We start from the raw sequence: 144179 nt of genomic DNA, 5'->3' as shown, positions 1-144179 counted from the left end.
TTTACAGGCGATTCCTACGTACCTTTTGAAATCTGTTTCCTGCTATTCTGCCTAGCTTTCAAGTCGGCCTCGTTGCCTTCCCTCAACAGATTTTTGGACGATAGGTATCCTTTATTACTCCGCCAGTTTGTGAATTGCTGTGCCCCTGAGCTCCATTTTTCAACTCGTTTTTTGTGAGCTCAATGCAAGTCCAAAATTTTGGTTCAGGACCTATACTGGTTCCCGATGGGTGGCTGAGTCTTTGATTAATTCTTCTTCCTGCCGGGAAATTAAAGTGACATGTGCCCGTCCAAATGCCTAACAGCTACTCTCTCATTGGTTCTCCCTCTTCCCTTCCATCCTCTGCCAAATTGGCAACCTGTGCGAACCAGGAGATTAAAGGGGCTGTCTCTCCAAGTTGGGAGATTGATAGTAAAGCAGTTGGAAAGTCAAACCGGAGCACCATGAGAGGGACTATTCGTTGAGTTTTAGAAACCTTTCATATTCACAGTGTGTCCATTCACTTGGTTTCCCATACATGTTATAGCTGTAGTAATATTCCCTTCATCCTGGAGAGTTCGGACCCAGGGAATGGGGGCCATGAATTATTGCTTTAAAGGGTCTGCATTTGCTCACCCTATCTCACCAATCCTCTCAGTCCCAAGTGTCCAGCCTTATGCCACATCCAGCTGTCATTGTAGATAGGGTCATTCCAGGTTTCATCAGACACCCTGAAGGAATTGTAAAGAATTTCCCTGTTTTTTTGTTTTGGTTTTGAAATTCCTTTTTATAGTGGGTTTGAGCTGATTCTCACTGCCATGTTTATGCCAGTCTAAACACACTTGTTTCCCTTACGGAGACATATCAATACATAGGTTTTAAGGTTCTTACTAGTCAGATATATTCCTCTGTGGGAAATATGGGTTTTTGAGTCCCTTTCACTGAGGAAGGTGTAGGTCTTGTCTATTCCATAGTTGGTTTTTGGAACGGTACCTGTGCTTATATCAAACTCTGGTTTTATGCATCACCCCACCTCTCCTTCCCCCTTAAGCAGGCATAAGAGTGTTTTCTAAATGTGAGACTCTGTTCTCTTTCCTAACTCAGTTCATGTGTAGCCATGTTTACAGGATCTTCATAAGTCATATCTTATGCTAAGTTTCTTTTTCTGTGTGACTTATTTCACTTAGAATCATCGTACCTGAACCACTCACTTTGCTGCTACTGGTCTTATGACATTGATTTCATGGCTGAGCGATATTCCATTGTACGTAAGTACCACAATTCTTTGAACCATTTTTATATTTCCTGGGATATTTAAGGTGTACCCAAGTTGAGGTTCTTGTAAGCAGTGCAGCCCTAAATTTGGGGGTGTCTCTGTCTTATTGATTTTCAGTTTTCCCAAGGTATATTCCCTAGACTGGAAGTGCCCTTGGCTCTGTAGCTCTGTTGTTTACTTGTTTTAGGAACACAATGCACTCCTCCAGTGAGGCAGTTGGCAATTTACATCCCACCCATCAGCAGAACAAGGCTCCCTGTTCTCCTGGGCCTGTCTTGCCTTTCTGGTTTTTACACATTTTGTGGATGTCCCTTTGGACCGGTGGGAAGTGATACTTCTTTGTAGTGCAGATTTGCATTGCCCGCTTGCTTGCTTGGCCAAAAAGGGCGTATGCGTTTTCTCCTGAATATATTCAGTAGAAAACGCATACGCCCTTTTTGGCCAAGTGAATCATTGTCGAAGTTGTGCCCAACTTCCTGTGCTTTACAGGCGATTCCTACGTACCTTTTGAAATCTGTTTCCTGCTATTCTGCCTAACATTCAAGTCGGCCTCGTTGCCTTCCCTCAACAGATTTTTGGACGATAGGTATCCTTTATTACTCCGCCAGTTTGTGAATTGCTGTGCCCCTGAGCTCCATTTTTCAACTCGTTTTTTGTGAGCTGAATGCAAGTCCAAAATTTTGGTTCAGGACCTATACTGGTTCCCGATGGGTGGCTGAGTCTTTGATTAATTCTTCTTCCTGCCAGGAAATTAGAGTGACATGTGCCCGTCCAAATGCCTAACAGCTACTCTCTCATTGGTTCTCCCTCTTCCCTTCCATCCTCTGCCAAATTGGCAACCTGTGCGAACCAGGAGATTAAAGGGGCTGTCTCTCCAAGTTGGGAGATTGATAGTAAAGCAGTTGGAAAGTCAAACCGGAGCACCATGAGAGGGACTATTCGTTGAGTTTTAGAAACCTTTCGTATTCACAGTGTGTCCATTCACTTGGTTTCCCATACATGTTATAGCTGTAATAATATTCCCTTCATCCTGGAGAGTTCGGACCCAGGGAATGGGGGCCATGCATTATTGCTTTAAAGGGTCTGCATTTGCTCACCCTAACTCACCAATCCTCTCAGTCCCAAGTGTCCAGCCTTATGCCACATCCAGCTGTCCTTGTAGATAGGGTCATTCCAGGTTTCATCAGACACCCTGAAGGAATTGTAAAGAATTTCCCTGTTTTTTTGTTTTGGTTTTGAAATTCCTTTTTATAGTGGGTTTGAGCTGATTCTCACTGCCATGTTTATGCCAGTCTAAACACACTTGATTCCCTTACGGAGACATATCAATACATAGGTTTTAAGATTCTTACTAGTCAGATATATTCCTCTGTGGGAAATATGGGTTTTTGAGTCCCTTTCACTGAGGAAGGTGTAGGTCTTGTCTATTCCATAGTTGGTTTTTGGAACGGTACCTGTGCTTATATCAAACTCTGGTTTTATGCATCACCCCACCTCTCCTTCCCTCTTAAGCAGGCATAAGAGTGTTTTCTAAATGTGAGACTCTGTTCTCTTTGCTATCTCAGTTCATGTGTAGCCATGTTTACAGGATCTTCATAAGTCATATCTTATGCTAAGTTTCTTTTTCTGTGTGACTTATTTCACTTAGAATCATCGTACCTGAACCACTCACTTTGCTGCTACTGGTCTTATGACATTGATTTCATGGCTGAGGGATATTCCATTGTACGTAAGTACCACAATTCTTTGAACCATTTTTATATTTCCTGGGATATTTAAGGTGTACCCAAGTTGAGGTTCTTGTAAGCAGTGCAGCCCTAAATTTGGGGGTGTCTCTGTCTTATTGATTTGCAGTTTTCCCAAGGTATATTCCCTAGACTGGATGTGCCCTTGGCTCTGTAGCTCTGTTGTTTACTTGTTTTAGGGAACACAATGCACTCCTCCAGTGAGGCAGTTGGCAATTTACATCCCGCCCATCAGCAGAACAAGGCTCCCTGTTCTCCAGGGCCTGTCTTGCCTTTCTGGTTTTTACACATTTTGTGGATGTCCCTTTGGACCGGTGGGAAGTGATACTTCTTTGTAGTGCAGATTTGCATTGCCTGCTTGCTTGCTTGGCCAAAAAGGGCGTATGCGTTTTCTCCTGAATATATTCAGTAGAAAACGCATACGCCCTTTTTGGCTAAGTGAATCATTGTCGAAGTTGTGCCCCTCTTCCTGTGCTTTACAGGCGATTCCTACGTACCTTTTGAAATCTGTTTCCTGCTATTCTGCCTAGATTTTATGTCGGCCTCGTTGCCTTCCCTCAACAGATTTTTGGACGATAGTTGTCCTTTATTACTCTGCCAGTTTGTGAATTGCTGTGCCCATGAGCTCCATTTTTCAACTCGTTTTTTGTGAGCTGAACGCAAGTCCAAAATTTTGGTTCAGGACCTATACTCGTTCCCAGTGGGTGGCTGAGACTTTGGTTAATTCTTCTTCCTGCCAGGAAATTAGAGTGACATGTGCCCGTCCAAATGCCTAACAGCTACTCTCTCATTGGTTCTCCCTCTTCCCTTCCATTCCTCTGCCAAATTTGCAACCTGTACGAACCAGGAGGTTAAAGGGGCTGTCTCTACATGTTGGGAGATTGATAGTAAAGCAGTTGGAAAGTCAAACCGGAACAAAAGGAGAGGGCTTATTCGTTGAGTTTTAGAAACTTTTCGTATTCACAATGTGTCCATTCTCTAGGTTTCCCCTACATATTATAGCTGTAGTAATATTCCCTTCAACATGGAGAGTTGGGACCCATGGCATGGGTGCCTTGCATTATTGCTTTAAAGAGTCTGCATTTGCTCACCCAATCTCACCAATCCTCTCAGTCCCAAGTGTCCAGCCTTATGCCACATCCAGCTGTCATTGTAGATAGGGTCTTTCCAGGTTTCCTCAGACACCCTGAAGGAATTGTAAAGAATTTCCCTGTTTTTTGGTTTTGCTTTTGAAATTCCTTTTTAGAGTGGGTTTGAGCTGATTCTCGCTGCCATGTTTATGCCACTCTAGACACACTTGATTCCCTTATGGAGACATATCAGTACATAGGTTTTAAGATTCTTACTAGTCACATATATTCCTCTGTGGGAAATATGGGGTTTTGAGTCTCTTTCACTGAGGAAGGTGTAGGTCTTGTCTATTCCAAAGTTGGTTTTTGGAACGGTCCCTGTGCTTATATCAAACTCTGGTTTTATGCATCACCCCACCTCTCCATCCCCTTTATGCAGGCATGAGAGTGTTTTCTAAATGTGAGACTCTGTTCTCTTTCCTAACTCAGTTCACGTGTAGCCATGTTTACAGGATCTTCATAAGTGATATCTTATGATAAGTTTCTTTTTCTGTGTGACTTATTTCACTTAGAATCATCGTACCTGAATCCACTCACTTTGCTGCTACTGGTCTTATGACATTGATTTCATGGCTGAGGGATATTCCATCGTACGTAAGTACCACAATGTTTTGAACCATTTTTATATTTCCTGGGATATTTAAGGTGTACCCAAGTTGAGGTTCTTGTAAGCAGTGCAGCCCTAAATTTGGGGGTGGCTCTGTCTTATTGATTTTCAGTTTTCCCAAGGTATATTCCCTAGACAGGAAGTGGCCTTTGCTCTGTAGCTCTGTTGTTTACTTGTTTTAGGGAACACAATGCACTCCTCCAGTGAGGCAGTTGGCAATTTACATCCCGCCCATCAGCATAACAAGGCTCCCTGTTCTCCAGGGCCTGTCTTGCCTTTCTGGTTTTTACACATTTTGTGGATGTCGCTTTTGACCGGTGGGAAGTGATACTTCTTTGTAGTGCAGATTTGCATTGCCCGCTTGCTTGCTTGTCCAAAAAGGGCGTATGTGTTTTCTCCTGAATATATTCAGGAGAAAACGCATACGCCCTTTTTGGCCAAGTGCATCATTGTCCAAGTTGTGCCCCTCTTCCTGTGCTTTACAAGCGATTCCAAGGTACCTCTTGAAATCTGTTTCCTGCTATTTTGCCTCGCTTTCAAGTCCGCCTCGTTGACTTCCCTCAACAGATTTTTGGACGATAGTTGTCCTTTATCACTCTGCCAGTTTGTGAATTGCTGTGCCCCTGAGCTCCATTTCTCAACTCGTTTTTTGTGAGCTGAACGCAAGTCCAAAATTTTGGATCATGTCCTATACTGGTTCCCGGTGGGTGGCTGAGACTTTGGTTAATACTTCTTCCGGCCGGGTAATTAGAGTGACATGTGCCCGTCCAAATGCCTAACAGCTACTCTCTCATGGGTTCTCCCTCGTCCCTTCCATCCACTGCCAAATTGGGAACCTGTGCAAACCAGGAGGTTAAAGGGCCTGTCTCTCCAAGTTGGGAGATTGATAGTAAGGCAGTTGGAAAGTCAAACTGGAGCACCAGGAGAGGGACTATTCGTTGAGTTTTAGAAACTTTTCGTATTCACAGTGTGTACATTCTCTAGGTTTCCTGTACATGTTATAGCTGTAGTAATATTCCCTTCAACCAGGAGAGTTGGGACCCATGGAATGGGGGCCATGCATTATTGCTTGAAAGGGTCTGCATTTGCTCACCCAATCTCACCTATCCTCTCAGTCCCAAGTGTCCAGCCTTATGCCACATCCAGCTGTCATTGTAGATAGGGTCTTTCCAGGTTTCCTCAGACACCCTGAAGGAATTGTAAAGAATTTCCCTGTTTTTTGGTTTTGCTTTTGAAATTCCTTTTTAGAGTGGGTTTGAGCTGATTCTCGCTGCCATGTTTATGCCACTCTAGACACACTTGATTCCCTTATGGAGACATATCAATACATAGGTTTTAAGATTCTTACTAGTCAGATATATTCCTCTGTGGGAAATATGGGGTTTTGAGTCTCTTTCACTGAGGAAGGTGTAGGTCTTGTCTATTCCAAAGTTGGTTTTTGAAACGGTCCCTGTGCTTATATCAAACTCTGGTTTTATGCATCACCCGACCTCTCCTTCCCCTTTATGCAGGCATAAGAGTGTTTTCTAAATGTGAGACTCTGTTCTCTTTCCTAACTCAGTTTACGTGTAGCCATGTTTACAGGATCTTCATAAGTGATATCTTATGATAAGTTTCTTTTTCTGTGTGACTTATTTCACTTAGAATCATCGTACCTGAATCCACTCACTTTGCTGCTACCGGTCTTATGACATTGATTTCATGGCTGAGGGATATTCCTTTGTACGTAAGTACCAAAATGTTTTGAACCATTTTTATATTTCCTGGGATATTTAAGGTGTACCCAAGTTGAGGTTCTTGTAGTCAGTGCAGCCCTAAATTTGGAGGTGGCTCTTTCTTATTGATTTTCAGTTTTCCCAAGGTATATTCCCTAGACTGGAAGTGGCCTTGGCTCTGTAGCTCTCTTGTTTACTTGTTTTAGTGAACACAATGCACTCCTCCAGTGAGGCAGTTGGCAATTTACATCCCGCCCATCAGCATAACAAGGCTACCTGTTCTCCAGGGCCTGCCTTGTCTTTCTGGTTTTTACACATTTTGTGGATATCCCTTTGGACCGGTGGGAAGTGATACTTCTTTGTAGTACAGATTTGCTTTGCCCGCTTGCTTGCTTGGCCAAGAAGGGAGTATGTGTTTTCTCCTGAATATATTCAGGAGAAAACGCATACCCCCTTTTTGGCCCAGTGCATCATTGTCAAAGTTGTGCCCCTCTTCCTGTGTTTACAGGCGATTCCTACATACCTCTTGAAATCTGTTTCATGCTATTCTGCCTCGCTTTCAAGTCGGCCTCGTTGCCTTCCCTCAACAGATTTCTGGTCGATAGTTGTCCTTTATTACTCTGCCATTTTGTAAATTGCTGTGCCCCTGAGCTCCATTTTTCAACTCTTTTTTTGTGAGTTGAACGCAAGTCCAAAATTTTGGTTCAGGATGTATACTGGTTCCCGGTGTGTGGCTGAGAATTTGGTTAATTCTTTTTCCTACCGGGAAATTAGCGTGACATGTGCCTGTCCAAATGCCTAACAGCTACTCTATCATTGGTTCTCCCTCTTCCCTTCCATCCTCTGCCAAATTGGCAACCTGTGCGAACCAGGAGGTTAAAGGGTCTGTCTCTCGATGTTGGGAGATTGATAGTAAGCAGTTGGAAATCAAGCCAGATCACAAAGAGAGGGACTATTGGTTGAGTTTTAGAAACCATTCGTATTCACAGTGTGTCCATTCTCTAGGTTTCCCGTACATGTTATAGCTGTAGTAATATTTCCTTCAACCTGGAGAGTTGGGACCCATGGAATGGGGGCCATGCATTATTGCTTTAAAGGGTCTGAATTGGCTCACCCAATCTCACCAATCGTCTCACTCCCAAGTGTCCAGCCTTATGCCACATCCAGCTGTCATTGTAGATAGGGTCATTCCAGGTTTCATCAGAGACCCTGAAGGAATTGTAAAGAATTTCCCTGTTTTATTGTTTTGTTTTTGAATTTCTTTTTAAAATGGGTTTGAGCTGATTCTCACTGCCATGTTTATGCCAGTCTAGAAACACTTGATTCCCTTACGGAGACATATCAATACATAGGTTTTAAGATTCTTACTAGTCAGATATATTCCTCTTCGAGAAATATGGGGTTTTGAATCCCTTTCACTGAGGAAGGTGTAGGCCTTGTCTATTCCTTAGTTGGTTTTTGGAACGGTACCTGTGCTTATATCAAACTCTGGTTTTATGCATCACCCCACCTCTCCTTCCCCCTTAAGCAGGCATAAGAGGCTTTTCTAAATGAGAGACTCTGTTCTCTTTGCTAACTCAGTTCATGTGTAGCCATGTTTACAGGATCTTCATACGTGATATCTTATGATAAGTTTCTTTTTCTGTGTGACTTATTTCACTTAGAATCATCGTAACTGAATCCACTCACTTTGCTGCTACTGGTCTTATGACATTGATTTCTTGGCTGAGGGATATTCCATCGTACATAAGTAACACAATTTTTTGAACCATTTTTATATTTCCTAGGATATTTATGGTATACCCAAGTTGAGGTTCTTGTAAGCAGTGCAGCCCTAAATTTGTGGGTGGCTCTGTCTTATTGATTTTCAGTTTTCCCAAGGTATATTCCCTAGACTGGAAGTGCCCTTGGCTCTGTAGCTCTGTTGTTTGGTTGTTTTAGGGAACACAATGCACTCTACCAGTGAGGTAGTTGGCAATTTACATCCCGCCCATCATCATAAAAAGGCTCCCGGTTCTCCAGGGCCTGTCTTGCCTTTCTGGTTTTTACCCAGTTTGTGGATGTCCCTTTTGACCGGTGGGAAGTGATACTTCTTTGTAGTGCAGTTTTGCATTGCCCGCTTGCTGGCTTGGCTAAAAAGGGCATATGCCTTTTCTCATGAATATATTCACGAGACAACGCATACGCCCTGTTTGTCCAAGTGCATCATTGTCGAAGTTGTGTCCCTCTTCCTGTGCTTTAAATGCAATTCCAACGTACCTCTTGAAATCTGTTTCCTGCTATTCTGCCTCGCTTTCAAATCCGCCTCGTTGCCTTCCATTAAACAGATATTTGGACGATAGTTGTCCTGTATTTCTCTGCCAGTTTGTGACTTGCCGTGCACCTGAGCTCCATTTATCAACTCGTTTTTTTGTGAGATGACCGCAAGTCCAAAATATTGGTTCAAGAACTATACTGGTTCAATGCGGGTTGCTGAGACTTTGGTTAATTCTTCCTGCCGGGCAATTAGAGTGACATGTGACAATCCAAATGCCTAACAACTATTCTCTCATTGGTTCTCCCTCTTCCCTTTAATCCTCTGCCAAATAGGCAACTTGTGTGAACCAGGAGGTTAAATGGGCTGTCTCTCCAAGATGGGAGATTGATAGTAAAGCAGTTGGAAAATCAAACCGGAGCACCAAGAGAGGGACTATGAGTTGAGTTTTAGAAACTTTTCGGAGTCACAGTGTGTCCATTCACTAGGTTTCCCGTACATGTAATAGCTGTAGTAATATTCCCTTCAACCTGGAGAGTTGTGACCCATGGAATGGGTGCCACGCCTTATTGCTTTAAAGGGTCTGAATTTGCTCACCCAATCCCACCAATCCTCTCAGTCCCAAGTGTCCAGCCTTATGCCACATACAGCTGTCGTTGTAGATAGGGTCATTCCAGGTTTCATCAGAGACCCTGAAGGAATTGTAAAGAATTTCCCTGGTTTTTTGTTTTATTTTTGAATTTCCTTTTTATAGTGGGTATGAGCTGATTCTCGCTGCCATGTTTATGCCAGTCTAGACACACTTGATTCACTTACGGAGACATATCAATACATAGATTTTATGTTTCATACCAGTCAGATCTATACCTCTGCGGAAAATATGGGGATTTGAGTCCCTTTCACTGAGGAAGGTGTATGTCTTGTCTATTCCATAGTTGGTTTTTGGAACGGTACCTGTGCTTATATCAAACTCTGGTTTTATGCATCACCCCACCTCTCCTTCCCCCTTAAGCAGGCATAAGAGTGTTTTCTAAATGTGAGACTCTGTTCTCTTTCCTAACTCAGTTCATGTGTAGCCATGTTTACAGGATCTTCATAAGTGATATATTAAGATAAGTTTCTTTTTCTGTGTGACTTATTTCACTTAGAATCATCGTAACTGAACCACTCACTTTGCTGCTACTGGTCTTATGACATTGATTTCATGGCTGAGGGATATACCATCGTACGTAAGTACCACAATTTTTTGAACCATTTTTATATTTCCTAGGATATTTAAGGTGTACCCAAGTTGAGGTTCTTGTAAGCAGTGCAGCCCTCAATTTGGGGGTGGCTCTGTCTTATTGATTTTCAGTTTTCCCAAGGTATATTCCCTAGACTGGAAGTGCCCTTGGCTCTGTAGCTCTGTTGTTTACTTGTTTTAGGGAACACAATGCACTCCTCCAGTGAGGCAGTTGGCAATTTACATCCCGCCCTTCATCATAACAAGGCTCCTTGTTCTGCAGGGCCTGTCTTGCCTTTCTGGTTTTTACACATTTTGTGGATATCCCTTTGGACCGGTGGGAAGTGATACTTCTTTGTAGTGCAGATTTGCATTGCCAGCTTGCTTGCTTGGCCAAAAAGGGCATATGCGTTTTCTCCTGAATATATTCACGAGAAAATGCATACACCCTGTTTGGCCAAGTGCATCTTTCTCGAAGTTGTGCCCCTCTTTCTGTGCTTTACAGGCGATTCCTAAGTACCACCAGAAATTTGTTTCCTGCTATTCTGCCTAGCTTTCAAGTCGGCCTCCTTGCCTTCCCTCAACAGAGTTTTGGACGATAGTTGTCCTTTATTACTCTCCCAGTTTGTGAATTGCTGTGCCCCTGAGCTCAATTTTTCAACTCTTTTTTTTGTGAGCTGAACGCAAGTCCAAAATTTTGGTTCAGGACGTATACTGGTTCCCGGTGGGTGGCTGAGACTGGTTCATTCTTCTTCCTGCCGGGAAATTAGAGTGACATGTGCCCGTCCAAATGCCTAACATCTACTCTCTCATTGGTTCTCCCTCTTCCCTTCCATCCTCTGCCAAATTGGCAACCTGTGCGAACCAGGAGGTTAAAAGGGAAGTCTCTCCAAGTTCGGAGATTGATCGTAAAGCTGTTGGAAAGTGAAACCGGAGCACCAGGAGAGGGATTATTCGTTGAGTTTTAGAAACCTTTCATATTCACAGTGTGTCCATTCTCTAGGTTTCCCTTACATGTTATAGCTCTGGTAATATTCCCTTCAACCTGGATAGTTGGGACCCATGGAATGGGGGCCATGCATTATTGCTTGAAAGGGTCTGCATTTGCTCACCCATTCTCACCAATCCTCTCAGTCCCAAGTGTCCAGCCTTATGCCACATCCAGCTGTCATTGTAGATATTGTCATTCCAGGTTTCATGAGAGACCCTGAAGAAATTGTAAAGAATTTCCCTGTTTTTTTGTTTTGTTTTTGAAATTCCTTTTTATAGTGGGTTTGAGCTGATTCTCGCTGCCATGTTTATGCCAGTCTAGACACACTTGATTCCTTTATGGAGACATATCAATACATAGGTTTTAAGATTCTTAATAGTCAGATCTGTTCCTCTGCGGGAAATATGGGGTTTTGAGTCCCTTTCACTGAGGAAGGTGTAGGTCTTGTCTATTCCATAGTTGGTTTTTGGAACGGTACCTGTGCTTATATCAAACTCTGGTTTTCTACATCACCCCACCTCTCCTTCCCCCTTAAGCATGCATAAGAGTATTTTCTAAATGTGAGACTCTGTTCTCTTTCCTAACTCAGTTCATGTGTAGCCATGTTTAAAGGATCTTCATAATGATATCTTATGATAAGTTTCTTTTTCTGTGTGACTTATTTCACTTAGAATCATAGTACCTGAATCCACTCACTTTGCTGCTACTGGGCATATGACATTGATTTCATGGCTGAGGGATATTCCATCGTACGTAAGTACCACATTTTTTTGAACCATTTTTATATTTCCTGGGATATTTAAGGTGTACCCAAGTTGAGGTTCTTGTAAGCAGTGCAGCCCTAAATTTGGGGGTGGCTCTGTCTTATTGATTTTCAGTTTTCCCAAGGTATATTCCCTAGACTGGAAGTGGCCTTGGCTCTGTAGCTCTGTTGTTTACTTGTATTAGGGAACACAATGCACTCCTCCAGTGAGGCAGTAGGCAATTTAAATCTCGCCCATCAGCAGAACAAGGCTCCCTGTTCTCCAGGGCCTGTCTTGCCTTTCTGGTTTTTACACATTTTGTGGATGTCCCTTTGGACCGGTGGGAAGTGATACTTCTTTGTAGTGCAGATTTGCATTGCCCACTTGCTTGCTTGGCCAAAAAGGGCGTATGCATTTTCTCCTGAATATATTCAGGAGAAAACGCATACGCCCTTTTTGGCCAAGTGAATCATTGTCGAAGTTGTGCCCCTCTTCCTGTGATTTACAGGCGATTCCTACGTACCTCTTGAAATCTGTTTCCTGCTATTCTGCCTCGCTTTCATGTCGGCCTCGTTGCCTTCCCTCAACAGATTTTTGGACGATAGTTGTCCTTTATTACTCTGCCAGTTTGTGAATTGCTGTGCCCCTGAGCTCCATTTTTCAACTCGTTTTTTTGTGAGCTGAATGCAAGTCCAAAATTTTGCTTCAGGACCTATACTGGTTCCCGATGGGTGGCCGAGTCTTTGGTTAATTCTTCTTCCTGCCAGGAAATTAGAGTGACATGTGCCCGTCCAAATGCCTAAGAGCTACTCTCTCATTGGTTCTCCCTCTTCCCTTCCATCCTCTGCCAAATTGGCAATCTCTGCGAACCAAGAGGTTAAAGGGGCTGTCTCTCCATGTTGGGAGATTGATAGTAAAGCAGTTAGAAATCAAGCCGGATCAAAATGAGAGGGACTATTGGTTGAGTTATAGAAAAGTTTCTTATTCACAGTGTGTCCATTCTGTAGGTTTCCCGTACATGTTTTACCTGTAGTAATATTCCCTTTAACCTGGAGAGTTGGGACCCATGGAATGGGGGCCATGCATTATTGCTTTAAAGGGTATGCAATTTCTCACCAAATCTCACCAATCCTCTAAGTCCCAAGTGTCCAGCCTTATGCCTCACCCAGCTGTCATTGTAGATATGGTCATTCCAGGTTTCATCAGAGACCCTGAAGGAATTGTAAAGAATTTCACTGTTTTTTTGTTTTGTTTTTGAAATTCCTTTTTATAGTGGGTTTGAGCTGATTCTCGCTGCCATGTTTATGCCAGTCTAAACACACTTGATTCCCTTACGGAGACATATCAATACATAGGTTGTAAGATTCTTACTAGTCAGATCTATTCCTCTGCGGGAAATAAGGGGTTTTGAGTCCCTTTCCCTGAGGAAGGTGTAGGCCTTGTCTATTCCTTAGTTGCTTTTTGGAACGGTACCTGTGCTTATATCAAACTCTGGTTTTCTGCATCACCCACCTCTCCTTCCCCCTTAAGCGGGCATAAGAGGGTTTTCTAAATGTGAGACTCTGTTCTCTTTCCTAACTCAGTTCATGTGTAGCCATGTTTACAGGATCTTCATAAGTGATATCTTATGATAAGTTTCTTTTTCTGTGTGACTTATTTCACTTAGAATCATCGTACCTGAATCCACTCACTTTGCTGCTACTGGTCTTATGACATTGGTTTCATGGCTGAGGGATATTCCATCGTACATAAGTAACACAATTTTTTTTACCATTTTTATATTTCCTGGGATATTTATGGTGTACCCATGTTGAGGTTCTTGTATGCAGTGGAGCCCTAAATTTGGGGGTGGCTCTGTCTTATTGATTTTAAGTTTTCCCATGGTATATTCCCTAGACTGGAAGTTCCCTTGGTTCTGTAGCTCTGTTGTTTACTTGTTTTAGGGAACACAATGAACTCTTCCAGAGAGGCAGTTGGCTATTTACGTCCCGCCCATCAACATAAAAAGGCTCCCTGTTCTCCAGCGCCTGTCTTGCCTTTCTGGTTTTTACACATTTTGCGGATGTCCCTTTGGACACGTGGGAAGTGATACTTCTTTGTAGTGCAGATTTTCATTACCTGCTTGCTTGGTTGTCCAAAAAGGGCATATGCGTTTTCTCCTGATTATATTCAGGTGAAAACCCATACACACTTCTTGGCCAAGTGCATCATTGTCGACATTGAGCCCGTCTTCCTTTGCTTTCAAGGCGATTCCAACATACCTCTTGAAATCTGTTTCCTGCTATTCGGCCTCACTTTCAAGTCTGCCTCTTAGCCTTCCCTCAAGAGATTTTTGGACGATATTTGTCCTTTATTACTCTGCCAGTTTGTGAATTGCTGTGCCCCTGAGCTCCATTTTCCAACTCATATTTTGTGAGCTGAATGCAAGTCCAAATTTTGGTTCAGGACCTATACTGGTGTCCAGTGTGTGGCTGAGACTTTGGTTAATTCTTCTTCCGGCCAGGAAATTAGAGTGATATTTGCCCGTCCAAATGCCTAACAGCTACTCTCTCATTGGTTCTCCCTCTTCCTTTCCATCCTCCTCCAAATTGGCAACCTGTGAGAACCAGGAGGTTAAAGGGACTGTCTCTCCAAGTTGGGAGATTGATAGTAAAGCAGTTGGAAAGTCAAACCAGAGCCCCAGGAGAGGGACTATTAGTTGAGTATTAGAAACCTTTCGTATTCACCGTGTGTCCATGCTCCAGGTTTCCCCTACATGTTATAGCTGTAGTAATATTCCCTTCAACCTGGAGAGTTGGAACCCAAGGAATGGGGGCCATGCATTATTGCTTTAAAGGGTCTGCCTTTGCTCAAACAATCTCACAATTCCTCTCAGTCCCAAGTGTCCATCCTTATGCCACATCCAGCTGTCATTGTAGATAGGGTCATTCCAGGTTTCATCACAGACCCTGAAGGAATTGTAAGGAATTTCCCTGTATTTTTGTTTTGTTTTTGAAATTCCTTTTTATAGTGGGTTTGTGCTGATTCTCACTGCCATGTTTATGCCAGTCTAGACACACTTGATTTCCTTACAGAGACATATCAATACATAGGTTTTAAGATTCTTACTAGTAAGATATATTACTCTGCGGTGGATATGGGTTGTTGAGTCCCTTTCACTGAGGAAGGTGTAGGTCTTGTCTATTCCATATTTGGTTTTTGGAATGGTACCTATAGTAATATCAAACTCTGGTTTTTTGCATCACTCCACCTCTCCTTCCCCTTTAAGAAGGCATAAGGGTGTTTTCTAAATGTGAGACTCTCTTCTCTTTCCTAACTCAGTTCATGTGTAGCCATGTTTACAGGATCTTCATAAGTGATATCTTATGATAAGTTTCTTTTTCTGCGTGACTTATTTCACTTAGAATTGTCGTACCTGAATCCACTCACTTTGCTGCTACTGGACTTATGACATTGATTTCATGGCTGAGGGATATTCCATCATACCTAAGTACCACAATTTCTTGTACCATATTTGTCTTTCCTTTGATATTTAAGATGTACCCAAGTTGCGGTTTTTGTAAGCAGTGCGGCCCTGAATTTTGGTGTGGATCTGTCTTATTGATTTTCAGTTTACCCAAGGTATATTCCCTAGACTGGAAGTGCCTTTGGCTCTGTAGCTCTGTTGTTTACTTGTTTTAGGGAACACAATGCACTCCTCCAGAGAGGCCATTGGCAATTTACATCCCGCCCATCAGCATAACAATGCTCCCTATTCTCCAGGACCTGTGTTGCCTTTTTGGTTTTTACAAATTTTGCTGATGTCCCTTTTGACCCGTGGGAAGTGATACTTCTTTGTAGTGCAGATTTGCCTTGCCCAATTGCTTGCTTGTCCAAAAAGGGCATATGTATTTTTTCCTGAATGTATTCACGGGAAAACCCATATGCCCTTTATGGCCATTTCCATAATTTTCGAAGTTGTGATGCTTTTCCTGTGTTTAAAGGCGATTCCAATGTACCTTTTGAAATCTGTTTCATACCATTCTGCCTCATTTTCACTTCTGCCTCGTGGCTTTCCCTCAACAGATTTTTGGAAGAGAGTAGTCCTTTATAACAACACAGTTTCGTGAATTGCTGTGGCCCTGAGCTCCATTTTTTAACTCGCGTTTTTGTGAGTTGACCGCAAATCCACAGTTTTGCTTCTGGACCTATACTGGTTCTTGGGGGGCAGGCTGAGACTTTGGTTAATTCCTCTTCTGGACGGGAAATTAGAGTGACTTGTGGCCGTCCAAATGCCTACAGCTACTCTCTCATTGTTTCTCTCTCTTCCCTTATATCTTCTACACAATTTGCCAACTGTGCGAACCAGGAGGTTATAGGGGCTGAGTTTCCAATTTGGGAGATGGATAGTAAAGCAGTTGGAATGTCAAACTGGAACACAATGAGAGAGAAAAGTAGTAGAGTTTTAGAATTCTTTCACCATCAGATGGTTTCCGTTCTCTAGGTTCCCATACATGTTATAACAGTAATGATATTCCCTACTATCTGGAGAGTTGGGAACCATGGAATGGGTGGCAGGCATTATTGTTTTAAAGGGTCTGCATTTGCTCACCCAATCTCACCAATCCTCTCAGTCCCAAGTGACCAGCCTTATGCCACATACACCTGTCATTGTAGATAGGGTCATTCTAGGTTTCATCAGAACCCCTGAAGGTATTGTGCAAGAATTTTACTGTTTTTATCTTTTGTTTTGAAATTCATTTTTATAGTGGGTTTGAGCTGATTCTCACTGCCATGTTTATGTCGTTCTAGACACACTTGGTTCCCTTACGGAGACATATCAATACATAGGTTTTAAAATTCTTACTAGTCAGATATATTTCTCTGCGGGGAATAGGGATGTTGAGTTCCGTTCACTGAGGAAGGAGTAGGGCTTGTCTCTTCTGTTTTTGCTTTATGGAACGGTACCTGTGCTAATATCAAACTTTTGTTTTGTGCATCTCCCCACCTCTCTTTCTCCTTAAGCAAGCGTTTGAGTGTTTTCTAAATCTGAGACTCTGTTCCCTTCCCTAATTCAGTTCATATGTAGCCATGTTTACATTCCCTTGATAAGTGATATCTTATGTCAGAATGCAACATGGCCCTTGACATAATAATGCTCCATGACCCCTATCATCACAATGCTCCATGCCCTGGTTATCACAATGTTCCATGTCCCTTGTCATCACAATTCTCAACGTCATTGTCATCACAATGCTACATGACATTTCTCATCAAAATGTTACATGCTCTTGTCATCACAATTCTCCATGCAATTGACATTGCAATGCTCCATGCACTTGTCATCACAATGCTCCATGCACTTGTCATCACAATGCTCCATGCCCTTGTCATAATAATGCTCCATGACCCCTGTCATCACAATGCTCCCTGACACCTGTCATCACAATGCTTCATGCCCCTTGTCATTACAGTGCTCCATGATGCTCGACATCACATTTAGCCAAGATATTCTCATCACAATGCTCCACGGTTTTGCCATCACCATGCTCCATGCCTTGTCATCTCAAATCTCAATGTCCCTTGTCCTCACAATTCTACACGTCCTTGTCATTACAATGCTCCATGTCACTTCACATCACAATGTTATATGCACTTGTCATCACAATACTCCATGCACTTGTCATCGCAATGCTCCATGACCCCTGTCATAGGAAGCTCCATGCGTTTTTCATCGCAATGTTTCACGACCTGGACATTAAAATGATCAATGTCCCTTGATATGACAATGCTCCATGCCCTTGTCATCACAATGCTCCTTTACTTTGTCACAACAATCCGCCATGGCACTTGGCATCACAATGCTCCATGATATTGTCATCAAACTGAAACATGACATATTTAATTACAATGCTCCCTGAAAACTTTCTTCACAATAATCCATGAACTTGTCATCACAGTGCTCCATGCCCTTGTCATCACAATGTGCCATGCCCACTCTTATCCAAAAAATCCATGAAACTTGTCAGACCAATGGTCCATGCCACTTTTCATCACAAGGCTCCATGAACGCTGTCATCACAATGCAACTTGCCCATCATCGTAATGCTTCGTGCTATTGTCATCACAATGAAATCAAAATGCTCCATGACCTCTGTCATCACAATTCCCCAAAACCTTGTGATCACAATGTTCCATAACACTAGTCATCACAATGCCCCATGACGCTGGTCAGCACAATTATCCATGGACTTCTCATCACAATGCACCATGACTTTTGTCATCACAATGTTCAATACACTTGTCATCACAATGCTCTCTGACTATTGACCTCAGTATGCACCTTGAACTCTTTCATGAGAAGGCTCCATGCCTTTTTCATCACAATGATCCATGCCAGTTTCATCTCAATGCTCCAAGACCCCTGTGATCACAATGCTCCTTGCACTTGTCATCGCAAAGCTCCATGACTCATGTCATCAGAATGCGCCATGGCCTTCTCATCATAATGCTCCATGCCCTTGTCATCACAATGCTCCAAGACCCCTGTAATCACAATGTTCCCTGCGCATTTTCATCAGAATGCTCCATGAGACTTGTCATCACAGGGATCCATGGCCTTCACATCACAGTGCTCCACGGCCTTGCCATCACAGCGCTCCATTCCCTTGTCAGGACAATGCTCCATGACCCCTGTCATCACAACACTCCATGAATATTTTCAGCCCAATGCTCCATGTCCCTTGTCATCACAATGATGCATGCCCTTGTCATCCCAATGCTCCATGACACCTGTATTCACAATGCTCCGTGACGCTTGTCATCACAATGCTCCATGATACCTGTCATCAAAATTCTCCATGCCTTTGTCAGCAAAATGCTACATGACCTTGTCATTACGATGCTCTATGCGCTTGTCATCACAATACTCCATTACCAATGCCATCACAATCCTCCATGAAACTTGGGATCACATTGCTTCATGCCCTTGTCATTACAATGCTCCATGCTCGTTGAAATCAAAATGATCCATGACCTCTGTCATCACAATGCTCCAAACACTTGTGATCACAATGTTCCATAACTCTTGTCATCACAACGCTCCATGATGCCTGTCATCACAATAATCCATGCACTTTTCATCACAATGCTCCATGACCTTTGTCATCACAGTTCTCAATACAGTTGTCATCACAATGCTCCCTGACACTTGTCTTCAGAATGCTCCTTGAACCCTGTCACGAAGAGGCTCCATGCCTTTTCATCACAATGCCCCATGCCGTTTTGATCCCAATGCTCCATGCCATTGTCATCAAAATACTCCACAAGATTGTCATCAGAATGCTGCATGACCCTTGTCATCACAATTCTCCAAGCACTTGTCAGCACAATGTTCCCTGACCCTTGTCATCACAATGCTCCAAGGCATTGTCATCACAATGCTCTATTACCTTTGTCATCAGAATCCTCCATGACACTTGGCAGAACAATGCTCCATGCCATTGTCATCACAATGGGCCATTACATATGTCATCACAATGCTCCCTGACACCTGTCTTCACAATACTGCATGACCTGGTCATTAAAATGCTCCATTCCCTTGTCATCACAATGCGCCATTCGAACTGTCATCACAATAATCTATGAAACATATTAAACCAATGATCCATGCCCTTGTCATCACAATGATCCATGCCCTTGTTATCACAATGCTCCTTTAACCCTGTCATCACAATGCTCCGTGACTCCAGTCATCACAATGCTTCATGACCTTTGTCATCACAATGTTCCATGCCCCCATCATCAACAGTCTCTGTGACATTTTTAACCACGATGCTCCATGAACTTTTCATCACAATGCTCTTTGACCCTTTTCATCAAAATGCTCTATGCCTTTCTCACACAATGCTCAATTACACTTGTCATCACAATAATCCATGCGCTTCTCAGCACAATGAGCCATGACACGTCATCACAATGCGTCATGCGCTTGTCATCACAGTGATCCACAATCTTGTCATCACAATGCTCCATAAAACTTGTCATCACAATGCTCCATGCACTTCTTATCAAAATGCTCTCTCACCACTGATATCACAATGTTACATCACTATTTGTCACAATACACCCTCACCCCTGTCATCACAATGTTCCATGACTCCTGTCATCACAATGTTCCCTGCCCTTCTCATCACAATGCACAACGCCCTTGCCATCAAAATGCTCCATGACCTTTGTCATCACAAAGATCCATGACCCTTGGCATCACAATGCTCCATGTCATTGTCATCACAATGCTCCATGAACGATCTCATCACATTGCTCCTTGCCCTTGTCTTCACAAAGCTCCATGACACATGTCATCAGAATGCTCCATGGCCTTCTCATCACAATGCTCCATGCCCTTGCCATCACAATGCTCCATTACCCCAGTCATAACCATGCTCCATGACCCCTGCAATCACGATGGTCCATGGCCTTGTCAACACAAAGCTCCATGACCCCGCTCATCACAATGGTCCAAGAACACTGTAATCACAATGCTCTATGCCCCTTTTCATCTCAATTATCCATGAACACAGTCATCACAATGCACCATGCCCATTATCATAATGCTTCATGCTATTGTCATCACAATGAAATCAAAATGCTCCATGACCTCTGTCATAACAATGCTCCAAACCCTTGTGATCACAATATTCCATATCACTTGTCATCACAATGCCCCATGACGCTCGTCATCACAGTTATCCATGGTCTTCTCATCACAATGCTCCATGACCTTTGTCATCATAATGCTCAATACACTTGTCATCAACATGCTCCCTGACAATTGTTGTCTGTATGCTCCTTGAAACCTGTCCTGACAAGGCTCCATGCCTTTTTCATCACAATGATCCATGCCCTTTTCATCACAATGCTCCAAGACCAATGTAATCACAATGCTCATGCCCTTGTCATCACAAATCTCAAAGACGCATGCCATCAGAATGCTCCTTGGACTTCTCCTCACAATGCTCCATGCCCTTGTCATCACAATGTTCCACGACCCCTGTAATCACAATGCTCCATTCCCCTTTTCATCTGTGTGCTCCATGAGACTTGTCATCACAAGGCTCCATGCTTTTGTCATCACAATGCTCCAGGACCTTGTCATCAAAATGCTTCACGACCTTGTCATCAAAATTTTCAATGGCCCTTGTCATCATAATGCTCCAATCCCTAATCATCACAATGCTCCATTATATTTGTCATCACAATCCTCCATTACATTTGGTATCACAATGCTCCATGCCATTGTCTTCGCAATGGACAATGACATATTTCATCAGAATGCTCCCTGACACCTGTCTTCACAATACTTCATGACCTTATTATCACAATGCTCCATGCCCTTGTCATTACAATGCACCATTCCCACTCTCATCACAATAATCTATGAAACTTGTCAGACCAATGCTCCATGCCACTCTCATCACAATGTTCCATGCCCTTGTCGTCACAATGCTCCGTGACACTGTCATCACAATGCTACATCCCCTTATCATCACAATGTTCCATGACCCCTGCCATCACAATGTTCCCTAAGTCCTGTCATCAAAATGCTCAATGACCCTTTCCATCCCAAAGCTCCAAGACCCCTGACATCACAATGTTCTATAACCCCTGCCATCAAAATGTTCCATTACACTTTTTATCAAATCGCTGCATGACCTGGTCATCAAAATGCTCCCTGCCATTCTCATCAAAATGCTCCATGACTTCTCATCACAAAGCTCCAAGACCCTTGGCATCACAATGCTCCATGTCATTGTCATCACAATGCTCAATGAACACTCTCATCACATTGCTCCATGCCCTTGTCATCACAAAGATCCATGACACTTGTCATCACAATGCTCGATGCCCTTCTCATCACAATGCTCCATGCCCTTGTCATTACAGTCCTGCATGACCCATGTATCACAGTGTTCCGTGCCCTTGTCATCACAATGCTCCATGCCCACTCTCATCACAATAATCCATGAAACATTTCAGACCAAATTTACATACCCTTCTCATCACAATGCTCCATTACCCCGTCATAACAATGCACCATGACACCTGCCATCACAATGATCCACGGCCTAGTCATCACAAGATTCCATGATAATTCTCATCACAATGCTCAAGACACCTAATATCGCAGTGCTCCATGCCCTGATCATCACAATGCTCCATGATGCATGTCATCAGAATGTTCCATGGCCTTCTCATCACAATGCTCCATGCACTTGTCATCACAATGCTCCAAGACCCTTGTAATCACAATGCTCCATGCCCCAATTCATCTCAATGCTCCATGAAATCTGTCATCACAATGCTCCAAGACCATTGTAATCATAATGCTGCATGCCCCTTTTCATCTCAATGCTCCATGAACCGTGTCATCACAATGCACCATGCCCATCATCATAATGCTTCAGGCTATTGTCATCACAATGAAATCAATATTCTGCATGACCTCTGTCATCATAATGCTCCAAACCCTTGTGATCACAATGTTGCATAACACGTATCATCAAAACACCCCATGACGCTCATCATCACAATTATCCATGGTCTTCTCATCACAATGCTCCATGATCTTTGTCATCACAATGCTCAATACACTTGTCATCACAATGCTCCCTGACCCTTGTCGTCAGTATGCTCCTTGAACCCTGTCATGACAAGTTTCCATGCATTTTTCATCACAATGATCCATGACCATTTCATCACAATGCTCCAAGGTCTCTGTAATCACAATGCTCCATGCCCTTGTCATCACAAAACTCCATGACGCATGTCATCAGAATGCTTCATGGCCTTCTCATCACAATGCTCTATGCCCTAGTCATAACAATGCTCCAAGACCCCTGTAATCACAATGCTCCATGCCCCTTTTCATCAGAATGCTCCATGAGACTTGCCATCACAAGTCTCCATGGTCTTCTCATCACAATGTTCCAGGACCTTGACATCACCATGATCCATTCCCTTGTCATCACAATGCTCCATGACCCCTGTCATCACAATAATCCATGAACATTTTCTGCCCAATGCTCCACGACCTTCTCATCACAATGCTCCATTGCCAATATCATCACAATGCTCCATGACCAGTGTCATCAAAACACTCCATGAAAACTGACAACACAATGATCCAGGACTCTTGTCATCACAATGCTCCATTCCCTTGTCGTCACAATGCTACATGACACCTGTCATCACAACTCTTCATGAACATTTTCAGCCCAGTGCTCCATGACCCTTGTCATCAAAATGATCCATGCCCTTGTCATCCCAATGCTCCATGACCCCTGTATTCACAATGCTCCTTGACGCTTGTCATCACAGTGCTCCATGACACATGTCATCACAATGGTCCATGCCTTCGTCATCAACAGTCTCTGTGACCTTTTTAACCACAATGCTCCATGAACACTTCATTACAATGCTCTTTGACCCTTGTCATCACAATGCTCTATGCCTTTCTCAGCACAATGCTCCATGACCCTTGTCATCACAAAGCTCCATGCGCTTGTCAGCACAATGCTCCATGACACATGTCATCACAATGCACCATGCGCTTGTCATCACAGTGCTCCCCAACATTGTCATCACAATGCTCCATGCACTTCTCATCAAAATGCTCTCTCACCACTGATATCACAATGCTACATCACTATTGGTCACAATACTCCCTCACCCCTGTCATCACAATGTTCCATGACTCCTGTCATCACAATGCTACATGCACTTATCATCACAATGTTCGATGACACCTGAAATCACAATGTTCCATAACACCTGTCATCAAAATGTTCCATGACACTTTTCATCAAATTGCTCCATGACCCTGTCATCAGAATGCTCCCTGCCCTTCTCATCACAATGCACCACGCCCTTGCCATCAAAATGCTCCATGACCTTTGTCATCACAAAGATCCATGACCCTTGGCATCACAATGCTCCATGTCATGGTCATCACAATGCTCCATGAACGCTCTCATCACATTGCTCCATGCCCTTGTCTTCACATAGCTCCATGACACGTCATCAGAATGCTCCATGGCCTTCTCATCACAATGCTCCATGCCCTTGCCATCACAATGCTCCATTACCCCTGTCATAACAATGCTCCATGACCCCTGCCATCACGATGTTCCATGGCATTGTCATCAAAGGCTCCATGACCCTTCTCATCACAATGCTTCAAGAACACTGCAATCACAATGCTCTATGCCCCTTTTCATCTCAATGATCCATGAACCCTGTCATCACAATGCACCATGCCCATCATCATAATGCTTCATGCTATTGTCATCACAACGAAATCAAAATGTTCCATGACCTCTGTCATAACAATGCTCCAAACACTTGTGATCACAATATTCCATAACACTTATCACCACAATGCCCCATGACGCTCGTCATCACAATTATCCATGGTCTTCTCATCACAATGCTCCATGACCTTCGTCATCACAATGCTCAATACACTTGTCATCAACATGCTCCCTGACACTTGTTGTCTGTATGCTCCTTGAACCCTGTCATGACAAGGCTCCATGCCTTTTTCATCACAATGATCCATGCCCTTTTCATCACAATGCTCCAAGTCCTATGTAATCACAATGCTCCATGCACTTGTCATCACAAAGCTCAATGACGCATGCCATCAGAATGCTCCTTGGCCTTCTCCTCACAATGCTCCATGCCCTTGTCTTCACCATGTTCTGAGACCCCTGTATTCACAATGCTCCATTCCCCTTTTCATCAGTATGCTCCATGAGACTTGTCATCACAAGGCTCCATGGTTTTGTCATCACAATGCTCCAGGACCTTGTCATCACAATGCTTCACGACCTTGTCATCAAAATTTTTAATGGCCCTTGTCATCATAATGCTCCAAACCCTAATCATCACAATGCTCCATTATATTTGTCATCACAATCCTCCATTACATTTGGTATCACAAAGCTCCATGCCATTGTCATCGCCATGGGCCATGACATATGTCATCACAAAGCTCCCTGACACCTGTCTTCACAATATTCCATGACCTTATCATGACAATGCTCCATGCCCTTGTCATCACAATGCACCATACCCAATCTCATCACAATTATCTATGAAACTTGTCAGACCAATGCTCCATGCCACTGTCATCACAATGCTCCATGCCCTTGTCATCACAATGCACCATGACCCCTGTCATCACAATGCTCCGTGACTCCAGTCATCACAATGCTTCATAACGTTTGTCATCACAATGGTCCATGCCCGTGTCATCACAAGGCTCTGTGACCTTTGTAACCACAATGCTCCATGAAATTTTCATCACAATTCTCTGAGAAACTTGTCATCACAATGCTCCATGTCTTTGTCAGAACAATGCTCCATGACCATTGTCATCACAATGTGCCACGTGCATTTCATCACGACGTTCCAAACCTTGTCATTGCAATGCTCCATAAACCTTGTAATCACAATGGTCCATGCACTTCTCTTCAAAATGCTCTCTCACCAGAGATGTCACAATGTTCCATCACTAGTCATCACAATACACCCTCATCCTTGTAATCACAATGTTCCATGACACTGTCATCACAATGCTACATCCCCTTATCATCACAATGTTCCATGACCCCTGCCATCACAATGTTCCATAAGCCCTGTCATCAAAATGCTCCATGACCCGTTCCATCCCAAAGCTCCAAGAACCCTGCCATCACAATGTTCTATAACCCCTGCCATCAAAATGTTCCATTACACTTTTTATCAAATTGCTGCATGACCCGGTCATCAAAATGCTCCCTGCCCTTCTCATCAAAATGCTCCATGACTTGTGATCACAAAGCTCCAAGACCCTTGGCATCACATTGCTCCCTGTCATTGGCATCACAATGCACCATGAACACTCTCATCACATTGCTCCATGCCCTTGTCATCACAAAGCTCCATGACACTTGTCATCACAATGCTCGATGCCCTTCTCATCACAATGCTCCATGCCCTTGTCATTACAGTCCTGCATGACCCATGTATCACAGTGTTCCGTGCCCTTGTCATCAAAATGCTCCATGCCCACTCTCATCACAATAATCCATGAAACATTTCAGACCAAAGTTCCATACCCTTCACATCACAATGCTCCATTACCCCTGTCATAACAATGCACCATGACACCTGCCATCACAATGATCCACGGCCTAGTTATCACAAGGTTCCATGATAATTCTCATCACAATGCTCAAGACAACTGATATCACAATGCTCCATGCCCTGGTCATCACAAAGCTCCATGATGCATGTCATCAGAATGTTCCATGGCCATCTCATCACAATGCTCCATGCACTTGTCATCACAATGCTCCAAGACCCTTGTAATCACAATGCTCCATGCCCCATTTCATCTCAATGCTCCATGAAATCTGTCATCACAATGCTCCAAGACCCTTGTAATCACAATGCTCCATGTCCTTTTTCATCTCAATGCTCCATGAACCCTGTCATCACAATGCACCATGCCCATCATCATAATGCTTCAGGCTATTTTCATCACAATGAAATCAATATTCTGCATGACCTCTGTCATCATAATGTTCCAAACCCTTGTGATCACAATGTTGCATAACACGTATCAGCAAAACACCCCATGACCCTCATCATCACAATTATCCATGGTCTTCTCATCACAGTGCTCCATGATCTTTGTCATCACAATGCTCAATACACTTGTCATCACAATGCTCCCTGACCCTTGTCGTCAGTATGCTCCTTGAACCCTGTCATGACAAGTTTCCATGCATTTTTCATCACAATGATCCATGACCATTTCATCACAATGCTCCAAGGTCCCTGTAATCACAATGCTCCATGCCCTTGTCATCACAAATCTCCATAATGCATGTCATCAGAATGCTCCATGGCATTCTCATCACAATGCTCTATGCCCTAGTCATAACAATGCTCCAAGACCCCTGTAATCACAATGCTCCATGCCCCTTTTCATCAGAATGCTCCATGAGACTTGCCATCACAAGTCTCCTGTAATCACAATGCTCCATGCCCCTTTTCATCAGAATGCTCCATGAGACTTGCCATCACAAGTCTCCATGGTCTTCTCATCACAATATTCCAGGACCTTGACATCACCATGATCCATTCCCTTGTCATCACAATGCTCCATGACCCCTGTCATCACAATAATCCATGAACATTTTCTGCCCAATGCTCCACGACCTTCTCATCACAATGCTCCATTGCCAATATCATCACAATGCTCCATGACCACGGTCATCACAACACTCCATGAAAACTGACAACACAATGATCCAGGACTCTTGTCATCACAATGCTCCATTCCCTTGTGGTCACAATGCTACATGACACCTGTCATCACAACTCTCCATGAACATTTTCAGCCAGTGCTCCATGACCCTTGTCATCACAATGATCCATGCCCTTGTCATCCCAATGCTCCATGACCCCTGTATTCACAATGCTCCTTGACCCCTGTCATCACAGTGCTCCATGACACATGTCATCACAATGGTCCATGCCTTCGTCATCATCAGTCTCTGTGACCTTTTTAACCACAATTCTCCATGAACATTTCATCACAATGCTCTTTGACCCTTGTCATTACAATGCTCTATGCCTTTCTCAGCACAATGCTCCATGACCCTTGTCATCACAATGCTCCATGTGCTTGTCAGCACAATGCTCCATGACACATGTCATCACAATGCACCATGGGCTTGTCATCACAGTGCTCCACAACATTGTCATCACAATGCTCCATAAAATTTGTCATCACAATGCTCCATGCACTTCTCATCACAATGTTCGATGACCCCTGACATCACAGTGTTCCATAACACCTGTCATCAAAATATTCCATGACACTTTTCATCAAATTGCTCCATGACCTAGTCATCAGAATGCTCCCTGCCCTTCTCATCACAATGCACAAAGCCCTTGCCATCAAAATGCTCAATGACCTTTGTCATCAAAAAGATCCATGACCCTTGGCATCACAATGCTCCATGTCATTGTCATCACAATGCTTCATGAACGCTCTCATCACATTGCTCCATACCCTTGTCTTCACATAGCTCCATGACACATGTAATCAGAATGCTCCATGGCCTTCTCATCACAATGCTCCATGCCCTTGCCATCATAATGCTCCATTACCCCTGTCATAACAATGCACCATGACCCCTGCCATCACGATGTTCCATGGCCTTGTCATCACAAGGCTCCATGACCCTTGTCATCACAATGATCCAAGAACACTGTAATCACAATGCACTATGCCCCTTTTCATCTCAATGATCCATGAACCCTGTCATCACAATGCACCATGCCCATCATCATAATGCTTCATGCTATTGTCATTACAACGAAATCAAAATGTGCCATGACCTCTGTCATAACAATGCTCCAAAACCTTGTGATCACAGTATTCCATAACACTTGTCATCACAATGCCCCATGATGCTCGTCATCACTCTTATCCATGGTCTTCTCATCACAATGCTCCATGACCTTCGTCATCACAATGCTCAATACACTTGTCATCAACATGCTCCCTGACACTTGTTGTCTGTATGCTCCTTGACGCCTGTCATGACAAAGCTCAATGCCTTTTTCATCACAATGATCCATGACCTTTTCATTCCAATGCTCCAAGTCCCATGTAATCACAATGGTCCATGCAATTGTCATCACAAAGTTCAATGATGCATGCCATCAGAATGCTCCTTGGTCTTCTCCTCACAATGCTCCATGCCCTTGTCTTCACAAAGTTCCAAGACCCCTGTAATCACAATGCTCCATTCCCCTTTTCATCAGTATGCTCCATGAGACTTGTCATCACAAGGCTCCATGGTTTTGTCATCACAATGCTCCAGGACCTTGTCATCACAATGCTTCAAGACCTTGTCATCAAAATTTTCAATGGCCCTTGTCATCATAATGCTCCAAACCCTAATCATCACAATGCTCCATTATATTTGTCATCACAATCCTCCATTACATTTGGTATCACAAAGCTCCATGCCATTGTCATCACCATGGGCCATGACATATGTCATCACAATGCTCCCTGACACCTGTCTTCAAAATATCCCATGACCTTATCATCACAAAGCTCCATGACGCATGTCACCAGAATGTTCCTTGGACTTCCAAACACAATGCTCCATGCACTTGTCATCACAATGTTCCATGACCTTTCTCATCACAATTCTCAATACACTTGTCATCACAATGCTCCCTGACACTTGTCGTCAGTATGCTCCATGAACCCTGTCATTACAAGGATCCATGCCTTTTTCATCAGAATGATCCATGCCCTTTTCATCACAGTGCTCCAAGACCCCTGTAATCACAATGGACCATGCCCTTATCATCACAAATCTCCATGACGCATGTCATCAGAATGTTCCATGGACTTCTCATCACAATTCTCCATGCCCTTGTCATCACAGTGCTCCAAGACCCCTGTAATCACAATGCTCTATGCACTTGTCTTCACAGAGCTCCATGACGCATGTCATCAGAATGTTCCAAGGACTTCCCAACACAATGCTCCATTCCCTTGTCTTCACAATGCTCCAAGACCCCTATAATCACAATGCTCCATGCCCCTTTTCATCTCCATGCTCCATGAACCCTGTCATCACAATGCACCATGCCTATCGTCATAATGCTTCAGGCTATTGTCATCACAATGAAATCAAAATGCTCCATGACCTCGGTCATCACAATGCTCCAAACCCTGGTGATCACAATGTTACATAACACTTATCATCACATCACCCCTTGACGCTCATCATCACAATTATCCATGGTCTTCTCATCACAGTGCTCCATGACCTTTGTCATCACAATTCTCAATTCACTTGTCATCACAATGCTTCCTGACACTTGTCGTCAGTATGCTCCATGAACACTGTCATGACAAGCCTCCATGACTTTTTCATCACAATGATCCAAGCCCTTTTCATCGCAATGTTCCAAGACTCCTGTAATCACAATGCTGCATGCCCTTGTCATCACAAAGCTCCATGACGCATGTCATCAGAATGTTCCATGGACTTCTCATCACAATGATCCATGCCCTTGTCATGACAATGCTCCAAGACCCCTGTAATCACAATGCTCCATGCCCCTTTTCATCTCAATGAACTATGAACCCTGTCATCACAATGCTCCATGCCCTTGTCATCACAAAGCTGCATGACACATATCATCACAATGTTCCATGGACTTCTCATCACAATGCTCCATGCCCTTGTCATCACAATTCTCCAAGACCCCTGTAATCACACTGCTCCATGCCACATTTCATCTCAATGCTCCATGAACCCTGTCATCACAAGGCACAATGCCCATCATCATAATGCTTCAGGCTATTGTCAACACAATGAAATCAAAATGTTCCATGACCTGTGTCATCACAATGCTCCAAACCCGGGTAATAACAAAGTTGCATAACACTTATCATCACAACACCCCATGACTCTCATCATCACATTTATCCAAGGTCTTCTCATCACAAGGATCCATGAACTTTGTCATCACAATTCTCAATACACATGTCATCACAATGATCCCTGACACTTGTCTTCAGTATGCTCCATGAACCCTGTCATGACAAGGCTCCATGCCTTTTTCATCACAATGATCCCTGCCCTTTTCATCACAATGCTCCAAGACCCCTGTAATCACAATGCTCCATGCACTTGTCATCACAAAGCTCCATGACGCATGTCATCAGAATGTTCCATGGACTTCTCATCACAATGCTCCATGCCCTTGTCATCACAATGCTCCAAGACCTCTGTAATCACAATGCTCCATGCCCCCTTTTCATCTCAATGCTCCATGAACCCTGTCATCACAAGGCACCATGCCCATCATCATAATGCTTCAGGCTATTGTCAACACAATGAAATCAAAATGCTCCATGACCTCTGTCATCACAATGCTCCAAACCCGGGTAATAACAAAGTTGCATAACACTTATCATCACAACACCCCATGACGCTCATCATCACATTTATCCAAGGTCTTTTCATCACAAATTCTCCATGACCTTTGTCGTCACAATTCTTAATACACGTGTCATCACAAGGCTCCCTGACACTTGTCGTCAGTATGCTCCATGAACCCCGTCATGACAAGGCTCCATGCCTTTTTCATCAAAATGATCCATGCCCTTTTCATCACAATGCTCCAAGACCCCTGTAATCACAATGCTCCATGCCCTTGTCATCACAACGCTCCATGACTCATGTCATCAGAATGTGCCATGGACTTCTCATCACAATGCTCCATGCCCTTGTCATCACAATGCTCCAAGACACCTGTAATCACAATGCTCCATGCCCATTTTCATCTCAATGCTCCATGAACCCTGTCATCACAATGCACCATGCCCATTGTCATAATGCTTCAGGCTACTGTCATCACACTGAAATCAAAATGCTCCATGACCTCTGTCATCACAATGCTCCAAACCCTGGTGATCACAATGTAGCATAACACTTATCATTACAACACCCCATGACGCTCATCATCACAATTATCCATGGTCTTCTCATCACAATGCTCCATGACGTTTTTCATCACAATTCTCAATAAAATGGTCATCCCAATGCTCCCTGACACTTGTCGTCAGTATGCTCCATGAACCCTGTCATGACAAGGCTCCATGCCTTTTTCTTCACAATGATCCATGCCCTTTTGTTCACAGTGCTCCAACACGCCTGTAATCACAATGCTCCATGACGTATGTGATCAGAATATTCCATGGACTTCTCATCACAATGCTCCATGCCCTTGTCATCACAATGTTCCAAGACGCCTCTAATCACAATGCTCCATGCACATTTTCATCTCAATGCTCAATGAACCCTGTCATCACAATGCACCATGCCCATCGTCATAATGCTTGAGGCTATTGTCATCACAATGAAATCAAAATGGTCCATGACCTGTGTCATCAAAATGCTCCAAACCCTGGTGATCACAATGTTGCATAACACTTATCTTCACAACACCCCATGATGCTAATCATCACAATTATCCATGGTCTTCTCATCACAATGCTCCATGAACTTTGTCATCACAATTCTCAATACACTTGTCATCACAATGCTCCCTGACACTTGTCGTCAGTATGCTCCATGAACCCTGTCATGACAAGGCTCCATGCCTTTTTCATCACAATGATCCATGCCCTTTTCATCACAGTGTTCCAAGACCCCTGTAATCACAATGCTCCATGCCCTTGTCATCACAAAGCTCCATGACACATGAGATCAGAATGTTCCTTGGACTTCTCATCAAAATGCTCCATGCCCTTGTCATCAAAATGCTCCAAGACCCCTCTAATCACAATGTTCCATGCCCGTTTTCATCTCAAAGCTCCATGAACCCTGTCATGACAAGGCACCATGCCCATCATCATAATGCATCAGGCTATTGTCAACACAATGAAATCAAAATGCTCCATGACCTCTGTCATCACAATGCTCCAAACCATGGTGATCACAATGTTGCATAACACTTATCATCACAAAACCTCATGACGCTTATCATCACATTTATCCATGGTCTTCTCATCACAATGCTCCATGACCATTTTCATCACAATTCTCAATACACTTGTCATCACAATGCTCCCTGACACTTGTGGGCAGTATGCTCCATGAACCCTGTCATGACAAGGCTCCATGCCTTTTTCATCACAATGATCCATGCCCTTTTCATCACAGTGTTCCAAGACCCCTGTAATCACAATGCTCCATGCCCTTGTCATCACAAAGCTCCATGACACATGAGATCAGAATGTTCCATGGACTTCTCATCAAAATGCTCCATGCCCTTGTCATCAAAATGCTCCAAGACCCCTCTAATCACAATGTTCCATGCCCGTTTTCATCTCAAAGCTCCATGAACCCTGTCATGACAAGGCACCATGCCCATCATCATAATGCATCAGGCTATTGTCAACACAATGAAATCAAAATGCTCCATGACCTCTGTCATCACAATGCTCCAAACCATGGTGATCACAATGTTGCATAACACTTATCATCACAAAACCTCATGACGCTCATCATCACATTTATCCATGGTCTTCTCATCACAATGCTCCATGACCATTTTCATCACAATTCTCAATACACTTGTCATCACAATGCTCCCTGACACTTGTGGGCAGTATGCTCCATGAACCCTGTCATGACAAGGCTCCATGCCTTTTTCATCACAATGATCCATGCCCTTTTCATCACAGTGTTCCAAGACCCCTGTAATCACAATGCTCCATGCCCTTGTCATCACAAAGCTCCATGACACATGAGATCAGAATGTTCCATGGACTTCTCATCACAATGCTCCATGACGTTTTTCATCACAATTCTCAATAAAATGGTCATCCCAATGCTCCCTGACACTTGTCGTCAGTATGCTCCATGAACCCTGTCATGACAAGGCTCCATGCCTTTTTCTTCACAATGATCCATGCCCTTTTGTTCACAGTGCTCCAAGACGCCTGTAATCACAATGCTCCATGACGTATGTGATCAGAATATTCCATGGACTTTTCATCACAATGCTCCATGCCCTTGTCATCACAATGTTCCAAGACGCCTCTAATCACAATGCTCCATGCACATTTTCATCTCAATGCTCAATGAACCCTGTCATCACAATGCACCATGCCCATCGTCATAATGCTTGAGGCTATTGTCATCACAATGAAATCAAAATGGTCCATGACCTGTGTCATCACAATGCTCCAAACCCTGGTGATCACAATGTTGCATAACACTTATCTTCACAACACCCCATGATGCTCATCATCACAATTATCCATGGTCTTTTCACCACAATGCTCCATGAACTTTGTCATCACAATTCTCAATACACTTGTCATCACAATGCTCCCTGACACTTGTCGTCAGTATGCTCCATGAACCCTGTCATGACAAGGCTCCATGCCTTTTTCATCACAATGATCCATGCCCTTTTCATCACAGTGTTCCAAGACCCCTGTAATCACAATGCTCCATGCCCTTGTCATCACAAAGCTCCATGACACATGAGATCAGAATGTTCCATGGACTTCTCATCACAATGCTCCATGCCCTTGTCATCAAAATGCTCCAAGACCCCTCTAATCACAATGCTCCATGCCCGTTTTCATCTCAAAGCTCCATGAACCCTGTCATGACAAGGCACCATGCCCATCATCATAATGCATCAGGCTATTGTCAACACAATGAAATCAAAATGCTCCATGACCTCTGTCATCACAATGCTCCAAACCATGGTGATCACAATGTTGCATAACACTTATCATCACAAAACCTCATGACGCTCATCATCACATTTATCCATGGTCTTCTCATCACAATGCTCCATGACCATTTTCATCACAATTCTCAATACACTTGTCATCACAATGCTCCCTGACACTTGTGGGCAGTATGCTCCATGAACCCTGTCATGACAAGGCTCCATGCCTTTTTCATCACAATGATCCATGCCCTTTTCATCACAGTGTTCCAAGACCCCTGTAATCACAATGCTCCATGCCCTTGTCATCACAAAGCTCCATGACACATGAGATCAGAATGTTCCATGGACTTCTCATCACAATGCTGCATGCCCTTGTCATCACAATGCTCCAAGACCCCTCTAATCACAATGCTCCATGCCCGTTTTCATCTCAAAGCTCCATGAACCCTGTCATGACAAGGCACCATGCCCATCATCATAATGCATCAGGCTATTGTAAACACAATGAAATCAAAATGCTCCATGACCTCTGTCATCACAATGCTCCAAACCCTGGTGATCACAATGTTGCATAACACTTATCATCACAAAACCTCATGACGCTCATCATCACATTTATCCATGGTCTTCTCATCACAATGCTCCATGATCATTGTCATCACCATTCTCAATACACTTGTCATCACAATGCTCCCTGACACTTGTGGGCAGTATGCTCCATGAACCCTGTCATGACAAGGCTCCATGCCTTTTTCATCATAATGATCCATGCCCATTTCATCACAATGCTCCAAGACCCCTGTAATCACAATGCTCCATGCACTTGTCATCACAAAGCTCCATGACGCATGTCATCAGAATGTTCCATGGACTTCTCATCACAATGCTCCATGCCCTTGTCATCACAATGCTCCAAGACCTCTGTAATCACAATGCTCCATGCCCCCTTTTCATCTCAATGCTCCATGAACCCTGTCATCACAATGCACCGTGCCCATCATGATGATGCTTCAGGCTCTTGTCAACACAATGAAATCAAATTGCTCCGTGACCTCTGTCATCACAATCCTCCAAATCCGGGTAATAACAATGTTGCATAAAACTTATCATCACAACACCCCATGACGCTCATCATCACATTTATCCATGGTCTTCTCATCACAATGCTCCATGACCTTTGTCGTCACAATTCTTAATACACTTGTCATCACAATGCTCCCTGACACTTGTCGTCAGTATGCTCCATGAACCCTGTCAAGACAAGGCTCAATGCCTTTTTCATCACAATGATCCATGCCCTTTTCCTTGCAATGCTCCAAGACTCCTGTAATCACAATGCTCCATGCACTTGTCATCACAAAGCTGCATGACGCATGTCATCAGATTGTTCCATGGACTTCTCATCACAATGCTCCATGCCCTTGTCATCACAAAGCTCCAACCCCTGTAATCACAATGCTCCATGCCCCTTTTCATCTCAATGCACCATGAACCCTTTCATGACAATTCACCATGCCCATCATCAAAAAGCTTCAAGCTATTGTCATCACAATGAAATAAAAATGCTCCATGACCTCTGTCATCACAATGCTCCAAAACCTGGTGATCACAATGTTGCATAACACTTATCATCACAACACCCCATGACGCTCATCATCACAATTATCCATGGTCTTCTCATCACAATGCTCCATGAACTTTGTCATCACAATTCTCAATACACATGTCATCACAATGATCCCTGACACTTGTCGTCAGTATGCTCCATGAACACTGTCATGACAAGGCTCCATGCCTTTTTCATCACAATGATCCCTGCCCTTTTCATCACAATGCTCCAAGACCCCTGTAATCACAATGCTCCATGCACTTGTCATCACAAAGCTCCATGACGCATGTCATCAGAAAGTTCCATGGACTTCTCATCACAATGCTCCATGCCCTTGTCATCACAGTGCTCCAAGGCCCCTATAATCACAATGCTCCATGCCCTTGTCATCACAAAACTCCATGATGCATGTCATCAGAATGTTCCATGGACTTCTCATCACAATGCTCCATGCCCTTGTCATCACAATGCTCCAAGACATCTGTAATCACAATGCTCCATGCCCCTTTTCATCTCAAGGCACCATGAACCCTGTCATCACAAGGCACCATGCCCATCATCATAATGCTTCAGGCTATTGTCAACACAATGAAATCAAAATGCTCCATGACCTCTGTCATCACAATGCTCCAAACCCAGGTAATAACAATGTTGCATAACACGTATCATCACAACACCCCATGACGCTCATCATCACAATTATCCATGATCTTCTCATCACAATGCTCCATGACTTTTGTCATCACAATTCTCAATACACTTTTCATCACAATGCTCCCTGACCCTTGTCGTCAGTATGCTCCATGAACCCTGTCATGACAAGGCTCCATGCCATTTTCATCACAATGATACAAGCCCTTTTCATCGCAATGCTCCAAGACCCCTGTAATCACAATGCTGCATGCCCTTGTCATCACAAACTCCATGACACATGTCATCAAAATGTTCCATGGAATTCTCATCACAATTCTCCATGCCATTGTCATCACAGTGCTCCAAGACACCTATAATCACAATGCTCCTTGCACTTGTCATCACAAAGCTCCATGACGCAAGTCATCAGAATGTTCCATGGACTTCTCATCACAATGCTCCATGCCCTTGTCATCACAATGTTCCAAGACCCCTCTAATCACAATGCTCCATGCCCTTTTCATCACAATGCTCCATGCACATGTCTTAACAGAGCACCATGACGCATGTCATCAGAATGTTCCAAGGACTTCCCAACACAATGCTCCATGCCCTTGTCATCACAATTCTCCAAGACCCCTGTAATCACAATGCTCCATGCCCTTTTTCATCTCAATGCTCAATGAACCCTGTCACCAAAATGCATCATGTCCATCGTCATAATGCTTCAGGTTATGGTCATCACAATGAAATCAAAATGCTCCATGACCTCTGTCATCACAATGCTCCAAACCCTGGTGATCACAATGTTACATAACACGTATCATCACATCACCCATTGACGCTCATCATCACAATTATCCATGGTCTTCTCATCACAGTCCTCCATGACATATGTCAGCACATTTCTCAATACACTTGTCATCACAATGCTTCCTGACACTTGTCGTCAGTATACTCCATGAACCCTGTCATGACAAGGCTCCATGACATTTTCATCACAATGATCCAAGCACTTTTCAACGCAATGCTCCAAGACCCCTGTAATCACAATGCTTCATGCCCTTGTCATCACAAAGCTCCATGACGCATGTCATCAGAATGTTCCATGGAATTCTCATCACAATTCTCCATGCCCTTGTCATCACAATGCTCCAACACCCCTGTAATCACAATGATCCATGCCCCTTTTCATCTCAATGAACTATGAACCCTGTCATCACAATGCTCCATGCTCTTGTAATCACAATGCTCCATGAGGCATGTGATCAGAATGTTCCATGGACTTCTCATCACAATGCTCCATGCCCTTGTCATCACAATGCTCCAAGACCCCTCTAATCAAAATGCTCCATGCCCATTTTCATCTCAATGCTCAATGAACCCTGTCATCACAATGCACCATGCCCATCGTCATAATGCTTCAGGCTATTGTCATCACAATGAAATCAAAATGCTCCATGACCTCTGTCATCACAATGCTCCAAAACCTGGTGATCACAATGTTGCATAACACTTATCATCACAACACACCATGATGCTCATCATCACAATTATCCATGGGCTTCTCACCACAATGCTCCATGAACTTTGTTATCACATTTCTCAATACACTTGTCATCACAAGGCTCCCTGTCACTTGTCATCAGTATGCTCCATGAACCCTGTCATGACAAGGCTCCATGCCTTTTTCATCACAATGATCCATGCCCTTTTCATCACAGTGTTCCAAGACCCCTGTAATCACAATGCTCCATGCCCTTGTCATCACAAATCACCATGACGCATGTGATCAGAATGTTCCATGGACTTCTCATCACAATGCTCCATGCCTTTGTCATCACAATGCTCCAAGACCGCTCTAATCACAATGCTCCATGCCCCTTTTCATCTCAAAGCTCCATAAACCCTGTCATCACAAGGCACCATGCACATCATCATGATGCTTCAGGCTATTGTCAACACAATGAAATCAAAATGCTCCATGACCTCTGTCATCACAATGCTCCAAACCAGGGTAATAACAATGTTGCATAACACTTATCATCACAAAACCCCATGACGCTCATCATCACATTTATCCATGGTCTTCTCATCACAATGCTCCCTGACCATTGTCATCAGAATTCTCAATACACTTGTCATCACAATGCTCCCTGACACTTGTGGTCAGTATGCTCCATGAACACTGCCATGACAAGGATCCATGCCTTTTTCATCATAATGATCCATGCCCTTTTCCTTGCAATGCTCCAAGACTCCTGTAATCACAATGCTCCATGCATTTGTCATCACAAAGCTCCATGACGCATGTCATCAGAATGTTCCATGGATTTCTCATCACAATGCTCCATGCTTTTGTAATCACAATGCTCCAAGACCTCTGTAATCACAATGCTCCATGCCCACTTTTCATCTCAATGCTCCATGAACCCTCTCATCACAAGGCACCATGCCCATCATCATAATGCTTCAGGCTATTGTCAACAAAATGAAATCAAAATGCTCCATGACCTCTGTCATCACAATGCTCCAAACCCGGGTAATAACAGTGTTGCATAACACTTATCATCACAACACCCCATGACGCTCATCATCTCATTTATCCAAGGTCTTCTCATCACAATGCTCCATGACTTTTGTCGTCACAATTCTTAATACACGTGTCATCACAAGGCTCCCTGACACTTGTGGTCAGTATGCTCCATGAACCCTGTCATGACAAGGCTCCATGCCTTTTTCATCACAATTATCCATGCCCCTTTCCTCGCAAATCTCCAAGACTCCTGTAATCACAATGCTCCATGCAGTTGACATCACAAAGCTCCATGACACATGTCATCAGAATGTTCCATGGACTTCTCATCACAATGCTCCATGCCCTTGTCATCACAGTGCACCAAGACCACTATAATCACAATGCTCCATGCCCTTGTCATCACAAATCTCCATGACGCATGTCATCAGAATGTTCCATGGACTTCTCATCATAATGCTCCATGGCCTTGTCATCACAATGCTCCAAGAACCCTGTAAGCACAATGCTCCATGCCCCTTTCATCTCAATGCACCATGTACCCTGTCATCACAAGGCATCATGCCCATCATCATAATGCTTCAGGCTATTGTCAAATCAATGAAATCAAAATGCTCCATGACCTCTGTCATCACAATGCTCCAAACACGGGTAATAACCATATTGCATAACACTTATCATCACAACACCCCATGACGCTCATCATTACATTTATCCATGGTCTTCTCATCACAATGCTCCATGACCTTTGTCATCACAATTCTCAATACACTTGTCCTCACAATGCTCCCTGACCCTTGTCGTCAGTATGCTCCATGAACCCTGTCATGACAAGGCTCCATGCCTTTTTCATCACAATAATCCATGCCGTTTTCATCACAGTGCTCCAAGACCCCTATAATAACAATGCTCCATACCCTTGTCATCACAAAGCTCCATGACGCATGTGATCAGAATGTTCCATGGATTTCTCATCACAATGCTCCATGCCCTTGTCATCACAATGCTCCAAGAACCCTGTAATCACAATGCTCCATGGCCCTTTTCATCTGAATGCTCCATGAACCCTGTCATCACAATGCACCATGCCCATCATCATAATGCTTCAGGCTATTGTCATCCCAATCAAATCAAAATGCTCCATGACCTCTCTCATCACAATGCTCCAAACCCTGGTGATCACAATGTTTCATAACACTTATCATCACAACACCCCATGACGCTCATCATCACAGTTATCCATGGTCTTCTCATCACAATGCTGCATGACCTTTGTCATCACAATTCTCAATACAGTTGTCATCACAATGCTCCCTGACCTTTGTCGTCAGTATGATCCATGAACCCTGTCATGACAAGGCTCCATGCCTTTTTCATCACAATGATCCATGCCCTTTTCATCACAATGCTCCAAGACCCCTCTAATCACAATGCTCCATGCCCATTTTCATCACAATGCTCAATGAACCCTGTCATCACAATGCACCATGCCCATCGTCATAATGCTTCAGGCTATTGTCATCACAATGAAAACAAAATGCTCCATGACCTCGGTCATCACAATGCTCCAAACCCTGGTGATCACAATGTAGCATAACACTTATCATCACAACACCTCATGATGCTCATCATAACAATTATCCATGGGCTTCTCACCACAATGCTCCATGAACTTTGTTATCACATTTCTCAATACACTTGTCATCACAATGCTCCCTGACACTTGTCGTCAGTATGCTCCATGAACCCTGTCATGACAAGGCTCCATGCCTTTTTCATCACAATGATCCATGCCCTTTTCATCACAATGCTCCAAGACCCCTGTAATCACAATGCTCCATGCCCTTGTCATCACAAATCTCCATGACGCATGTGATCAGAATGTTCCATGGACTTCTCATCACAATGCTCCATGCCCTTGTCATCACAATGCTCCAAGACCCCTCTAATCACAATGCTCCATGCCCGTTTTCATCTCAAAGCTCCATGAACCCTGTCATCACAAGGCACCATGCCCATTATCATAATGCTTCAGGCTATTGTCAACACAATGAAATCAAAATGCTCCATGACCTCTGTCATCACAATGCTCCAAACCCGGGTAATAAAAATGTTGCATAACATTATCATCCCAACACCCCATGACGCTCATCATTACATTTATCCATGGTCTTCTCATCACAATGCTCCATGACCATTGTCATCACAATTCTCAATACACTTGTCATCACAATGCTCCCTGACACTTGTGGTCAGTATGCTCCATGAACACTGTCATGACAAGGCTCCATTCCTTTTTCATCACAATGATCCATGCCCTTTTCCTTGCAAGGCTCCAAGACTCCTGTAATCACAATGCTCCATGCACTTGTCATCACAAAGCTCCATGACGCATGTCATCAGATTGTTCCATGGACTTCTCATCACAATGCTCCATGCCCTTGTCATCACAATGCTCCAAGGCCCCTGTAATCACAATATTCGATGCTCCTTTTCATTTCAATGCACCATGAACCCTGTCATCACAATGCACCATGCCCATCATCATAAAGCTTCAGGCTATTGTCATCACAATGAAATCAAAATGCTCCATGACCTCTGTCATCACAATGCTCCAAACCCTGGTGATCACAATGTTGCATAACACTTATCATCACAACACCCCATGACGCTCATCATCACAATTATCCATGGTCTTCTCATCACAATGCTCCATGAACTTTGTCATCACAATTCTCAATAAACATGTCATCACAATGATCCCTGACACTTGTCGTCAGTATGCTCCATGATCCCTGTCATGACAAGGCTCCATGCCATTTTCATCACAATGATCCATGCCATTTTCATCGCATAGCTCCAAGACCCCTGTAATCACAATGCTCCATGCAATTGTCATCACAAACTCCATGACGCATGTCATCAGAATGTTCCATGGACTTCTCATCACAATGCTCCATGCCTTTGTCATCACAATGCTCCAAGACCTCTGTAATCACAATGCTCCATGCCCCCTTTTCATCTCAATGCTCCATGAACCCTGTCATCACAAGGCACCATGCCCATCATCATAATGCTTCAGGCTATTGTCAACACAATGAAATCAAAATGCTCCATGACCTCTGTCATCACAATGCTCCAAACCCGGGTAATAACAATGTTGCATAACTCTTATCATCACAACACCCCATGACGCTCATCATCACATTTATCCAAGGGCTTCTCATCACAATGCTTCATGACCTTTGTCGTCACTATTCTTAATACACGTGTCATCACAAGGCTCCCTGACACTTGTCGTCAGTATGCTCCATGAACCCTGTCATGACAAGGCTCCATGCCTTTTTCATCACAATTATACATGCCCTTTTCCTCGCAAAGCTCCAAGACTCCTGTAATCACAATGCTCCATGCAGTTGACATCACAAAGCTCCATGACACATGACATCAGAATGTTCCATGGACTTCTCATCACAATGCTCCATGCCCTTCTCATCACAGTGCTCGAAGACCCCTACAATCACAATGCTCCATGCCCTTGTCATCAAAAAACTCCATGACGCATGTCATCAGAATGTTCCATGGACTTCTCATCACAATGTTCCATGCCCTTGTCATCACAATTCTCCAAGACCCCTGTAATCACAATGCTCCATGCCCCTTTTCATCTCAATGCACCATGAACCTTGTCATCACAAGGCACCATGCCCATCATCATAATGCTTCAGGCTATTGTCAACACAATGAAATCAAAATGCTCCATGACCTCTGTCATCACAATGCTCCAAACCCGGGTAATAAAAATGTTGCATAAAATTATCATCACAACACCCCATGACGCTCATCATTACATTTATCCATGGTCTTCTCATCACAATGCTCCATGACCATTGTCATCACAATTCTCAATACACTTGTCATCACAATGCTCCCTGACACTTGTCGTCAGTATGCTCCATTAACCCTGTCATGACAAGGCTCCATGCCTTTTTCATCACAATCATCCATGCCCTTTTCATCACAGTGCTCCAAGACCCCTATAATCACAATGCTCCATGCCCTTGTCATCACAAAACTCCATGACGCATGTGATCAGAATGTTCCATGGACTTCTCATCACAGTGATCCAAGCCCCTTTTCATCTCAATGCTTAGTGAACCCTGTCATCACAAGGCACCATTCCCATCGTCATAATGCTTCAGCCTGTTGTCAACACAATGAAATCAAAATGCTCCATGACCTCTGTCATCACAATGCTCCAAACCCTGGTGAACACAAGGTTGCATAACACTTATCATCACATCACCCCATGATGCTCATCATCACAGTTATCCATGGTCTTCTCTTCACAATGCTCCATGACATTTGTCATCACAATTCTCAATACACTTGTCATCACAATGCTCCCTGACACTTGTCGTCAGTATGCTCCATGAACCCTGTCATGACAAGGCTCCATGCCTTTTTCATCACAATGATCCATGCCCTTTTCATCACAGTGCTCCAAGAACCCTGTAATCAAAATGCTCCATGACGCATGTGATCAGAATGTTCCATGGACTTCTCATCACAATGCTCCATGCCCTTGTCATCACAATGCTCCAAGACCCCTCTAATCACAATGCTCCATGCCCCTTTTTCATCTCAATGCTCCATGAACCCTGTCATCACAATGCACCATGCCCATCGTCATAATGCTTCAGGCTATTGTCATCACAATGAAATCAAAATGCTCCATGACCTCTGTCATCACAATGCTCCAAACCCTGGTGATCACAATATTGCATAACAGTTATCATCACAACACCCCATGACGCTCATCATCACAATTATCCATGGTCTTCTCACCACAATGCTCCATGAACTTTGTCATCACAATTCTCAATACACTTGTCATCAAAATGCGCCCTGACACTTGTCGTCAGTATGCTCCATGAACCCTGTCATGACAAGGCTCCCTGCCTTTTTCATCACAATAATCCATGCTCTTTTCATCACAGTGTTCCAAGACCCCTCTAATCAGAATGCTCCATGACCTTGTCATCAGAAACCTCCATGACGCATGTGATCAGAATGTTCCATGGACTTTTCATCCCAATGCTCCATGCCATTGTCATCAAAATATTCCTCAAGCTTGTCATCAGAATGCTCCATGACCCTTGTCATCACAATTCTCCATGCACTTCTCAGCACAATTCTCCCTGACCCTTGTCATCACAATGCTCCAAGCCATTGTAACCACAATGCTCCATTACGTTTGTCATCAGAATCCTCCATGACACTTGGCATCACAATTCTCCATGCCATTGTCATTACAATGGGCCATTACATATGTCATCACAATGTTCACTGACACCTCTCTTCACAATACTGCATGAGCTGGTCATCACAATGCTCCATGCACTTGTCATCACAATGTGCCATTCCAACTCTCAACACAATAATCCATGAAACTTATTAGACCAATGCTCCATGCCCTTTTTATCACCATGCTCCATGCCCTTGTTATCACAATGTTCAAAACCACTATAATTAGAATGCTCCATGCCCCTTTTCATCAGTATGCTCCATGAGACTTGTCATCACAAGGCTCCATGGTTTTCTCATCACAATGCTCCAGGACCTTGTCATCACAATGCTTCACGACATTGTCATGAAAATTCTCAATGGCGCTTGTCATCATAATGCTCCAAGCCCTAGTCATGACAATGCTCCATTATATTTGTCATCACAATCCTCCCTTACATTTGGCATCAGAATGCTCCATGCCATTGTCATCGCAATGGACCATGACATATGTCATCACAATGCCCCCTGACACCTGTCTTCACAATACTCCATGCCCTTATCATCACAATGCTCCATGCCCTTGTCATCACAATGCACCATGTCCACTGTCATCACAATAATCTATGAAACTTGTCAGACCAATGCTCCATGCCCCTGTCATCACAATGGTCCATGACTCCTGTCATCACAATGCTTCAAAACGTTTCTTATCACAACGGTCCATTCCCGCGTCATCACAAGGCTCTGTGACCTTTGTAACCACAATGCTCCATGAACTTTTCATCACCATGCTCCGTGACCCTTGTCCTCACAATGCTCCATGCCTTTGTCAGAACAATGCTCCATGACCTTTGTCATCACAATGTGCCATGCGCTTTTCATCACAATGATCCAGAACCTTGTCATCACTATGCTCCATAAACCTTGTAATCACAATGCTCCATGTTCTTGTCATCCAAATGCTCTCTCACATGAGATATCACAATGTTCCATCACTAGTCATCACAATCCTCCCTCACCCTTGTTATCACAATGTTCCATGACCCCTGTCATCACAATGCTACATCCCCTTATCACCACAATGTTCCATGACCCCTGACATCACAATGTTCCATAACCCCTGTCATCAAAATGTTCCATTACACTTTTCATCAAATCGCTGCATGACCCTGTCATCAAAATGCTCCCTGCCGTTCTCATCACAATGCACCACACCCTTGTCATCAAAATGCTCCATGACCATTGTCATCACAAAGCTCCATGACACTTGTCTTCACAATTCTCGATGCCCTTCTCAACACAATGCTCCATGCCCTTGTCATTACAATCCTCCATGACCCATGTATCACAGTGTACCGTGCCCTTGTCATCACAATGCTCCATGCCCACTCTCATCACAATAATCCATGAAACATTTCAGACCAATGCTCAATGCCATTCTCATCACAATGCTCCATTAACTCTGTCATAACAATGCTCCATGACCCCTGCCATCACAATGATCCAAGGCCTTGTCATCACAAGGCTCCATGACCCTTGTCATCACAATGCTCCAAGACCCATGTAATCACAAAGCTCCATGACGCATGTCATCAGAATGTTCCATGGCTTTCTCCTCACAATGCTCCATGCCCTTGTGAACACAACGCTCCAAGAAACCAGTAATCACAATGCTCCATACCCCTTTTCATCAGAATGCTCCATTAGACTTGTCATCACAAGTCTCCATGGTCATCTCATCACAATGATCCACGACCTTGTCATCACCATGCTCCATTCCCTTGTCATCACAATGCTCCATGACCCCTGTCATCACAATACTCCATGAACATTTTCAGCCCAATGCTCCATGACCCTTGTCATCACAATGATCCATGCCCTTCTCATCCCAATGCTCCATGACCCCTGTATTCACAATGCTACATGACACTTGTCATCACAGTACTCCATGACACCTGTCATCACAATGCTCCATGCCTTTGTCAGCAAAATGCTACATGACCTTGTCATTACAATGCTCTATGCGCTTGTCATCACAATACTCCATTACCATTGTCATCACAATCCTCCATGAACCTTGGGATCCTATTGCTTCATGCCATTGTCATCACAATGCTCCATGCTCCTTGAAATCAAAATGATCCATGACCTCTGTCACCACAATGCTCCAAACACTTGTGATCACAATGTTCCATAACACTTGTCATCACAACGCTCCATGATGCCTGTCATCACAATACTCCATGCCCTTTTCATCACAGTGCTCCATGAAGTTGTCATCACAAATCTCAATACACTTGTCATCACAATGCTCCCTGACCCTTCTCGTCAGAATGCTCCTTGAACCCTGTCACGAAAAGGCTCCATGCCTTTTCCATCACAATGCCCCATGCCGTTTTTATCCCAATGCTCCATGCCATTGCCATCAAAATACTCCACAAGCTTGTCATCAGAATGCTCCATGACCCTTGTCATCACAATTTTCAATGCACTTGTCAGCACAATGCTCCATGACCCTTGACATCACAATGCTCCAATCCATTGTCACCAAAATGCTCCATTACCTATGTAATCAGAATCCTCCACTACACTTGGCATCACAATTCTCCATGCCATTGTCATCACAATGGGCCATTACATATGTCATCATAATGCTCCCTGACACCTCTCTTCACAATACTGCATGACCTGGTCATCACAATGCTCCATGCCCTTGTCATCACAATGCGCCATTCCAACTGTCATCACAATAATCCATGAATCTTATTAGACCAGTGCTCCATGCCCTTGTCATCACAATGCTCCATGCCCTTTTTATCACAATGTTCCAAGACCCCTGTAATCAGAATCCTCCATGCCCCTTTTCATCAGTATGCTCCATGAGACTTGTCATCAAAAGGCTCCATGGTTTCCTCATCACAATGCTCCATGCCCTTGTCATCACAATGCTCCTTGTCCCCTGTCATCACAATGCTCCGTGATATTTGTCATCACAATCCTCCATTACATTTGGCATCACAATGCTCCATGCCACGGTCATCGCAATGGACCATGACGTATGTCATCACACTGCCCCCTGACACCTGTCTTCACAATACTCTATGCCATTATCATCACAATGCACCATGCCACTGTCATCACAATGCACCATGTCCACTGTCATCACAATAATCTATGAAACTTCACAGACCAATGCTCCATGTCCCTGTCATCACAATGCTACATGATTCTAGTCATCACAGTGCTTCATAACGTTTCTCATCACAACGGTCCATGCCCGCGTTATCACAAGGCTCTGTGACATTTGTAACCACAATGCTCCATGAACTTTTCATCAAAATGCTCCGTGACGCTTGTCATCACAATGCTCCATGCCTTTGTCAGAACAATGCTCCATGACCCTTGTCATCACAATGTGCCATGCACTTTTAATCACAATGATCCACAACCTTGTCATCACTATGCTCCATAAAACTTGTAATCACAATGCCCCATGCACTTCTCATCCAAATGCTCTCTCACATGAGATATCACAATGTTCCATCACTAGTCATCACAATCCTCCCTCACCTCTGTTATCACAGTGTTCCATGTCCCCTGTCATCACAATGCTACATCCCATTATCAGCACAATGTTCCATGACCCCTGACATCACAATGTTCCATAACCCCTGTCATCAAAATGCTCCATGAGCCTTTTCATCCCAAAGCTCCATGACCCCTGGCATCACAATGTTCTATAACCCCTGTCATCAAAATGTTCCTTTACACTTTTCATCAAATTGCTGCATGACCCTGTCATCAAAATGCTCCCTGTCCTTCTCATCACAATGCACCACACCCTTGTCATCAAAATGCTCCATGACCATTGTCATCACTAAGCTCCATGACCTTTGGCATCAGAATGCTCCATGTCATTGTCATCACAATGTTACATGAACCCTCTCATCACATTGCTCCATGCCCTTGTCATCACAAAACTCCATGACACTTGTCATCACAATGCTCGATGCCTTTCTGATCAAAATCCTCCTTGCCCTTGTCATTAAAATGCTCCATGTCCCATGTATCACAGTGTACCGTGCCCTCGTCATCACAATGCTCCATGCCCACTCTCATCACAATAATCCATGAAATATTTCAGACCAATGCTCAATGCTCTTCTCATCAAAATGCTCCATTACCTCTGTCATAACAATGCTCCATGACCACTGCCATGACAATGTTGCACGGCCTTGTCATCACAAGGCTCCATGTCCCTTGTCATCACAATGCTCCAAGACCCATGTAATCACAATGTTCCATGCCCTTGTCATCACAAAGCTCCATGACGCATGTCATCAGAATGTGTCATGTCTTTCTCCTCTACAATACTCCATGCCCTTGTCATCACAATGCTCCAAGACCCTCGTAATCACAAGGCTCCATGCACCTTTTCATCAGAATGCTCCATGAGAATTGTCATCACAAGTCTCCATGGTCATCTCATCACAATGCTCCAGGACCTTGTCATCACCATGCTCAATTCCCTTGTCATCACAATGCTCCATGACCCCTGTCAAAACAATACTCCATGAACATTGTCAGTCCAGTGCTCCATGACCTACTCATCACAATGCTCCATGACCAATATCATCACAATGCTCCATGACCACCGTCATCACAACATTCCATGACCCCTGACAACACAATGATCCGGGACTCTTGTCATCACAATGCTCCAAGACCCCTGTTCACAATGCTCCATGACCCCTGTCATAACAATACTCCTTGAACATTTTCAGCCCAGTGCTCCATGACCCTTGTCATCACAATGATCCATGCCCTTGTCATCCCAATGTTCCATGACCCCTGTATTCACAATGCTCCGTGATGCTTGTCATCACACAGCTCCATGACACCTGTCATCACAATGCTCCATGCCTTTGTAAGCATAATGCTACATGACCTTGTCATTACAATGCTCTATGCGCTTGTCATCACAATACTCCATTTCCATTGTCATCACAAACCTCCATGAACCTTGGGATCCTATTGCTTCATGCCGTTGTCATCACAATGCTCCATGCTCCTTGAAATCAAAATGATCCATGACCACTGTCATCACAATGCTCCAAACCCTTGTGATCACAATGTTCCATAACACCTGTCATCACAACGCACCATGATGCCTGCCATCACAAAACTCCATGCCCTTTTCATCACAATGCTCCATGAGCACTGTCATCACAATTCTCAATACACTTGTCATCACAATGCTCCCTGACACGTGTCGTCAGAATGCTCCTTGAACCCTGTCACAAAAAGGCTCCATGCCTTTTTCATCACAAAGCCCCATGCCGTTTTCATCCCAATGCTCCATGCCATTGTCATCAAAATACTCCACAAGCCTGTCATCAGAATGCTCCATGACCCTTGTCATCACAATTCTCCATGCACTTGTCACCACAATGCTCCCTGACCCTTCTCATCACAATGTTTCAAGCCATTGTCACCACAATGCTCCATTACATTTGTCATTATAATCCTCCATGACACTTGGCATCACAATGCTCCATGCCATTGTCATCACAATTTGCCATTACATATGTCATCACAATGCTCCCTGACACCTCTCTTCACAATACTGCAAGACCTGGTCATCACAATGCTCCATGCCCTTGTAATCACAATGCGCCATTCCAACTGTCATCACAATAATCCATGAAACTTATTAGACCAATGCTCCATGCCCTTGTCATCATAATGCTCCATGCACTTGTTTTCACAATGGTCCAAGACCCCTGTAATCAGAATGCTCCATGCCCCTTTTCATGAGTATGCTCCATGAGACTTGTCATCACAGGGCTCCATGGTTTTCTCATCACAATGCTCCAGGACCTTGTCATCACAATGCTTCACAATATTGCTAAGAAAATTCTCAATGGCCCTTGTCATCATAATGCTCCAAGCCCTAGTCATCACAATGCTCCATGATATTTGTCATCACAATCCTCCCTTACTTTTGGCATCACAATGTTCCATGCTATTGTCATCGCAATGGACCATGACATATGTCACCACAATGCCCCCTCACACCTGTCTTCACAATACTCCATGACCTTATCATCACAATGCTCCATTCCCTTGTCATCACAATGCTCCATGCCCTTGTCATCACAATGCACCATGTCCACTGTCATCACAATAATCTATGAAACTTGTCAGACCAATGCTCCATGACTCTGTCATCACAATGCTCCATGCCCTTGTCAACTCAGTGCTCCTTGACCCATGTCATCACAATGCTCCGTGACTCCAGTCATCACAATGCTTCATAACGTTTGTCATCACAACTGTCCATGCCCGCATCATCACAAGGTTCTGTGACCTTTGTAACCACAATGCTCCATGAACATTTCATCACAATGCCCCGTGACACTTGTCATCACAATGCTCCATGCCTTTGTCAGAACAATGCTCCATGACCCTTGTCAACACAATGTGCCATGCACTTTTCATCACAATGATCCACCACCTTTTCATCGCTATGCTCCATAAAATTGTAATCACAATGCTCCATGCACTTCTCATCCAAATGCTCTCTCACATGAGATATCACAGTGTTCCATCACTAGTCATCACAATCCACCCTCACCCCTGTTATCACAATGTTCCATGACCCCTGTTATCACAATGCTACCTCCCCTTATCAGCACAATGTTCCATGAACCCTGACATCACAATATTCCATAACCCATGTCATCAAAATTCTCCATGACCCTTTTCATCCCAAAGCTCCATGACCCCTGGCCTCACAATGTTCTATAACCCCTGTCATCAAAATGTTCCATTACACTTTTCATCAAACTGCCGCATGACACTGTCATCAAAATGCTCCCTGCCCTTCTCATCACAATGCACCATGCCCTTGTCATTAAAATGCTCCATGACATTTGTCATCACAAAGCTGCATGACCCTTCGCATCACAATGCTCCATGTCATTGTCATCACAATGCTCCATGAACACTCTCATCACATTGCTCCATGCCCTTGTCATCACAAAGCTGCATGACCCTTCGCATCACAATGCTCCATGTCATTGTCATCACAATGCTCCATGAACCCTCTCATCACATTGCTCCATGCCCTTATCATCACAAAGCTCCATGACACTTGTCATCAAAATGCTCGATGCCCTTCTCATCACAATGCTCCATGCCATTGTCATCACAATGGGCAATTACATATGTCATCACAATGCTCCCTGACACCTCTCTTCACAATACTGCATGACCTGGTCATCACAATGCTCCAGGCCCTTGGCATCACAATGCGCCATTGCAACTGTCATCACAATAATCCTTGAAACTTATTAGACCAATGCTCCATGCCCTTGTCATCACAATGCTCCATGCCCTTGTAATCACAATGTTCCAAGACGCTTGTAATCAGAATGCTCCATGCCCCTTTTCATCAGTATGCTCCATGAGACTTTTCATCACAAGGCTCCATGGTTTTCTCATCACAATGCTCCAGGTACTTGTCATCACAATGCTTCACGACATTGTCATGAAAATTCTCAAATGCTCTTGTCATCAACATGCTCCAAGCCCTAGTCATCACAATGCTCCATTATTTTTGTCATCACAATCCTCCATTACATTTGGCATCACAATGCTCCATGCCATTGTCATCGCAATGGACCATGACATATGTCATCACAATGCTCCCTGACAACTGTCTTCACAATACTCCATGCCCTGGTCATCACAATGCTCCATGCCCTTCTCATCACAATGCATCATGTCCAAAGTCATCACAATAATCTATGAAACTTGTCATACCAATGCTCCATGCACCTGTCAACACAATGCTCCATGCACTTGTCATCACAATGCTCCATGGCCCTTGTCATCACAATGCTCCGTGACTCCAGTCATCACAATGCTTCATAACGTTTGTCATCACAACAGTCCATGCCCGCCTCATCACAAGGCTCTGTGACATTTGTAACCACAATGCTCCATGAACTTTTCATCACAATGCTCTGTGACCCTTGTCATCACAATGCCCCATGCCCACTCTCGTCACAATAATCCATGAAACATTTCAGACCAATGCTCAATTTCCTTCTCATCACAATGCTCCGTTACCACTGTCATAACAATGTTCCATGACCACTGCCATCACAATGTTCCACGGTCTTGTCATCACAAGGCTCCATGACCATTGTCATCACAATGCTCCAAGACCCATGTAATCACAATGCTCCATGCCCTTGTCATCACAAAGCTCCATGACGCATGTCATCAGAATGTTCCATGGCCTTCTCCTCACAATGCTCCATGCCCTTGTCATCACAACGCTCCAAGACCCCCATAATCACAGTGCTCCATGCTTCTTTTCATCAGAATGCTCCATTAGACTTGTCATCACAAGTCTCCATGGTCATTTCAACACAATGCTCCAAGACCTTGTTATCACCATGCTCCATTCCCTTGTCATGACAATGCTCCAAGACACCTGTCATCACAGTACTCCATGAATATTTTCAGCCCAATGCTCCATGACCTTCTCATCACAATGCTCCATATCCAATATCATCACAATGCTCCATGACCACTGTCATCACAACACTCCATGACACCTGACAACACAATGAACCGGGACTATTGTCAATACAATGCTCCAAGACCCCTGTAATCACAATGCTCCGTCACCCCTGTCATCACAGTACGCCATGAACATTTTCAGCCCAAAGCTCCATGACACTTGTCATCACAATCATCCATGCCCTTGTCATCCCAATGCTCCATGACCCATGTATTCACAATGCTCCGTGACCCTTGTCATCACAATGCACCATGCCCATCATCATAATGCTTCAGGCTATTGTCATCACAATGAAATCAATATTCTCCATGACCTCTTTCATCATAATGCTCCAAAACCTTGTGATCACAATGTTCCATAACACTTATCATCACAACATCTCATGACGCTCATCATCACAGTTATCCATGGACTTCTCATCACAATGCTCCATGATCTTTGTCATCACAATGCTCAATACACTTGTCATCACAATGCTCCCTGACACTTGTCGTCAGTATGCCCCTTGAACCCTGTCATGAGAAGGCTCCATGCCTTTTTCATCACAATAATCCATGACCTTTTCATCACAATGCTCCAAGATCCCTGTAATCACAATGCTCCATGCCCTTCACATCAAAAAGCTGAATGACGCATGTCATCAGAATGTTCCATGGACTTCTCATCACAATGCTCCATGCCCTTTTCATCACAATGCTCCAAGACCCCTGTAATCACAATGCTCCATGCTCCTTTTCATCAGAATGCTCCATGAGACTTGTCATCACAAGTCGCCATGGCCTTCTCATCACAATGCTCCAGGACCTTGTCCTCACCATGCTCCATTCCCTTGTCATCACAATGCTCCATGACCCCTGTCATCACAACACTCCATGAACATTTTCAGCCCCATGTTCCATGACCTTCTCATCACAATGCTCCATGGCCAATATCGTCACAATGCTCCATGACCACTGTCATCACAACACTCCATGACACCTGACAACACAATGATCCGGGACTCTTGTCATCACAATGCTCCATTCCCTAGTCATCACAATGCTCCATGACCCCTGTCATCACAACACTCCATGAACATTTTCAGCCCAGTGCTCCATGACCCTTGTCATCACAGTGATCCATGCCCTTGTCATCCCAATGCTCCATGACCCCTGAATTCACAAAGCTCCGTGACGCTTGTCATCACAGTGCTCCATTACACATGTCATCACAATGCTCCATGTCTTTCTCAGCAAAATGCTACATGACCTTGTCATGACAATGCTCTATGCGCTTGTCATCACAATACTCCATTTCCATTGTCATCACAATCCTCCATGAACTTTGGGATCACATTGCTTCATGCCCTTGTCATCACAATGCTCCATGCTCCTTGAAATCAAAATGATCCATGACCTCTGTCATCACAATGCTCCAAACCCTTGTGATCACAATGTTCCATAACACTTGTCATCACAACGCTCCATGATGCCTGTCATCACAATACTCCATGCCCTTTTCATCACAATTCTCCATGACCTTTGTCATCAAAATTCTCAAGACACTTGTCATCACAATGCTCCCTGGCACTTGTCATCAGAATGCTCCTTGAAACCTGTCACGAAAAGGCTCCATGCCTTTTTCATCTCAATGCCCCATGCCGTTTTCATCACAATGCTCCGTGACCCTTGTCATTACAATTCTCCATGCACTTGTCAGCACAATGCTCCCTGACCCTTCTCCTCACAATGCTCCAAGCCATTGTCATCACAATGCTCCATTACCTTTGTCATCAGAATCCTTCATGACACTTGGCATCACAATAATCCATGCCATCGTCATCACAATGGGCCATTACATATGTCATCACAATGCTCCCTGACACCTGTCTTCACAATACTGCATGATCTGCTCATCACGATGTTCCATGCCCTTGTCATCACAATGCGCCATTCCAACTCTCATCGCAATAATCCATGAAACTTATTAGACCAATGTTCCATGCCCTTGTCATCAAAATGCTCCATGCCCTTGTTAACACAATGCTCCATGACCTCTGTCATCACAATGCTCCATCATTCCAGTCACCACAATGGTTCATACCCTCGTCATCAACAGTCTCTGTGACCTTTTTAACCACAATGCTCCATGAACTTTTCATCACAATGGTCCTTGACCCTTGTCATCACAATGCTCTATGCCTTTCTCAGCACAATGCTCTATGACCCTTGTCATCACAATGCACCATGTGCTTCTCATTACAATGCTCCACAATCTTGTCATCACAATGCTCCATAAAATTTGTCATCACAATGCTCCATGCACTTCTCATCAAAATGCTCTCTCACCACTGATATCACAATGCTACATCACTATTTGTCACAACACTCCCTCACCCCTGTCATCACAATGTTACATGACTCCTGTCATCACAATGCTACATGCACTTATCATCACAATGATCGATGAGCCCTGACATCAAAATGTTCCATAACACCTGTCATCAAAATGTTCCATGACACTTTTCATCAAATTGCTCCATGACCCTGTCATCACAATGCTCCCTGCCCTTCTCATCACAATGCACAACGCCCCTGCCATCAAAATGCTCCATGACCTTTGTCATCACAAAGATCCATGACCATTGGCATCACAATGCTCCATGTCATTGTCATCACATTGCTCCATGCCCTTGTCTTCACATAGCTCCATGACACATGTCATCAGAATGCTCCATGGCCTTCTCATCACAATGCTCCATGCCCTTGCCATGACAATGCTCCATTACCCCTGTCATAACAATGCTCCATGACCCCTGCCATCACGATGTTCCATGGCCTTGTCATCACAAGAATCCATGACCGTTCTCATCACAATGCTCTAAGAACACTGTAATCACAATTCTCTATGCCCCTTTTCATCTCAATGATCCATGAACCATGTCATCACAATGCACCATGCCCATCATCATAATGCTTCATGCTATTGTCATCACAATGAAATCAAAATGCTCCATGACCTCTGTCATAACAATGTTCCATACCCTTGTGATCACCATAATCCATAACACTTATCATCACAACACCCCATGACGCTCATCATCACAATTATACATGGTCTTCTCTTCACAATGCTCCATGATCTTTGTCTTCACAATTCTCAATACACTTGTCATCACAATGCTCCCTGACACTGGTGGTCAGTATGCTCCTTGAACCGTTTCATGACAAGGTTCCATGCCTTCTTCATCATAATAATCCATGCACTTTTCATCACAATGCTCCAAGATGCCTCTAATCACAATGCTCAATGCACTTGTCATCTAAAAGCTCCATGACACTTGTCATCAGAATGCTCCATTCCCTAGTCATCACAATGCTCCATGACCCCTGTCATCACAACACTCCATGAACATTTTCATCCCAGTGCTCCATGACCCTTGTCATCACAATGATCCATGCCCTTGTCATCCCAATGCTCCATGACCCCTGTATTCACAATACTCCGTGAAGCTTGTCATCACAGTGCTCTATGACACATGTCATCACAATGCTCCATGCCTTTGTCAGCAAAATGTTACAAGAACTTGTCATTACAGTCCTCTATGCGCTTGTCATCACAATACTCCTTTTCCATTGTCATCACAATCCTCCATGTACCTTGGGATCACATTGCTTCATGCTCTTGTCATCACAATGCTCCATGCTCCTTGAAGTCAAAATGATCCAAACCTCTGTCATCACAATGCTCCAAACACTTGTGATCACAATGTTCTATAACACTTGTCATCACAACGCTCCATGATGCCTGTCATCACAATACACCATGCCCTTTTCATTACAAAGCTCCATGACCTTTGTCATAACAATTCTCAATACACTTGTCATCACAATGCTCCCTGACACTTGTCATCAGAATGCTCCTTGAACCCTCTCACGAAAAGGCTTCATGCCTTTACCATCACAATGCCCCATTCCATTTTCATCACAATACTCCATGCCATTGTCATCAAAATACTCCACAAGCTTGTCATCAGAATGTTCCATGCCCCTTGTCATCACAATTCTCCATGCACTTGTCAGCACAAAGCTCCCTGACCCTTGTCATCACAATGCTCCAAGCCATTGTCATCACAATGCTCCATTACCTTTGTCATCAGATTCCTCCATGACACTTGTCATCGCTATGCTCCATGCCATCGTCATCACAATGGGCCATTACATATGTCATCACAATGCTCCCTGACACCTGGCTTCACAATACTGCATGACCTGGTCATCAGGATGCTCCATGCCCTTTTCATCAAAATGCGCCATTCCAACTGTCATCGCAATAATCCATGAAACTTATTAGACCAATATTCCATGCCCTTGTCATCACAATGCACCATGCCCACTCTCAACATAATAATCTAAGAAACATGTCAGACCAGTTCTCCATGCATCTGTCATCACAGTGCACCATGCCCTTGTCATCACAATGCTCATGACCCCTGTCATCACAATGCTCCGTGACTCCAGTCATCACAATGCTTCATAACGTTTGTCATTACAATGGTCCATGCCCGCCTCATCACAAGGCTCTGTGACCTTTGTAACCACAATGCTCCATGAACTTTTCATCACAATTCTCTGTGACCCTTGTCATCACAATGCTCCATGTCTTTTTCAGAGCAATGCTCCATGACCATTGTCATCACAATGTGCCACGCGCATCTCACCACAACGTTCCAAACCTTGTCATTGCAATGCTCCATAAACCTTGTAATCACAATGGTCCATGCACTTCTCATCAAAATGCTCTCTCACCAGAGATATCACAATGTTCCATCATTAGTCATCACAATACTCCCTCACCCGTGGAATCACAATGATCCATGACCCTGTCATCACAATGCTACATCCACTTATCATCACAATGTTCCATGACCCCTGCCATCACAATGTTCCATAACCCCTGTCATCAAAATGCTCCATGACCCTTTCCATCCCAAAGCTCCATGACCCCTGGCATCACAATGTTCTATAACCCCTGCCATCTAAATGTTCCATTACACTTTTTATCAAATTGCTGCATGACCCGGTCTTCAAAATGCTCCCTGCCCTTCTCATCACAATGCACCATGCCCTTGTCCTCAAAATGCTCCATAACTTGTCATCACAAAGCTCCATGACCCTTGGCATCACACTGCTCCATGTCATTGTCATCACAATGCTCCATGAACACTCTCATAACATTGTTCAATGCCATTGTCATCACAAAGCTCCATGATACTTGTCATCACAACGCTCGATGCCCTTCTCATCACAATGCTCCATGCCCTTGTCATTACAGTCCTGCATGACCCATGTATCACAGTGTTCCGTGCCCTTGTCATCACAATGCTCCAAGCCCACTCTCATCACAATAATCCATGAAACATTTCAGACCAAAGTTCCATACCCTTCTCATCACAATTCTCCATTACCCCTGTCATAACAATGCACCATTACCCCTGCCATCACAATGTTCCATAACCCCTGTCATCAAAATGCTCCATGACCCTTTCCATCCCAAAGCTCCAAACCCCTGACATCACAATGTTCTATAACCCCTGCCATCTAAATGTTCCATTACACTTTTTATCAAATTACTGCATGACCCGGTCATCAAAATGCTCCCTGCCCTTCTCATCACAATGCACCATGCCCTTGTCATCAAAATGCTCCATGACTTGTCATCACAAAGCTCCATGACCCTTGGCATCACACTGCTCCATGTCAGTGTCATCACAATGCTCCATGAACCCTCTCATAACATTGTTCAATGCCATTGTCATCACAAAGCTTCTTGATACTTGTTATCACAATGCTCGATGCCCTTCTCATCACAATGCTCCATGCCCTTGTCATTACAGTCCTGCATGACCCATGTATCACAGTGTTCCGTGCCCTTGTCATCACAATGCTCCATTACCTCTGTCATTACAATGAACCATGACCCCTGCCATCACAATGTTCCACGGCCTAGTCATCAAAATGTTCCATAAAACTTGTCATCGCAATGCTGAAGACCACTGAAATCACAATGCTCCATGCCCTTGTTATCACAAAGCTCTATGACGCATGTCATCAGAAAGTTCCAAGGCCTTCTCATCACAATTCTCCTTGCCATAGTCATCACAATGCTCCAAGACCCCTGTAAACATAATGCTCCATGCCCCTTTTCATCTCAATGCTCCATGAACCCTGTCATCACAATGCACCATGCCCATCATCATAATGCTTCAGGCTATTGTCATCACAATGAAATCAATATTCTCCATGACCTCTTTCATCATAATGCTCCAAAACCTTGTGATCACAATGTTCCATAACACTTATCATCACAACATCCCATGACGCTCATCATCACAGTTATCCATGGACTTCTCATCACAATGCTCCATGATCTTTGTCATCACAATGCTCAATATACTTGTCATCACAATGCTCCCTGACACTTGTCGTCAGTATGCCCCTTGAACCCTGTCATGAGAAGGCTCCATGCCTTTTTCATCACAATAATCCATGACCTTTTCATCACAATGCTCCAAGATCCCTGTAATCACAATGCTCCATGCCCTTCACATCAAAAAGCTGAATGACGCATGTCATCAGAATGTTCCATGGACTTCTCATCACAGTGCTCCATGCCCTTTTCATCACAATGCTCCAAGAACCCTGTAATCACAATGCTCCATGCTCCTTTTCATCAGAATGCTCCATGAGACTTGTCATCACAAGTCGCCATGGCCTTCTCATCACAATGCTCCAGGACCTTATCCTCACCATGCTCCATTCCCTTGTCATCACAATGCTCCATGACCCCTGTCATCACAACACTCCATGAACATTTTCAGCCCCATGTTCCATGACCTTCTCATCACAATGCTCCATGGCCAATATCGTCACAATGCTCCATGACCACTGTCATCACAACACTCCATGACACCTGACAACACAATGATCCGGGACTCCTGTCATCACAATGCTCCATTCCCTAGTCATCACAATGCTCCATGACCCCTGTCATCACAACACTCCATGAACATTTTCAGCCCAGTGCTCCATGTCCCTTGTCATCACAGTGATCCATGCCCTTGTCATCCCAATGCTCCATGACCCCTGAATTCACAAAGCTCCGTGACGCTTGTCATCACAGTGCTCCATTACACATGTCATCACAATGCTCCATGTCTTTCTCAGCAAAATGCTACATGATCTTGTCATGACAATGCTCTATGCGCTTGTCATCACAATACTCCATTTCCATTGTCATCACAATCCTCCATGAACTTTGGGATCACATTGCTTCATGCCCTTGTCATCACAATGCTCCATGCTCCTTGAAATCAAAATGATCCATGACCTCTGTCATCACAATGCTCCAAACCCTTGTGATCACAATGTTCCATAACACTTGTCATCACAACGCTCCATGATGCCTGTCATCACAATACTCCATGCCCTTTTCATCACAATTCTCCATGACCTTTGTCATCAAAATTCTCAAGACACTTGTCATCACAATGCTCCGTGGCACTTGTCATCAGAATGCTCCTTGAAACCTGTCACGAAAAGGCTCCATGCCTTTTTCATCTCAATGCCCCATGCCGTTTTCATCACAATGCTCCGTGACCCTTGTCATTACAATTCTCCATGCACTTGTCAGCACAATGCTCCCTGACCCTTCTCCTCACAATGCTCCAAGCCATTGTCATCACAATGCTCCATTACCTTTGTCATCAGAATCCTTCATGACACTTGGCATCACAATAATCCATGCCATCGTCATCACAATGGGCCATTACATATGTCATCACAATGCTCCCTGACACCTGTCTTCACAATACTGCATGATCTGCTCATCACGATGTTCCATGCCCTTGTCATCACAATGCGCCATTCCAACTCTCATCGCAATAATCCATGAAACTTATTAGACCAATGTTCCATGCCCTTGTCATCAAAATGCTCCATGCCCTTGTTAACACAATGCTCCATGACCTCTGTCATCACAATGCTCCATCATTCCAGTCACCACCATGGTTCATACCCTCGTCATCAACAGTCTCTGTGACCTTTTTAACCACAATGCTCCATGAACTTTTCATCACAATGGTCCTTGACCCTTGTCATCACAATGCTCTATGCCTTTCTCAGCACAATGCTCTATGACCCTTGTCATCACAATGCACCATGCGCTTCTCATTACAATGCTCCACAATCTTGTCATCACAATGCTCCATAAAATTTGTCATCACAATGCTCCATGCACTTCTCATCAAAATGCTCTCTCACCACTGATATCACAATGCTACATCACTATTTGTCACAACACTCCCTCACCCCTGTCATCACAATGTTACATGACTCCTGTCATCACAATGCTACATGCACTTATCATCACAATGATCGATGAGCCCTGACATCACAATGTTCCATAACACCTGTCATCAAAATGTTCCATGACACTTTTCATCAAATTGCTCCATGACCCTGTCATCACAATGCTCCCTGCCCTTCTCATCACAATGCACCACGCCCCTGCCATCAAAATGCTCCATGACCTTTGTCATCACAAAGATCCATGACCATTGGCATCACAATGCTCCATGTCATTGTCATCACATTGCTCCATGCCCTTGTCTTCACATAGCTCCATGACACATGTCATCAGAATGCTCCATGGCCTTCTCATCACAATGCTCCATGCCCTTGCCATGACAATGCTCCATTACCCCTGTCATAACAATGCTCCATGACCCCTGCCATCACGATGTTCCATGGCCTTGTCATCACAAGAATCCATGACCGTTCTCATCACAATGCTCTAAGAACACTGTAATCACAATTCTCTATGCCCCTTTTCATCTCAATGATCCATGAACCATGTCATCACAATGCACCATGCCCATCATCATAATGCTTCATGCTATTGTCATCACAATGAAATCAAAATGCTCCATGACCTCTGTCATAACAATGTTCCATACCCTTGTGATCACCATAATCCATAACACTTATCATCACAACACCCCATGACGCTCATCATCACAATTATACATGGTCTTCTCTTCACAATGCTCCATGATCTTTGTCTTCACAATTCTCAATACACTTGTCATCACAATGCTCCCTGACACTGGTGGTCAGTATGCTCCTTGAACCCTTTCATGACAAGGCTCCATGCCTTCTTCATCATAATAATCCATGCCCTTTTCATCACAATGCTCCAAGATGCCTGTAATCACAATGCTCCATGCACTTGTCATCTAAAAGCTCCATGACACTTGTCATCAGAATGCTCCATTCCCTAGTCATCACAATGCTCCATGACCCCTGTCATCACAACACTCCATGAATATTTTCAGCACAGTGCTCCATGACCCTTGTCATCACAATGATCCATGCCCTTGTCATCCCAATGCTCCATGAACCCTGTATTCACAATGCTCCGTGACGCTTGTCAACACAGTGCTCCATGACACATGTCATCACAATGCTCCATGCCTTTGTCAGCAAAATGCTACATGACCTTGTCATTACAATCCTCTATGTGGTTGTCATCACAATACTCCATTTCCATTGTCATCACAATCCTCCATGAATTTTGGGATCACATTGCTTCATGCCCTTTTCATCACAATGCTCCATGCTCCTTGAAATCAAAATGATCCATGACCTCTGTCATCACAATGCTCCAAACTTTTGTGATTACAGTGTTCCATAACACTTGTCATCACAACGCTCCATGATGCCTGTCATCACAATACTCCATGCCCTTGTCATCACAATGCTCCTTGACACCTGTCATCACAATGCTCCGTGACTCCAGTCATCACAATGCTTCATAACGTTTGTCATCACAATGATCCATTCCCGCATCATCACAAGGCTCTGTGACCTTTGTAACCACAATGCTCCATGAACATTTCATCACAATTCTCTGTGACCCTTGTCATCACAATGCTCCATATCTTTGTCAGAACAATGCTCCATGACCATTGACATCACAATGTGCCACACGCATTTCATCACAACGGTCCACAACGTTTTCATTGCAATGCTCCATAAACCTTGTAATCACAATGGTCCATGCACTTCTCATCAAAATGCTCTCTCACCAGAGATATCACAATGTTCCATCACTAGTCGTCAAAATACTCCCTCACCCCTGGAATCACAATGATCCATGACTCTGTAATCAAAATGCTACGTCCCCTTATCATCAAAATATTCCATGACCCCTGACATCACAATGTTCTATAACCCCTGCCATCAAAATATTCCATTACAATTTTTATCAAATTGCTGCATGACCCGGTCATCAAAATGCTCCCTGCACTTCTCATCACAATGCACAATGCCCTTGTCATTAAAATGCTCCATGACTTGTCATCACAAAGCTCCATGACCCTTGGCATCACATTGCTCAATGTCATTGTCATCACAATGCTCCATGAAAAATCTCATAACATTGCTCAATGCCCTTGTCATCATAAAGCTCCATGACACCTGTCATCACAATGCTCGAAGCCCTTCTCATCACAATGCTCCATGCCCTTGTCATTACAGTCCTGCATAACCCATGTATCACAGTGTTCCGTGCCCTTGTCATCACAATGCTCCATGCCCACTCTCATCACAATAATCCATGAAACATTTCAGACCAAAGTTCCATACCCTTCTCATCACAATGCTCCATTACCCCTGTCATAACAATGCACCATGACCGCTGCCATCAAAATGTTCCACGGCCTAGTCATCACAAGGTTCCATGACACTTCTCATCACAATGCTCAAGACCCCTGAAATCACAATGCTCCATGTCCTTGTCATCACAATGCTCAAAAATCCTTGTAATTACAATGCTCCATGCCCCTTTTCATCTCAATGCTCCATGAACCCTGTCATCACAATGCACCATGCCCATCATCATAATGCTTCAGGCTATTGTCATCACAATGAAATCAATATTCTCCATGACCTCTTTCATCATAATGCTCCAAAACCTTGTGATCACAATGTTCCATAACACTTATCATCACAACATCTCATGACGCTCATCATCACAGTTATCCATGGACTTCTCATCACAATGCTCCATGATCTTTGTCATCACAATGCTCAATACACTTGTCATCACAATGCTCCCTGACACTTGTCGTCAGTATGCCCCTTGAACCCTGTCATGAGAAGGCTCCATGCCTTTTTCATCACAATAATCCATGACCTTTTCATCACAATGCTCCAAGATCCCTGTAATCACAATGCTCCATGCCCTTCACATCAAAAAGCTGAATGACGCATGTCATCAGAATGTTCCATGGACTTCTCATCACAATGCTCCATGCCCTTTTCATCACAATGCTCCAAGACCCCTGTAATCACAATGCTCCATGCTCCTTTTCATCAGAATGCTCCATGAGACTTGTCATCACAAGTCGCCATGGCCTTCTCATCACAATGCTCCAGGACCTTGTCCTCACCATGCTCCATTCCCTTGTCATCACAATGCTCCATGACCCCTGTCATCACAACACTCCATGAACATTTTCAGCCCCATGTTCCATGACCTTCTCATCACAATGCTCCATGGCCAATATCGTCACAATGCTCCATGACCACTGTCATCACAACACTCCATGACACCTGACAACACAATGATCCGGGACTCTTGTCATCACAATGCTCCATTCCCTAGTCATCACAATGCTCCATGACCCCTGTCATCACAACACTCCATGAACATTTTCAGCCCAGTGCTCCATGACCCTTGTCATCACAGTGATCCATGCCCTTGTCATCCCAATGCTCCATGACCCCTGAATTCACAAAGCTCCGTGACGCTTGTCATCACAGTGCTCCATTACACATGTCATCACAATGCTCCATGTCTTTCTCAGCAAAATGCTACATGACCTTGTCATGACAATGCTCTATGCGCTTGTCATCACAATACTCCATTTCCATTGTCATCACAATCCTCCATGAACTTTGGGATCACATTGCTTCATGCCCTTGTCATCACAATGCTCCATGCTCCTTGAAATCAAAATGATCCATGACCTCTGTCATCACAATGCTCCAAACCCTTGTGATCACAATGTTCCATAACACTTGTCATCACAACGCTCCATGATGCCTGTCATCACAATACTCCATGCCCTTTTCATCACAATTCTCCATGACCTTTGTCATCAAAATTCTCAAGACACTTGTCATCACAATGCTCCCTGGCACTTGTCATCAGAATGCTCCTTGAAACCTGTCACGAAAAGGCTCCATGCCTTTTTCATCTCAATGCCCCATGCCGTTTTCATCACAATGCTCCGTGACCCTTGTCATTACAATTCTCCATGCACTTGTCAGCACAATGCTCCCTGACCCTTCTCCTCACAATGCTCCAAGCCATTGTCATCACAATGCTCCATTACCTTTGTCATCAGAATCCTTCATGACACTTGGCATCACAATAATCCATGCCATCGTCATCACAATGGGCCATTACATATGTCATCACAATGCTCCCTGACACCTGTCTTCACAATACTGCATGATCTGCTCATCACGATGTTCCATGCCCTTGTCATCACAATGCGCCATTCCAACTCTCATCGCAATAATCCATGAAACTTATTAGACCAATGTTCCATGCCCTTGTCATCAAAATGCTCCATGCCCTTGTTAACACAATGCTCCATGACCTCTGTCATCACAATGCTCCATCATTCCAGTCACCACAATGGTTCATACCCTCGTCATCAACAGTCTCTGTGACCTTTTTAACCACAATGCTCCATGAACTTTTCATCACAATGGTCCTTGACCCTTGTCATCACAATGCTCTATGCCTTTCTCAGCACAATGCTCTATGACCCTTGTCATCACAATGCACCATGTGCTTCTCATTACAATGCTCCACAATCTTGTCATCACAATGCTCCATAAAATTTGTCATCACAATGCTCCATGCACTTCTCATCAAAATGCTCTCTCACCACTGATATCACAATGCTACATCACTATTTGTCACAACACTCCCTCACCCCTGTCATCACAATGTTACATGACTCCTGTCATCACAATGCTACATGCACTTATCATCACAATGATCGATGAGCCCTGACATCAAAATGTTCCATAACACCTGTCATCAAAATGTTCCATGACACTTTTCATCAAATTGCTCCATGACCCTGTCATCACAATGCTCCCTGCCCTTCTCATCACAATGCACAACGCCCCTGCCATCAAAATGTTCCATGACCTTTGTCATCACAAAGATCCATGACCATTGGCATCACAATGCTCCATGTCATTGTCATCACATTGCTCCATGCCCTTGTCTTCACATAGCTCCATGACACATGTCATCAGAATGCTCCATGGCCTTCTCATCACAATGCTCCATGCCCTTGCCATGACAATGCTCCATTACCCCTGTCATAACAATGCTCCATGACCCCTGCCATCACGATGTTCCATGGCCTTGTCATCACAAGAATCCATGACCGTTCTCATCACAATGCTCTAAGAACACTGTAATCACAATTCTCTATGCCCCTTTTCATCTCAATGATCCATGAACCATGTCATCACAATGCACCATGCCCATCATCATAATGCTTCATGCTATTGTCATCACAATGAAATCAAAATGCTCCATGACCTCTGTCATAACAATGTTCCATACCCTTGTGATCACCATAATCCATAACACTTATCATCACAACACCCCATGACGCTCATCATCACAATTATACATGGTCTTCTCTTCACAATGCTCCATGATCTTTGTCTTCACAATTCTCAATACACTTGTCATCACAATGCTCCCTGACACTGGTGGTCAGTATGCTCCTTGAACCGTTTCATGACAAGGTTCCATGCCTTCTTCATCATAATAATCCATGCCCTTTTCATCACAATGCTCCAAGATGCCTGTAATCACAATGCTCCATGCACTTGTCATCTAAAAGCTCCATGACACTTGTCATCAGAATGCTCCATTCCCTAGTCATCACAATGCTCCATGACCCCTGTCATCACAACAATCCATGAATATTTTCAGCACAGTGCTCCATGACCCTTGTCATCACAATGATCCATGCCCTTGTCATCCCAATGCTCCATGAACCCTGTATTCACAATGCTCCGTGACGCTTGTCAACACAGTGCTCCATGACACATGTCATCACAATGCTCCATGCCTTTGTCAGCAAAATGCTACATGACCTTGTCATTACAATCCTCTATGTGGTTGTCATCACAATACTCCATTTCCATTGTCATCACAATCCTCCATGAATTTTGGGATCACATTGCTTCATGCCCTTTTCATCACAATGCTCCATGCTCCTTGAAATCAAAATGATCCATGACCTCTGTCATCACAATGCTCCAAACTTTTGTGATTACAGTGTTCCATAACACTTGTCATCACAACGCTCCATGATGCCTGTCATCACAATACTCCATGCCCTTGTCATCACAATGCTCCTTGACACCTGTCATCACAATGCTCCGTGACTCCAGTCATCACAATGCTTCATAACGTTTGTCATCACAATGATCCATGCCCGCATCATCACAAGGCTCAGTGACCTTTGTAACCACAATGCTCCATGAACATTTCATCACAATTCTCTGTGACCCTTGTCATCACAATGCTCCATATCTTTGTCAGAACAATGCTCCATGACCATTGACATCACAATGTGCCACACGCATTTCATCACAACGGTCCACAACGTTTTCATTGCAATGCTCCATAAACCTTGTAATCACAATGGTCCATGCACTTCTCATCAAAATGCTCTCTCACCAGAGATATCACAATGTTCCATCACTAGTCGTCAAAATACTCCCTCACCCCTGGAATCACAATGATCCATGACTCTGTAATCAAAATGCTACGTCCCCTTATCATCAAAATGTTCCATGACCCCTGACATCACAATGTTCTATAACCCCTGCCATCAAAATATTCCATTACAATTTTTATCAAATTGCTGCATGACCCGGTCATCAAAATGCTCCCTGCACTTCTCATCACAATGCACAATGCCCTTGTCATTAAAATGCTCCATGACTTGTCATCACAAAGCTCCATGACCCTTGGCATCACATTGCTCAATGTCATTGTCATCACAGTGCTCCATGAAAAATCTCATAACATTGCTCAATGCCCTTGTCATCATAAAGCTCCATGACACCTGTCATCACAATGCTCGAAGCCCTTCTCATCACAATGCTCCATGCCCTTGTCATTACAGTCCTGCATAACCCATGTATCACAGTGTTCCGTGCCCTTGTCATCACAATGCTCCATGCCCACTCTCATCACAATAATCCATGAAACATTTCAGACCAAAGTTCCATACCCTTCTCATCACAATGCTCCATTACCCCTGTCATAACAATGCACCATGACCGCTGCCATCAAAATGTTCCACGGCCTAGTCATCACAAGGTTCCATGACACTTCTCATCACAATGCTCAAGACCCCTGAAATCACAATGCTCCATGTCCTTGTCATCACAATGCTCAAAAATCCTTGTAATTACAATGCTCCATGCCCCTTTTCATCTCAATGCTCCATGAACCCTGTCATCACAATGCACCATGCACATCATCATAATGCTTCAGGCTATTTTCATCACAATGAAATCAATATTTTCCATGACCTCTGTCATCATAATGCTCCAAACCCTTGTGATCACAATGTTGCATAACACTTATCATCACAACACACCATGATGCTCATCATCACAATTTTCCATGGTCTTCTCATAACAATGCTCCATGATCTTTGCCATCCCAATGCTCAATACACTTGTCATCACAATGCTCCCTGACACTTGTCGTCAGTATGCTCCTTGAACCCTGTCATGACAAGGCTCCATGCCTTTTTCATCACAAAGATCCATGACTTTTTCATCTCAATACTCCAAGATCCCTGTAATCACAATGCTCCATGCCCTTGTCATCACAAAACTCCATGACGCATGTCAACAGAATGCTCCATGGCTTTCTCATCACAATGCTCCATGCCCTAGTCATCACAATGCACTAAGACCCCTGTAAACACAATGCTCCAGGCCCCTTTTCTTCAGAATGCTCCATGAGGCTTGTCATCACAACTCTCCATGGTCTTCTTTTCACAATGCTCCAAGACCTTGTCACCACCATGCTCCATTCCCTTGTCATCACAATGCTCCATGACCCCTGTCATCACAATAATCCATGAACATTTTCAGCCCAGTGCTCCACTACTTTCTCATCACAATGCTCCATGGCCAATATCATCACAATGCTCCATGACCACTGTCATCACAACACTCCATGACACCTGACAACACAATGATCCGGGACTCTTTTCATCACAGTGCTCTATTCCCTATTCATCACAATGCTCCATGACTCCTGTCATCACAACACTCCATGAACATTTTCAGCCCACTGCTCCATGACACTTGTCATCACAAAGATCCATGCCCTTGTCATCCCAATGTTCCATGACCCCTGTATTCACAACGGACGGTAACGATTGTCATCACTGTGGCCATGACACATGTCATCACAATGCTGCATGCCTTTGTCATCAAAATGCTACATGACCTTGTCATGACAATGCTCTATGCGCTTGTCATCACAATACTCCACTTCCATTGTCATCACAATCCTCCATGAACTTGGGGATCACATTGCTTCATGCCCTTGTCATCATAATTCTCCATGCTCCTTGAAATCAAAATGATCCATGACCTCTGTCATCACAATGCTCCAAACCCTTGTGATCACAATGTACCATAACACTTGTCATCACAACACTCCATGATGCCTGTCATCACAATACTCCATGCCCTTTTCATTACAAAGCTCCATGACCTTTCTCATCAGAATTCTCAATACACTTGTCATCACAATGCTCCCTGACACTTGTCATCACAATGCTCCTTGAACACTGTCACGAAAAGGCTCCATACAATGCTCCATTACATTTGTCATCAGAATCCTCCATGACACTTGGCATCACAATGCTCCAAGCCATCGTCATCATAATGGGCCATTATATATGTCATCACAATGCTGCCTGACACCTGTCTTCACAATACTGCATGACCTTGTCATCGGGATGCTCCATGCCCTTGTCATCACAATGCGCCATTCCAACTGTCATCGCAGTAATCCATGAAACTTATTAGACCAATGTTCCATGCCCTTGTCATCACAATGCTCCATGCCTTTGTTATCACAATGCTCCATGACCTCTGTCATCACAATGCTCCGTGACTCCAGTCATCACAATGCTTCATGACCTTTGTCATCACAATGATTCATGCCCTCGTCATCAACAGTATCTGTGACCTTTTAAACCACAATGCTCCATGAACTTTTCATCACAATGCTCTTTGACCCTTGTCATCACAATGCTCCATGCGCTTGTCAGCAAAATGCTCCATGAAACATGTCATCACAATGCACCATGCGCTTGTCATCAGAGTGCTCCACAATCTTGTCATCACAATGCTCCATAAATTTGTCATCACAATGCTCCATGCACTTCTCATCACAATGCCCTCTCACCACTGATATCACAATGCTACATCACTATTTGTCACAATACACCCTCACCCTTTTCGTCACAATGTTCCATGACTCCTGTCATCACAATGCTACATGCAATTATCATCACAATGTTCGATGACCCCTGACATCACAATGTTCCATAACACCTGTCATCAATATGTTGCATGATACTTTTCATCAAATTGCTCCATGACCCTGTCATCAGAATGCTCCCTGCCCTTCTCATCACAATGCACAACGCCCTTGCCATCAAAATGCTCCATGACCCTTGGCATCACAATGCTCCATGTCATTGTCATCACAATGCTCCATGAACGCTCTCATCACATTGCTCCATGCCGTTGTCATCAAAAAGCTCAATGACACATGTCATCAAAATGCTCCATGGCCTTCTCATCACAATGTTCCATGCCCTTGCCATCACAATGCTCCATTACCCCTGTCATAACAATGCTCCATGACCCCTGTCATCACGAATTTCCATGGCCTTGTCATCAAAGGCTCCATGACCCTTCTCATCACAATGCTCCAAGAACACTCTAATCACAATGCTCTATGCCCCTTTTCATCTCAATGATCCATGAAGGCTGTCATCACAATGCACCATGCCCATCATCATAATGCTTCATGCTATTGTCATCACAATGAAATCAAAATGCTCCATGACCACTGTCATAACAATGCTCCAAACCCTTGTGAACACAATATTCCATAACACTTGTCATCACAATGCCCCATGTGGCTCGTCATCACAATTATCAATGGACTTCTCATCGCAATGCTCGTTGACCTTTGTCATCACAATGCTCAATACACTTGTCATCAAAATGCTCCCTGACATTTGTCGTCAGTATGCTCCTTGAACCCTGTCATGACAAGGATCCATGCATTTTTCATCACAATGATCCATGACATTTTCATCACAATTCTCAATATACATGTTATCACAATGCTCCCTGACACTTGTCATCAGAATGCTCCTTGAACCCTGTCACGAAAAGGCTCCATGCATTTTTCATCACAATGCCCCATGTCGTTTTCATCACAATGCTCCATTCCACTGTCATCACAATACTCCACAAGCTCGTCATCAGAATGCTCCATGACCCTTGTCATCACAATTCTCCATGCACTTGTCAGCACAATGCTCCCTGAACCTTGTCATCACAATTCTCCAAGCCATTGTCATCACAATGCTCCATTACTTTTGTCATCAGAATCCTCCATGACACTTGGCAACACAATGCTCCATTCCCTAGTCATCACAATGCTCCATGACACCTGTCATCACAACACTCCGTTTATATTTTCAGCCCAGTGCTTCATGACACTTTTCATCACAATGATCCATGCCCTCGTCATCCCAATGCTCCTTGAACCCTGTATTCACAATGCTCCGTGACGCTTGTCAACACAGTGCTCCATGACACATGTCATTACAATGCTCCATGCATTTGTCAGCAAAATGCTACATGACCTTGTCATTAAAATCCTCTATGCGCTTGTCATCACAATACTCCATTTCCATTGTCATCACAATCCTCCATGAAACTTGGGATCACTTTTCTTCATGCCCTTGTCATCACAATGCTCCACGTCCCATGTAATCACAATGGTCCATGCCATTGTCATCACAAAGCTCAATGACGCATGTCATAAGAATGCTCCTTGGTCTTCTCCTCACAATGCTCCATGCCCTTGTCTTCAAAATGTTCCAAGACACCTGTAATCAAAATGCTCCTTTCCCCTTTTAATCAGTATGCTCCATGAGACTTGTCATCACAGGGCTCCATGGTTTTGTCATCAAAATGCTCCAGGACCTTGTCATCACAATGCTTCACGACCTTGTCATCAAAATTTTCAATGGCCCTTGTCATCATAATGTTTCAAGCCCTAATCATCACAATGCTCCATTATATTTGTCATCACAATCCACCATTACATTTGGTATCACAAAGCTCCATGCCATTGTCATCGCCATGGATCATGACATATGTCTCACAATGCTCCCTGACACCTGTCTTCACAATACTCCATGACCTTATCATCACAATGCTGCATGCCCTTGTCATCACAATGCACCATGCCCACTCTCATCACAATAATCTATGAAACTTGTCAGACCAATGCTCCATGACACTGTCATCACAATGCTCCATGCCCCTGTCATCACAATGCTCCATGATTCCAGTCATCACAATGCTTCATAACGTTTGTCATCACAATGGTCCATGCCCTCGTCATCACAAGGCTCTGTGACCTTTGTAACCACAATGCTCCATGAAATTTTCATCACAATTCTCTGAGAAACTTGTCATCACAATGCTCCATGTATTTGTCAGAACAATGCTTCATGACCATTGTCATCACAATGTGCCACGTGCATGTCATCACAATGTTCCAAACCTTGTCATTGCAATGCTCCATAAACCTTGTAATCACAATGCTCCATGCACTTCTCATCAAAATGCTCTCTCACCAGAGATATCACAATATTCAATCACGAGTCATCACAATAAACACTCACCCTTTTAATCACAATGTTCCATGACCCTGTCATCACCATGCTACATCCCCTTATCATCGCAATGTTCCATGACCCCTGCCATCACAATGTTCCATAAGACCTGTCATCAAAATGCTCCATGACCCTTTCCATCCCAAAGCTCCAAGACCCCTGACATCACAATGTTCTATAACCACTGCCATCAAAATGTTCCATTACACATTTTAAAATATGCTGCATGACCCTGTCATCAAAATGCTCCATGACTTGTCATCACAAAGCTCCATGACCCTTGGCATCACACTGCTCCATGTCATTGTCATCACAATGCTCCATGAACACTCTCATAACATTGTTCAATGCCATTGTCATCACAAAGCTCCATGATACTTGTCATCACAACGCTCGATGCCCTTCTCATCACAATGCTCCATGCCCTTGTCATTACAGTCCTGCATGACCCATGTATCACAGTGTTCCGTGCCCTTGTCATCACAATGCTCCAAGCCCACTCTCATCACAATAATCCATGAAACATTTCAGACCAAAGTTCCATACCCTTCTCATCACAATTCTCCATTACCCCTGTCATAACAATGCACCATTACCCCTGCCATCACAATGTTCCATAACCCCTGTCATCAAAATGCTCCATGACCCTTTCCATCGCAAAGCTCCAAACCCCTGACATCACAATGTTCTATAACCCCTGCCATCTAAATGTTCCATTACACTTTTTATCAAATTACTGCATGACCCGGTCATCAAAATGCTCCCTGCCCTTCTCATCACAATGCACCATGCCCTTGTCATCAAAATGCTCCATGACTTGTCATCACAAAGCTCCATGACCCTTGGCATCACACTGCTCCATGTCAGTGTCATCACAATGCTCCATGAACCCTCTCATAACATTGTTCAATGCCATTGTCATCACAAAGCTTCTTGATACTTGTTATCACAATGCTCGATGCCCTTCTCATCACAATGCTCCATGCCCTTGTCATTACAGTCCTGCATGACCCATGTATCACAGTGTTCCGTGCCCTTGTCATCACAATGCTCCATTACCTCTGTCATTACAATGAACCATGACCCCTGCCATCACAATGTTCCACGGCCTAGTCATCAAAATGTTCCATAAAACTTGTCATCGCAATGCTGAAGACCACTGAAATCACAATGCTCCATGCCCTTGTTATCACAAAGCTCTATGACGCATGTCATCAGAAAGTTCCAAGGCCTTCTCATCACAATTCTCCTTGCCATAGTCATCACAATGCTCCAAGACCCCTGTAAACATAATGCTCCATGCCCCTTTTCATCTCAATGCTCCATGAACCCTGTCATCACAATGCACCATGCCCATCATCATAATGCTTCAGGCTATTGTCATCACAATGAAATCAATATTCTCCATGACCTCTTTCATCATAATGCTCCAAAACCTTGTGATCACAATGTTCCATAACACTTATCATCACAACATCCCATGACGCTCATCATCACAGTTATCCATGGACTTCTCATCACAATGCTCCATGATCTTTGTCATCACAATGCTCAATATACTTGTCATCACAATGCTCCCTGACACTTGTCGTCAGTATGCCCCTTGAACCCTGTCATGAGAAGGCTCCATGCCTTTTTCATCACAATAATCCATGACCTTTTCATCACAATGCTCCAAGATCCCTGTAATCACAATGCTCCATGCCCTTCACATCAAAAAGCTGAATGACGCATGTCATCAGAATGTTCCATGGACTTCTCATCACAGTGCTCCATGCCCTTTTCACCACAATGCTCCAAGAACCCTGTAATCACAATGCTCCATGCTCCTTTTCATCAGAATGCTCCATGAGACTTGTCATCACAAGTCGCCATGGCCTTCTCATCACAATGCTCCAGGACCTTATCCTCACCATGCTCCATTCCCTTGTCATCACAATGCTCCATGACCCCTGTCATCACAACACTCCATGAACATTTTCAGCCCCATGTTCCATGACCTTCTCATCACAATGCTCCATGGCCAATATCGTCACAATGCTCCATGACCACTGTCATCACAACACTCCATGACACCTGACAACACAATGATCCGGGACTCCTGTCATCACAATGCTCCATTCCCTAGTCATCACAATGCTCCATGACCCCTGTCATCACAACACTCCATGAACATTTTCAGCCCAGTGCTCCATGTCCCTTGTCATCACAGTGATCCATGCCCTTGTCATCCCAATGCTCCATGACCCCTGAATTCACAAAGCTCCGTGACGCTTGTCATCACAGTGCTCCATTACACATGTCATCACAATGCTCCATGTCTTTCTCAGCAAAATGCTACATGATCTTGTCATGACAATGCTCTATGCGCTTGTCATCACAATACTCCATTTCCATTGTCATCACAATCCTCCATGAACTTTGGGATCACATTGCTTCATGCCCTTGTCATCACAATGCTCCATGCTCCTTGAAATCAAAATGATCCATGACCTCTGTCATCACAATGCTCCAAACCCTTGTGATCACAATGTTCCATAACACTTGTCATCACAACGCTCCATGATGCCTGTCATCACAATACTCCATGCCCTTTTCATCACAATTCTCCATGACCTTTGTCATCAAAATTCTCAAGACACTTGTCATCACAATGCTCCGTGGCACTTGTCATCAGAATGCTCCTTGAAACCTGTCACGAAAAGGCTCCATGCCTTTTTCATCTCAATGCCCCATGCCGTTTTCATCACAATGCTCCGTGACCCTTGTCATTACAATTCTCCATGCACTTGTCAGCACAATGCTCCCTGACCCTTCTCCTCACAATGCTCCAAGCCATTGTCATCACAATGCTCCATTACCTTTGTCATCAGAATCCTTCATGACACTTGGCATCACAATAATCCATGCCATCGTCATCACAATGGGCCATTACATATGTCATCACAATGCTCCCTGACACCTGTCTTCACAATACTGCATGATCTGCTCATCACGATGTTCCATGCCCTTGTCATCACAATGCGCCATTCCAACTCTCATCGCAATAATCCATGAAACTTATTAGACCAATGTTCCATGCCCTTGTCATCAAAATGCTCCATGCCCTTGTTAACACAATGCTCCATGACCTCTGTCATCACAATGCTCCATCATTCCAGTCACCACCATGGTTCATACCCTCGTCATCAACAGTCTCTGTGACCTTTTTAACCACAATGCTCCATGAACTTTTCATCACAATGGTCCTTGACCCTTGTCATCACAATGCTCTATGCCTTTCTCAGCACAATGCTCTATGACCCTTGTCATCACAATGCACCATGCGCTTCTCATTACAATGCTCCACAATCTTGTCATCACAATGCTCCATAAAATTTGTCATCACAATGCTCCATGCACTTCTCATCAAAATGCTCTCTCACCACTGATATCACAATGCTACATCACTATTTGTCACAACACTCCCTCACCCCTGTCATCACAATGTTACATGACTCCTGTCATCACAATGCTACATGCACTTATCATCACAATGATCGATGAGCCCTGACATCACAATGTTCCATAACACCTGTCATCAAAATGTTCCATGACACTTTTCATCAAATTGCTCCATGACCCTGTCATCACAATGCTCCCTGCCCTTCTCATCACAATGCACAACGCCCCTGCCATCAAAATGCTCCATGACCTTTGTCATCACAAAGATCCATGACCATTGGCATCACAATGCTCCATGTCATTGTCATCACATTGCTCCATGCCCTTGTCTTCACATAGCTCCATGACACATGTCATCAGAATGCTCCATGGCCTTCTCATCACAATGCTCCATGCCCTTGCCATGACAATGCTCCATTACCCCTGTCATAACAATGCTCCATGACCCCTGCCATCACGATGTTCCATGGCCTTGTCATCACAAGAATCCATGACCGTTCTCATCACAATGCTCTAAGAACACTGTAATCACAATTCTCTATGCCCCTTTTCATCTCAATGATCCATGAACCATGTCATCACAATGCACCATGCCCATCATCATAATGCTGCATGCTATTGTCATCACAATGAAATCAAAATGCTCCATGACCTCTGTCATAACAATGTTCCATACCCTTGTGATCACCATAATCCATAACACTTATCATCACAACACCCCATGACGCTCATCATCACAATTATACATGGTCTTCTCTTCACAATGCTCCATGATCTTTGTCTTCACAATTCTCAATACACTTGTCATCACAATGCTCCCTGACACTGGTGGTCAGTATGCTCCTTGAACCGTTTCATGACAAGGTTCCATGCCTTCTTCATCATAATAATCCATGCCCTTTTCATCACAATGCTCCAAGATGCCTCTAATCACAATGCTCAATGCACTTGTCATCTAAAAGCTCCATGACACTTGTCATCAGAATGCTCCATTCCCTAGTCATCACAATGCTCCATGACCCCTGTCATCACAACACTCCATGAACATTTTCATCCCAGTGCTCCATGACCCTTGTCATCACAATGATCCATGCCCTTGTCATCCCAATGCTCCATGACCCCTGTATTCACAATACTCCGTGAAGCTTGTCATCACAGTGCTCTATGACACATGTCATCACAATGCTCCATGCCTTTGTCAGCAAAATGTTACAAGAACTTGTCATTACAGTCCTCTATGCGCTTGTCATCACAATACTCCTTTTCCATTGTCATCACAATCCTCCATGTACCTTGGGATCACATTGCTTCATGCTCTTGTCATCACAATGCTCCATGCTCCTTGAAGTCAAAATGATCCAAACCTCTGTCATCACAATGCTCCAAACACTTGTGATCACAATGTTCTATAACACTTGTCATCACAACGCTCCATGATGCCTGTCATCACAATACACCATGCCCTTTTCATTACAAAGCTCCATGACCTTTGTCATAACAATTCTCAATACACTTGTCATCACAATGCTCCCTGACACTTGTCATCAGAATGCTCCTTGAACCCTCTCACGAAAAGGCTTCATGCCTTTACCATCACAATGCCCCATTCCATTTTCATCACAATACTCCATGCCATTGTCATCAAAATACTCCACAAGCTTGTCATCAGAATGTTCCATGCCCCTTGTCATCACAATTCTCCATGCACTTGTCAGCACAAAGCTCCCTGACCCTTGTCATCACAATGCTCCAAGCCATTGTCATCACAATGCTCCATTACCTTTGTCATCAGATTCCTCCATGACACTTGTCATCGCTATGCTCCATGCCATCGTCATCACAATGGGCCATTACATATGTCATCACAATGCTCCCTGACACCTGGCTTCACAATACTGCATGACCTGGTCATCAGGATGCTCCATGCCCTTTTCATCAAAATGCGCCATTCCAACTGTCATCGCAATAATCCATGAAACTTATTAGACCAATATTCCATGCCCTTGTCATCACAATGCACCATGCCCACTCTCAACATAATAATCTAAGAAACATGTCAGACCAGTTCTCCATGCATCTGTCATCACAGTGCACCATGCCCTTGTCATCACAATGCTCATGACCCCTGTCATCACAATGCTCCGTGACTCCAGTCATCACAATGCTTCATAACGTTTGTCATTACAATGGTCCATGCCCGCCTCATCACAAGGCTCTGTGACCTTTGTAACCACAATGCTCCATGAACTTTTCATCACAATTCTCTGTGACCCTTGTCATCACAATGCTCCATGTCTTTTTCAGAGCAATGCTCCATGACCATTGTCATCACAATGTGCCACGCGCATCTCACCACAACGTTCCAAACCTTGTCATTGCAATGCTCCATAAACCTTGTAATCACAATGGTCCATGCACTTCTCATCAAAATGCTCTCTCACCAGAAATATCACAATGTTCCATCATTAGTCATCACAATACTCCCTCACCCGTGGAATCACAATGATCCATGACCCTGTCATCACAATGCTACATCCACTTATCATCACAATGTTCCATGACCCCTGCCATCACAATGTTCCATAACCCCTGTCATCAAAATGCTCCATGACCCTTTCCATCCCAAAGCTCCATGACCCCTGGCATCACAATGTTCTATAACCCCTGCCATCTAAATGTTCCATTACACTTTTTATCAAATTGCTGCATGACCCGGTCTTCAAAATGCTCCCTGCCCTTCTCATCACAATGCACCATGCCCTTGTCCTCAAAATGCTCCATAACTTGTCATCACAAAGCTCCATGACCCTTGGCATCACACTGCTCCATGTCATTGTCATCACAATGCTCCATGAACACTCTCATAATATTGTTCAATGCCATTGTCATCACAAAGCTCCATGATACTTGTCATCACAACGCTCGATGCCCTTCTCATCACAATGCTCCATGCCCTTGTCATTACAGTCCTGCATGACCCATGTATCACAGTGTTCCGTGCCCTTGTCATCACAATGCTCCAAGCCCACTCTCATCACAATAATCCATGAAACAATTCAGACCAAAGTTCCATACCCTTCTCATCACAATTCTCCATTACCCCTGTCATAACAATGCACCATTACCCCTGCCATCACAATGTTCCATAACCCCTGTCATCAAAATGCTCCTTGACCCTTTCCATCCCAAAGCTCCAAACCCCTGACATCACAATGTTCTATAACCCCTGCCATCTAAATGTTCCATTACACTTTTTATCAAATTACTGCATGACCCGGTCATCAAAATGCTCCCTGCCCTTCTCATCACAATGCACCATGCCCTTGTCATCAAAATGCTCCATGACTTGTCATCACAAAGCTCCATGACCCTTGGCATCACACTGCTCCATGTCAGTGTCATCACAATGCTCCATGAACCCTCTCATAACATTGTTCAATGCCATTGTCATCACAAAGCTTCTTGATACTTGTTATCACAATGCTCGATGCCCTTCTCATCACAATGCTCCATGCCCTTGTCATTACAGTCCTGCATGACCCATGTATCACAGTGTTCCGTGCCCTTGTCATCACAATGCTCCATTACCTCTGTCATTACAATGAACCATGACCCCTGCCATCACAATGTTCCACGGCCTAGTCATCAAAATGTTCCATAAAACTTGTCATCGCAATGCTGAAGACCACTGAAATCACAATGCTCCATGCCCTTGTTATCACAAAGCTCTATGACGCATGTCATCAGAAAGTTCCAAGGCCTTCTCATCACAATTCTCCTTGCCATAGTCATCACAATGCTCCAAGACCCCTGTAAACATAATGCTCCATGCCCCTTTTCATCTCAATGCTCCATGAACCCTGTCATCACAATGCACCATGCCCATCATCATAATGCTTCAGGCTATTGTCATCACAATGAAATCAATATTCTCCATGACCTCTTTCATCATAATGCTCCAAAACCTTGTGATCACAATGTTCCATAACACTTATCATCACAACATCCCATGACGCTCATCATCACAGTTATCCATGGACTTCTCATCACAATGCTCCATGATCTTTGTCATCACAATGCTCAATATACTTGTCATCACAATGCTCCCTGACACTTGTCGTCAGTATGCCCCTTGAACCCTGTCATGAGAAGGCTCCATGCCTTTTTCATCACAATAATCCATGACCTTTTCATCACAATGCTCCAAGATCCCTGTAATCACAATGCTCCATGCCCTTCACATCAAAAAGCTGACTGACGCATGTAATCAGAATGTTCCATGGACTTCTCATCACAATGCTCCATGCCCTTTTCATCACAACGCTCCAAGACCCCTGTAATCACAATGCTCCATGCTCCTTTTCATCAGAATGCTCCATGAGACTTGTCATCACAAGTCGCCATGGCCTTCTCATCACAATGCTCCAGGACCTTGTCCTCACCATGCTCCATTCCCTTGTCATCACAATGCTCCATGACCCCTGTCATCACAACACTCCATGAACATTTTCAGCCCCATGTTCCATGACCTTCTCATCACAATGCTCCATGGCCAATATCGTCACAATGCTCCATGACCACTGTCATCACAACACTCCATGACACCTGACAACACAATGATCCGGGACTCCTGTCATCACAATGCTCCATTCCCTAGTCATCACAATGCTCCATGACCCCTGTCATCACAACACTCCATGAACATTTTCAGCCCAGTGCTCCATGTCCCTTGTCATCACAGTGATCCATGCCCTTGTCATCCCAATGCTCCATGACCCCTGAATTCACAAAGCTCCGTGACGCTTGTCATCACAGTGCTCCATTACACATGTCATCACAATGCTCCATGTCTTTCTCAGCAAAATGCTACATGATCTTGTCATGACAATGCTCTATGCGCTTGTCATCACAATACTCCATTTCCATTGTCATCACAATCCTCCATGAACTTTGGGATCACATTGCTTCATGCCCTTGTCATCACAATGCTCCATGCTCCTTGAAATCAAAATGATCCATGACCTCTGTCATCACAATGCTCCAAACCCTTGTGATCACAATGTTCCATAACACTTGTCATCACAACGCTCCATGATGCCTGTCATCACAATACTCCATGCCCTTTTCATCACAATTCTCCATGACCTTTGTCATCAAAATTCTCAAGACACTTGTCATCACAATGCTCCGTGGCACTTGTCATCAGAATGCTCCTTGAAACCTGTCACGAAAAGGCTCCATGCCTTTTTCATCTCAATGCCCCATGCCGTTTTCATCACAATGCTCCGTGACCCTTGTCATTACAATTCTCCATGCACTTGTCAGCACAATGCTCCCTGACCCTTCTCCTCACAATGCTCCAAGCCATTGTCATCACAATGCTCCATTACCTTTGTCATCAGAATCCTTCATGACACTTGGCATCACAATAATCCATGCCATCGTCATCACAATGGGCCATTACATATGTCATCACAATGCTCCCTGACACCTGTCTTCACAATACTGCATGATCTGCTCATCACGATGTTCCATGCCCTTGTCATCACAATGCGCCATTCCAACTCTCATCGCAATAATCCATGAAACTTATTAGACCAATGTTCCATGCCCTTGTCATCAAAATGCTCCATGCCCTTGTTAACACAATGCTCCATGACCTCTGTCATCACAATGCTCCATCATTCCAGTCACCACCATGGTTCATACCCTCGTCATCAACAGTCTCTGTGACCTTTTTAACCACAATGCTCCATGAACTTTTCATCACAATGGTCCTTGACCCTTGTCATCACAATGCTCTATGCCTTTCTCAGCACAATGCTCTATGACCCTTGTCATCACAATGCACCATGCGCTTCTCATTACAATGCTCCACAATCTTGTCATCACAATGCTCCATAAAATTTGTCATCACAATGCTCCATGCACTTCTCATCAAAATGCTCTCTCACCACTGATATCACAATGCTACATCACTATTTGTCACAACACTCCCTCACCCCTGTCATCACAATGTTACATGACTCCTGTCATCACAATGCTACATGCACTTATCATCACAATGATCGATGAGCCCTGACATCACAATGTTCCATAACACCTGTCATCAAAATGTTCCATGACACTTTTCATCAAATTGCTCCATGACCCTGTCATCACAATGCTCCCTGCCCTTCTCATCACAATGCACAACGCCCCTGCCATCAAAATGCTCCATGACCTTTGTCATCACAAAGATCCATGACCATTGGCATCACAATGCTCCATGTCATTGTCATCACATTGCTCCATGCCCTTGTCTTCACATAGCTCCATGACACATGTCATCAGAATGCTCCATGGCCTTCTCATCACAATGCTCCATGCCCTTGCCATGACAATGCTCCATTACCCCTGTCATAACAATGCTCCATGACCCCTGCCATCACGATGTTCCATGGCCTTGTCATCACAAGAATCCATGACCGTTCTCATCACAATGCTCTAAGAACACTGTAATCACAATTCTCTATGCCCCTTTTCATCTCAATGATCCATGAACCATGTCATCACAATGCACCATGCCCATCATCATAATGCTTCATGCTATTGTCATCACAATGAAATCAAAATGCTCCATGACCTCTGTCATAACAATGTTCCATACCCTTGTGATCACCATAATCCATAACACTTATCATCACAACACCCCATGACGCTCATCATCACAATTATACATGGTCTTCTCTTCACAATGCTCCATGATCTTTGTCTTCACAATTCTCAATACACTTGTCATCACAATGCTCCCTGACACTGGTGGTCAGTATGCTCCTTGAACCCTTTCATGACAAGGCTCCATGCCTTCTTCATCATAATAATCCATGCCCTTTTCATCACAATGCTCCAAGATGCCTGTAATCACAATGCTCCATGCACTTGTCATCTAAAAGCTCCATGACACTTGTCATCAGAATGCTCCATTCCCTAGTCATCACAATGCTCCATGACCCCTGTCATCACAACAATCCATGAATATTTTCAGCACAGTGCTCCATGACCCTTGTCATCACAATGATCCATGCCCTTGTCATCCCAATGCTCCATGAACCCTGTATTCACAATGCTCCGTGACGCTTGTCAACACAGTGCCCCATGACACATGTCATCACAATGCTCCATGCCTTTGTCAGCAAAATGCTACATGACCTTGTCATTACAATCCTCTATGTGGTTGTCATCACAATACTCCATTTCCATTGTCATCACAATCCTCCATGAATTTTGGGATCACATTGCTTCATGCCCTTTTCATCACAATGCTCCATGCTCCTTGAAATCAAAATGATCCATGACCTCTGTCATCACAATGCTCCAAACTTTTGTGATTACAATGTTCCATAACACTTGTCATCACAACGCTCCATGATGCCTGTCATCACAATACTCCATGCCCTTGTCATCACAATGCTCCTTGACACCTGTCATCACAATGCTCCGTGACTCCAGTCATCACAATGCTTCATAACGTTTGTCATCACAATGATCCATGCCCGCATCATCACAAGGCTCTGTGACCTTTGTAACCACAATGCTCCATGAACATTTCATCACAATTCTCTGTGACCCTTGTCATCACAATGCTCCATATCTTTGTCAGAACAATGCTCCATGACCATTGTCATCACAATGTGCCACACGCATTTCATCACAACGGTCCACAACGTTTTCATTGCAATGCTCCATAAACCTTGTAATCACAATGGTCCATGCACTTCTCATCAAAATGCTCTCTCACCAGAGATATCACAATGTTCCATCACTAGTCGTCAAAAAACTCCCTCACCCCTGGAATCACAATGATCCATGACTCTGTAATCAAAATGCTACGTCCCCTTATCATCAAAATGTTCCATGACCCCTGACATCACAATGTTCTATAACCCCTGCCATCAAAATATTCCATTACAATTTTTATCAAATTGCTGCATGACCCGGTCATCAAAATGCTCCCTGCACTTCTCATCACAATGCACAATGCCCTTGTCATTAAAATGCTCCATGACTTGTCATCACAAAGCTCCATGACCCTTGGCATCACATTGCTCAATGTCATTGACATCACAATGCTCCATGAAAAATCTCATAACATTGCTCAATGCCCTTGTCATCATAAAGCTCCATGACACCTGTCATCACAATGCTCGAAGCCCTTCTCATCACAATGCTCCATGCCCTTGTCATTACAGTCCTGCATAACCCATGTATCACAGTGTTCCGTGCCCTTGTCATCACAATGCTCCATGCCCACTCTCATCACAATAATCCATGAAACATTTCAGACCAAAGTTCCATACCCTTCTCATCACAATGCTCCATTACCCCTGTCATAACAATGCACCATGACCGCTGCCATCAAAATGTTCCACGGCCTAGTCATCACAAGGTTCCATGACACTTCTCATCACAATGCTCAAGACCCCTGAAATCACAATGCTCCATGTCCTTGTCATCACAATGCTCAAAAATCCTTGTAATTACAATGCTCCATGCCCCTTTTCATCTCAATGCTCCATGAACCCTGTCATCACAATGCACCATGCACATCATCATAATGCTTCAGGCTATTTTCATCACAATGAAATCAATATTTTCCATGACCTCTGTCATCATAATGCTCCAAACCCTTGTGATCACAATGTTGCATAACACTTATCATCACAACACACCATGATGCTCATCATCACAATTTTCCATGGTCTTCTCATAACAATGCTCCATGATCTTTGCCAGCCCAATGCTCAATACACTTGTCATCACAATGCTCCCTGACACTTGTCGTCAGTATGCTCCTTGAACCCTGTCATGACAAGGCTCCATGCCTTTTTCATCACAAAGATCCATGACTTTTTCATCTCAATACTCCAAGATCCCTGTAATCACAATGCTCCATGCCCTTGTTATCACAAAACTCCACGACGCATGTCAACAGAATGCTCCATGGCTTTCTCATCACAATGCTCCATGCCCTAGTCATCACAATGCACTAAGACCCCTGTAAACACAATGCTCCAGGCCCCTTTTCTTCAGAATGCTCCATGAGGCTTGTCATCACAACTCTCCATGGTCTTCTTTTCACAATGCTCCAAGACCTTGTCACCACCATGCTCCATTCCCTTGTCATCACAATGCTCCATGACCCCTGTCATCACAGTAATCCATGAACATTTTCAGCCCAGTGCTCCACTACTTTCTCATCACAATGCTCCATGGCCAATATCATCACAATGCTCCATGACCACTGTCATCACAACACTCCATGACACCTGACAACACAATGATCCGGGACTCTTTTCATCACAGTGCTCTATTCCCTATTCATCACAATGCTCCATGACTCCTGTCATCACAACACTCCATGAACATTTTCAGCCCACTGCTCCATGACACTTGTCATCACAAAGATCCATGCCCTTGTCATCCCAATGTTCCATGACCCCTGTATTCACAACGGACGGTAATGATTGTCATCACTGTGGCCATGACACATGTCATCACAATGCTGCATGCCTTTGTCATCAAAATGCTACATGACCTTGTCATGACAATGCTCTATGCGCTTGTCATCACAATACTCCACTTCCATTGTCATCACAATCCTCCATGAACTTGGGGATCACATTGCTTCATGCCCTTGTCATCATAATTCTCCATGCTCCTTGAAATCAAAATGATCCATGACCTCTGTCATCACAATGCTCCAAACCCTTGTGATCACAATGTACCATAACACTTGTCATCACAACACTCCATGATGCCTGTCATCACAATACTCCATGCCCTTTTCATTACAAAGCTCCATGACCTTTCTCATCAGAATTCTCAATACACTTGTCATCACAATGCTCCCTGACACTTGTCATCACAATGCTCCTTGAACACTGTCACGAAAAGGCTCCATACAATGCTCCATTACATTTGTCATCAGAATCCTCCATGACACTTGGCATCACAATGCTCCAAGCCATCGTCATCATAATGGGCCATTATATATGTCATCACAATGCTCCCTGACACCTGTCTTCACAATACTGCATGACCTTGTCATCGGGATGCTCCATGCCCTTGTCATCACAATGCGCCATTCCAACTGTCATCGCAATAATCCATGAAACTTATTAGACCAATGTTCCATGCCCTTGTCATCACAATGCTCCATGCCTTTGTTATCACAATGCTCCATGACCTCTGTCATCACAATGCTCCGTGACTCCAGTCATCACAATGCTTCATGACCTTTGTCATCACAATGATTCATGCCCTCGTCATCAACAGTATCTGTGACCTTTTTAACCACAATGCTCCATGAACTTTTCATCACAATGCTCTTTGACCCTTGTCATCACAATGCTCCATGCGCTTGTCAGCAAAATGCTCCATGAAACATGTCATCACAATGCACCATGCGCTTGTCATCAGAGTGCTCCACAATCTTGTCATCACAATGCTCCATAAATTTGTCATCACAATGCTCCATGCACTTCTCATCACAATGCCCTCTCACCACTGATATCACAATGCTACATCACTATTTGTCACAATACACCCTCACCCTTGTCGTCACAATGTTCCATGACTCGTGTCATCACAATGCTACATGCAATTATCATCACAAAGTTCGATGACCCCTGACATCACAATGTTCCATAACACCTGTCATCAATATGTTGCATGATACTTTTCATCAAATTGCTCCATGACCCTGTCATCAGAATGCTCCCTGCCCTTCTCATCACAATGCACAACGCCCTTGCCATCAAAATGCTCCATGACCCTTGGCATCACAATGCTCCATGTCATTGTCATCACAATGCTCCATGAACGCTCTCATCACATTGCTCCATGCCGTTGTCATCAAAAAGCTCAATGACACATGTCATCAAAATGCTCCATGGCCTTCTCATCACAATGTTCCATGCCCTTGCCATCACAATGCTCCATTACCCCTGTCATAACAATGCTCCATGACTCCTGTCATCACGAATTTCCATGGCCTTGTCATCAAAGGCTCCATGACCCTTCTCATCACAATGCTCCAAGAACACTGTAATCACAATGCTCTATGCCCCTTTTCATCTCAATGATCCATGAAGGCTGTCATCACAATGCACCATGCCCATCATCATAATGCTTCATGCTATTGTCATCACAATGAAATCAAAATGCTCCATGACCTCTGTCATAACAATGCTCCAAACCCTTGTGAACACAATATTCCATAACACTTGTCATCACAATGCCCCATGTGGCTCGTCATCACAATTATCAATGGACTTCTCATCGCAATGCTCGTTGACCTTTGTCATCACAATGCTCAATACACTTGTCATCAAAATGCTCCCTGACACTTGTCGTCAGTATGCTCCTTGAACCCTGTCATGACAAGGATCCATGCATTTTTCATCACAATGATCCATGACCTTTTCATCACAATTCTCAATATACATGTTATCACAATGCTCCCTGACACTTGTCATCAGAATGCTCCTTGAACCCTGTCACGAAAAGGCTCCATGCATTTTTCATCACAATGCCCCATGCCGTTTTCATCACAATGCTCCATTCCACTGTCATCACAATACTCCACAAGCTCGTCATCAGAATGCTCCATGACCCTTGTCATCACAATTCTCCATGCACTTGTCAGCACAATGCTCCCTGAACCTTGTCATCACAATTCTCCAAGCCATTGTCATCACAATGCTCCATTACTTTTGTCATCAGAATCCTCCATGACACTTGGCAACACAATGCTCCATTCCCTAGTCATCACAATGCTCCATGACACCTGTCATCACAACACTCCGTTTATATTTTCAGCCCAGTGCTTCATGACACTTTTCATCACAATGATCCATGCCCTCGTCATCCCAATGCTCCTTGAACCCTGTATTCACAATGCTCCGTGACGCTTGTCAACACAGTGCTCCATGACACATGGCATTACAATGCTCCATGCATTTGTCAGCAAAATGCTACATGACCTTGTCATTAAAATCCTCTATGCGCTTGTCATCACAATACTCCATTTCCATTGTCATCACAATCCTCCATGAAACTTGGGATCACTTTTCTTCATGCCCTTGTCATCACAATGCTCCACGTCCCATGTAATCACAATGGTCCATGCCATTGTCATCACAAAGCTCAATGACGCATGTCATAAGAATGCTCCTTGGTCTTCTCCTCACAATGCTCCATGCCCTTGTCTTCAAAATGTTCCAAGACACCTGTAATCAAAATGCTCCTTTCCCCTTTTAATCAGTATGCTCCATGAGACTTGTCATCACAGGGCTCCATGGTTTTGTCATCAAAATGCTCCAGGACCTTGTCATCACAATGCTTCACGACCTTGTCATCAAAATTTTCAATGGCCCTTGTCATCATAATTTTTCAAGCCCTAATCATCACAATGCTCCATTATATTTGTCATCACAATCCACCATTACATTTGGTATCACAAAACTCCATGCCATTGTCATCGCCATGGATCATGACATATGTCTCACAATGCTCCCTGACACCTGTCTTCACAATACTCCATGACCTTATCATCACAATGCTGCATGCCCTTGTCATCACAATGCACCATGCCCACTCTCATCACAATAATCTATGAAACTTGTCAGACCAATGCTCCATGACACTGTCATCACAATGCTCCATGCCCCTGTCATCACAATGCTCCATGATTCCAGTCATCACAATGCTTCATAACGTTTGTCATCACAATGGTCCATGCCCGCGTCATCACAAGGCTCTGTGACCTTTGTAACCACAATGCTCCATGAACTTTTCATCACAATTCTCTGAGAAACTTGTCATCACAATGCTCCATGTATTTGTCAGAACAATGCTTCATGACCATTGTCATCACAATGTGCCACGTGCATGTCATCACAATGTTCCAAACCTTGTCATTGCAATGCTCCATAAACCTTGTAATCACAATGCTCCATGCACTTCTCATCAAAATGCTCTCTCACCAGAGATATCACAATATTCAATCACGAGTCATCACAATAAACCCTCACCCTTGTAATCACAATGTTCCATGACCCTGTCATCACCATGCTACATCCCCTTATCATCGCAATGTTCCATGACCCCTGCCATCACAATGTTCCATAAGACCTGTCATCAAAATGCTCCATGACCCTTTCCATCCCAAAGCTCCAAGACCCCTGACATCACAATGTTCTATAACCACTGCCATCAAAATGTTCCTTTACACATTTTAAAATATGCTGCATGACCCTGTCATCAAAATGCTCCATGACTTGTCATCACAAAGCTCCAAGACCCTTGGCATCACAATGTTCCATGTCATTGTCATCACAGTGCAGCATGAACCCTCTCATCACCTTGCTCCATGCCCTTGAAATCACAAAGCTCCATGACACTTGTCATCACAATGCTCGATGCCCTTCTCATCACAATTCTCCATGCCCTTGTCATTACAGTCCTGCATGAGCCATGTATCACAGTGTTCCCTTTCCTTGTCATCACAATGCTCCATGCCCACTCTCATCACAATAATCCATGAATCATTTCAGACCAAAATTCCATACCCTTCTCATCACAATGCTCAATTAACCCTGTCATAACAATGCACCATGACACCTGCCATCACAATGTTCCACTGCCTAGTCATCACAAAGTTCCATAATACTTCTCATCACAATGCTCAAGACCCCTGAAATCACAATGCTCCATGCCCTTGTCATCACAAAGCTCCATGACGCATGTCATCAGAATGTTCCATGGCTTTCTCATCACAAAGCTCCATGCCATTGTCATCACAATGCTCCAAGAGCCTTGTAATCACAATGCTCCATGCCCCATTTCATCTCAATGTTCCATGAAATCTGTCTTCACAATGCTCCAAGAGCCTTGTAATCACAATGCTCCATCCCACTTTTCATCTCAATGCTCCATGAACCCTGTCATCACAATGCACCATGCCCATCATCATAATGCTTCAGGCTATTGTCATCACAATGAAATCAATATTCTGCATGACCTCTGTCATCATAATGCTCCAAACCCTTGTGATCACAATGTTGCATAACACGTATCATCACAACACCCCATGACGCTCATCATCACAATTATCCATGGTCTTCTCATCACAATGCACCATGATCTTTGTCATCACAATGCTCAAAACACTTGTCATCACAATGCTCCCTGACACTTGTCGTCAGTATGCTCATTGAACCCTGTCATGACAACGTTCCATGCATTTTTCATCACAATGATCCATGACCATTTCATCACAATCCTTCAAGGTCCCTGTAATCACAATGCTCCATGCCCTTGTCATCACAAATCTCCATGACGCATGCCATCAGAATGCTCCATGGCCTTCTCATCACAATGCTCTATGCCCTAGTCATCACCATGCTCCAAGACCCCTGTAATCACAATGCTCCATGCCCCTTTTCATCAGAATGCTCCATGAGACTTGCCATCACAAGTCTCCATGATCTTCTCATCACAATGCTCCAGGAACTTGTCATCACCATGCTCCATTCCCTTGTCATCACAATGCTCCATGTCAGCTGTCATCACAATAATCCATGAACATTTTCAGCCCAATGCTCCACGACCTTCTCATCACAATGCTCCATTGCCAATATCATCACAATGCTCCATGACCACTGTCATCACAACACTCCATGACACCTGACAACACAATGATCCAGGACTCTTGTCATCACAATGCTCCATTAGCTTGTCGTCACAATGCTACATGACACCTGTCATCACAACTCTCCATGAACATTTTCAGCCCAGTGCTCCATGACCCTTGTCATCACAATGATCCAAGGCTTTGTCATCCCAATGCTCCATGACCCCTGTATTCACAATGCTCCTTGACGCTTGTCATCACAGTGCTCCATGACACATGTCATCACAATGCTCCATGCCTTTGTCAGCAAAATGCTACATGACTTTGTCATTACAATACTCTATGAGCTTGTCATCAAACTACTCTATTTCCATTGTCATCACAATCCTCCATGAACTTTGGGATTACATTGCTTCATGCCCTTGTCATCACAATGCTCCATGCTCCTTGAAATCAAAATGATCCATGACCTCTGTCATCCCAATGCTCCAAACCCTTGTGATTACAATGTTCCATAACACTTGTCATCATAACGCTCCATGATGCCTGTCATCACAGTACTCCATGCCCTTTTCATCACAATGCTCCATGACTTTTGTCACCACAATTCTCAATACACTTGTCATCACAATGCTCCCTGACACTTGTCATCAGAATGCTCCTTGAACCCTGTCACGAAAAGGCTCCATAGCTTTTTCATCACAATGCCCCATGCCGTTTTCATCACAATGCTCCATGCCATTGTCATCAAAATACTCCACAAGCTTGTCATCAGAATGCTCCATGACCCTTGTCATCACAATGCTCCAAGCCATTTTCATCACAATTCTCCATTACCTTTGTCATCAAAATCCTCCCTGACACTTGGCATCACAATACTCCTGCCATCCTCATCACAATGGGCCATTACATATGTGATCACAATGCTCCCTGACACCTGTCTTCACAATACGGCATGACCTGGTCATCACAATGCTCCATGCCCTTGTCATCACAGTGTGCCATTCCAACTGTCATCGAAATACTGCATGAAACTCATTAGACAAATGTTCCATGCCATTCTCATCACGATGCTCAATGCCCTTATTATCACAATGCTCCATGACCCCTGTCAGCACAATTCTCCATGACTCCAGTCATCACAATGCTTCATGACCTTTGTCATTACAATGGTCCATGCCCTCGTCATCAACAGTCTCTGTGATCTTTTCAACCACAATGCTCCATGAACTTTTCATCACAATGCTCTTTGACCCTTGTCATCACAATTTTCTATGTCTTTCTCAGCACAATGCTCCATGAACCTTGTTATCACAGTGCTCCATGCGCTTGTCAGCACAATGCTCCATGTCACATGTCATCACAATGCACCATGCGCTTGTCATCACAGTGCTCCACAACCTTGTCATCACAATGCTCCATAAAATTTGTCATCACAGTGCTCCATGCACTTCTCATCAAAATGCTCTCTCACCACTGATATCACAATGCTACATCACTATTTGTCACAATACTCCCTCACCCCTGTCATCACAATGTTCCATGACTCCTGTCATCACAATGCTACACGTACTTATCATCACAATGTTCGATGACCCCTGACATCACAATGTTCTATAACACCTGTCATCAAAATGTTCCATGACAATTTTCATCAAATTGCTTTATGACCCAGTCATCAGAATGCTCCCTGCCCTTCTCATCACAATGCACAACGCACTTGCCATCAAAATGCTCCATGACCTTTGTCATCACAAAGATCCATTACCCTTGGCATCACAATGCTCCATGTCATTGTCATCACAATGCTCCATGAACGCTCTCATCACGTTGCTCCATGCCCTTGTCTTCACATAGCTCCATGACACATGTCATCAGAATGCTCCATGGCCTTCTCATCACAATGTTCCATGCCCTTGTCATCACAATAGGCCATTCCAACTGTCATCGCAAGAAACCATGAAACGTATTACACCAATGTTCCATGCCCTTGTCATCACAATGCTCCATGCCCTTGTTATCACAATGCTCCATGACCCATGTCATCACAATGCTCCGTGACTCCAGTCATCACAATGCTTCATGAACTTTGTCATCACAATGGTCCATGCCCTTGTCATCAACTGTCTCTGTGACCTTTTTAACCCCAATGCTCCATGAACTTTTCTTCGCAGTGCTCTTTGACCCTTGTCATCACAATGCTCTATGCCTTTCTCAGCACAATGCTCCATGACCCTGGTCATCACAATGCTCCATGCACTTGTCTGCACAATGTTCCATGACACATGTCATCACAGACCTCCATGACCCCTGTCATCACAATGCTCAGTGACTCCAGTCATCACAATGCTTCATAACGTTTTTCGTCAAAATTGTCCAAGCCCGCGTCATCACAAGGCTCTGTGACATTTGTTACCACAATGCTCCATGAACTTTTCATCACAATTCTCTGTGACCCTCGTCATCACAATGCTACATGTCTTTGTCAGAACAATGCTCCATAACCATTATCATCACAGTGTGCCACGCGCATTTCATCACAACGGTACACAATCTTGTCATTGCAATGCTCCATAAACTTTGTAATCACAATGCTCCATGCACTTCTCATCAAAATGCGCTGTTACCAGAGATATCACAGTATTCCATCCCTAGTCATCGCAATACTCCCTCACCCCTGTAATCAGAATGTTCCATGACCCTGTCATCACACTGCTACATCCCCTTATCAACACAATGTTCCATGACCCCTGACATCTCAATGTTCCATAACCCATGTCATCAAAATGCTCCATGATCCTTTTCATCCCAAAGCTCCAAGACCCCTGACATCACAATGTTCTATAACCCCCGCCATCAAAATATTCCATTACACTTTTCATCAAATTGCTGCATGAGCCGGTCATCAAAATGCTCCCTGCCCTTCTCATCACAATGCACCATGTCCTTGTCATCAAAATGCTCCATGACTGGTCAGCAGAAAGCTCCATGACCACTGGCATCACAATGCTAAATGTCATTGTCATCACCATGCTCCATGAACCCTCTCATAACATTGCTCAATGCCCTTGTCATCACAGAGCTCCATGACACTTGTCATAACAATGCTCGATGCCCTTCTCATCACAATGCTCCATGTCCTTGTCATTACAATCCTGCATGACGAATGTATCATAGAGTTCCGTACCCTTGTCATCACAATCCTCCATGCCCACTCTCATCACAAAAATCCATGAAACATTTCAGACCAATGTTCCATGGCCTTCTCATCACAATGCTCCATTACCTCTGTCATAACAATGCACCATGAACCCTGCCATCACTATGTTCCACGGCGTAGTCTTCACAAGGTTCCATGACACTTGTCATCACAATGCTGAAAACCACTGTAATCACAATGCTCCATGCCCTTCTCATCACAAAGCTCCATGACGCATGTCATCAGAATGTTCCATGGCCTTCTCATCACAATGCTCCATGCCCTTGTCATCACAATGCTCCAAGACCTTGTAAACACAATGCACCATGCCCATTTTCATCTCAATGCTCCATGAACCCTGTCATCACAGTGCACGTTGCCCATCATCATAATACTTCAGTCTATTGTCATCACAATGAAATCAATATTCTCCATGACCTCTGACTTCATAATGCTCCAAACCCTTGTGATCACAATGTTCCATATAAATTATCATCACAGCACCCCATGACGCTCATCATCACAATTATCCATGGTCTTCTCATCACAATGCTCCATGATCTTTGTCATCCTGATGCTCAATACACTTGTCATCACAATGCTCCCTGACACTTGTCGTCAGTATGCTCCTTGAACCCTGTCATGACAAGGCTCCAAGCCTTTTTCATCACAATAATCCATTCCCTTTCCATCACAATGCTCCAAGATCCATGTAATCACAATGCTCCATGGCCTTGTCATCAAAAAGCTCCATGAGACATGTCATCAGAATGTTTCCTGGCCTTCTCATCACAATGTTCCATGCCCTTTTCATCACAATGCTCCAAGACCCCTGTAATCACAATGCTCCATGCCCCTTTTCATCAGAATTCTCCATGAGACTTTTCATCACAAGTCTCCATGGTCTTCCCATCACAATGCTCCAGGACCTTGTCATCACCATGATCCATTCCCTTGTCATCACAATGCTACATGACCCCTGTCATCTCAGTAATCCATGAACAAATGTCAGCCCAATGCTCCACGACCTTCTCATCACAATGCTCCATGGCCAATATCATCACAATGCTCCATGACCACAGTCCTCACAACACTCCATGACACCTGACAACACAATGATCTGGGACACTTGTGATCACAATGCTCCATTCCCTAGGCATCACAATGCTCCATGAACCCTGTCATCACAAATCTCCATGAACATTTTCAGCCCAGTGATCCATGACTCTTGCCATCACAATGATCCATGCCCTTGTCATCCCAATGCTCCATGACGCCTGTATTCACAATGCTCTTGACTCTTGTCATCACAGTGCTCCATGACCTTTGTCACCACAATCCTCTTTACACTTGTCATCACAATGTTCCCTGACAGATGTCATCAGAATGCTCCTTGAAACCTGTCACGAAAAGGCTCCATGCCTTTTTCATCACAATGCCCCATGCCGTTTTCATCACAATGCTCCATGCCATTGTCATCAAAATACTCCACAAGCTTGTCATCAGAATGCTCCCTGACCCTTGTCATCACAATTCTCCATGCACTTGTCAGCACAATGCTCCCTGACCCTTGTCATCACAATGCTCCAAGTCATTGTCCTCACAATGTTCCATGACCCCTGTCATCACAACACTCCATGACACCTGACAACACAATGATCCGGGATTCTTGTCATCACAATGCTCCATTCCCTAGTCGTCACAATGCTCCATGACACCTGTCATCACAACACTCCATGAACATTTTCAGCCGAGTGCTTCTTGAAGCTTGTCATCACAATGATCCATGCCCTTGTCATCCCAATGCTCCATGACCCCTGTATTCACAATGCTCCTTGAAGCTTGTCATCACAGTGGTCCATGACACATGTCATCACAATGCTCCATGCCTTTGTCAGCAAAATGCTACATGACCTTGTCATTACAATCCTCTATGCGCTTGTCATCACAATACTCCATTTCCATTGGCATCACAATCCTCTATGAACCTGGGGATCACATTGCTTCATGCCCTTGTCATCACAATGCTCCATGCTCCTTGAAATCAAAATGATCCATGACCTCTGTCATCACAATGCTCCAACCACTTGTGATCACAATATTCTGTAACACTTGTCAACACAATGCCCCTTGACGATCGTCACCACAATTATCCATGGTCTTCTCATCACAATGCTCCCTGACCTTCGTCATCACAATGCTCAATTCACTTGTCATCAACATGCTCCCTGACACTTGTTGTCTGTATGCTCCTTGAACCCTGTCATGACCAGGCTCCATGCCTTTTTCATCACAATGATCCATGCCCTTTTCATCACAATGTTCCAAGTCCCATGTAATCACAATGGTCCATGCCATTGTCATCAAAGAGCTCAATGACGCATGTCATCAGAATGCTCCTTGGTCTTCTCCTCACAATGCTCCATGCCCTTGTCTTCACAATGTTCCAAGACCCTTGTAATCACAATGCTCCATTCCCCTTTTAATCAGTATGCTCCTTGAGACTTGTCATCACAAGGCTCCATGGTTTTGTCATCACAATGCTCCAGGACCTTGTCATCACAATGCTTCACGACCTTATCCTGAAAATTTTCAATGGCCCTTGTCATCATAATGCTCCAAGCCCTAATCATCACAATGCTCCATTATATTTGTCATCACAATCCACCATTACATTTGGTACCACAAAGCTCCATGCCATTGTCATTGTCATGGACCATGACATATGTCTCACAATGCTCCCTGACACCTTTCTTCACAATACTCCATGACCTTATCATCACAATGCTCCATGCCCTTGTCATTACAATGCACCATGCCCACTCTCATCACAATAATCTGTGAAACTTGTCAGACAAATGCTCCATGCCACTGTCATCACAATGCTCCATGCCCTTGTCATCACAAGGCTCCATGACCCCTGTCATCACAATGCTCCATTACTCCAGTCATCACAATGCTTCATAACGTTTGTCATCACAATGGTCCATGCCCCCGTCATCACAAGGCTCTGTGAAATTTGTAACCACAATTCTTCATGAACATTTCATAACAATTCTCTGTGAAACTTGTCATCACAATGCTCCATTTCTTTGTCAGAACGATTCTCCATGACCATTGTCATCAGAATGTGCTACGCGCAGTTCATCACAACGGTCCACAAGTTGTCATTGCAATGCTCCATAAAACTTGTAATCACAATGGTCAATGTAATTCTCATCAAAATGCTCTCTCACCAGACATATCACAATGTTACATCAGTAGTCATCAAAATACTCCCTCACCCTTGTAATCAAAATGTTCCATGACACTGTCATCACAATGCTACATCCCCTTATCATAACAATGTTCCATGACCCCTGCCATCACAATGTTCATAAGCCCTATCATCAAAATGCTCAATGACCCTTCCCATCCCAAAGCTCCTAGACCCCTGACATCACAATGTTCTATAACCCCTGCCATCAAAATGTTCCATTACACTTTTTATCAAATTGCTGCATGACCCGGTCCTCAAAATGTTCCCTGCCCTTCTCATCAAAATGCTCCATGACTTGTCATCACAAAGCTCCAAGACCCTTGGCATCACAATGCTCCATGTCACTGTCATCACAATGCTCCATGAACCCTCTCATCACATTGCTCCATGCCCTTGTCATCTCACAGATCCCTGACACTTGTCATCACAATGCTCAATGCCTTTCTCATCACAATGCTCCATGCCCTTCTCATTACAGTCCTGCATGACCCATGTATCACAGTGTTCCGTGCCCTTGTCATCACAATGCTCCATGCCCTCTCTCATCACAATAATCCATGAAACATTTCAGACCAAATTTCTATACCCTTTTCATCACAATGCTCCATTACCCCTGTCATAACAATGCACCATGACACCTGCCATCACAATGCACCATGACACCTGGCATCACAATGATCCACGGCCTAGTTATCACAATGTTCCATGATAATTCTCATCACAATGCTCAAGACCCCTGATATCACAATGCTCCATGCCCTTGTCATCACAAAGCTCCATGACGCATGTCATCAGAATGTTCCATGGCCTTCTCATCACAATGCTCCATGCCCTTGTCATCACAATGCTCCAAGACCCTTGTCATCACAATGCTCCATTCCCCACTTCATCTCAGTGCTCCATGAAATCTGTCATCACAATGCTCCAAGACCCTTGTAATCACAATGCTCCATGCCCCTTTTCATCTCAATGCTCCATGAACCCTGTCATCACAATGCACCATGCCCATCATCATAATGCTTCAGGCTATTGTCATCACAATGAAATCAATATTCTGCATGACCTCTGTCATCATAATGCTCCAAACCCTTGTGATCACAATGTTGCATAACACGTATCATCACAACACCCCATGACACTCATCATCTCAATTGTCCATGGTCTTCTCATCACAATGCTCCATGATCTTTGCCATCACAATGCTCAATACACTTGTCATCGCAATGCTCCCTGACCCTTGTCGTCAGTATGCTCCTAGAACCCTGTCATGACAAGTTTCCATGCATTTTTCATCACAATGATCCATGACCATTTCATCACAATGCTCCAAGGTCCCTGTAATCACAATGCTCCATACCCTTGTCATCACAAAACTCCATGACGCATGTCATCAGAATGCTCCATGGCCTTCTCATCACAATGCTCTATGCCCTAGTCATAACAATGCTCCAAGACCCCTGTAATAACAATGCCCCATGCCCCTTTTCATCAGAATGCTCCATGAGACTTGCCATCACAAGTCTCCATGGTCTTCTCATCACAATGTTCCAGGACCTTGACATCACCATGATCCATTCCCTTGTCATCACAATGCTCCATGACCCCTGTCATCACAATAATCCATGAACATTTTCAGCCCAATGCTCCACGACCTTCTCATCACAATGCTCCATTGCCAATATCATCACAATGCTCCATGACCACTGTCATCACAACAATCCATGACACATGACAACACAATGATCCAGGACTCTTGTCATCACAATGCTCCATTAACTTGTCGTCACAATTCTAAATGACAACTGTCACCACAACTCTCAATGAACATTTTCAGCCCAGTGTTCCAAGACCCTTGTCATCACAATGATCGATGCCCTTGTCATCCAAATGCTCCATGACCCATGTATTCACAATGCTCCTTGACGCTTGTCATCACAGTGCTCCATGACACATGTCATCACAATGCTCCATGCCTTTGTCAGCAAAATGATACATGACCTTGTCATTACAATGCTCTATGCACTTGTCATCACAATACTCCATTTCCATTGTCATAACAATCCTCCATGAACTTTGGGATCACATTGCTTCATGCCCTTGTCATCACAATGCTCCATGCTCCTTGAAATCAAAATGATCCATGACCTCTGTCATCACAATGCTCCAAACCCTGGTGATCATAATATTGCATAACACTTGTCCTCACAACGCTCCAAGATGCCTGTCATCACAATACTCCATGCCCTTTTCATCACAATTCTCCATGACCTTTGTCACCACAATTCTCAATACACTTGTCATCACAATGCTCCCTGACACTTGTCATCAGAATGCTCCTTGAACCCTGTCACGAAAAGGCTCCATGCCTTTTTCATCACAATGACCCATGCCATTTTCATCACAATGCTCCATGCCATTGTCATCAAAATACTCCACAAGCTTGTCATCAGAATGCTCCATGACCCTTGTCATCACAATTTTCCATGCACTTGTCAGCACAATGCTCCCTGACCCTTGTCATCACAATGCTCCAAGCCATTGTCATCACAATGCTCCATTACCTTTGTCATCAGAATCCTCCCTGACACTTGGCATCACAATGCTCCATGCCATCCTCATCAAAATGGGCCATTACATATGTGATCACAATGCTCCCTGACACGTGTCTTCACAATACGGCATGACCTGGTCATCACAATGCTCCATGCCCTTGTCATCACAGTGTGCCATTCCAACTCTCATCGCCATACTCCATGAAAGTTATTAGACCAATGTTCCATGCCCTTGTCATCACAATGCTCCATGCCCTTGTTTCACAATGCTCCATGACCCCTGTCATCACAATGCTCCATGACTCCAGTCATCACAATGCTTCATGACCTTTGTCATCACAATGGTCCATGCCCTCGTCATCAACAGTCTCTGTGACCTATTTAACCACAATGCTCCATGAACTTTTCATCACAATGCTCTTTGACCCTTGTCATCACAATGCTCTATGCCTTTCTCAGCACAATGCTCCATGACCCTTGTCATCACAATGCTCCATGCGCTTGTCAGCACAATGCTCCATGACACATGTCATCACAATGCACCATGCGCTTGTCATCACAGTGCTCCACAACATTGTCATCACAATGCTCCATAAAATTTGTCATCACAATGTTCCATGCACTTCTCATCAAAATGCTCTCTCACCACTGATATCACAATGCTACATCACTATTTGTCACAATACTCCCTCACCCCTGTCATCACAATGTTCCATGACTCCTGTCATCACAATGCTACATGCACTTATCATCACAATGTTCGATGACCCCTGAAATCACAATGTTCCATAACACCTGTCATCAAAATGTTCCATGACACTTTTCATCAAATTGCTCCATGACCCTGTCATCAGAATGCTCCCTGCCCTTCTCATCACAATGCACAACGCCCTTGCCATCAAAATGCTCCATGACCTTTGTCATCACAAAGATCCATGACCCTTGGCATCACAATGCTCCATGTCATTGTCATCACAATGCTCCATGAACGCTCTCATCACATTGCTCCATGCCCTTGTCTTCACATAGCTCCATGACACATGTCATCAGAATGCTCCATGGCCTTCTCATCACAATGCCCCAAGCCCTGTCCATCACAATGCTCCATTACACCTGTCATAACAATGCTCCATGACCCCTGCCATCACGATGTTCCATGGCCTTGTCATCACAAGGCTCCATGACCCTTCTCATCACAATTCTCCAAGAACACTGTAATCACAATGCTCTATGCCCCTTTTCATCTCAATGATCCATGAACCCTGTCATCACAATGCACTATGCCCATCATCATAATGCTTCATGCTATTGTCATAACAACGAAATCAAAATGTTCCATGACCTCTGTCATAACAATGCTCCAAACCCTTGTGATCACAATATTCCATAACACTTGTCATCACAATGCCCCAGGATGCTCATCATCACAATTATCCATGGTCTTCTCATCACAATGCTCCATGACCTTCGTCATCACAATGCTCAATACACTTGTCATCAACATGCTCCCTGACACTTGTTGTCTGTATGCTCCTTGAACCCTGTCATGACAAGGCTCCATGCCTTTTTCATCACAATGATCCATGCCCTTTTCATCACAATGCTCCAAGTCCCATGTAATCACAATGGTCCATGCCATTGTCATCACAAAGCTCAATGACGCATGCCATCAGAATGCTCCTTGGTCTTCTCCTCACAATGCTCCATGCATTTGTCTTCACAATGTTCCAAGACCCCTGTAATCACAATGCTCCATTCCCCTTTTAATCAGTATGCTACATTCCCCTTTTAATCAGTATGCTCCATTCCCCTTTTAATCAGTATGCTCCATGGTTTTGTCATCACAGTGCTCCAGGACCTTGTCATCACAATGCTTCACGACCTTGTCATCAAAATTTTCAATGGCCCTTGTCATCATAAGGCTCCAAGCCCTAATCATCACAATGCTCCATTTTATTTGTCATCACAATCCTCCATTACATTTGGTATCACAAGCTCCATGACATTGTCATCGCCATGCACCATGACATATGTCATCACAATGCTCCCTGACACCTGTCTTCACAATACTCCATGACCTTATCATCACAATGTTCCATGCCCTTGTCATCACAATGCAACATGCCCACTCTCATCACAATAATCTATGAAACTTGTCAGACCAATGCTCCATGCCACTGTCATCACAATGCTCCATGCCCTTGTCATCACAATGCTCCATGACCACTGTCATCACAATGCTCCGTGACTCCAGTCATCACAATGCTTCATAACATTTGTCATCACAATGGTCCATGCCCGCGTCATCACAAGGCTCTGTGACCTTTGTAACAACAATGCTCCATGAACTTTTCATCACAATTCTCTGAGAAACTTGTCATCACAATGCTCCATGTCTTTGTCAGAACAATGCTCCATGACAATTGTCATCACAATGTGCCACGCGCATTTCATCACAACGTTCCAAACATTGTCATTGCAATGCTCCATAAACCATGTAATCACAATGGTCCATGCACTTCTCATCAAAATGCTCTCTCACCAGAGATATCACAATGTTCCATCAATAGTCATCACAATACACACTCGTCCTTGTAATCACAATGTTCCATGACACTGTCATCACAATGCTACATCCCCTTATCATCACAATGTTCCATGACCCCTGCCATCACAATGTTCCATAAGTCCTGTCATCAAAATGCTCAATGACCCTTTCCATCCCAAAGCTCCAAGACCCCTGCCATCACAATGTTCTATAACCACTGCCATCAAAATGTTCCATTACACTTTTTATCAAATTGCTGCATGACCCGGTCAACAAAATATTCCCTGCCCTTCTCATCAAATGCTCCATGACTTGTCATCACAAAGCCTCAAGACCCTTGGCATCACAATGCTCCATGTCATTGTCATCACAATGCTCCATGAACCCTCTCATCACATTGCTCCATGCCCTTGTCATCACACAGTTCCGTGACACTTGTCATCACAATGCTCCATGCCCACTCTCATCACAATAAGCCATGAAGCATTTCAGACCAAATTTCTATACCCTTCTCATCACAATGCTCCATTACCCCTGTCATAAAAATGCACCATGACACCTGCCATCACAATGCACCATGACACCTGCCATCACAATGATCCACGGCCTAGTCATCACAAGGTTCCATGATAATTCTCATCACAATGCTCAAGACCCCTGATATCACAATGCTCCATGCCCTTGTCATCAAAAAGCTCCATGACGCATGTCATCAGAATGTTCCATGGCCTTCTCATCACAATGCTCCATGCCCTTGTCATCACAATGCTCCAAGACCCTTGTCATCACAATGCTCCATGCCCCATTTCATCTCAATGCTCCAAGAAATCTGTCATCACAATGCTCCAAGACCCTTGTAATCACAATGCTCCATGCCCCTTTTCATCTCAATGCTCCATGAACCCTGTCATCACAATGCACCATGCCCATCATCATAATGCTTCAGGCTATTGTCATCACAATGAAATCAATATTCTGCATTACCTCTGTCATCATAATGTTCCAAACCCTTGTGATCACAATGTTGCATAACACGTATCAGCAAAACACCCCATGACGCTCATCATCACAATTATCCATGGTCTTCTCATCACAATGCTCCATGATCTTTGTCATCACAATGCTCAATACACTTGTCATCACAATGCTCCCTGAACCTTGTCGTCAGTATGCTCCTTGAACCCTGTCATGACAAGTTTCCATGCATTTTTCATCACAATGATCCATGACCATTTCATCACAATGCTCCAAGATCCCTGTAATCACAATGCTCCATGCCCTTGTCATCACAAATCTCCATAATGCATGTCATCAGAATGCTCCATGGCATTCTCATCACAATGCTCTATGCCCTAGTCATAACAATGCTCCAAGACCCCTGTAATCACAATGCTCCATGCCCCTTTTCATCAGAATGCTCCATGAGACTTGCCATCACAAGTCACCTGTAATCACAATGCTCCATGCCCCTTTTCATCAGAATGCTCCATGAGACTTGCCATCACAAGTCTCCATGGTCTTCTCATCACAATGTTCCAGGACCTTGACATCACCATGATCCATTCCCTTGTCATCACAATGCTCCATGACCCCTGTCATCACAATAATCCATGAACATTTTCTGCCCAATGCTCCACGACCTTCTCATCACAATGCTCCATTGCCAATATCATCACAATGCTCCATGACCACGGTCATCACAACACTCCATGACACCTGACAACACAATGATCCAGGACTCTTGTCATCACAATGCTCCATTCCCTTGTGGGCACAATGCTACATGACACCTGTCATCACAACTCTCCATGAACATTTTCAGCCCAGTGCTCCATAACACTTTTCATCACAATGATCCATGCCCTTGTCATCCCAATCCTCCATGACCCCTGTATTCACAATGCTCCTTGACCCCTGTCATCACAGTGCTCCATGACACATGTCATCACAATGGTCCATGCCTTCGTCATCATCAGTCTCTGTGACCTTTTTAACCACAATGCTCCATGAACATTTCATCACAATGCTCTTTGACCCTTGTCATTACAATGCTCTATGCCTTTCTCAGCACAATGCTCCATGACCCTTGTCATCACAATGCTCCATGTGCTTGTCAGCACAATGCTCCATGACACATGTCATCACAGTGCACCATGGGCTTGTCATCACAGTGCTCCACAACATTGTCATCACAATGCTCCATAAAATTTGTCATCACAATGCTCCGTGCACTTCTCATCAAAATGCTCTCTCACCACTGATATCACAATGCTACATCACTATTTGTCACAATACTCCCTTACCCCTGTCATCACAATGTTCCATGACTCCTGTCGTCACAATGCTACATGCACTTATCATCACAATGTTCGATGACCCCTGACATCACAATGTTCCATAACACCTGTCATCAAAATGTTCCATGACACTTTTCATCAAATTGCTCCATGACCTAGTCATCAGAATGCTTCCTGCCCTTCTCATCACAATGCACAAAGCCCTTGCCATCAAAATGCTCAATGACCTTTGTCATCAAAAAGATCCATGACCCTTGGCATCACAATGCTCCATGTCATTGTCATCACAATGCTTCATGAACGCTCTCATCACATTGCTCCATACCCTTGTCTTCACATAGCTCCATGACACATGTAATCAGAATGCTCCATGGCCTTCTCATCACAATGCTCCATGCCCTTGCCATCATAATGCTCCATTACCCCTGTCATAACAATGCTCCATGACCCCTGCCATCACGATGTTCCATGGCCTTGTCATCACAAGACTCCATGACCCTTGTCATAACAATGATCCAAGAACACTGTAATCACAATGCACTATGCCCCTTTTCATCTCAATGATCCATGAACCCTGTCATCACAATGCACCATGCCCATCATCATAATGCTTCATGCTATTGTCATTACAACGAAATCAAAATGTGCCATGACCTCTGTCATAACAATGCTCCAAAACCTTGTGATCACAGTATTCCATAACCCTTGTCATCAAAATGCCCCATGATGCTCGTCATCACAATTATCCATGGTCTTCTCATCACAATGCTCCATGACCTTCGTCATCACAATGCTCAATACACTTGTCATCAACATGCTCCCTGACACTTGTTGTCTGTATGCTCCTTGACGCCTGTCATGACAAAGCTCAATGCCTCTTTCATCACAATGATCCATGACCTTTTCATTCCAATGCTCCAAGTCCCATGTAATCACAATGGTCCATGCAATTGTCATCACAAAGTTCAATGATGCATGCCATCAGAATGCTCCTTGGTCTTCTCCTCACAATGCTCCATGCCCTTGTCTTCACAAAGTTCCAAGACCCCTGTAATCACAATGCTCCATTCCCCTTTTCATCAGTATGCTCCATGAGACTTGTCATCACAAGGCTCCATGGTTTTGTCATCACAATGCTCCAGGACCTTGTCATCACAATGCTTCAAGACCTTGTCATCAAAATTTACAATGGCCCTTGTCATCATAATGCTCCAAACCCTAATCATCACAATGCTCCATTATATTTGTCATCACAATCCTCCATTACATTTGGTATCACAAAGCTCCATGCCATTGTCATCGCCATGGGCCATGACATATGTCATCACAATGCTCCCTGACACCTGTCTTCACAATATCCCATGACCTTATCATCACAAACCTCCATGACGCATGTCACCAGAATGTTCCTTGGACTTCCAAACACAATGCTCCATGCACTTGTCATCACAATGTTCCATGACCTTTCTCATCACAATTCTCAATACACTTGTCATCACAATGCTCCCTGACACTTGTCGTCAGTATGCTCCATGAACCCTGTTATTACAAGGATCCATGCCTTTTTCATCAGAATGATCCATGCCCTTTTCATCACAGTGCTCCAAGACCCCTGTAATCACAATGCACCATGCCCTTATCATCACAAATCTCCATGACGCATGTCATCAGAATGTTCCATGGACTTCTCATCACAATTCTCCATGCCCTTGTCATCACAGTGCTCCAAGACCCCTGTAATCACAATGCTCCATGCACTTGTCTTCACAGAGCTCCATGACGCATGTCATCAGAATGTTCCAAGGACTTCCCAACACAATGCTCCATTCCCTTGTCATCACAATGCTCCAAGACACCTATAATCACAATGCTCCATGCCCCTTTTCATCTCCATGCTCCATGAACCCTGTCATCACAATGCACCATGCCTATCGTCATAATGCTTCAGGCTATTGTCATCACAATGAAATCAAAATGCTCCATGACCTCTGTCATCACAATTCTCCAAACCCTGGTGATCACAATGTTACATAACACTTATCATCACATCACCCCTTGACGCTCATCATCACAATTATCCATGGTCTTCTCATCACAGTGCTCCATGACCTTTGTCATCACAATTCTCAATTCACTTGTCATCACAATGCTTCCTGACACTTGTCGTCAGTATGCTCCATGAACACTGTCATGACAAGCCTCCATGACTTTTTCATCACAATGATCCAAGCCCTTTTCATCGCAATGTTCCAAGACTCCTGTAATCACAATGCTGCATGCCCTTGTCATCACAAAGCTCCATGACGCATGTCATCAGAATGTTCCATGGACTTCTCATCACAATGATCCATGCCCTTGTCATGACAATGCTCCAAGACCCCTGTAATCACAATGCTCCATGCCCCTTTTCATCTCAATGAACTATGAACCCTGTCATCACAATGCTCCATGCCCTTGTCATCACAAAGCTGCATGACACATATCATCACAATGTTCCATGGACTTCTCATCACAATGCTCCATGCCCTTGTCATCACAATTCTCCAAGACCCCTGTAATCACAATGCTCCATGCCACATTTCATCTCAATGCTCCATGAACCCTGTCATCACAAGGCACCATGCCCATCATCATAATGCTTCAGGCTATTGTCAACACAATGAAATCAAAATGCTCCATGACCTGTGTCATCACAATGGTCCAAACCCGGGTAATAACAAAGTTGCATAACACTTATCATCACAACACCCCATGACGCTCATCATCACATTTATCCAAGGTCTTCTCATCACAAGGCTCCATGAACTTTGTCATCACAATTCTCAATACACATGTCATCACAATGATCCCTGACACTTGTCTTCAGTATGCTCCATGAACCCTGTCATGACAAGGCTCCATGCCTTTTTCATCACAATGATCCCTGCCCTTTTCATCACAATGCTCCAAGACCCCTGTAATCACAATGCTCCATGCACTTGTCATCACAAAGCTCCATGACGCATGTCATCAGAATGTTCCATGGACTTCTCATCACAATGCTCCATGCCCTTGTCATCACAATGCTCCAAGACCTCTGTAATCACAATGCTCCATGCCCCCTTTTCATCTCAATGCTCCATGAACCCTGTCATCACAAGGCACCATGCCCATCATCATAATGCTTCAGGCTATTGTCAACACAATGAAATCAAAATGCTCCATGACCTCTGTCATCACAATGCCCCAAACCCGGGTAATAACAAAGTTGCATAACACTTATCATCACAACACCCCATGACGCTCATCATCACATTTATCCAAGGTCTTTTCATCACAATTCTCCATGACCTTTGTAGTCACAATTCTTAATACACGTGTCATCACAAGGCTCCCTGACACTTGTCGTCAGTATGCTCCATGAACCCTGTCATGACAAGGCTCCATGCCTTTTTCATCAAAATGATCCATGCCCTTTTCATCACAATGCTCCAAGACCCCTGTAATCACAATGCTCCATGCCCTTGTCATCACAACGCTCCATGACTCATGTCATCAGAATGTGCCATGGACTTCTCATCACAATGCTCCATGCCCTTGTCATCACAATGCTCCAAGACACCTGTAATCACAATGCTCCATGCCCATTTTCATCTCAATGCTCCATGAACCCTGTCATCACAATGCACCATGCCCATTGTCATAATGCTTCAGGCTACTGTCATCACACTGAAATCAAAATGCTCCATGACCTCTGTCATCACAATGCTCCAAACCCTGGTGATCACAATGTAGCATAACACTTATCATTACAACACCCCATGACGCTCATCATCACAATTATCCATGGTCTTCTCATCACAATGCTCCATGACGTTTTTCATCACAATTCTCAATAAAATGGTCATCCCAATGCTCCCTGACACTTGTCGTCAGTATGCTCCATGAACCCTGTCATGACAAGGCTCCATGCCTTTTTCTTCACAATGATCCATGCCCTTTTGTTCACAGTGCTCCAAGACGCCTGTAATCACAATGCTCCATGACGTATGTGATCAGAATATTCCATGGACTTCTCATCACAATGCTCCATGCCCTTGTCATCACAATGTTCCAAGACGCCTCTAATCACAATGCTCCATGCACATTTTCATCTCAATGCTCAATGAACCCTGTCATCACAATGCACCATGCCCATCGTCATAATGCTTGAGGTTATTGTCATCACAATGAAATCAAAATGCTCCATGACCTCTGTCATCACAATGCTCCAAACCCTGGTGATCACAATGTTACATAACACGTATCATCACATCACCCCTTGACGCTCATCATCACAATTATCCATGGTCTTCTCATCACAGTCCTCCATGACATTTGTCAGCACATTTCTCAATACACTTGTCATCACAATGCTTCCTGACACTTGTCGTCAGTATACTCCATGAACCCTGTCATGACAAGGCTCCATGACATTTTCATCACAATGATCCAAGCACTTTTCAACGCAATCCTCCAAGACCCCTGTAATCACAATGCTTCATGCCCTTGTCATCACAAAGCTCCATGACGCATGTCATCAGAATGTTCCATGGAATTCTCATCACAATTCTCCATGCCCTTGTCATCACAATGCTCCAACACCCCTGTAATCACAATGATCCATGCCCCTTTTCATCTCAATGAACTATGAACCCTGTCATCACAATGCTCCATGCTCTTGTAATCACAATGCTCCATGAGGCATGTGATCAGAATATTCCATGGACTTCTCATCACAATGCTCCATGCCCTTGTCATCACAATGCTCCAAGACCCCTCTAATCAAAATGCTCCATGCCCATTTTCATCTCAATGCTCAATGAACCCTGTCATCACAATGCACCATGCCCATCGTCATAATGCTTCAGGCTATTGTCATCACAATGAAATCAAAATGCTCCATGACCTCTGTCATCACAATGCTCCAAAACCTGGTGATCACAATGTTGCATAACACTTATCATCACAACACACCATGATGCTCATCATCACAATTATCCATGGGCTTCTCACCACAATGCTCCATGAACTTTGTTATCACATTTCTCAATACACTTGTCATCACAAGGCTCCCTGACACTTGTCATCAGTATGCTCCATGAACCCTGTCATGACAAGGCTCCATGCCTTTTTCATCACAATGATCCATGCCCTTTTCATCACAGTGTTCCAAGACCCCTGTAATCACAATGCTCCATGACCTTGTCATCACAAATCACCATGACGCATGTGATCAGAATGTTCCATGGACTTCTCATCACAATGCTCCATGCCCTTGTCATCAAAATGCTCCAAGACCGCTCTAATCACAATGCTCCATGCCCCTTTTCATCTCAAAGCTCCATGAACCCTGTCATCACAAGGCACCATGCACATCATCATGATGCTTCAGGCTATTGTCAACACAATGAAATCAAAATGCTCCATGACCCCTGTCATCACAATGCTCCAAACCAGGGTAATAACAATGTTGCATAACACTTATCATCACAAAACCCCATGACGCTCATCATCACATTTATCCATGGTCTTCTCATCACAATGCTCCCTGACCATTGTCATCAGAATTCTCAATACACTTGTCATCACAATGCTCCCTGACACTTGTGGTCAGTATGCTCCATGAACACTGCCATGACAAGGATCCATGCCTTTTTCATCATAATGATCTATGCCCTTTTCCTTGCAATGCTCCAAGACTCCTGTAATCACAATGCTCCATGCATTTGTCATCACAAAGCTCCATGACGCATGTCATCAGAATGTTCCATGGATTTCTCATCACAATGCTCCATGCTTTTGTAATCACAATGCTCCAAGACCTCTGTAATCACAATGCTCCATGCCCCCTTTTCATCTCAATGCTCCATGAACCCTCTCATCACAAGGCACCATGCCCATCATCATAATGCTTCAGGCTATTGTCAACAAAATGAAATCAAAATGCTCCATGACCTCGGTCATCAAAATGCTCCAAACCCGGGTAATAACAGTGTTGCATAACACTTATCATCACAACACCCCATGACGCTCATCATCTCATTTATCCAAGGTCTTCTCATCACAATACTCCATGACCTTTGTCGTCACAATTCTTAATACACGTGTCATCACAAGGCTCCCTGACGCTTGTCGTCAGTATGCTCCATGAACCCTGTCATGACAAGGCTCCATGCCTTTTTCATCACAATTATCCATGCCCCTTTCCTCGCAAATCTCCAAGACTCCTGTAATCACAATGCTCCATGCAGTTGACATCACAAAGCTCCATGACACATGTCATCAGAATGTTCCATTGACTTCTCATCACAATGCTCCATGCCCTTGTCATCACAGTGCTCCAAGACCACTATAATCACAATGCTCCATGCCCTTGTCATCACAAAGCTCCATGACGCATGTCATCAGAATGTTCCATGGACTTCTCATCATAATGCTCCATGGCCTTGTCATCACAATGCTCCAAGAACCCTGTAAGCACAATGCTCCATGCCCCTTTCATCTCAATGCACCATGAACCCTGTCATCACAAGGCATCATGCCCATCATCATAATGCTTCAGGCTATTGTCAAAACAATGAAATCAAAATGCTCCATGACCTCTGTCATCACAATGCTCCAAAAACGGGTAATAACAATATTGCATAACAATTATCATCACAACACCCCATGACGCTCATCATTACATTTATCCATGGTCTTCTCATCACAATGCTCCATGAACTTTGTCATCACAATTCTCAATACACTTGTCCTCACAATGCTCCCTGACCCTTGTCGTCAGTATGCTCCATGAACCCTGTCATGACAAGGCTCCATGACTTTTTCATCACAATAATCCATGCCGTTTTCATCACAGTGCTCCAAGACCCCTATAATCACAATGCTCCATACCCTTGTCATCACAAAGCTCCATGACGCATGTGATCAGAATGTTCCATGGATTTCTCATCACAATGCTCCATGCCCTTGTCATCACAATGCTCCAAGAACCCTGTAATCACAATGCTCCATGGCCCTTTTCATCTGAATGCTCCATGAACCCTGTCATCACAATGCACCATGCCCATCATCATAATGCTTCAGGCTATTGTCATCCCAATGAAATCAAAATGCTCCATGACCTCTCTCATCACAATGCTCCAAACCCTGGTGATCACAATGTTGCATAACACTTATCATCACAACACCCCATGACGCTCATCATCACAGTTATCCATGGTCTTCTCATCACAATGCTGCATGACCTTTGTCATCACAATTCTCAATACAGTTGTCATCACAATGCTCCCTGACCTTTGTCGTCAGTATGATCCATGAACCCTGTCATGACAAGGCTCCATGCCTTTTTCATCACAATGATCCATGCCCTTTTCATCACAATGCTCCAAGACCCCTCTAATCACAATGCTCCATGCCCATTTTCATCTCAATGCTCAATGAACCCTGTCATCAAAATGCACCATGCCCATCGTCATAATGCTTCAGGCTATTGTCATCACAATGAAATCAAAATGCTCCATGACCTCTGTCATCACAATGCTCCAAACCCTGGTGATCACAATGTAGCATAACACTTATCATCACAACACCCCATGATGCTCATCATAACAATTATCCATGGGCTTCTCACCACAATGCTCCATGAACATTGTTATCACATTTCTCAATACTTTTGTCATCACAATGCTCCCTGACACTTGTCGTCAGTATGCTCCATGAACCCTGTCATGACAAGGCTCCATGCCTTTTTCATCACAATGATCCATGCCCTTTTCATCACAATGCTCCAAGACCCCTGTAATCACAATGCTCCATGCCCTTGTCATCACAAATCTCCATGACGCATGTGATCAGAATGTTCCATGGACTTCTCATCACAATGCTCCATGCCCTTGTCATCACAATGCTCCAAGACCCCTCTAATCACAATGCTCCATGCCCGTTTTCATCTCAAAGCTCCATGAACCCTGTCATCACAAGGCACCATGCCCATTATCATAATGCTTCAGGCTATTGTCAACACAATGAAATCAAAATGCTCCATGACCTCTGTCATCACAATGCTCCAAACCCGGGTAATAAAAATGTTGCATAACATTATCATCCCAACACCCCATGACGCTCATCATTACATTTATCCATGGTCTTCTCATCACAATGCTCCATGACCATTGTCATCACAATTCTCAATACACTTGTCATCACAATGCTCCCTGACACTTGCGGTCAGTATGCTCCATGAACACTGTCATGACAAGGCTCCATTCCTTTTTCCTCACAATGATCCATGCCCTTTTCCTTGCAAGGCTCCAAGACTCCTGTAATCACAATGCTCCATGCACTTGTCATCACAAAGCTCCATGACGCATGTCATCAGATTGTTCCATGGACTTCTCATCACAATGCTCCATGCCCTTGTCATCACAATGCTCCAAGACCCCTGTAATCACAATATTCGATGCTCCTTTTCATTTCAATGCACCATGAACCCTGTCATCACAATGCACCATGCCCATCATCATAAAGCTTCAGGCTATTGTCATCACAATGAAATCAAAATGCTCCATGACCTCTGTCATCACAATGCTCCAAACCCTGGTGATCACAATGTTGCATAACACTTATCATCACAACACCCCATGACGCTCATCATCACAATTATCCATGGTCTTCTCATCACAATGCTCCATGAACTTTGTCATCACAATTCTCAATAAACATGTCATCACAATGATCCCTGACACTTGTCGTCAGTATGCTCCATGAACCCTGTCATGACAAGGCTCCATGCCATTTTCATCACAATGATCCATGCCATTTTCATCGCATAGCTCCAAGACCCCTGTAATCACAATGCTCCATGCAATTGTCATCACAAAGCTCCATGACGCATGTCATCAGAATGTTCCATGGACTTCTCATCACAATGCTCCATGCCTTTGTCATCACAATGCTCCAAGACCTCTGTAATCACAATGCTCCATGCCCCCTTTTAATCTCAATGCTCCATGAACCCTGTCATCACAAGGCACCATGCCCATCATCATAATGCTTCAGGCTATTGTCAACACAATGAAATCAAAATGCTCCATGACCTCTGTCATCACAATGCTCCAAACCCGGGTAATAACAATGTTGCATAACTCTTATCATCACAACACCCCATGACGCTCATCATCACATTTATCCAAGGGCTTCTCATCACAATGCTTCATGACCTTTGTCGTCACTATTCTTAATACACGTGTCATCCACAAGGCTCCCTGACACTTGTCGTCAGTATGCTCCATGAACCCTGTCATGACAAGGCTCCATGTCTTTTTCATCACAATTATCCATGCCCTTTTCCTCGCAAAGCTCCAAGACTCCTGTAATCACAATGCTCCATGCAGTTGAAATCACAAAGCTCCATGACACATGACATCAGAATGTTCCATGGACTTCTCATCACAATGCTCCATGCCCTTCTCATCACAGTGCTCGAAGACCCCTACAATCACAATGCTCCATGCCCTTGTCATCAAAAAACTCCATGACGCATGTCATCAGAATGTTCCATGGACTTCTCATCACAATGATCCATGCCCTTGTCATCACAATGCTCCAAGACCCCTCTAATCACAATGCTCCATGCCCCTTTTCATCTCAATGCACCATGAACCTTGTCATCACAAGGCACCATGCCCATCATCATAATGCTTCAGGCTATTGTCAACACAATGAAATCAAAATGCTCCATGACCTCTGTCATCACAATGCTCCAAACCCGGGTAATAAAAATGTTGCATAAAATTATCATCACAACACCCCATGACGCTCATCATTACATTTATCCATGGTCTTCTCATCACAATGCTCCATGACCATTGTCATCACAATTCTCAATACACTTGTCATCACAATGCTCCCTGACACTTGTCGTCAGTATGCTCCATTAACCCTGTCATGACAAGGCTCCATGCCTTTTTCATCACAATCATCCATGCCCTTTTCATCACAGTGCTCCAAGACCCCTATAATCACAATGCTCCATGCCCTTGTCATCACAAAACTCCATGACGCATGTGATCAGAATGTTCCATGGACTTCTCATCACAGTGCTCCAAGCCACTTTTCATCTCAATGCTCAGTGAACCCTGTCATCACAAGGCACCATTCCCATCGTTATAATGCTTCAGCCTATTGTCAACACAATGAAATCAAAATGCTCCATGACCTCTGTCATCACAATGCTCCAAACCCTGGTGAACACAAGGTTGCATAACACTTATCATCACATCACCCCATGATGCTCATCATCACAGTTATCCATGGTCTTCTCTTCACAATGCTCCATGACATTTGTCATCACAATTCTCAATACACTTGTCATCACAATGCTCCCTGACACTTGTCGTCAGTATGCTCCATGAACCCTGTCATGACAAGGCTCCATGCCTTTTTCATCACAATGATCCATGCCCTTTTCATCACAGTGCTCCAAGAACCCTGTAATCAAAATGCTCCATGACGCATGTGATCAGAATGTTCCATGGACTTCTCATCACAATGCTCCATGCCCTTGTCATCACAATGCTCCAAGACCCCTCTAATCACAATGCTCCATGCCCCTTTTCATCTCAATGCTCCATGAACCCTGTCATCACAATGCACCATGCCCATCGTCATAATGCTTCAGGCTATTGTCATCACAATGAAATCAAAATGCTCCATGACCTCTGTCATCACAATGCTCCAAACCCTGGTGATCACAATATTGCATAACAATTATCATCACAACACCCCATGACGCTCATCATCACAATTATCCATGGTCTTCTCACCACAATGCTCCATGAACTTTGTCATCACAATTCTCAATACACTTGTCATCAAAATGCGCCCTGACACTTGTCGTCAGTATGCTCCATGAACCCTGTCATGACAAGGCTCCCTGCCTTTTTCCTCACAATAATCCATGCCCTTTTCATCACAGTGTTCCAAGACCCCTCTAATCAGAATGCTCCATGACCTTGTCATCAGAAACCTCCATGACGCATGTGATCAGAATGTTCCATGGACTTTTCATCCCAATGCTCCATGCCATTGTCATCAAAATACTCCACAAGCTTGTCATCAGAATGCTCCATGACCCTTGTCATCACAATTCTCCATGCACTTCTCAGCACAATGCTCCCTGACCCTTGTCATCACAATGCTCCAAGCCATTGTCACCACAATGCTCCATTACGTTTGTCATCAGAATCCTCCATGACACTTGGCATCACAATTCTCCATGCCATTGTCATTACAATGGGCCATTACATATGTCATCACAATGCTCACTGACACCTCTCTTCACAATAATGCATGACCTGGTCATCACAATGCTCCATGCACTTGTCATCACAATGTGCCATTCCAACTCTCAACACAATAATCCATGAAACTTATTAGACCAATGCTCCATGCCCTTGTTATCACCATGCTCCATGCCCTTGTTATCACAATGTTCAAAACCACTATAATTAGAATGCTCCATGCCCCTTTTCATCAGTATGCTCCATGAGACTTGTCATCACAAGGCTCCATGGTTTTCTCATCACAATGCTCCAGGACCTTGTCATCACAATGCTTCACGACATTGTCATGAAAATTCTCAATGGCGCTTGTCATCATAATGCTCCAAGCCCTAGTCATGACAATGCTCCATTATATTTGTCATCACAATCCTCCCTTACATTTGGCATCAGAATGCTCCATGCCATTGTCATCGCAATGGACCATGACATATGTCATCACAATGCCCCCTGACACCTGTCTTCACAATACTCCATGCCCTTATCATCACAATGCTCCATTAACCCTGTCATAACAATGCACCATGACACCTGCCATCACAATGATCCACGGCCTAGTGATCACAAGGTTCCATGATAATTCTCATCACAATGCTCAAGACCCCTGATATCACAATGCTCCATGCCCTTGTCATCACAAAGCTCCATGACGCATGTCATCAGAATGTTCCATGGCCTTCTCATCACAATGCTCCATGCCCTTGTCATCACAATGCTCCAAGACCCTTGTAATCACAATGCTCCATGCCGCATTTCATCTCAATGCTCCATGAAATCTGTCATCACAATGCTCCAAGACCCTTGTAATCACAATGCTCCATGCCGCTTTTCATCTCAATGCTCCATGAACCCTGTCATCACAATGCACCATGCCCATCATCATAATGCTTCAGGCTATTGTCATCACAACGAAATCAAAATGTTCCATGACCTCTGTCATAACAATGCTCCAAACCCTTGTGATCACAATGTTGCTTAACACGTATCATCACAACACCCCATGATGCTCATCATCACAATTATCCATAGTCTTCTCATCACAATGCTCCATGATCTTTGTCATAACAATGCTCAATACACTTGTCATCACAATGCTCCCTGACCCTTGTCGTCAGTATGCTCCTTGAACCCTGTCATGACAAGTTTCCATGCATTTTTCATCACAATGATCCATGACCATTTCATCACAATTCTCCAAGGTCCCTGTAATCACAATGCTCCATGCCCTTGTCATCACAAAACTCCATGTCGCATGTCATCAGAATTCTCCATGGCCTTCTCATCACAATGCTCTATGCCCTAGTCATAACAATGCTCCAAGACCCCTGTAATCACAATGCTCCATGCCCCTTTTCATCAGAATGCTCCATGAGACTTGCCATCACAAGTCTCCATGGTCTTCTCATCACAATGTTCCAGGACCTTGACATCATCATGATCCATTCCCTTGTCATCACAATGCTCCATGACCCCTGTCATCAAAATAATCCATGAACATTTTCAGCCCAATGCTCCACGACCTTCTCATCACAATGCTCCATTGCCAATATCATCACAATGCTCCATGACCACTGTCATCACAACACTCCATGACACCTGACAACACAATGATCCAGGACTCTTGTCATCACAATGCTCCATTCCCTTGTCGTCACAATGCTACATGACACCTGTCAGCACAACTCTCCATGAACATTTTCAGCCCAGTGCTCCATGACCCTTGTCATCACAATGATCCATGCCCTTGTCATCCCAATGCTCCATGACCCCTGTATTCACAATGCTCCTTGACGCTTGTCATCACAGTGCTCCATGACACATGTCATCAAAATGCTCCATGCCTTTGTCAGCAAAATGCTACATGACCTTGTCATTACAATGCTCTATGCGCTTGTCATCACAATACTCCATTTCCATAGTCATCACAATCCTCCATAAACTTTGGGATCACATTGCTTCATGCCCTTGTCATCACAATGCTCCATGCTCCTTGAAATCAAAATGATCCATGACCTCTGTCATCACAATGCTCCAAACCCTTGTGATCACAATGTTCCATAACACTTGTCATCACAATGCTCCATGATGCCTGTCATCACAATACTCCATGCCCCTTTCATCACAGTGCTCGATGACCTTTGTCACCACAATTCTCAATACACTTGTCATCACAATGCTCCCTGACACTTGTCATCAGAATGATCCTTGAACCCTGTCATGAAATGGCTCCATGCCTTTTTCATCACAATGCCCTATGCCATTTTCATCACAATGCTCCATGCCATTGTCATCAAAATACTCCACAAGCTTGTCATCAGAATGCTCCATGACCCTTGTCATCACAATTCTCCTTGCACTTGTCAGCACAATGCTCCCTGACCCTTGTCATCACAATGCTCCAAGCCATTGTCATCACAATGCTCCATTACCTTTGTCATCAGAATCCTCCCTGACACTTGGCATCACAATGCTCCATGCCATCCTCATCACAATGGGCCATTACATATGTGATCACAATGCTCCCTGACACCTGTCTTCACAATACGGCATGACCTGGTCAGCACAATGCTCCATGCCCTTGTCATCACAGTGTGCCATTCCAATTCTCATCGCAATATTCCATGAAAGTTGTTAGACCAATGTTCCATGTCCTTGTCATCACAATGCTCCATACCCTTGTTATCACAATGCTCCATGACCCCTGTCATCACAATGCTCCGTGACTCCAGTCATCACAATGCCTCATGACCTTTCTCATCACAATGGTCCATGCCCTCGTCATCAACAGTCTCTGTGACCTTTTTAACCACAATGCTCCATGAACTTTTCATCACAATGCTCTTTGACCCTTGTCATCACAATGCTCTATGCCTTTCTCAGCACAATGCTCCATGACCCTTGTCATCACAAAGCTCCATGCGCTTGTCAGCACAATGCTCCATGACACATGTCATCACAATGCACCATGCGCTTGTCATCACAGTGCTCCACAACATTGTCATCACAATGCTCCATAAAATTTGTCATCACAATGCTCCATGCACTTCTCATCAAAATGCTCTCTCACCACTGATATCACAATGCTACATCACTATTTGTCACAATACTCCCTCACCCCTGTCATCACAATGTTCCATGACTCCTGTCATCACAATGCTACATGCACTTATCATCACAATGTTCGATGACCCCTGAAATCACAATGTTCCATAACACCTGTCATCAAAATGTTCCATGACACTTTTCATCAAATTGCTCCATGACCCTGTCATCAGAATGCTCCCTGCCCTTCTCATCACAATGCACAGCGCCCTTGCCATCAAAATGCTCCATGACCTTTGTCATCACAAAGATCCATGACCATTGGCATCACAATGCTCCATGTCATTGTCATCACAGTGCTCCATGAACGCTCTCATCACATTGCTCCATGCCCTTGTCTTCACATAGCTCCATGACACATGTCATCAGAATGCTCCATAGCCTTCTCATCACAATGCTCCAAGCCCTTGCCATCACAATGCTCCATTACCCCTGTCATAACCATGCTCCATGACCCCTGCCATCACGATGTTCCATGGCCTTGTCATCACAAGGCTCCATGACCCTTCTTATCACAATGCTCCAAGAACACTGTAATCACAATGCTCTATGCCCCTTTTCATCTCAATGATCCATGAACCCTGTCATCACAATGCACCATGCCCATCATCATAATGCTTCATGCAATTGTCATCACAATGAAATCAAAATGTTCCATGACCTCTGTCATAACAATGCTCCAAACCCTTGTGATCACAATATTCCATAACACTTGTCATCACAATGCCCCAGGATGCTCGTCATCACAATTATCCATGGTGTTCTCATCACAATGCTCTATGACCTTCGTCATCACAATGCTCAATACACTTGTCATCAACATGCTCCCTGACACTTGTTGTCTGTATGCTCCTTGAACCCTGTCATGACAAGGCTCCATGCCTTTTTCGTCACAATGATCCATGCCCTTTTCATCACAATGCTCCAAGTCCCATGTAATCACAATGGTACATGCCATTGTCATTACAAAGCTCAATGACGCATGCCATCAGAATGCTCCTTGGTCTTCTCCTCACAATGCTCCATGCCCTTGTCTTCACAATGTTCCATGCCCTTGTCATCACAATGCTCCATGCCCATGTCATCACAATGCTCCATGACCCCTGTCATCACAATGCTCCGTGACTCCAGTCCTCACAATAATTCATGACTTTTGTCATCACAATGGTCCATGTCCTCGTCATCAACCGTTTCTGTGACCTTTTTAACCACAATGCTCCATGAACATTCTCAGCACAATGCTCCATGACCCTTGTCATCACATTGCTCCATGCGCTTTTCAGCACAATGCTCCATGACACATGTCATCACAATGCACCATGCGCTTGTCATCACAGTGCTCCACAACATTGTCATCACAATGCTCCATAAAATTTGTCATCACAATGCTCCATGCACTTCTCATCAAAATGCTCTCTCACCACTGATATAACAATGCTACATCACTATTTGTCACAATACTCCCTCACCCCTGTCATCACAATGTTCCATGACTCCTGTCATCACAATGCTACATGCACTTATCATCACAATGTTCGATGAGCCCTGAAATCACAATGTTCCATAACACCTGTCATCAAAATGTTCCATGACACTTTTCATCAAATTGCTCCATGACCCTGTCATCAGAATGCTCCCTGCCCTTCTCATCACAATGCACATCGCCCTTGCCATCAAAATGCTCCATGACCTTTGTCATCACAAAGATCCAAGACCCTTGGCATCACAATGCTCCATGTCATTGTCATCACAATGCTCCATGAACCCTCTCATCACATTGCTCCATGCCCTTGTCATCACACAGCTCCATGACACTTGTCATCACAATGCTCGATGCCCTTCTCATCACAATGCTCCATGCCTTTGTCATTACAGTCCTGCATGACCCATGTATCACAGTGTTCCGTGCCCTTGTCATCACAATGCTCCATGCCCACACTCATCACAATAATCCATGAAACATTTCAGACCAAAGTTCCATACCCTTCTCATCACAATACTCCATTACCCCTGTCATAACAATGCACCATGACACCTGCCATCACAATGATCCACGGCCTAGTGATCACAAGGTTCCATGATAATTCTCATCACAATGATCAAGACCCCTGATATCACAATGCTCCATGCCCTTGTCATCACAAAGCTCCATGACGCATGTCATCAGAATGTTCCATGGCCTTCTCATCACAATGCTCCATGCCCTTGTCATCACAATGCTCCAAGACCCTTGTCATCACAATGCTCCATGCTGCATTTCATCTCAATGCTCCATGAAATCTGTCATCACAATGCTCCAAGACCCTTGTAATCACAATGCTCCATGCCGCTTTTCATCTCAATGCTCCATGAACCCTGTCATCACAATGCACCATGCCCATCATCATAATGCTTCAGGCTATTGTCATCACAATGAAATCAATATTCTGAATGACCTCTGTCATCATAATGCTCCAAACCCTTGTGATCACAATGTTGCATAACACGTATCATCACAACACCCCATGATGCTCATCATCACAATTATCCATAGTCTTCTCATCACAATGCTCCATGATCTTTGTCATAACAATGCTCAATACACTTGTCATCACAATGCTCCCTGACCCTTGTCGTCAGTATGCTCCTTGAACCCTGTCATGACAAGTTTCCATGCATTTTTCATCACAATGATCCATGACCATTTCATCACAATTCTCCAAGGTCCCTGTAATCACAATGCTCCATGCCCTTGTCATCACAAATCTCCATGACGCATGTCATCAGAATGCTCCATGGCCTTCTCATCACAATGCTCTATGCCCTAGTCATAACAATGCTCCAAGACCCCTGTAATCACAATGCTCCATGCCCCTTTTCATCAGAATGCTCCATGAGACTTGCCATCACAAGTCTCCATGGTCTTCTCATCACAATGTTCCAGGACCTTGACATCATCATGATCCATTCCCTTGTCATCACAATGCTCCATGACCCCTGTCATCAAAATAATCCATGAACATTTTCAGCCCAATGCTCCACGACCTTCTCATCACAATGCTCCATTGCCAATATCATCACAATGCTCCATGACCACTGTCATCACAACACTCCATGACACCTGACAACACAATGATCCAGGACTCTTGTCATCACAATGCTCCATTCCCTTGTCGTCACAATGCTACATGACACCTGTCAGCACAACTCTCCATGAACATTTTCAGCCCAGTGCTCCATGACCCTTGTCATCACAATGATCCATGCCCTTGTCATCCCAATGCTCCATGACCCCTGTATTCACAATGCTCCTTGACGCTTGTCATCACAGTGCTCCATGACACATGTCATCAAAATGCTCCATGCCTTTGTCAGCAAAATGCTACATGACCTTGTCATTACAATGCTCTATGCGCTTGTCATCACAATACTCCATTTCCATAGTCATCACAATCCTCCATAAACTTTGGGATCACATTGCTTCATGCCCTTGTCATCACAATGCTCCATGCTCCTTGAAATCAAAATGATCCATGACCTCTGTCATCACAATGCTCCAAACCCTTGTGATCACAATGTTCCATAACACTTGTCATCACAATGCTCCATGATGCCTGTCATCACAATACTCCATGCCCCTTTCATCACAATGCTCCATGACCTTTGTCACCACAATTCTCAATACACTTGTCATCACAATGCTCCCTGACACTTGTCATCAGAATGATCCTTGAACCCTGTCATGAAATGGCTCCATGCCTTTTTCATCACAATGCCCTATGCCATTTTCATCACAATGCTCCATGCCATTGTCATCAAAATACTCCACAAGCTTGTCATCAGAATGCTCCATGACCCTTGTCATCACAATTCTCCTTGCACTTGTCAGCACAATGCTCCCTGACCCTTGTCATCACAATGCTCCAAGCCATTGTCATCACAATGCTCCATTACCTTTGTCATCAGAATCCTCCCTGACACTTGGCATCACAATGCTCCATGCCATCCTCATCACAATGGGCCATTACATATGTGATCACAATGCTCCCTGACACCTGTCTTCACAATACGGCATGACCTGGTCAGCACAATGCTCCATGCCCTTGTCATCACAGTGTGCCATTCCAATTCTCATCGCAATATTCCATGAAAGTTGTTAGACCAATGTTCCATGTCCTTGTCATCACAATGCTCCATACCCTTGTTATCACAATGCTCCATGACCCCTGTCATCACAATGCTCCGTGACTCCAGTCATCACAATGCCTCATGACCTTTCTCATCACAATGGTCCATGCCCTCGTCATCAACAGTCTCTGTGACCTTTTTAACCACAATGCTCCATGAACTTTTCATCACAATGCTCTTTGACCCTTGTCATCACAATGCTCTATGCCTTTCTCAGCACAATGCTCCATGACCCTTGTCATCACAAAGCTCCATGCGCTTGTCAGCACAATGCTCCATGACACATGTCATCACAATGCACCATGCGCTTGTCATCACAGTGCTCCACAACATTGTCATCACAATGCTCCATAAAATTTGTCATCACAATGCTCCATGCACTTCTCATCAAAATGCTCTCTCACCACTGATATCACAATGCTACATCACTATTTGTCACAATACTCCCTCACCCCTGTCATCACAATGTTCCATGACTCCTGTCATCACAATGCTACATGCACTTATCATCACAATGTTCGATGACCCCTGAAATCACAATGTTCCATAACACCTGTCATCAAAATGTTCCATGACACTTTTCATCAAATTGCTCCATGACCCTGTCATCAGAATGCTCCCTGCCCTTCTCATCACAATGCACAGCGCCCTTGCCATCAAAATGCTCCATGACCTTTGTCATCACAAAGATCCATGACCATTGGCATCACAATGCTCCATGTCATTGTCATCACAGTGCTCCATGAACGCTCTCATCACATTGCTCCATGCCCTTGTCTTCACATAGCTCCATGACACATGTCATCAGAATGCTCCATGGCCTTCTCATCACAATGCTCCAAGCCCTTGCCATCACAATGCTCCATTACCCCTGTCATAACCATGCTCCATGACCCCTGCCATCACGATGTTCCATGGCCTTGTCATCACAAGGCTCCATGACCCTTCTTATCACAATGCTCCAAGAACACTGTAATCACAATGCTCTATGCCCCTTTTCATCTCAATGATCCATGAACCCTGTCATCACAATGCACCATGCCCATCATCATAATGCTTCATGCAATTGTCATCACAACGAAATCAAAATGTTCCATGACCTCTGTCATAACAATGCTCCAAACCCTTGTGATCACAATATTCCATAACACTTGTCATCACAATGCCCCAGGATGCTCGTCATCACAATTATCCATGGTCTTCTCATCACAATGCTCTATGACCTTCGTCATCACAATGCTCAATACACTTGTCATCAACATGCTCCCTGACACTTGTTGTCTGTATGCTCCTTGAACCCTGTCATGACAAGGCTCCATGCCTTTTTCGTCACAATGATCCATGCCCTTTTCATCACAATGCTCCAAGTCCCATGTAATCACAATGGTACATGCCATTGTCATTACAAAGCTCAATGACGCATGCCATCAGAATGCTCCTTGGTCTTCTCCTCACAATGCTCCATGCCCTTGTCTTCACAATGTTCCATGCCCTTGTCATCACAATGCTCCATGCCCATGTTATCACAATGCTCCATGACCCCTGTCATCACAATGCACCGTGACTCCAGTCCTCACAATAATTCATGACTTTTGTCATCACAATGGTCCATGTCCTCGTCAACAACCGTCTCTGTGACCTTTTTAACCACATTGCTCCATGAACATTCTCAGCACAATGCTCCATGACCCTTGTCATCACATTGCTCCATGCGCTTTTCAGCACAATGCTCCATGACACATGTCATCACAATGCACCATGCGCTTGTCATCACAGTGCTCCACAACATTGTCATCACAATGCTCCATAAAATTTGTCATCACAATGCTCCATGCACTTCTCATCAAAATGCTCTCTCACCACTGATATAACAATGCTACATCACTATTTGTCACAATACTCCCTCACCCCTGTCATCACAATGTTCCATGACTCCTGTCATCACAATGCTACATGCACTTATCATCACAATGTTCGATGAGCCCTGAAATCACAATGTTCCATAACACCTGTCATCAAAATGTTCCATGACACTTTTCATCAAATTGCTCCATGACCCTGTCATCAGAATGCTCCCTGCCCTTCTCATCACAATGCACATCGCCCTTGCCATCAAAATGCTCCATGACCTTTGTCATCACAAAGATCCAAGACCCTTGGCATCACAATGCTCCATGTCATTGTCATCACAATGCTCCATGAACCCTCTCATCACATTGCTCCATGCCCTTGTCATCACACAGCTCCATGACACTTGTCATCACAATGCTCGATGCCCTTCTCATCACAATGCTCCATGCCTTTGTCATTACAGTCCTGCATGACCCATGTATCACAGTGTTCCGTGCCCTTGTCATCACAATGCTCCATGCCCACACTCATCACAATAATCCATGAAACATTTCAGACCAAAGTTCCATACCCTTCTCATCACAATACTCCATTACCCCTGTCATAACAATGCACCATGACACCTGCCATCACAATGATCCACGGCCTAGTGATCACAAGGTTCCATGATAATTCTCATCACAATGATCAAGACCCCTGATATCACAATGCTCCATGCCCTTGTCATCACAAAGCTCCATGACGCATGTCATCAGAATGTTCCATGGCCTTCTCATCACAATGCTCCATGCCCTTGTCATCACAATGCTCCAAGACCCTTGTCATCACAGTGCTCCATGCTGCATTTCATCTCAATGCTCCATGAAATCTGTCATCACAATGCTCCAAGACCCTTGTAATCACAATGCTCCATGCCGCTTTTCATCTCAATGCTCCATGAACCCTGTCATCACAATGCACCATGCCCATCATCATAATGCTTCAGGCTATTGTCATCACAATGAAATCAATATTCTGAATGACCTCTGTCATCATAATGCTCCAAACCCTTGTGATCACAATGTTGCATAACACGTATCATCACAACACCCCATGATGCTCATCATCACAATTATCCATAGTCTTCTCATCACAATGCTCCATGATCTTTGTCATAACAATGCTCAATACACTTGTCATCACAATGCTCCCTGACCCTTGTCGTCAGTATGCTCCTTGAACCCTGTCATGACAAGTTTCCATGCATTTTTCATCACAATGATCCATGACCATTTCATCACAATTCTCCAAGGTCCCTGTAATCACAATGCTCCATGCCCTTGTCATCACAAAACTCCATGACGCATGTCATCAGAATGCTCCATGGCCTTCTCATCACAATGCTCTATGCCCTAGTCATAACAATGCTCCAAGACCCCTGTAATCACAATGCTCCATGCCCCTTTTCATCAGAATGCTCCATGAGACTTGCCATCACAAGTCTCCATGGTCTTCTCATCACAATGTTCCAGGACCTTGACATCATCATGATCCATTCCCTTGTCATCACAATGCTCCATGACCCCTGTCATCAAAATAATCCATGAACATTTTCAGCCCAATGCTCCACGACCTTCTCATCACAATGCTCCATTGCCAATATCATCACAATGCTCCATGACCACTGTCATCACAACACTCCATGACACCTGACAACACAATGATCCAGGACTCTTGTCATCACAATGCTCCATTCCCTTGTCACAATGCTACATGACACCTGTCAGCACAACTCTCCATGAACATTTTCAGCCCAGTGCTCCATGACCCTTGTCATCACAATGATCCATGCCCTTGTCATCCCAATGCTCCATGACCCCTGTATTCACAATGCTCCTTGACGCTTGTCATCACAGTGCTCCATGACACATGTCATCAAAATGCTCCATGCCTTTGTCAGCAAAATGCTACATGACCTTGTCATTACAATGCTCTATGCGCTTGTCATCACAATACTCCATTTCCATAGTCATCACAATCCTCCATAAACTTTGGGATCACATTGCTTCATGCCCTTGTCATCACAATGCTCCATGCTCCTTGAAATCAAAATGATCCATGACCTCTGTCATCACAATGCTCCAAACCCTTGTGATCACAATGTTCCATAACACTTGTCATCACAATGCTCCATGATGCCTGTCATCACAATACTCCATGCCCCTTTCATCACAATGCTCGATGACCTTTGTCACCACAATTCTCAATACACTTGTCATCACAATGCTCCCTGACACTTGTCATCAGAATGATCCTTGAACCCTGTCATGAAATGGCTCCATGCCTTTTTCATCACAATGCCCTATGCCATTTTCATCACAATGCTCCATGCCATTGTCATCAAAATACTCCACAAGCTTGTCATCAGAATGCTCCATGACCCTTGTCATCACAATTCTCCTTGCACTTGTCAGCACAATGCTCCCTGACCCTTGTCATCACAATGCTCCAAGCCATTGTCATCACAATGCTCCATTACCTTTGTCATCAGAATCCTCCCTGACACTTGGCATCACAATGCTCCATGCCATCCTCATCACAATGGGCCATTACATATGTGATCACAATGCTCCCTGACACCTGTCTTCACAATACGGCATGACCTGGTCATCACAATGCTCCATGCCCTTGTCATCACAGTGTGCCATTCCAATTCTCATCGCAATATTCCATGAAAGTTGTTAGACCAATGTTCCATGTCCTTGTCATCACAATGCTCCATACCCTTGTTATCACAATGCTCCATGACCCCTGTCATCACAATGCTCCGTGACTCCAGTCATCACAATGCCTCATGACCTTTCTCATCACAGTGGTCCATGCCCTCGTCATCAACAGTCTCTGTGACCTTTTTAACCACAATGCTCCATGAACTTTTCATCACAATGCTCTTTGACCCTTGTCATCACAATGCTCTATGCCTTTCTCAGCACAATGCTCCATGACCCTTGTCATCACAAAGCTCCATGCGCTTGTCAGCACAATGCTCCATGACACATGTCATCACAATGCACCATGCGCTTGTCATCACAGTGCTCCACAACATTGTCATCACAATGCTCCATAAAATTTGTCATCACAATGCTCCATGCACTTCTCATCAAAATGCTCTCTCACCACTGATATCACAATGCTACATCACTATTTGTCACAATACTCCCTCACCCCTGTCATCACAATGTTCCATGACTCCTGTCATCACAATGCTACATGCACTTATCATCACAATGTTCGATGACCCCTGAAATCACAATGTTCCATAACACCTGTCATCAAAATGTTCCATGACACTTTTCATCAAATTGCTCCATGACCCTGTCATCAGAATGCTCCCTGCCCTTCTCATCACAATGCACAGCGCCCTTGCCATCAAAATGCTCCATGACCTTTGTCATCACAAAGATCCATGACCATTGGCATCACAATGCTCCATGTCATTGTCATCACAGTGCTCCATGAACGCTCTCATCACATTGCTCCATGCCCTTGTCTTCACATAGCTCCATGACACATGTCATCAGAATGCTCCATGGCCTTCTCATCACAATGCTCCAAGCCCTTGCCATCACAATGCTCCATTACCCCTGTCATAACCATGCTCCATGACCCCTGCCATCACGATGTTCCATGGCCTTGTCATCACAAGGCTCCATGACCCTTCTTATCACAATGCTCCAAGAACACTGTAATCACAATGCTCTATGCCCCTTTTCATCTCAATGATCCATGAACCCTGTCATCACAATGCACCATGCCCATCATCATAATGCTTCATGCAATTGTCATCACAACGAAATCAAAATGTTCAATGACCTCTGTCATAACAATGCTCCAAACCCTTGTGATCACAATATTCCATAACACTTGTCATCACAATGCCCCAGGATGCTCGTCATCACAATTATCCATGGTCTTCTCATCACAATGCTCTATGACCTTCGTCATCACAATGCTCAATACACTTGTCATCAACATGCTCCCTGACACTTGTTGTCTGTATGCTCCTTGAACCCTGTCATGACAAGGCTCCATGCCTTTTTCGTCACAATGATCCATGCCCTTTTCATCACAATGCTCCAAGTCCCATGTAATCACAATGGTACATGCCATTGTCATTACAAAGCTCAATGACGCATGCCATCAGAATGCTCCTTGGTCTTCTCCTCACAATGCTCCATGCCCTTGTCTTCACAATGTTCCATGCCCTTGTCATCACAATGCTCCATGCCCATGTCATCACAATGCTCCATGACCCCTGTCATCACAATGCTCCGTGACTCCAGTCCTCACAATAATTCATGACTTTTGTCATCACAATGGTCCATGTCCTCGTCATCAACCGTCTCTGTGACCTTTTTAACCACAATGCTCCATGAACATTCTCAGCACAATGCTCCATGACCCTTGTCATCACATTGCTCCATGCGCTTTTCAGCACAATGCTCCATGACACATGTCATCACAATGCACCATGCGCTTGTCATCACAGTGCTCCACAACATTGTCATCACAATGCTCCATAAAATTTGTCATCACAATGCTCCATGCACTTCTCATCAAAATGCTCTCTCACCACTGATATAACAATGCTACATCACTATTTGTCACAATACTCCCTCACCCCTGTCATCACAATGTTCCATGACTCCTGTCATCACAATGCTACATGCACTTATCATCACAATGTTCGATGAGCCCTGAAATCACAATGTTCCATAACACCTGTCATCAAAATGTTCCATGACACTTTTCATCAAATTGCTCCATGACCCTGTCATCAGAATGCTCCCTGCCCTTCTCATCACAATGCACATCGCCCTTGCCATCAAAATGCTCCATGACCTTTGTCATCACAAAATCCAAGACCCTTGGCATCACAATGCTCCATGAACCCTCTCATCACATTGCTCCATGCCCTTGTCATCACACAGCTCCATGACACTTGTCATCACAATGCTCGATGCCCTTCTCATCACAATGCTCCATGCCTTTGTCATTACAGTCCTGCATGACCCATGTATCACAGTGTTCCGTGCCCTTGTCATCACAATGCTCCATGCCCACACTCATCACCATAATCCATGAAACATTTCAGACCAAAGTTCCATACCCTTCTCATCACAATACTCCATTACCCCTGTCATAACAATGCACCATGACACCTGCCATCACAATGATCCACGGCCTAGTGATCACAAGGTTCCATGATAATTCTCATCACAATGATCAAGACCCCTGATATCACAATGCTCCATGCCCTTGTCATCACAAAGCTCCTTGACGCATGTCATCAGAATGTTCCATGGCCTTCTCATCACAATGCTCCATGCCCTTGTCATCACAATGCTCCAAGACCCTTGTCATCACAATGCTCCATGCTGCATTTCATCTCAATGCTCCATGAAATCTGTCATCACAATGCTCCAAGACCCTTGTAATCACAATGCTCCATGCCGCTTTTCATCTCAATGCTCCATGAACCCTGTCATCACAATGCACCATGCCCATCATCATAATGCTTCAGGCTATTGTCATCACAATGAAATCAATATTCTGAATGACCTCTGTCATCATAATGCTCCAAACCCTTGTGATCACAATGTTGCATAACACGTATCATCACAACACCCCATGATGCTCATCATCACAATTATCCACAGTCTTCTCATCACAATGCTCCATGATCTTTGTCATAACAATGCTCAATACACTTGTCATCACAATGCTCCCTGACCCTTGTCGTCAGTATGCTCCTTGAACCCTGTCATGACAAGTTTCCATGCATTTTTCATCACAATGATCCATGACCATTTCATCACAATTCTCCAAGGTCCCTGTAATCACAATGCTCCATGCCCTTGTCATCACAAAACTCCATGACGCATGTCATCAGAATGCTCCATGGCCTTCTCATCACAATGCTCTATGCCCTAGTCATAACAATGCTCCAAGACCCCTGTAATCACAATGCTCCATGCCCCTTTTCATCAGAATGCTCCATGAGACTTGCCATCACAAGTCTCCATGGTCTTCTCATCACAATGTTCCAGGACCTTGACATCATCATGATCCATTCCCTTGTCATCACAATGCTCCATGACCCCTGTCATCAAAATAATCCATGAACATTTTCAGCCCAATGCTCCACGACCTTCTCATCACAATGCTCCATTGCCAATATCATCACAATGCTCCATGACCACTGTCATCACAACACTCCATGACACCTGACAACACAATGATCCAGGATTCTTGTCATCACAATGCTCCATTCCCTTGTCGTCACAATGCTACATGACACCTGTCAGCACAACTCTCCATGAACATTTTCAGCCCAGTGCTCCATGACCCTTGTCATCACAATGATCCATGCCCTTGTCATCCCAATGCTCCATGACCCCTGTATTCACAATGCTCCTTGACGCTTGTCATCACAGTGCTCCATGACACATGTCATCAAAATGCTCCATGCCTTTGTCAGCAAAATGCTACATGACCTTGTCATTACAATGCTCTATGCGCTTGTCATCACAATACTCCATTTCCATAGTCATCACAATCCTCCATAAACTTTGGGATCACATTGCTTCATGCCCTTGTCATCACAATGCTCCATGCTCCTTGAAATCAAAATGATCCATGACCTCTGTCATCACAATGCTCCAAACCCTTGTGATCACAATGTTCCATAACACTTGTCATCACAATGCTCCATGATGCCTGTCATCACAATACTCCATGCCCCTTTCATCACAATGCTCGATGACCTTTGTCACCACAATTCTCAATACACTTGTCATCACAATGCTCCCTGACACTTGTCATCAGAATGATCCTTGAACCCTGTCATGAAATGTCTCCATGCCTTTTTCATCACAATGCCCTATGCCATTTTCATCACAATGCTCCATGCCATTGTCATCAAAATACTCCACAAGCTTGTCATCAGAATGCTCCATGACCCTTGTCATCACAATTCTCCTTGCACTTGTCAGCACAATGCTCCCTGACCCTTGTCATCACAATGCTCCAAGCCATTGTCATCACAATGCTCCATTACCTTTGTCATCAGAATCCTCCCTGACACTTGGCATCACAATGCTCCATGCCATCCTCATCACAATGGGCCATTACATATGTGATCACAATGCTCCCTGACACCTGTCTTCACAATACGGCATGACCTGGTCATCACAATGCTCCATGCCCTTGTCATCACAGTGTGCCATTCCAATTCTCATCGCAATATTCCATGAAAGTTGTTAGACCAATGTTCCATGTCCTTGTCATCACAATGCTCCATACCCTTGTTATCACAATGCTCCATGACCCCTGTCATCACAATGCTCCGTGACTCCAGTCATCACAATGCCTCATGACCTTTCTCATTACAATGGTCCATGCCCTCGTCATCAACAGTCTCTGTGACCTTTTTAACCACAATGCTCCATGAACTTTTCATCACAATGCTCTTTGACCCTTGTCATCACAATGCTCTATGTCTTTCTCAGCACAATGCTCCATGACCCTTGTCATCACAAAGCTCCATGCGCTTGTCAGCACAATGCTCCATGACACATGTCATCACAATGCACCATGCGCTTGTCATCACAGTGCTCCACAACATTGTCATCACAATGCTCCATAAAATTTGTCATCACAATGCTCCATGCACTTCTCATCAAAATGCTCTCTCACCACTGATATCACAATGCTACATCACTATTTGTCACAATACTCCCTCACCCCTGTCATCACAATGTTCCATGACTCCTGTCATCACAATGCTACATGCACTTATCATCACAATGTTCGATGACCCCTGAAATCACAATGTTCCATAACACCTGTCATCAAAATGTTCCATGACACTTTTCATCAAATTGCTCCATGACCCTGTCATCAGAATGCTCCCTGCCCTTCTCATCACAATGCACAGCGCCCTTGCCATCAAAATGCTCCATGACCTTTGTCATCACAAAGATCCATGACCATTGGCATCACAATGCTCCATGTCATTGTCATCACAGTGCTCCATGAACGCTCTCATCACATTGCTCCATGCCCTTGTCTTCACATAGCTCCATGACACATGTCATCAGAATGCTCCATGGCCTTCTCATCACAATGCTCCAAGCCCTTGCCATCACAATGCTCCATTACCCCTGTCATAACCATGCTCCATGACCCCTGCCATCACGATGTTCCATGGCCTTGTCATCACAAGGCTCCATGACCCTTCTTATCACAATGCTCCAAGAACACTGTAATCACAATGCTCTATGCCCCTTTTCATCTCAATGATCCATGAACCCTGTCATCACAATGCACCATGCCCATCATCATAATGCTTCATGCAATTGTCATCACAACGAAATCAAAATGTTCCATGACCTCTGTCATAACAATGCTCCAAACCCTTGTGATCACAATATTCCATAACACTTGTCATCACAATGCCCCAGGATGCTCGTCATCACAATTATCCATGGTCTTCTCATCACAATGCTCTATGACCTTCGTCATCACAATGCTCAATACACTTGTCATCAACATGCTCCCTGACACTTGTTGTCTGTATGCTCCTTGAACCCTGTCATGACAAGGCTCCATGCCTTTTTCGTCACAATGATCCATGCCCTTTTCATCACAATGCTCCAAGTCCCATGTAATCACAATGGTACATGCCATTGTCATTACAAAGCTCAATGACGCATGCCATCAGAATGCTCCTTGGTCTTCTCCTCACAATGCTCCATGCCCTTGTCTTCACAATGTTCCATGCCCTTGTCATCACAATGCTCCATGCCCATGTTATCACAATGCTCCATGACCCCTGTCATCACAATGCTCCGTGACTCCAGTCCTCACAATAATTCATGACTTTTGTCATCACAATGGTCCATGTCCTCGTCATCAACCGTCTCTGTGACCTTTTTAACCACAATGCTCCATGAACATTCTCAGCACAATGCTCCATGACCCTTGTCATCACATTGCTCCATGCGCTTTTCAGCACAATGCTCCATGACACATGTCATCACAATGCACCATGCGCTTGTCATCACAGTGCTCCACAACATTGTCATCACAATGCTCCATAAAATTTGTCATCACAATGCTCCATGCACTTCTCATCAAAATGCTCTCTCACCACTGATATAACAATGCTACATCACTATTTGTCACAATACTCCCTCACCCCTGTCATCACAATGTTCCATGACTCCTGTCATCACAATGCTACATGCACTTATCATCACAATGTTCGATGAGCCCTGAAATCACAATGTTCCATAACACCTGTCATCAAAATGTTCCATGACACTTTTCATCAAATTGCTCCATGACCCTGTCATCAGAATGCTCCCTGCCCTTCTCATCACAATGCACATCGCCCTTGCCATCAAAATGCTCCATGACCTTTGTCATCACAAAGATCCAAGACCCTTGGCATCACAATGCTCCATGTCATTGTCATCACAATGCTCCATGAACCCTCTCATCACATTGCTCCATGCCCTTGTCATCACACAGCTCCATGACACTTGTCATCACAATGCTCGATGCCCTTCTCATCACAATGCTCCATGCCTTTGTCATTACAGTCCTGCATGACCCATGTATCACAGTGTTCCGTGCCCTTGTCATCACAATGCTCCATGCCCACACTCATCACAATAATCCATGAAACATTTCAGACCAAAGTTCCATACCCTTCTCATCACAATACTCCATTACCCCTGTCATAACAATGCACCATGACACCTGCCATCACAATGATCCACGGCCTAGTGATCACAAGGTTCCATGATAATTCTCATCACAATGATCAAGACCCCTGATATCACAATGCTCCATGCCCTTGTCATCACAAAGCTCCATGACGCATGTCATCAGAATGTTCCATGGCCTTCTCATCACAATGCTCCATGCCCTTGTCATCACAATGCTCCAAGACCCTTGTCATCACAGTGCTCCATGCTGCATTTCATCTCAATGCTCCATGAAATCTGTCATCACAATGCTCCAAGACCCTTGTAATCACAATGCTCCATGCCGCTTTTCATCTCAATGCTCCATGAACCCTGTCATCACAATGCACCATGCCCATCATCATAATGCTTCAGGCTATTGTCATCACAATGAAATCAATATTCTGAATGACCTCTGTCATCATAATGCTCCAAACCCTTGTGATCACAATGTTCCATAACACGTATCATCACAACACCCCATGATGCTCATCATCACAATTATCCATAGTCTTCTCATCACAATGCTCCATGATCTTTGTCATAACAATGCTCAATACACTTGTCATCACAATGCTCCCTGACCCTTGTCGTCAGTATGCTCCTTGAACCCTGTCATGACAAGTTTCCATGCATTTTTCATCACAATGATCCATGACCATTTCATCACAATGCTCCAAGGTCCCTGTAATCACAATGCTCCATGCCCTTGTCATCACAAAACTCCATGACGCATGTCATCAGAATGCTCCATGGCCTTCTCATCACAATGCTCTATGCCCTAGTCATAACAATGCTCCAAGACCCCTGTAATCACAATGCTCCATGCCCCTTTTCATCAGAATGCTCCATGAGACTTGCCATCACAAGTCTCCATGGTCTTCTCATCACAATGTTCCAGGACCTTGACATCATCATGATCCATTCCCTTGTCATCACAATGCTCCATGACCCTTGTCATCAAAATAATCCATGAACATTTTCAGCCCAATGCTCCACGACCTTCTCATCACAATGCTCCATTGCCAATATCATCACAATGCTCCATGACCACTGTCATCACAACACTCCATGAAACCTGACAACACAATGATCCAGGACTCTTGTCATCACAATGCTCCATTCCCTTGTCGTCACAATGCTACATGACACCTGTCAGCACAACTCTCCATGAACATTTTCAGCCCAGTGCTCCATGACCCTTGTCATCACAATGATCCATGCCCTTGTCATCCCAATGCTCCATGACCCCTGTATTCACAATGCTCCTTGACGCTTGTCATCACAGTGCTCCATGACACATGTCCTCAAAATGCTCCATGCCTTTGTCAGCAAAATGCTACATGACCTTGTCATTACAATGCTCTATGCGCTTGTCATCACAATACTCCATTTCCATAGTCATCACAATCCTCCATAAACTTTGGGATCACATTGCTTCATGCCCTTGTCATCACAATGCTCCATGCTCCTTGAAATCAAAATGATCCATGACCTCTGTCATCACAATGCTCCAAACCCTTGTGATCACAATGTTCCATAACACTTGTCATCACAATGCTCCATGATGCCTGTCATCACAATACTCCATGCCCCTTTCATCACAATGCTCCATGACCTTTGTCACCACAATTCTCAATACACTTGTCATCACAATGCTCCCTGACACTTGTCATCAGAATGATCCTTGAACCCTGTCATGAAATGGCTCCATGCCTTTTTCATCACAATGCCCTATGCCATTTTCATCACAATGCTCCATGCCATTGTCATCAAAATACTCCACAAGCTTGTCATCAGAATGCTCCATGACCCTTGTCATCACAATTCTCCATGCACTTGTCAGCACAATGCTCCCTGACCCTTGTCATCACAATGCTCCAAGCCATTGTCATCACAATGCTCCATTACCTTTGTCATCAGAATCCTCCCTGACACTTGGCATCACAATGCTCCATGCCATCCTCATCACAATGGGCCATTACATATGTGATCACAATGCTCCCTGACACCTGTCTTCACAATACGGCATGACCTGGTCATCACAATGCTCCATGCCCTTGTCATCACAGTGTGCCATTCCAATTCTCATCGCAATATTCCATGAAAGTTGTTAGACCAATGTTCCATGTCCTTGTCATCACAATGCTCCATACCCTTGTTATCACAATGCTCCATGACCCCTGTCATCACAATGCTCCGTGACTCCAGTCATCACAATGCTTCATGACCTTTCTCATCACAATGGTCCATGCCCTCGTCATCAACAGTCTCTGTGACCTTTTTAACCACAATGCTCCATGAACTTTTCATCACAATGCTCTTTGACCCTTGTCATCACAATGCTCTATGCCTTTCTCAGCACAATGCTCCATGACCCTTGTCATCACAAAGCTCCATGCGCTTGTCAGCACAATGCTCCATGACACATGTCATCACAATGCACCATGCGCTTGTCATCACAGTGCTCCACAACATTGTCATCACAATGCTCCATAAAATTTGTCATCACAATGCTCCATGCACTTCTCATCAAAATGCTCTCTCACCACTGATATCACAATGCTACATCACTATTTGTCACAATACTCCCTCACCCCTGTCATCACAATGTTCCATGACTCCTGTCATCACAATGCTACATGCACTTATCATCACAATGTTCGATGACCCCTGAAATCACAATGTTCCATAACACCTGTCATCAAAATGTTCCATGACACTTTTCATCAAATTGCTCCATGACCCTGTCATCAGAATGCTCCCTGCCCTTCTCATCACAATGCACAGCACCCTTGCCATCAAAATGCTCCATGACCTTTGTCATCACAAAGATCCATGACCCTTGGCATCACAATGCTCCATGTCATTGTCATCACAGTGCTCCATGAACGCTCTCATCACATTGCTCCATGCCCTTGTCTTCACATAGCTCCATGACACATGTCATCAGAATGCTCCATGGCCTTCTCATCACAATGCTCCAAGCCCTTGCCATCACAATGCTCCATTATCCCTGTCATAACCATGCTCCATGACCCCTGCCATCACGATGTTCCATGGCCTTGTCATCACAAGGCTCCATGACCCTTCTTATCACAATGCTCCAAGAACACTGTAATCACAATGCTCTATGCCCCTTTTCATCTCAATGATCCATGAACCCTGTCATCACAATGCACCATGCCCATCATCATAATGCTTCATGCAATTGTCATCACAACGAAATCAAAATGTTCCATGACCTCTGTCATAACAATGCTCCAAACCCTTGTGATCACAATATTCCATAACACTTGTCATCACAATGCCCCAGGATGCTCATCATCACAATTATCCATGGTCTTCTCATCACAATGCTCTATGACCTTCGTCATCACAATGCTCAATACACTTGTCATCAACATGCTCCCTGACACTTGTTGTCTGTATGCTCCTTGAACCCTGTCATGACAAGGGTCCATGCCTTTTTCGTCACAATGATCCATGCCCTTTTCATCACAATGCTCCAAGTCCCATGTAATCACAATGGTACATGCCATTGTCATTACAAAGCTCAATGACGCATGCCATCAGGATGCTCCTTGGTCTTCTCCTCACAATGCTCCATGCCCTTGTCTTCACAATGTTCCATGCCCTTGTCATCACAATGCTCCATGCCCATGTTATCACAATGCTCCATGACCCCTGTCATCACAATGCTCCGTGACTCCAGTCCTCACAATAATTCATGACTTTTGTCATCACAATGGTCCATGTCCTCGTCATCAACCGTCTCTGTGACCTTTTTAACCACAATGCTCCATGAACATTCTCAGCACAATGCTCCATGACCCTTGTCATCACATTGCTCCATGCGCTTTTCAGCACAATGCTCCATGACATATGTCATCACAATGCACCATGCGCTTGTCATCACAGTGCTCCACAACATTGTCATCACAATGCTCCATAAAATTTGTCATCACAATGCTCCATGCACTTCTCATCAAAATGCTCTCTCACCACTGATATAACAATGCTACATCACTATTTGTCACAATACTCCCTCACCCCTGTCATCACAATGTTCCATGACTCCTGTCATCAAAATGCTACATGCACTTATCATCACAATGTTCGATGAGCCCTGAAATCACAATGTTCCATAACACCTGTCATCAAAATGTTCCATGACACTTTTCATCAAATTGCTCCATAACCCTGTCATCAGAATGCTCCCTGCCCTTCTCATCACAATGCACATCGCCCTTGCCATCAAAATGCTCCATGACCTTTGTCATCACAAAGATCCAAGACCCTTGGCATCACAATGCTCCATGTCATTGTCATCACAATGCTCCATGAACCCTCTCATCACATTGCTCCATGCCCTTGTCATCACACAGCTCCATGACACTTGTCATCACAATGCTCGATGCCCTTCTCATCACAATGCTCCATGCCTTTGTCATTACAGTCCTGCATGACCCATGTATCACAGTGTTCCGTGCCCTTGTCATCACAATGCTCCATGCCCACACTCATCACAATAATCCATGAAACATTTCAGACCAAAGTTCCATACCCTTCTCATCACAATACTCCATTACCCCTGTCATAACAATGTACCATGACACCTGCCATCACAATGATCCACGGCCTAGTGATCACAAGGTTCCATGATAATTCTCATCACAATGATCAAGACCCCTGATATCACAATGCTCCATGCCCTTGTCATCACAAAGCTCCATGACGCATGTCATCAGAATGTTCCATGGCCTTCTCATCACAATGCTCCATGCCCTTGTCATCACAATGCTCCAAGACCCTTGTCATCACAGTGCTCCATGCCGCATTTCATCTCAATGCTCCATGAAATCTGTCATCACAATGCTCCAAGACCCTTGTAATCACAATGCTCCATGCCGCTTTTCATCTCAATGCTCCATGAACCCTGTCATCACAATGCACCATGCCCATCATCATAATGCTTCAGGCTATTGTCATCACAATGAAATCAATATTCTGAATGACCTCTGTCATCATAATGCTCCAAACCCTTGTGATCACAATGTTCCATAACACGTATCATCACAACACCCCATGATGCTCATCATCACAATTATCCATAGTCTTCTCATCACAATGCTCCATGATCTTTGTCATAACAATGCTCAATACACTTGTCATCACAATGCTCCCTGACCCTTGTCGTCAGTATGCTCCTTGAACCCTGTCATGACAAGTTTCCATGCATTTTTCATCACAATGATCCATGACCATTTCATCACAATTCTCCAAGGTCCCTGTAATCACAATGCTCCATGCCCTTGTCATCACAAAACTCCATGACGCATGTCATCAGAATGCTCCATGGCCTTCTCATCACAATGCTCTATGCCCTAGTCATAACAATGCTCCAAGACCCCTGTAATCACAATGCTCCATGCCCCTTTTCATCAGAATGCTCCATGAGACTTGCCATCACAAGTCTCCATGGTCTTCTCATCACAATGTTCCAGGACCTTGACATCATCATGATCCATTCCCTTGTCATCACAATGCTCCATGACCCCTGTCATCAAAATAATCCATGAACATTTTCAGCCCAATGCTCCACGACCTTCTCATCACAATGCTCCATTGCCAATATCATCACAATGCTCCATGACCACTGTCATCACAACACTCCATGACACCTGACAACACAATGATCCAGGACTCTTGTCATCACAATGCTCCATTCCCTTGTCGTCACAATGCTACATGAAACCTGTCAGCACAACTCTCCATGAACATTTTCAGCCCAGTGCTCCATGACCCTTGTCATCACAATGATCCATGCCCTTGTCATCCCAATGCTCCATGACCCCTGTATTCACAATGCTCCTTGACGCTTGTCATCACAGTGCTCCATGACACATGTCATCAAAATGCTCCATGCCTTTGTCAGCAAAATGCTACATGACCTTGTCATTACAATGCTCTATGCTCTTGTCATCACAATACTCCATTTCCATAGTCATCACAATCCTCCATAAACTTTGGGATCACATTGCTTCATGCCCTTGTCATCACAATGCTCCATGCTCCTTGAAATCAAAATGATCCATGACCTCTGTCATCACAATGCTCCAAACCCTTGTGATCACAATGTTCCATAACACTTGTCATCACAATGCTCCATGATGCCTGTCATCACAATACTCCATGCCCCTTTCATCACAATGCTCGATGACCTTTGTCACCACAATTCTCAATACACTTGTCATCACAATGCTCCCTGACACTTGTCATCAGAATGATCCTTGAACCCTGTCATGAAATGGCTCCATGCCTTTTTCATCACAATGCCCTATGCCATTTTCATCACAATGCTCCATGCCATTGTCATCAAAATACTCCACAAGCTTGTCATCAGAATGCTCCATGACCCTTGTCATCACAATTCTCCATGCACTTGTCAGCACAATGCTCCCTGACCCTTGTCATCACAATGCTCCAAGCCATTGTCATCACAATGCTCCATTACCTTTGTCATCAGAATCCTCCCTGACACTTGGCATCACAATGCTCCATGCCATCCTCATCACAATGGGCCATTACATATGTGATCACCATGCTCCCTGACACCTGTCTTCACAATACGGCATGACCTGGTCATCACAATGCTCCATGCCCTTGTCATCACAGTGTGCCATTCCAATTCTCATCGCAATACTCCATGAAAGTTGTTAGACCAATGTTCCATGTCCTTGTCATCACAATGCTCCATACCCTTGTTATCACAATGCTCCATGACCCCTGTCATCACAATGCTCCGTGACTCCAGTCATCACAATGCCTCATGACCTTTCTCATCACAATGGTCCATGCCCTCGTCATCAACAGTCTCTGTGACCTTTTTAACCACAATGCTCCATGAACTTTTCATCACAATGCTCTTTGACCCTTGTCATCACAATGCTCTATGCCTTTCTCAGCACAATGCTCCATGACCCTTGTCACCACAAAGCTCCATGCGCTTGTCAGCACAATGCCCCATGACACATGTCATCACAATGCACCATGCGCTTGTCATCACAGTGCTCCACAACATTGTCATCACAATGCTCCATAAAATTTGTCATCACAATGCTCCATGCACTTCTCATCAAAATGCTCTCTCACCACTGATATCACAATGCTACATCACTATTTGTCACAATACTCCCTCACCCCTGTCATCACAATGTTCCATGACACCTGTCATCACAATGCTACATGCACTTATCATCACAATGTTCGATGAGCCCTGAAATCACAATGTTCCATAACACCTGTCATCAAAATGTTCCATGACACTTTTCATCAAATTGCTCCATGACCCTGTCATCAGAATGCTCCCTGCCCTTCTCATCACAATGCACAATGCCCTTGCCATCAAAATGCTCCATGACCTTTGTCATCACAAAGATCCATGACCCTTGGCATCACAATGCTCCATGTCATTGTCATCACATTGCTCCATGCCCTTGTCTTCACATAGCTCCATGACACATGTCATCAGAATGCTCCATGGCCTTCTCATCACAATGCCCCAAGCCCTGGCCATCACAATGCTCCATTACCACTGTCATAACAATGCTCCATGACCCCTGCCATCACGATGTTCCATGGCCTTGTCATCACAAGGCTCCATGACCCTTCTCATCACAATGCTCCAAGAACACTGTAATCACAATGCTCTCTGCCCCTTTTCATCTCAATGATCCATGAACCCTGTCATCACAATGCACTATGCCCATCATCATAATGCTTCATGCTATTGTCATAACAACGAAATCAGAATGTTCCATGACCTCTGTCATAACAATGTTCCAAACCCTTGTGATCACAATATTCCATAACACTTGTCATCACAATGCCCCAGGATGCTCGTCATCACAATTATCCATGGTCTTCTCATCACAATGCTCCATGACCTTCGTCATCACAATGCTCAATACACTTGTCATCAACATGCTTCCTGACACTTGTTGTCTGTATGCTCCTTGAACCCTGTCATGACAAGGCTCCATGCCTTTTTCATCACAATGATCCATGCCCTTTTCATCACAATGCTCCAAGTCCCATGTAATCACAATGGTCCATGCCATTGTCATCACAAAGCTCAATGACGCATGTCATCAGAATGCTCCTTGGTCTATTCTTCACAATGCTCCCTGCCCTTGTCTTCACAATGTTCCAAGACCCCTGTAATCACAATGCTCCATTCCCCTTTTCATCAGTATGCTCCATGAGACTTGTCATCACAAGGCTCCATGGTTTTGTCATCACAATGCTCCAGGACCTTGTCATCACAATGCTTCACGACCTTGTCATCAAAATTTTCAATGGCCTTTGTAATCATAATGCTCCAAACCCTAATCATCACAATGCTCCATTATATTTGTCATCACAATCCTCCATTACATTTGGTATCACAAAGCTCCATGCCATTGTCATCGCCATGGACCATGACATATGTCATCACAATGCTCCCTGACACCTGTCTTCACAATACTCCATGACCTTATCATCACAATGCTCCATGCCCTTGTCATCACAATGCACCATGCCCACTCTCATCACAATAATCTATGAAACTTGTCAGACCAATGCTCGATGCCACTGTCATCACAATGCTCCATTCCCTTGTCATCACAATGTTCCATGACCCCTGTCATCACAATGCTCCGTGACTCCAGTCATCACAATGCTTCATAACGTTTGTCATCACAATGGTCCATGCCCGCGTCATCACAAGGCTCTGTGACCTTTGTAACCACAATGATCCATGAACTTTTCATCACAATTCTCTGAGAAACTTGTTATCACAATGCTCCATGTCTTTGTCAGAACAGTGCTCCATGAACATTGTCATCACAATGTGCCACGCGCATTTCATCACAACGTTCCAAACCTTGTCATTGCAATGTTCCATAAACCTTGTAATCACAATGGTCCATGCACTTCTCATCAAAATGCTCTCTCACCAGAGATATCACAATGTTCCATCACTAGTCATCACAATACACCCTCATCCTTGTAATCACAATGTTCCATGACACTGTCATCACAATGCTACATCCCCTTATCATCACAATGTTCCATGACCCCTGCCATCACAATGTTCCATAAGCCCTGTCA

The sequence above is a fragment of the Mesoplodon densirostris genome, unplaced genomic scaffold (genome assembly GCF_025265405.1).
Source record: "Mesoplodon densirostris isolate mMesDen1 unplaced genomic scaffold, mMesDen1 primary haplotype scaffold_35, whole genome shotgun sequence".
In the NCBI taxonomy this organism is placed as follows: Eukaryota; Metazoa; Chordata; class Mammalia; order Artiodactyla; family Ziphiidae; genus Mesoplodon; species Mesoplodon densirostris.
Note: the sequence above shows the minus strand (reverse complement) of the source record.